This window comes from Pituophis catenifer, unplaced genomic scaffold, assembly GCF_029215685.1.
Source record: "Pituophis catenifer annectens isolate HBS135680 unplaced genomic scaffold, rPitCat1.0.hap2 SCAF_2, whole genome shotgun sequence".
Taxonomy (NCBI): Eukaryota; Metazoa; Chordata; class Lepidosauria; order Squamata; family Colubridae; genus Pituophis; species Pituophis catenifer.
The window spans coordinates 236,831,394-236,953,289 of NW_027256882.1; the positions used below are offsets into that span (position 1 = coordinate 236,831,394).

The following is a 121,896-nucleotide window of genomic DNA, read 5'->3' on the forward strand; positions in this document are numbered from 1 at the left end:
CCAAAAGCCAAAAATTTTAATCTTTTCACTAAATATACCATCTACTATCAGAATCTTCATAAATGCTCAAGGATTTAAAAGTCTCCCTTGATTGAAACCCAGTTCATATAGTTTAGTTGGCATTTTCTTGTTTTCTTCTCTTTCTCTTTTTTTCTGAAATGGAGAGTGTTTATAGGCGCATAAAGCAAATTTATTTATTTGCAAACTCTGAAATGAGCACTGATGCAAACCTGCATTTTAATGATAAAACAACAGTTTTAATAGTTTGTCTGACTGAAACCTCAGCTACAATCAGCAAATTGTTAATTGGTTTTCTACAGTACTTTCCATGTTTTAGTTCCCACTAATGGATTAACAGGCATATTTTTACCTATTAACCTATAATTAACAGCAACAAGTACAGATTGGAATTCCAATTCCTGCATTGGAATCACAAAATTATTTCCAAAGCTTCTTCTAATCCTTACATTCTATGACACAAGCAAATTGATGGGACAGTTCAAAATTATTCTTCTTTGTCTGAGTAATGTGAATCATAATTCTATTTACAAAAGATTGTTATTTTTATTTTATTAGGTATTATGGGATGAAAAATCCATCTGGTTCAGTTCCAAGCTGGGAGAAAGACACTGGAAACATGGAGGCTGATTGGAAAGATGCTTTATTGATGAAACTGAACCACATGTGGCTCTGGGCAGCTGACCACTTGGAGTTGAGAGTGGAGGTTTTTTTATACCTTCTTTGCACTTGAGTTTCTTGTTCCTGTGCAAGAATATCAGTGGTGGGTTCCTCCTGGTTCAGCCCTGTTCAGCTGAGCCGGTAGCGGTGACAATATAACGTCACCGAACCGTTTCTCTTTGTTCGGGAGCTGGGCCTTCCAGTGCCCCACCCACCCCCCCTGCTCCCCGCATTATTCTTACCTTTTATTTGGCCCCACCCCCAATCTATTGCTGCCTCCCGAGTCCCAGCTGATCGGCCAGAAGGAAAAAAACTGTTTAAACTCTACACCCTACAGCTGATCAGTGTTAAAAGGCAGTGTGGTGGTAGACCGGTGCCTCCAAAAACGAATGGGTAGACCGGTGCCTCGAAAAACGAATGAGTAGACCGGTGCCTCCAAAAACAAATGGGTAGACCGGTGCCTCCAAAAACAAATGAGTAGACCAGTGTCTTCTGTCCTCGTCCCCACACACAAACAAACAGCCAGCCGGGGGTTAAAGAATTACTTGGCACACACCAGGTTCATTATCAGGAACTTGGCAGCAATACGATAACCGTCTGCCAAGTGCTTTACTTCAAGAAAAGGGAGTTTTCCTCCACCAGATAAACACCGACAAATACACACAGTTTTCAAAAACAGTCCAGCTCAAACAGAAACCTTCAGCAGATTCAGGCGTTGTACAAAGTGACTAGCCAGAAGTTAGCTTTGTCCATCACAGAGTCTCAATGGCCACCACACTCTCTTATATAGTCTGTGGGGTGTGGTCCAGTGACTCAGCTTAATCCCTGGCATGCCTCCTCATCTGCTGCAAAACGTTTATCTCGCCTTCATTGGCGTGGATCCAGGAACGTATCACCATCGCTATCATCGGAGACACCTGGCTCCTGGTCAATCTCCTCTCCCTCGGCAGGCACCTGAGGCATAGCCAGAGAGGAGGGGCCTGGAGAGGGAGGCCTGGCCGGCTCCTCTCCTTCATGTTCGGAGCCTTCTTCCTCCGATAAGATGGGCTCAGGGATCGGAGCCACAACACTGTGCCTCCAAAAACAAATGGGTAGACTGGTGCCTCCAAAAATAAATGAGTAGACCGGTACAGCTCTGCAAGCAGTTAAAAGCCTTGTAGACCAGTACCTCTGCAAAATCCTAAAGAATGACCATCAAGCCATGCCCACAAAATAAGCCACACCCACAGAACCGGTAGTAAAAAAATTTTAGAACCCACCCAAGAACATGTATTCTATTGGCTGTTATAGGGGTTATGTAGGGGTCATAGCTGGCTCTATAGGTTGTTTGAGTTCCGAGGTTTGGTTGAAGTTTGCTGGGGGTGATGCAATGAAGGGCCTTGTGTTCTGAAAGGGTGTTCGGTAATTCCTATTGTGCAGGGGTGGGATTGAAAAATTTTAGCAACTGGTTCAGTGGTGGGTTGCCCTGGTTTGCACCGGCAGGAGGCTCTGCCCACCGACCCCAACATCACCAAAATGCTTCTGCGCATGTACAGAAGAGCTCGCGTGCATGCACAGCCTCGCTGCGAACCGGTAGTAAAGGTAAGTAGAACCCACCCCTGAACTGACTCTCTGCCCAGTTGCTAGGTGGGCGTGTCCATGGGGGCGTGGCCTAGTCGGCTGCCTGCACCATGGCAGGGGGGGCGTATTCACCCTCCCTAGGCTCCAGAGGCTTTTCTTGAGCCTCCAAGAAGCCAAAAATGGTCTCCCTCGGGCTCCAGAGGCCCCCCAGAGGCCAAAATGGGCCCATTTCCAGACTTCCAATACTTCCTGTAGGCCCATTTTTCACTCTCCCCAGGCTCTGGAGACTTTCCTCGAGCCTCCAGGAGGATGAAAATGGCCTTTCCCGGGCTCTGGAGGCCCTCCAGAGGCCTGAAATGGGGCCATTTCAGGCCTCCATTTCAGGCCTCCATTTCAGGCCTATTACTTCCAGTAGTTCCAGTAGACCTATTTTTTGCCGTCCCAGAGCCTCCATGCAGGCCCTGCACTTACCTGGCATCCAAAACGGGCCCCATGAAGACTCCTGGGAGTGGCGAGGCGGGGTGAGTGGGTCAGCCAGTCCTTGCAACTACCGGTTTGGTGAACCAGATTAAAATTAACATCCGGTTCACCAGAACCGGTCCGAACTGGCTGACTCCCACCCCTGCTATTGTGGCTTAATGGCTTTCATCCTGTTTTGGCTCTTGGGTGATGGTTGCTTCTAATCATAGCATTCTGCCTTTGTTTCAAAATATCCTTTCTTGAATGGATTACCAAATCTGCATTTCTAAAAGCTGGCCTCAGTATCCGCTGGGGGGGGGGCTATTAAGAGTGAGTCTGCTTCCTGCCTCTAAAAAAAAGATGTTTCTCCATTTCTCCCTTTGGGAAATATAATATTCTGCCTTTTTTAATATTCCTCAAAATATTTCATTCTTCTAGGAAGGGGGGTTTCCCTCAGTATGAATTCAAATAATTTCAATTTTAAACAGGAAATTCAGTGTGTATAAGATCCTGGATTTACAGATACCTTAGAAGAGTATATTAAATCTCTCTTCAAAAAGCTGGACATTCACTATTCAATAAAACATATAGTATGGTACTTTTTATTTGGGAAGTATAAGATGTGTGGACCTGAACTCACCGCATGCTGGCTGGAGAATTCTGGGAGTTGAAGTCCATACCTCCTAAAGTTCCCAAGTTTTAAAAACAATGTTTGTTAGAATGTGTTATTCATTGTTGTACACTGTAACATATCAAAATATCATAACATACATACTTCTCAATACTTTTTTAAATTGCTGCACAAGTGCTACATTGTGTTTACAGAAGAGACTAATCTCTTCTGTAACAGGCTGTACCAATAAACCAATTAGCCCAGAAAAACCAATGATCCAAGGGTGTTGGAATCTTTGTTCTTCAGTAAGGGGTTACTTTTAAAATAGTATTTTATTATTACTAAGAGGTTGGAAAATTGTAGTAAGACACATGCAGCTTGCAATCAGCACTTTCTTGTGCCCGCCAGAAGCCAGCAGAGCTGGCAGCAGATTCAAACAGTGGGGAAGTTGAGGAGGAACATCGACCAGTCCTGGAGTCTGGGGAAAGCTCAAACGAGGGCTCTGAGTCAGAGGCAGAGAGGAGGCCAAGGCCATCTGGTAGTTCTTTGCTGCCTCCGGAGTCTCCGGAGTCTAACATCAACGAGGCAGAAGAACAGCGCCAGCCTGTTCCCAGTGTGCACACACACAGAGCTGCCAGAACAATTAAGGAACAATTAAGAAAACAGGGTCAACTTGGGAGTAAGGCTTGGAAATGATAGGCCCTAAGTCATAAAAGGGAAGTGAATGGGACCTAAGCTTTTGCAGGAAGCAATTAGTTCATCTGGTCGGTAGAAGCTCTGGAAAAGTTCTGTTTGACTCTCTGCTACATTTGGCCTTTCCTTGCATGTGGCAATTAGTTCTCTGGCAGCATTCCAAGGGAGATAAGATGAGCATTTGTAAACACTCGCCTGAAAGACTGTTTGAGAAGCCTTTCGGACTGGGAATGACAATAATTCACAGCCGTATGAATTTAAAAGGTTTGCCGGGACTAAGATTGTGCTGTATACTTTCTAAGGAAGCCTAGGTCAGAACACACTTCTCTGTAGACAGTTTGGATAGAATCTTTGGAGACTACACTGTTGTCTCTCCTTATCTTTGTTTTTGCCTAAAAAACAGGTACTGGATAATATTTCAAAAATATATTAACAGTAAAATCCCCCAAACTATCTTGGTTGATACCTAGCAAGGTTAATGTCTTCTAAAGGATCTGCCAGTTATTTTCTACTATCTATCTTCAATTCCTTTCTAGCAACAACAACAGAAGTGAAGCAGCTTTAAGTGTTTTGATGCTTCCAATTTATAGCCCGCGTGGAAACTTTTATGGAATCAAATTTGCTTGAAATCAAATCTTGTTCTTCTCAAATCTCTGATTCATATTGAAAAACAATTCAATTTTGATCTGACCTTGGCTGATCACACAGTTATTATTCCTTGTACCTCAGTGTGGTAAATGGAAAAGTGCAATGAAAGAATGAAAGGTTTAAATATTTAGTAATTGTATGAAAAAGGCAGAATTCAAGCTGGTGGCCTCATGATTCATAATTTAGTCTCATATTATACAGTTCTATAGTTTGCTTTTGTTTAAAAACAGGATACCTAATTTTTTTATTATTCTTAAGCAAGCCAATAATTCATCTGTGAAATACTTTAAAAAAAAACATCTGCATAGAAATCTAATATCTTTTTTCCACTTTTTAAAATCAAAACACAGAGGAAGACACTACACAGACATCATAAGAGATCAGAGACTGCATCTACCATAAGAGCTGTGTTATACTGCCAGCTAGTGGGGAGTTGACTGCAAGACATGGTAATTCAAGCCAGGCAGTTTTAAAAGATATCGTAATACAGTATTACAGCGAAGTCATTCCAAATGATGACGCTTGCAGCAATTAGAAATAATTCCCTTTAGAATTCTTATCACAGACTGCCATGTAAAGTAACAGCCTCAGATGCAGATGTAGGTGCATGAGCTGCACTTGAGATTAGTCATTTATTTCAAACATACAACTGTATTTCAAAATGGAAAAAGCCATCTAAATGGTAAATGTAGAAAATGTAATACTTTTTAATTGTCCCTCATTCTGTTTAATTAGCCTCATTCCTCATTTATAAAATTCTACTCTATATATTTTGGGGGTGGTTGTTATTTTAAGCTATTGCATATGAATTGCTTTGGCAAATGCAATATAAACACCATATATGTGATACAATCCAACCATCTATAATCCAGGGTCCCTTCCCGTCTACCAAACAATGTTCATTGCATCCTGCATCCATTTAATTTTTACCCATCTCTATTCTAGCTTTTCTGGCCTAGCAAGATGACACATTTAGATAGTCCTGGCTGATTTTGAAATGCTAAGCTAGTAGAAGCTGGTTAATGACCTCCCAGAAGTCAGGAACAAACAAAGAAAAGTATTATTGTGAAGAAACCTACCCAGATCTGTCTATGTCAGGGATGTCAAATTCGCGTCATCACGGCATCGTCAAAGGATGTATTGGGATTTTTCCCCCCTTTGCTAAACCGGGTGTGGGCATGGCCAGTGCGTGACGTATCTGGCCCGCGGGCCGCAAGTTTGACAGCCTTGGTCTAGGTAGACACTTAAGCATGACCTGTCTTATCCTTTAAAGGTTCTTTTATGTTACTGTCTTCATCTCCCCACTGTGGTTCCCATGTGACTATGGGACTCCAAGATACTTATAAGTGGTCTGTATGTCTGCTATGTGGCCCTGTTGGTAGTTCCACATCATCAGTCTTAATTATCTTCCCTCTCTTGACTACCATTCAGCCCTACTTCTCCAATCCAAATGGCATCCCAATGTTCTCACTGTAGATCCATGTCAAGTAGATCAGCGAGTCAATAGTTCACTCTTCGCATACAACATTGTCGTCATCCATGTAGAGCAGCGGTCCCCAATCTTTCCAGCTCTGTGGACTGGCAGCTGTGGGGGGGGGGCATAGGGGATGATTTCACGCATGCATGTGCCAAATGTAGCTTCATTTGCTCATGCAGCCTGGTTCCCAATGGGCTGGGGACCAGGGGTTGAGGACCTCTGGTGTAGAGGAAGAGGGTGATGCTAGTTCTATTCTTGAACTAGTATCTATATCATATTCTTGTGATTATCTGGCTCAGGGGGTGCGAGTCTATGCAGAGCAGCAGAGGGGCCTAGTAACATCACCTTGGTGTATGCCACACTTGATGGCTACTTGCATGATCTGTCTTGAGTTGACTTCCAGTGTGGTCTTCCACAATCCCATTGAATTATTTAGGAAAGATTTTAGTCCTGTTGATTTTGTATAGTGCCAGGCATTCAGAGATTCATGAATGTGGCATTGCATATCATTACCCTTCTGATGCATTATACAAGAAGGTTGAAATTTGGGATTCATAAATCCAGTTCCTCATAAGTCTCAACGTGGTTTGACATTGGCAGTAGAGAATGAATGAATATATCGTGCACCCCATGTATTTGAAGCAATGACAATTCCACGGATGCTTTCCTTTAAGTTTAATATCTAAAATGGCACAAAATGTTGCCCTATCTCAGCCCTGCTTTTTATTGCTAAATAAAATTATCATTTCACCACATATATTAAAGCAGAGTTTTGTCCTAAAAGGAAGTGTCTTCCATGTTGTATCTGCATCATTATAATAATCCAGAGCTTATTTCAGGGTATGGGGGAATGTTAAAATCATTATTTCACTTTACTAAGTGAAATGTATTTCTAATCTAAACTAAGGGACTCAAAATTTAGCACTCTCAGTTCTTTTGGGCCAGGTGAATTATACTCAGTGGTGGGTTGCCCCCAGTTCAGACCGGTTCTCAGGGGGGCGGAGGAAAGGCCAAAGGGCATGGCCCTGTATTGATAATGGGCGTGCCCGTAACAAAATCTAAGAAACCTCCTGTAGGAGAGCCTAATGGGGACATGTAAATAGGCCTCCTGGAGATCAATAGATGACAAAAAGTCTCCCAATCTAATGCCACTCAGGATGGAATGTAGTGAGTGCATTTTAAAACGCCTATAACGAATATGAATGTTCAGGCGCTTCAAGTCTAATATGATCCTATGACACCCCCCGCCCCCGACTTCTTTGGAACTAGAAACAAAATAGAATAGAACCCAGAGCCCTGGTGTTCTGGGCAAACTGGTTCAATTGCCCGAATGGAGAGAAGATGAAGAATCTCAGCTTCCATCGAGACCCTTTTGGAAGGGTCCGAGGGGATAGAACATTGGATAAATCGACGTGGGGGGGGGGGGAAGAAACAAATTCCAAGGTGACTCCCATGGACACCGTCTGAATGGCCCATGCATCTGTGGTCGTGGTACGCCAAACTTCAGAGAAGTGAGTGAGCTGACCACCAATGGGCTGAAAGGGGGAGACAGTCCTATTTTCTGCAATAGGGCCAAAAGCCAGATCCCCTGAAGGGGCATCTGCCCTGGGATTGACGGCTGTGATCTCTGAAGGCTTGACGCTCTTGAGGTCTGTCGGAGGTATGACCGAATTGTCGTGTAGGCTGTGAGTTCTGAAACCCCTGTTCAGTGGGATGAAAGGACTGCCTGCGATAAGGAAAAGTAGACCTTCTATTGTAGCGTCTGGATGAAGAGGGAAGGACTTTCTTCTTGTCCCTACTTTCCACTAACACAGGATCCAATGCCTCTCCAAACAGAGACCCCCCTTTGAACGGGACTGCTGCTAAACACCATTTGGTCTTCATGTCCGCTTGCCAGTGACGGAGCCAGAGAAGGCGACGTGAGGCAATGTTAGAAGCCATGGCGCGGGAGGCAAACTTGGCAGAGTTGAGTGTCGCGTCCGCCATGTATTCGGTGGCAGCAATTATCTTGTTAATATCTTGGTGTAGACGGGCATCTTCTGGAGATGCTCTAGCCTGCATTTGCTTGAGCCAGATGAGGGATGTCCTGGCGAAAAAGGAAGCTGCCATGGCCAACTTGATGGCCCATGCAGAGGCCAGATGAGTCTTACATGTAGAAATTTCAGCCCGCTTGTCCTCTGTGCGAAGGCCTTCAGCCGCATCAGATGGAAGGATGTTGGGAGAGGTCAGACTGGCCATTGGAGGATCAATGACAGGAAGTTTCAAAAGATCCTCAAATTCTTGTTCAACAGAGTACAACTTCTTGTCCAGACCACTAGGATTGGAGATAGAGCCGGGCTGTGACCATTGACGCTGAAGTGTCCACAAAGAGTTTTGGAGAGGGAACGCTGTCTTGTTGAGCAACCCGTTCAGTGAAAAGGCAGGTGTTGGGATCGAAGAATCCGGAGCAGGCAATGGAGGAGGCTGAACTAGACCCATGTTGGCGGTGACCTTGGCCTTATGCAGCAAAGTCTTGAACATCTCGTGACGGAAAAGGCCTGTGGAAGGAGAACTGCTGGAAGAGGGATCCTCCTCATCACCAGAAAGACAGTAGTCGAAGGACTCTTCATCATCAATAAAGGATTGGTCACTGTGATGAGAATGCGAAGGAGAGCGAAGAGCTGCAGGGGCCTCGTGGGTCAAATGCGAAGAAGATCTGGAAGAATGCATCGCTGGAACTGGAACAGAAGGAGCCAAAATACCCCTTTGCGAAAGGGCTGAGTTAATGCCTCTGTCTACAGACTGAGCAATTAGATCACACATCTCTTGAGGAAATAGAGAAGACTGACCCTCCAACGGGCGGAGCCCCGCCACTGTAGGAGTGAACGTGGCCTAAGGTTGGTTGACAGCGGGTGGGGACATCTCGGTTTCCTGCGCAAAAACTTCTCTCACCATGGACTGATCTCCTTGATCCGTAGAGACAATGTTTAGAGACCAAGAGGAGGAGTCTTGGATGGGAGGAGGCTCTGAAGTTTGTTCTGGAATGAGATCAAGAGGGACTGGCATGACAGAGGGAGGAGAATGCACAATGGCTTCCGCTTGCTTCTTTGCTTTATCAAACTGATTATTTAGAGCCATGTGCCTTCTCTGGGCATCCTTCTCTGCAGCAGCAGAAGGTGAGGCAGAGGTAGAGTGAGGGTTGGAGCTGGACCCTCCTTTTCGCTGAGAGGGTGATTTAGTGCTTCTGGTGGAGCGGGTATGACCTTCCATTGTAAGGAGAAGCAGGTAGAATAAACAGATCAAAACAGCAGAACAAAAGAGAGGCTCTGTATTGCTGCTCAATATGAATCTGAGATAAACAGGGAAGAGCAGATAAATTAATAAACCCAGAGAGAAATAATGCAAAAGGGCAGTAATGATAACTGGGCAGGCAATCTAGTACTGCTGAATTAAAAAGGCCCCAATGTAAACAAAATGGCGCTCACTGACTCAGGAGGTCTGAGGGGGCGGGAAAACATGGCGGCCATAGTGAGGGAACCAGCAACACAGTTCTGCTCTTAATTTGGCTCCAAATTCTAGGTGGGAGAAATCCCAACGTAGACCCAAGACACAATAGGCAGTCTAATTTAATGCCTAATGGCTCAGGACCGACGGAACAGTCCCACACAAGCCAAAGAAACAAGTCAGTGGAGTCAATATGAGGCAATCTGGGAAAGAGCTGAGCCACGGCACCACGAGGCTTGTCTCCATTCCCACAGCGCAAGACTGAGCAACACAGCCTCCCACGCGCTCTGCTTTGCGGTTAAATTGCCAATTAATAGTAAAGATAACACCAGCCTCTGACTCCCTTGCCACAATAATTAGTAATAAGCTCAAAAACAGCACAGGGCCAGCAACACAGCCTCCCACGCGCTCTCCAGTAACTCTTGATTAAAACGCTGAGACGTTAGCAGCGATGCGAGCCACTGCCGAGGCAAGCACTCTACAGCTGATCAGCGTTTCGGCGAAAATCCACTTTTCAGCTAAAAAGCCTCTTGAAGAAGAAATTCCAGCACTGAAAACACTTTTATTTTAATTTTAGAGAGTCCAATGAGAGGAGCTCCAGGGAAACAAGTATTGAAGGCTCGGACTGAGTAAGGAACTGGGCTAAACCGGAAGAGGAGGTGTGTTTAGTCTAATTTCTTACTCAGTCAGAGGGCAATCGGATGAGGAACCTCCCATTCAATGGACTCTCTAAGCAGCGCAAGGGAGAATATAATATTTTGCTATGCAGATAAAAGGGATTTCTATATGGGTTTGCTTCTTCCAAAGATATAAAGAAGCCAGTTTCAGACGTTAATACTCAAGTTTCATATTTTAGCTTAATAAAACGTTAATGATCAGTGGTTTCGTAAAGGACTATTTTCCCAGGATGGCTTCTCTCTAGTAGCAGGGATATTGCAATCCTTTAGAGATGTTGATAACCTAGCATGGGCTCAGATTTTTTTAATGTGAACATTTCAAAAGGCGATCTAGATGCTCAAATATTTTAATCAGTAAAGCATGGGAACTGATCTGACATTTATAAGAGATGCAGTAATAAAATCCCAATCCCTTTGATGCCTGAATTTTATCAAAAACAGCTCCCTATGTTTAGCCACAACTTTAGGGCTCTCTACGGATAGCATAATCAAACTAGTCTTATCCTCATACTTGCTAAGCAGGGGCTGCTCTTAGGAGACCAGGAAAATGACATTAGAAATCACTTCTCAACTGTTGCCAAGAAAACAAACTGGATTTCTAGCAATTCAATTCAAATGATTTCTTTTCACCTTTTCAATGCTTGTAGCATACAAAATTATTTTCCCATTTAATTGAGAAATATTGCACGACTACACTTTTAGCGTGTAATGTTAGTTCATTTTGGCCAATTGTTGAATTATGGGATGCTTTATTAAAAGCATCTTTATCAATAGAAATAATTCAAAGTAAACTGAAGGGATTTCAAACCTGTCAGTGTGCTTCTCAAAGACTGAAAAAAAGACAGTATCAGGTTCTCATAATATAATTGACAAATTTTAACTTTCACAAACCATTGGATGTGATACAACCAAAGCAAAGGCAATAATAATAAAATGTAATTTACCAATTTGAGGAATCTGTTGATTTAGTACAGGTAGTCCTCAATTTAACGACTGCAATTGGGACTTGAATTTTGGTTGCTAAGCAATGTAGTTAAGCTAGTAGTCACATAACCGGACCCATTTACTGCAGTCATTAAGCCAATCACAGTCGTTAAGCGAATCACATGGTTATTAAGTGAATCATGTCCTTAAGTGAATCCGGCTTCTCGATTTTGTCAGAAGCTGGCTGAAAAGTTTGCAAATTGTGATTACCTGACCACAAGTTGCTTCAACCATTGTAAATGTGAGTTGACTGTGAAATGCCTGACCACAACCGCCATATCTTTGAGGATGGGTTGTGAGTTTTTCTGAGACCATCGTAACTTCAAATTTAGAAGAATTCATGTTAGTCAGGGATTACCAATACAATATTCTCTTAGTTTTACTGTAGGGACTACCTGTGCAAGCAAATCTGATTGATTAAAAAACCTAAATTATTATTTTGGGTGGGAGGGAAAGATTGTAATACCATTTCTCTCTTGGCTTTATTGTGAGATGAATATTCCTTGAATAATTAATTTTTTAAAAAATACTTTTTTATATTCCAAGCGAAAACGGAGATTGCTGATAGATTGGTAAATGAAAGTGAACTGGATTGGGGATCTTTTATCCAATTCAGTTCTTTTATCCAATCAAAATGGTCATGTTCAAATAGTCCATTATAGTTCATCTTCTTTGTAGGCAGAAGGTCCAACTTCAAATCCTTGGTCTCTCCAGTAGGAAATCTACAGAACTGAAATTATTTGGATTGAATTTATTTGGCATAAGGTTTTTCCCTTATTAATGTAATAAATTACATATTATTATTGCCTTTGCTTTGGTTGTATCACATCCAATGGTTTGTGAAAGTTAAAATTTGTCAATTATATTATGAGAACCTGATACTGTCTTTTTTTCAGTCTTTGAGAAGCACACTGACAGGTTTGAAATCCCTTCAGTTTACTTTGAATTATTTCTATTGATAAAGATGCTTTTAATAAAGCATCCCATGTAGGATAAATAAGAATTTGTTGGAGAAAGATGCTTGATATTGGGCTGGTATGTAGTGACTAGTTAGCAAAAACCCTACATTATATAAATAATTCATGTATACTTTTAACAGGAGACAAAAGATACCAAAAACATATTACAACCATGAATAATATAGTTCGCAAATTTATTATGCATTAGGAAGCTTATTAACTTAAAAACCAAACTGCATAGTACAAAAGGTTTGATATCTTTGCTTAAGGCGGACCAAGTTTCAAAATATATATATATATATATTTAAATTTTGTTCCGTCATTACACAATCCTTTATAAAAGCTGTATATCTGTCAGTGCCCTCATTACATTTATAAATACAAGATTTACACAGTACCCCATCAGGAAAAAAAGTAGAACTTCTTATAAATATCTACATATATTCATACATATAAAACATTCATAAGAGTACTTTGTTAGATTTTTGTGTAATGTTCCATTTTTACTGCCACAAAATACACAGAAACCTGTGCAATTTCAAAAATGCTTCTAAAAATTGTAACATGGTACTTTATAGAAACTAAATCATCTTTTAAAGTCTTTTTAGATAGACATTTCACAATTATAATTCTATGAGATTCTTCAGAGATTGATATGAAGGCTAAATATAGCTGATAACAATGTACACTAAATAGCAGTTAAGGCAGGAGTGAAATTAAGTGGGACAGAAATGTTTCATATGGCAGTTAAAAGATGACAGATGATGTGATAAATACACATGTCAATATAAATTGCCTCTGCACCCATTTCATTAGTTCATATGTCAGAACCGGCCACACTGGTGGTGCCAGAGGTGAGCATCACTAACGCTTTCTATTGAAGGCATTAATATCATTGCCTGGCTCAGGTTTTCAATAGGAGCCCTTTTAATTATCATCTCAGTTAGAGATTTTAAAAACAAGGGTTGAAAATGCACCAATAATTTATTTTTCAATTTACATTCCCTGCACACTTTAAATAGTTCAGCAATATTCAATCAATCAGGCAGCATGTTAAGAGAGAGATATAAGACTATATTGATGGACTGGGATTGTGACAGAAATCTTCGTCAGTAATGTTTATTGAAATGGAGTATTATTTCCAAATCCCCACGAACTACAAGAGTAGAGAAGCAATGAAGACATTTGCGGGGTGGGAGGGGGGGGGCTAGCAGGGTTATGGTTTACTCACAGTGAATTTGGGTACTCAAGTATTTAACTACATCTGAAGATCATCTTTCCCAAGATACTGCAATTCCACATTCTCAGTTCAGTGTTGGGTTCAACAATAATTGCATGGATACAAAAAGAAAAACTTGCTTTGGACTGTTCTACAGAAAATCCACAGTAAGTGGTTGCAATCAGCCTTAATTGAATACCAGTGGCCACTTATACATGATATCTTAGGTGAGTGAAATGTGCAAAGCTTCTGACAGATCAAAAGTTCACTCCAAAAGAGAACTGCTCTGGATTCAGAGCTCAGTGCATGGATTATGTCTGCCCAATGGCTGTCTCTGTTAATCCTAGAAGAAAACTCGTTTCATACGCTGCTATCTTGAAGCAGAGGCTCAATATCCTCATCACTGGCCAGATCTGGACTGTTGCTCTGGATACTGTTGATGCTGTTGCTGTGCTTTCTGGTATTGGCGGCTTTACTGTGCTCGGGGATAAATAAGGCAACCAGAAAGGCTAGGAGGACTGCACATGCTCCAAAAAGGAAAGGAGGGCCAGGTATGACTGCATTCTGTAAAAAGAAAATGAGAAAGACCGAGCAACCACAGATTAGTATAATGTGAACAATGAAACCACTCACATCCGCATCTTTAACTGTCCAGTAAATAGACAGTTATATGTGTCACTACTAAAACTGTGCTGCCAATATCAAACAGACTTGCATCCATTTTGACAGTCGTTGGCTGTTGTCAAAAGTTAGAAACTTGTCTTCTCCAGCAATCACACTCTTATTTCATCCCATACTGAATTGAGGCACAATACTAAACCAGTAGGAAGTCTTTTTGGTTCTGGGTGTTTTGAAAAGAATCAGACAAAAATTGCCCTGTATGCTTCTACATACATGTGCTGCACCAGGCCTAGGAAGGTGGGAACCTCTGCGAATTGAATTATAATTATTTATACTGAATAATTGTTTTGACAAAGAATTGGATTTTAGAAATGGAGATCCTAAATCTGTGAACTGACAAAATTACACAGCTGATATTAAGCATTCTTCAATCCAAGAGACTGACACAGAACAGGGCTGTTAGAAGGCCAAGGAGAAGAACGGCTGGCAACAGCTGAACAACATGAAAAAACAGGGCAAAAGTAGAAAAAGGTTATGGTTTTAGCTGGAAAATCCATCAAAAGAATCAATTGCTGATTCACTCCATGTTATGTTTTGCAGTCTGAAATGAAGAAATATCAGTCACAGGATGCCTCCTCAAGGACTATTAAGAGCCACTATTCCAAGAAAGATTTATAATCATTTTACCTCATCACTTGGATCCTGCCTAGCAGCCTTATCCTGAACTGGTGCCAACTCATTAAGTTCCACATGGAAGAGAAAGAATATGAAGCCATAGAGAGCAGGGCCAAGACCATTGCACAGACCTCTGATTCCAGTTATTATCCCTTGGACGACACCTGGGAAAAAGCAAGTTCACAGTGAAGGAGAAATAATTTCTGCCAGCCATTTCCACTTTAAAAATGCAACAAAAGAGCTCCATGGACAGCATTTCAAATGGATTCTGAGCTCTTACACAGCTATCAAGCTGACCTTATTCTAAGCTGGCTGAATATTAACTACCTTTAAAGAGAGATCAGCTAGATTCAAAAATAATGTTGCAGACTAGTAATTAATTTGAGACATTAATTCGCCCTATGAAAAACAATTTTCTTGTTAGATACTTTCAAAACAACTGAATTAGATCTGAATATATTCTTTTATACTGAAATGATTGGTCCAATTCAGTTGTTCTGAATTCTGTATTTCAGAGAAAATACAATATTTATATAATCTGACATTTATACATTCTCACATATTCAGTCACCACTAGATGGCATTAGCATGTACTTTCAAACTTCTAAAAACTCTTCAGAGGATACTTAATTACCAACCCCGCCCCCAGCATAAGAGCTTATTTTTACATTATACACTTATACAAGAAAGTTATTCTATAAAGTGCCAACAACAGTGTAATCCCATTCTTTTTCAGCAAAAATTGTGATCATTTTCTAACAAAATAAAAAATCGATAGTCCCCCCCCCACACACACACACACAAATCCTGGCCTAGTGAGAATGAAATTACTGCGGTGATTATGACTTTTCTCTCATTTCCCATTTTCCACCCATCTTCATTTCAAAAACAACTGAACCTAAATCACCATTCTTCCAGAAAGAATCATCATCATCTATGTCACAAGCAAACTTCACTAAAAATAAATATGCAAGCTAATCTCACAATAAACCAGGGGTTTCCAATCTTGGCAATTTTTAAGACTTGTGGACTTTAACTCCCACAACTCCAAAAGCTGGCTGAGGAATTGTGGGAGTTGAAGTCCACAAGTCTTAAAGTTGCCAAGATTGGAGACCCCTGCAATAAACTATTGAAGATGGGGAGTTCATCTTCCTCTAGGATTAGGAGAAGAAACAGGGCAGAGATTCTCCCCCACCAGGGAGGTAAAGAGATGACGGGCAAAATAATTACAAGTATCCCTGCCCATCACTAGTTCTTAGACACACAGACACACAGACACAGACACACACACACATATACAAAAAAGGGCAGAGTTTGCATGGTGGACATGATGTGCAGTTCAGCCTTTTGGCATATATATATATAGCTACAATGATGCCAAAAGGCTGAACTGCACATCATGTCCACCATGCAAACTCTGCCCTTTTTTGTTGGCAGCCCCATGTTGCATGCAATTAGTTAAAGAAAGAGACTGTCACCACCAGATTGTCCTTTGTCGGTTGCGATCCTGAGGATGCCTATGTTTGTACTGCTAAGCAGTTTGCTTTGGAGCTTCTTACCCCACGCAAGTTATATCCCCAAGGCAAAATAACCCTCAAAAAATTTTCCAAGTTAAAGAAATATCATTTCTGAAGAGTCACGCTATGTGTAACTTACCTCTTCTTACATGCACAAGACGCAAGAAAAGATATACAGACTGTTCTGCTTTCAAAAACTATTACAAAACTACTAATCGGAAGCCCTCAATTCAGTTAGTGACCGTTTGAAGTTACAACGGCACTGAAAAAAAAGAGAACTAAGAACATTTTTCACCCTTACGATCATTGCAGCATCCCCATGGGTCATGTGATCAACATTCAGATGCTTGGCAACTGACTTGTATGTATGACAGTTACAGTGTCCCGGGGGTCACATGATCACCTTTTGTGACCTGACAAGCAAAGTCAATGGGGAAGTCAAATTCACAACTGTATTACTGACTTAACAACTGCAGTGATGGGCTTAACAACTGTGGCAAGAAAGGTCATAAAATGGGGCAAAACAACTTAACAACAGATATTTTGGGCTCAATTGTGGTTGTTAGTAGAAAACTACCTATATTACTTTTCTAAAGCACAAAAATTATACATCCACAGTAATGCTAGGGGGAAAAACAACTACAAGATCAGTTTTGTAGAAAAATAACTTTGCTTTCACCTTGTTGATCTGAATCTGCGTTTCGTGACACAAGAGCACTGATTGCTGGGAATGTGATACTTGACATGGCTGCAACAGCTCCAGCTGCCCACATCATCCTAAGCACAACAAAACATAATGGTATATAATTTGAAAGGAAGGATCCATTTAGTAGGGTTTTTTTTTAACATTTTAAAAGAATTACCCAGGTAGTTTTATATATATATTTTTGGTGGTTGTTCTCTAATCTAGATACAAACATTTAAAATAGTATTGCCAGGTTCTGCTCAGCAGCTTCAAACATGTAAAAACAACTGTTCACCAGGACAATAATTAAGTTAGTTGGTTTTAGGTAACTAGCAATAAGGGTAAAAGAGATAAAATTATATATTTTAGGTCAAAATATGTATTACTCTTTTTTCACTTGCTTTAGCCTTATATTTTTCTGTATTTAAAAATATGCCATTCATATTGAGAAACTTGCTGTGCTTTTTAATTAAAATTATTTTGCCTATTTGGATATTATTAGTTGCAGAGCATAATAATGGCTGATTGAAGATGACTCTACAAACGTTATGTATTTTGTTACCCATGGAAAGTTTTGCATTCTACCAGCTATAGAGCAAAGAGAAATAATGCAAGCAATGAAAACAAGTTAGACACACATTTAGTTAGTTCCTCATATCAACATTACCTCTCAACTAGATTATACTAATTACATGAAATTACCCTTCAAAATCACCCCAAAATGTCAGTTGGTGGGAAACGTTGCTATCCTCACAATAATAAGTCAGATTTATTATTACCATGATACACTGCCATATGAGCTGCACTGGCTACCAGCTTGTTTCCAAGAAACTGGTTATTACCTATAAAGCCCAACATGACTTGAGATCTGGGTATCTTTTGAGAGCACCTCTTCCAGGAAGAAATGGCCCAACCACTGCATAGAATACTGGAGTATCTATCAGAAGAGGATTCAAAAAGGGACTTTATCTGTGCAAGTATCTGCCTTCTATAGAATAACTTCCCTTATTCAATCATTTATTAAGATCTGACTACTCCGAAAGGCCTTTGGAAGCTAAAACTTTGCTATCATGAGTGAGATGTATCATAAATACTATGTGATAAAATATTATTTTGGAAGGATACATTGATAGTTTTTCTTGTTTTTTTTCTCTCTCTCTCCTCTCTCTCTCCTACATATTTCCTTTAAAATCTGTTTTGTCACCAGCCACAGTTCAAATTCTATGTCTTGACATGTTGTCAAATGACTTAAAACTTGGTAAATGACTTAAGATCTTGGCCAATGGTTATTAGCCTTGATGTCAGCGTACCTATTTCTAAGGGCCGTCAGCTTGGAGACCACTGGGCTTTCTTGGTTGGCCAAGATGAAGACTGACTGCTAGACTAGATGGGCAAAGTATCTCATCCAGCAGAGCATCATGTTCTTAAAGCACCTCTTCCTATATTATCCTATCCAATAACCATTACATCTATGAGTTAGAACTGTACATAAAAATATGGCCCATGTAGGTCTACCATACCTTCCATGCCCACAAGCACACAACATGCAATGTATTCACTGAATTGTTAAAAAGAAAACTAGGCAGAGTTTGTTAAAAACACATCTGCACTGCACTTACCAAGGCTGAGAGCCAAAACCATACCAGGCCAGCTGGAACATCTGAAAACCAAGGCCAAGCAGTACTGTGTTTTTGTTCCCTATAGACCTCATTAGGATGCTGAGAAAGACAGTCTACAAAAGTCAGAAAACACATTATGCAGTTTATTTATAAATCAGTATCTAAATAAATGCAGTGGCAAAAAGAAAACATTTTAAAATTAATTTGTATGACTGTATAAAAATCATCTGGAACCAATATCAATTTTTCATTTATAATCTCCTTTTAATGACCTCATAATCCTTTGTGGGGTGAAGTCTGGGCAACTGAATGCAGCTGAGTGTTTACTGGCCAGATGCCCTTCCTGTCACCAATGTGGAGTTATATTCAGCAGATATATTCTTATCGTGCCCAGAGAAATATCTGCCTCTACCTGGGATCGAACTCACAGCCTCCTGATTGTGAGATGAGAGCTTCACCTGTAGACCACCGCATCACTCATCAATTTTTCATTTAGGTGTGCACAAATTCGGCATCAACTTTTTGGGGGCCCTTCAAATCTACAACCAAAGCCTCGTGATATATTTCCAAGGAAAGACCTTGATAAAAGCATTGACAAAAAAAAAAGTCTTCCCAAAGAATATATGACTCTTTGTAAGAAAGCTGCTAGGTGAAGTCAAACATTCAGCTACCTTGCAAACAAGCAAGGTCAACTGTCCACTAGTACAATGTAATGTTGCCCCTGAAAAATGTTGGAAACTGCAACTGCTACAAATGGCATGTGATGAGGAAGCTGATGGTCCTTGCATATCAGTAAGTTTGTTCAGTGACAGTCTGAAGTTACAATTTGTGAAAAAATTGCACCAGTCACAGTGCCCCTCCCCAAATTGACTGTAATTTGGGAAGTTTCAGTGTCCCACTGTCACGTGATACTATTTATAACTTTCATAGCCAGCTTCTGACAAGCAAAGTCAATGACAAAGCCAACAGGAAGTTGCAAGTCATGGTCACAGGACAACATACTTAACAATTACAGATAATTCACTTCCCGCAACCAGAACTAACATAAGGAGTGTGGTGTTTCACTTTACAACAATGTCACTTTAGTGACAGAGTTTCTGGTCCCAATTGCAGTTTGGTAAATTAGGACTACTTGTACATGTTCTGAGTACTACACATATTCTGTGTGATGTGTGATAGGTGATGGTTTCCATGTTCAGTTTCATATGCCTGTTTTTCACTTTTTAAGCACTGATCAGCTTTATGCTAGAGGACCACTTTCTTCCATAGGCTCTAGCAAAATGTATCATTCATAATCTAAAACATGTTTTTCAAACGTTCACTCTGTAAGCGATAATCAGGACAAAGGTTTTCTGTTGCAGAACCTTTACCAATTGGTCAGACTCCAATTCTCTGCCGGCATCTGGTAAAAGAAACCAGCTTTTAACATTCTGATTGTTCTTATTTAATATTTGGACAGATATATTAAATATTCATAATTCTGTTAAGCATTTTGAATTATCCTGTTAGACATTAATTTAATATAAAATATGCACTTTTTGTCATAGTTTTCTCTTTATTTTATAGTAGTTAGGCCCTACATAGACATTTTACTTTCACATACATAATTTGCAAAATACATTTCATCACTTAATTAATACGTTTTAATCATGTGTGCTTGTTGCAATTTTTTAAAATCTTATTAAAATTATGCTTACCTGAGCAACTATAGAAAGAATGCCAATCACAGCTATGAATGTTGCAATGCTTGCATACTCAAATTTTATCACCTGTAAATAAATCAAACAGAATCTGTACTTAAAACTTCACAGGCAGGCATGTGCTGCAGAGTGAGGGTGGGCAGGATCCCTGGAATCCTGTCTGTATCAGGCTTCTTCAGAGAAAAAGTGGTGGGAGACATTTACTGGGGTCTACTACTTTGACTTTACCTTTCAGCCTCCACCACATTGACTTTGCTTATTAGAAGCCAGCAGGGAAGGTTGCAAATGGTAATGACATAGCTCATTCTGACATCATAATCACCAAATACTTAAGTGTCTCCATCACAATCACATGACCTCAGGGAGACTGGGATGGTCAGAACTTTTGAGGACTGGTTGTTACACTAAGTTGTTTTTTCAGTGCCACTGGACCTTTGAATGGTTGCCAAGAAAATAGAAACATCAAAGACTGCTGTAGTTACTATAGAAATCTACTTGTTAGCCTCCAAAAAAAGCTTAAATTAAAAGCACAGAGTAGAGGTGGGTAGGTACTAATTAGGAATAGTTTGCTTTACAGTAGGCTCCCTCAATCTGGATATCTTTCAGATGATTTGGGCTACAATTCCATGATATACTAGGGTCAGAAATCACAGAAATTATAGCTCAAAATGTCTGGAAGGCATGAAATTGAGATGTTTTTAAATGACTGTTGCTCTTTCTTGGAAAGCAGGCCCACAAGGTGAAATTAACTAAAAGTTAATTTCCAACTAAAAGTTATAGATTGCTATCACATTTATATTGCCTTTGTGCTATTTTTTAATTTTTTATGAACTTTTACGGGAATTCTGAAGGAATGGCTAGAGAAAGATTTTAATGAAACGTTGTCTATTTTCCCTGCCTATCAATAAGATGTCAAATTTACATAGCGAATGATATAATAATCTCTTTTATTTCTTCATTGCAATAACAGGTTTTTGGTTGCTTGTTTGCTTTTTCTTAGAAAAATCAGAAATGTCAGAGATCAGAGATGATACGTGATTTGCAGTCAAATACTGAATACATATATATATATGTTGGAATCTACCTTTTCACTCTATAGACAGAAGACTGCCATGATTAGAGTAAGGAATATTATGTTACTTCAGGGAAAATTTTAAATTGAAAAAGTCTGTTGTTTGTAAAATAAGAATACAGGTAATTCTTGACTTATGGCCATTTGTTTAGTAATCATTTGAAGTTATGAAGGTTCTAAAAAGTGATTTATGGACCAGTCCTTGCACTTACAACCGTTGGTCACATTGTTTAGTGACCAAAGTTCTGGTCTCAATTGTGATTTAAATTGAGGACTATCTACAATGCATTATGTTACACATTAGAGCTCCTTCAGATATGTTATAACCACATACAAGGCCCAAAACATGGGAGTTATTTCTCATTCATCTCCCTTATGATTCCACTGAATTTCCAAAGTAGCTTTTTATATGCATATGGGAGAAAAGTAAAATATGTGGGTTGATATTAAGGAAATTGGATTATCGGCATCATTTTAAGGAGTTAAAAAGGATTCTCAACAGTTTGTAATCTGTTAACATTTCATGAATGGGAAACGTGCCCGTGCAAGACAGGCATTTTGTCAGGTGGCTCATGGGCATGCTTTCAATTTCATTTGTGTCCACTAGTCCAATGAAGCTGGAAACCCCACTTTTAAGTTTTGTTCAAGACAACTAGTCAAACATTGTAAAATGTTGGAAACTACTTACTTGTCTCAAATAAAGGAAAAAACTAGAATATTGGCCAGCTTCAGGGAGATAAGAAAGAAAAACAGTGATGCAGGTCAGCAAGATTGTAGAATCTTTTCCAACTTTTCTCAAAGACTGTCAAAAGATAGAGGAAAAATAAGGTAAGACAAAACAAGCCATCAGAAATAAATGAATTATTTCTATAATTTATTAATAATAGTATTCCTGCATTTGTTCAATTTGTGTTCAACACTGATGAAAAGACCCTTGGTAACCAACAATAAAAACTCCACAGAACAATAAATAAAGTTCAGGAGATTAACAAACTCAGAGACTTATTCCCTCAAGTATGTGTTATGAGGTAATAACAGAGCTGTCAGTACATTCCAATAAAAAAAAAAAGCAATTCCACCTTACTTGGGTTCAGTTTTGGTCTATTTTGTCTCATAAAGACCCTTACAATATCTTGATACTATGCCAAGATATTGACAGAATCTACTGTATGGAACAGGGTAAGAATGAATAATTACATAGCATCAGATGACACTATATCCCAAACTGACTGACTGGAATCCCTTAAAATTTAATGTAAAAGTTAAATAGGAATAAAAGAGTGAACATCTGGCATTGCACAAAAGTGCCCTGTCTAAAATTGTTCACTAAGAAACAAGAACCATTGTAACACAGCCTCAAGTCTCCAATCCTTCTAAGAAGTCCATAAGTCCACATTATCAAAGTTAACTGAGAAATCTAAGAGAACAGTAGAAATGCACCAGGTTTCAAAAGTCATTCACAAACGAAATGTTCTGATCCTTAGGTCTGAACTCAAATAACTCACTTTAGAATGTTTAGAATGTTCTGTAATTGGGCATTGGCCATTGTCTCTATTCCAAAAATGAGAATTTAGAGACAGAGCAATGCTTGCCAAGGACAGATAGATTCAGTGAGCCATCTCTTAAGGAGTAAGCTCCCTCAAAGCTGTTGGCATCAATCCCTCCTGCAATGAGATACTGATAGTGTCCCACGTCCAGTTTATCATGTTCTTTCCCCCAATCTTCCAAAGAAGCCAGGACTGGCAAAGATCCAGTCTAGCACAGAATAAGGAAGATGACCTTGACAGACATAGACCAAATCCATTACCAAAGCAACTAGGAAAAAAATAAAACTAACAGAAATCACTCATAAGTGGCTCAGAAAGACAACTTCTTAACTCATGTGGGTATAAGAATGGAAGAAACACAGCATTCTCAGAGATTTATTATTATAGTCATCTCTCAATTAAAGTAGTCTTAGCCTTTCTGGGCCGTTGTTTCCTGGTCTGGTCTACCTGATGTGGCTGGCCAATCCACAGGTGAGTGTAAGAGCCGAGAGAACATTTTATCACTTCATTTGTTCCAGTCATTATAACAAATTCTGCACACAAAGATTTTGGAGAATCTGAATGGCTTTGTTTGCCAAATGCCACGTAAACAAGTTGCAGCAGCCAGGAAGGAGCTCTAACCGAGTTCTTCCCAAAGGGAGTTTGCCACCCTAAACAAGGTTACTGGCCGAGAGCTCACCAAGACAATAGAAAAAATAGCTGTTTCACTTCTTTTTTGACCCCTGCATAGGTTTGAAAATAAGTCTGTATCCATGCTCAGGGTCACTTTTTGTCTTCAGTTGGCACCTAAGGTGTTGCATCTCCAACGTCACCTCCCAGAGGTCATCAGTAAATCAGAGAGCCATCTAGAATTGGCCAACAGAGAGACTTGTCTGCAAATAATCACATTGTCTGCCTTCATAGCCTTCCATTGCCAATGCTAATCAAGTCAAGTCACTCAACAAAACTGTTCTCACGACTATGAGAAATTATCCATGTTCCTGTCAGAATCTATCTGGAACCATGAGGTACCTAAGGGTAACCATGTTAATCAACGCATGGTGGGCGTGAGTAGCAATGAGTCTAACCTGGAAGGAAAATGGCAAAAAGCTGATAGAAAAATATTCCATATCCAGATTACTAATCATCTGCTCCAGAGCAAAAGTAAGATTCACCATGAGATAGCCTACATCTGCTGGGACTGAGTTTTATAGGGACAAACCAATATAGGTAATCCTCAACTTACAACAATTCATTTAGTGACCATGTGAAGATACAATGGCACTGAAAAAAGTGACGTATGACCATTTTTCATACCCTTGCGGCATATCTGTGCTCACATGATCAAAATTCAGATCCTTGGCAATTGATAGTTGCAGCGTCTAAGGTTCATGTGATCACCTTTTGTGAACCTTCTGACAAGCATAGTCAAAAGAGAAGCCATGTTCACTTAACAACCTTGTTACTAATGTAACAACTGCAGTGATCGACTTAATAACTATGGCAAGAAAGGTCACAAATTGGAACAAAACTCACTTAATAAATCTCTCACTTAGCAACATAAATTGTGGGTTCCATTTGGGTCGTGGGTCAAGGACTACATGTAACTGCCATGCAGGTTATGAATTCTAAAACTATACCTAACCCTGTCCCAAAAGGCTTGGAGATTCCAGTCATTCAATACCTACATGGACTCTATATGTACTGTAAAACTGAGATCAGGTTAAGCAAATTGGGAAGGGTTCCTGTAAGGGAAGGTAGCACACCAGTGGAGATTTCTAACTTGTCCTTAGGGCCTATTTAATACATAGGCATTCATATCACACTATTTCAAGAGTCAAGTCCTTAGTTACACACCAGGCAAGTCTAGTTTAAAATCCAACACCAACCCTTCACCTTGACCTGAAACCTTGGACAGTACATCTCTAACAAGGTCATCACTGCATGCTCCTGCAGAGAGAATCTGGGCTATAACAAATGGAGTAACAAATAAAAGTAGCACTGCTGTTGAGAAACTTTTTTATTGATTCTAACTTCTCATACTCTGCCAAGCATGACCTTTCCAGGTAATTCTCTTGACTTGCAGAAAGGTTTCAGAGAAAGATTCAAGAGGATCAGCTATTCATATTTGATAATAGAACAGAAAAGAGAGTTAGGGTTATATTATATTATAGCATATTATGTTAGACCTCTTGATTTTAAGGGGACTAAAGCAGAAGTTTATGGTACATTTGTATTTCTAAAAAAGGGATTCTCATGAATCCAGAGAAATGGTAAGAAGGATTCTAGGAAAGAGAAGTTCATGAGAAAAGACAGCTGGGACAGATGAAGGTTCTCCAAAAGGGAAAGACTAAAAGCATACTGCAATTCCAATGCTGAAAATCTAGTACAAAGCAGTTTATATCTGTTAATCCACAGGCCAATAATCAAGCTAGATAATGAGATGGATAGCAGATAAATTTAATAAAATAACATAAATCCATAGTTTGAGTACGATTAAGCTTTTTACTCATATTTAATTAATCCTATAGTCCCAGAAAGTTACAATAGCATCAAAAAGTGTCTTATGACCATTTTTCGCACTTATGACTGCTGGAGCAATCCCCATGGTCACGTGATCAAAATCCGAATGCTTGGCAACTGACTCAGATTTATGAGGTTTGCAGTGTCCAAGGTCATGTGATCACCTTTTGCAGCCTTCTGACAAGCAAAGTCAACGGAAACCAGATTCACTTAACCGTGTTACTAATTTAACAATGCAGTGATTCACTTAACAAATGTGGCAAGAAAAGTCATAAAAGGGACAAAACTCATTTAACAACTGTCTCACTTAGCTACCTAAATTTTGGACTCAATTGTGGTCATAAGTCAAGGACTACCTGTAGTAAGATTTTTCTCTTTATAAAGAGAAAAAGGAATGCCTGGCAGAGTGATGAGACACAGCTCCAAAAATCTGGATAGCCATTCACAGAACTGTCATGTAAATTCTGAGACACTTCGGATTAAAATAGGAAAAGCTAACAACTCCCACCATCATATTGGAAAGGACAGAACCTCTGGTAAACAGTTCTCTCCCACATCCTGTTCCTCCTTTCAGGTAGAATAATTTTGTAATGGTTTGCTTCAATGTATTATTAATGTGACAGTGTATTAAATATTCTTCTTACTGATGACTCCCTAAATTCATCTGGGCAGTTGCCCATGGTAACCAAAAGCTTGACTTTGGGTCAAATTAATCAAGATGGCACTTAATGGTATACTTTCTGAGCAAAAATAAAAACTGCTCATCCAATAATTTGATTCTACTTTCTAAACAGAATGAAGCTAACTTCCAATTAGTAACAATCTGCCTGTCCTCAGAGTTAGTGAAGCCAGACCACAGGAACTATGTAGGTTGCTTTTCTTTTCATTTCATAATACCAGATTTAAAAGACCCTGATCTGAACTGTTTTAGAAGTCAGGCTAAATGAAATAACAGAAAAGCATACAAGGGCTAAGTATTTCGTTTGTTACCTTTTCAATTCCACGGTAATTTATCTGATAAAGAATTCTCTAAGTTCCTGCTTGCCTATCATAACTTTAAATAGCTATGTTAAATATTGTAAAGGTTCTGTAGGATTTTACCATCATTAGTACTAATACCTTATTTCCCACAAGAAGTTATTTCGGGACATAATTAGAAAGTTACATGTAGAAATAACATATAGTTTAAAAAAATAGCTTCATGCCTGTTTGACAGAATTTCATTTTAATCAATCCATTCAAAATACATTTTCTTTCACAAATGAAAAAGTGACATCTTGTATCATAAAGCAGAAGAAATATAACTGGCAACTTACTGCAAAGGGATCTGCTTGTTCCCATGATATAAGAGCTCCCCATGAAGGTGGTCTCATTTTTTCAGGTAGAGATTCTGGTACAGCTAGTAGTATGAAACAGATATCTACAACAGCCACCACTGTAGCAACTAACACCACCAAGTTATCACCATACAAATTAGACAGATGTGCTCCAATAGCAGGACTAGTTACTAAACTTGCTGCAAACGTAGCAGATACCTAGATATAAGAAGAAAAAAAATATGATACTTTGATAGAAGAAAAACTAACACAATTCAAAGTTAATTTCAAACACTAACAAGATAGAGATGTTCTGACCTAGACATAGGTATGTATACATCATAGAAAACTGACTATTAAAGCCCAGCTCTAGAGAAAAATCTGATAAAGTCTTATCAATCAGTCACAGAATATTCAAGGAAATTATATTAAATCATTGTGGCCTAATCCTTCTTCTTAAAGTAATAACCCTTCTAATTCATCAAGCTTTCCATATGTGTTTTTTTTTTTTATTTTAAGGTTGATTTAGCTTGAACTTTATAATTATTTCATAAGTGAGTTCACTTGAGTATTTTCTGATATTAGCAAAATGAACCAGGGGCTGTAGGTACATTTCTGCAAAACAATTCAGCCTACCTACCTGCTTTGGGAGGAGGGATTTACAAGTACCAGATTTCTTCTACAGGCTATGCAAAGAATCCATTAGGTTGTAGAGAAATCTCATTACACCTAAATTTGTAAATTGCCCTCTTTTGCTTCCAACCAGCATGGTGATGATTAAGTTGAGCTGCAAAATCATCACTCTTGTCATTGTCAACTACTATTGCCCACTGATCTAATCACAGCTCACCATGCTTTCTTAGTTAACATCTCATTTTGTACTAACATGGGGAAAAAGTGGGGAGGGGGCAACATGATTTCTAAAATATCCTCAGCAGCATTAATAAACATTTACCAGAATAATTTATATTGCAGAGATATAAATAGCAATACTAAACACTCCTTTCCAGGAAATGGATTTGTGATGCAAGTTTAACAAAGCCATGATATGTCACTTTAAAGTAAGCATGCATATTTTTCTGTCTCCTTCTCTTACACTGTACAAGCAATTTATAAGACACAGAATTCTACCTCCAGAACTCTGAAGGCATTTAAAAAAATTTCTTTTACTATCAGTATTTTGAGGTGTGGCTTTCTTGTTGTTTTATGGTTGTAAAGTTAAAGCTTTATTTGCTATTGTGGTAAGGAGTGGTTTATATGCTTTAACATTTCCTTATCTAGTGTGAACTGAAATTTTCTTTAATGGAAAGGCAGCATGAATGTTAAAAAGCAGTACTCGGAAAATAAATCCCCCCCCCCCATCTCTTGACAGTATCATAATTTTTCAGTATTAAAAGTCACTAACAATTATTTGAATGTCATTATTATTATCACAGTTGTGATTATGATGATTTTTATTTTGAGGTTACATTTATCTCATTGCATTCAATATTAATGTAAGTATTGCAAACAGTATTGCAATATCAATAATTGGAATTACTATTTCAGAAATTCTCATACTAATATTACAAAGAGTCGTAATTTCTCAACTGCAATGTTTCTTCTATGGTCTTTCATTTACTTAAATCCTCTTTTTCATTAGTCTGTCATGTGATTCTTTTGGCTGGAACAATTCAATCAATTTTCCATTTCTTTAATATATTTTCCAATCCTATCCAATTGAAAAATTGCAATTATATTGCTGAACCTTATAATAACTTATACTTTTTAGATGGCTAAAAATATAAGTTAACTTCTATTTTTATCTTCAAATCAAATATTGTTGCCAAAATTAAAAAGCTGATTTTTAAACTTCCCCTTTTTTAATGGGGACATGAAAGGAGCCCCCAACTGTGCAAGGGTGATGTCACCGTTCAATCCTTTCAACCTGGAAGCACTTAGGTGCTCCCGATAGGAATGTAGCAGTAGCAGTATCCCTTTTTTTAATCTTAGACTTAACACCAAAAAAACTAAAGAACTTATAATTGATTTCAGGAGGAAGAGAGATGTACATTTATCATTGTACATAAATGGTGAGGAGGTGGAGAGGGTTGGTAGTTTTAAATTTCTGGGCATTTATATCTCAAAGAACCTCTCATGGACTATGAATGTTAACTTGCTTGTGAAAAAGGCACAGAAGAGGCTGTACTTCCTGAGAATGCTCAGGAAGATAAATCTATCTCAGCATCTACTCCTGTCCTACTATTGCAGCACCATTTTAGAGTGTCCTGACATACAGCATTCTTTCATGGTATGGTAGCAGCTCTGTAGCAGACAAAAAAGCTCTACAGAGAATCATTAAAACTACCCAGAATATCATCGGACTCCAGCTACCAGCCCTGGATGACACCTTCAAATCTCGCTGTTTGAGGAAGTTACATAACATTCTCAGAGACTCTTCCCATCCTGCTTACAATCTTTTTGGACTGTTGCCTTCTGGCAGAAGATACCGAACAGTTAAAACTCGGACCACACGTTTTCTGAATAGTTTTTATCCCAGAGCTAAAATTGCACTCAACAATGAACTAAAGGGCCACCATCAGTGAGCTGTTGGACAGCATTACTTGGTCTGTTGTGTGGATGTTTGGGTGGTTTAGGGGTGGGGAATTGTGGTGGGTGGGAGTGTGTTTGGGGATTGTTATGTGTGTTGGACCTGGTCTTTGGGTGTTAAGTGAATTTCATTGTATGGGTATACTGTATATACAGGTACAATGACAAAAAAGTTATTATTTTTGGATGTGGATTCAGGTGAAATCGATAGAATGCTCACCATTATGCCTGCTGCCACTTGTGAGCTAGATTCATGTCTTTTGCAGAGAACCAAGTGGAGGCATGAATGGCTGGATCACTTTGGGAGTAGGTTTTCCCTAAAATTTTGACAGCTACCTTTGAAGATCATGCAAAAACTGCAGCTGGAGAAAAATGCAGCAATCTACCTCCAACTTGGTGTTAGGCCAGGGTGGATTTGATTTAAATCAAGTTGATTTAAATCACAATTTAAACACAATTTAAATCACTAGTAAAAAGGCTTTATTTAAATCAACTTGATTTAAATCCTAATTTTTAAAGAGCAACTGTCATCTCTGTCCCGCAGCGGCTCCTCCTCTGACCCGCCGTTGACTCACTGACAGTCCCATTCACTTGAATGGGACAGCTGGTGGTGCCGCAGTGACACAACAAGGTGAGGGACGTGGCAGGCAGAAAGTGAGTGGATGCCCACTAACTGGCGCTGCCTTGATGGATCTGAAATGCCGGTGCTCTTTAAATGTAAGGACTCATAAGAAAAGAGAAAAGGTGGATTTAAAACCTATGGCTATCTCGATTTTTGGATGCAATACCCTCCCCAAATTCTATCAAGAATTCAGTTACTGTAATTCCATTAAAATTTGTTTCTGGGCAAATCATAGAAACATACAAATGCAGTGCCTTATATATTAGAAACTAACTGCTACACAGGTATAGAAGAGGAAATGGAAAACCATTGTTCTCATCTAGAGCTTCAGTTACACCCCCTGAAATCAACAATCATCTATAGCTCATCTTGAGCTGTATTCCCTTTTCACGGGTCTTTGAGTTCTAGGTATTTATTTGCTTAAATAAATAAGTAACTGTCTAAAATTTAGCAACCACCTTGCAGCATACCTAGCTATCAAAACTATTTTGAATATCTTCTTGGGTATCTTTTATATAACTCGTGTCATTCATTATACCTCTTAATTGTACCTCTTTATCTCCAAGAGAATACATCTCAAAAATTTGTAACCAATATCTTATTATACTTCGCTCCTATGCAAAAGAACAAGACATCACATCATTAGAGGCAACTTTCAATCTCTGATTGAAAAAAAATTAATTCTGCAGGATACTTTAGGATTCATTGTAAGATTACCTCCCATGCAGAAAGAAATAAAGATTGGCTTTATCATGATGTAGCTGAAATGTTATGAAAGCCCTCGCTTTCTCATCTTAAACAAAGTTCAACATTTCTTACCATAATCCATGTATTACAACACGCTAATTTAAAAATGCCTGTTTCATTCCACCATTTTGAAAATGATCATTATTAGGTAAGTAATCACGACAATCTTCACCATCTGCACTTCAATAGTTCCTGATCTCCTTGTTCGCTCTCTACTTACATGATTATACTTCTATCCCTCTTATCAGAAGACACAGCTTCATACGTGTGACATAAATTGTATTTCACAAAACTACAGTGTTTCGTTTAATACTGTCAGTTATTTAAGTACCAAACAGTGCTTTGTTGCTTCTACTGTATCCAACACAGCTACTCCCACACACCATAAATTGAATCCTGCTGTGTTCACTTACTTTAACCAGCATCTATATTAAAAAGTATTCCACTATGTCAAAGAAAAGCATTTTAATACATTTTATGCTAACATTTGCAAAGGATTAAAGCAATGGTTTCCACCATTATTGATAATGTTCCACAAACCAGAATATTCAGTCAGTATTTTATATAAAAATCTACTAAAGTCATTCTGAAATAATAATTATCTTAGCATTTCTTCACTCGTAAAGCATCCAAGATAGGAAAAACTGTCTTTAAAGAATGTGTAATCAGTTGACCAGGAGATATTATTAGGTCTTTATAAACTGTTAAGATGAAGAAAGGAATCAGAATTGAATTCTTGGATTGGTCTACCTTCTTTCTATTTAATAGACTTGCTTATTCTTGAGGAGGCTATATACAAGACATCTTTTTTATTTTGCTCTCCATTAGACATCATATATATCAATAGAACTACTATAATTTCTAAAAACACAGTTTCAAATTTTAGTTTTAAGCAATATCACATTTTTAAAAAACCAGAAATTATTAGTGAATGCTGACATGATACCAACAAACCAAAGTACAAGTAGTAGAATTATTATTAAGAATTATTAAGAAACATTCTTACCAGTCCGTAAGCAGTGCTTCTCTCGTGTTCTTGAGTTATATCAGCTACATATGCAAATATGACAGAGAATGTAACAGCAAAAATCCCAGATACAGAAATCATTGCAAAATACCACCTGCAAAATCAGAACATTTATGAATTGTAGCTACATAAAGAACTGTAAACATAAGAAAAGCAAACTTTTAGATTATTTCTCAGTTAGATTTATACCCCATCCATGTTCAGTGACTCCTTTGTCAAGTGTACTTAAAAGTATACTAGCTTAAGATTTACACTGACTCACTTTGACACAAAAGCAAGAAAGTTTAGATGATCTCTTTTCTTAATACAGTCCCTCCCAATCGCCCTCCCCCAAATAACCACAGTTATTTATTCCCCACTTACCATGGACTTATTTTCATTAATGGAATAGGGACACAAGTGAAGAAAACTGTAATAAGGAGGAAATATTTTCTTCCCCAGACATCAGATAAAGCACCTATCAGTGGAGCACTCATGAAGGATAAAAAACCCTAAGAACAAAATGGTAATGGTTTTAATGTTATTTCTAGTAATGTAGCGACTATAAAATGTGTTATATTTTGGGAAGCAGTTGTTGATAAAGCATCATTTTGAAATAACAATAGTTATACAAATAAACCATTTTAAAAAAAAGACACATATACACACACATAGAGCAGACCAGCAAAGCTGCATAAGTCCCAAATGCGAGTGTCTTACTTTTGAAATCCAATAAAACTCTTATGCTACAAGGGAAAATTGTTTCCATGGCAATGGCAAAAGTGAAAGTTGCTAAACAAATGGGTGAATTGTTCATTGTAATATATTTGAGAGTCCATCTTAATAAAATGAAGAATGAAGTTTCCATCAGATAGAGGTTATATTATAATATATGAAAGGTCACAATGCCTACAGATTGCTAGAAGCACAAAGTCATTTCAAAGGGTAGATCAAAGCAAAATAAGAAGCTAAGAATATGTTATGTAGTATAAAACCAAACATCTCACTAGTTTAGGATTATGTTTCTATAGTGACTGACATTGCCAACAGTTGGGACATAAGTGCAATGTCACCTTTATTCTACCAGAAAACTAGATATATTGTCATAAAGTACGGTTGATAGTTTGAGATTAGTAAATGTTATAGTTTTAAATGTTAACATGGATTTACTGTGATTATTTCATGGAATGCAGATATTTTTCTTTGACAAAAATATATATTTTTATTATATGAAAGCTTCAACCTCTTTAGGAATTTTTGAAAAGCATTCAAATTATTGAGCGGTACCAAATTTGCAGTGAGGACTTCATTTAAACCTTTTTTATTTACTGTATATATTTGCAACAAATGCAGCTTAAAGAATGTTTGGTTAAAGAACTGCAGCCGCAAATACTGTAGCTAATAAGAGCAAAGTCAAATCAGGTTTAAAAAGGAAGGCTTTATAAAGAAACCAGTAATTAAACTCTATTATTATGACTTCATGTCTCTCAAAACTCCGAAAACACTACCAATATCTTTTTGTTGAACAGTGTGAGTAGACATCACTAACAATGATTTACTTGTCTTTACTTGTTCCTCTACTTGCTTTTTCCAAAATGCTTTTAACAACATCGCCAGGTTAATTTCTTTGAATTTTTAAAGTAGGATGGACACTTATACCATACAGTGCAAGCTCTCCTGTTTCTATTGTGATATTAGTTTTACAAATTATTAGAAGGCAGCAGAGATACGTTATGAATAAATCTTATAAACCACTTTGATTACGGGGATGTTATAAATTACTTCAAGCAAAGCATTTGACAAACAGACTACTTTGAGTAGATATGTGCTGAAAGAATGCCACACAGGTCAAGGCTTATTCTCTCTCATTCTGTGCATGCCACAGAATCATGTGGCATGCACAGTTATAAGACAGATTACAACTGAATGTGAAGAGAAGATGGAGGAGGAGGAGGAGGAGGAGAGGGAAGTAAGAGCATTTGGACAATGGAACTCACTATTCAACATAGTGATAGGTTATTCTTCACAGTATGTATTCAGCAACAGACACTGAACATAGAACTTAATAGTTTAAATGCCCTGTTCCAATATTATGATTTTAAGATCAGATTTGCCTGGCTTCTCTGTAGTCAGCATCGCATATAATATTCAGTTCACCATTCGTATACAGACATATTGACAAATGACACAAAGCACAACAAACAAGATAGTAAATTTAGTCAAAAGCAACTTTCACGAACCTTTTACTAGAACTCAATAAAAAAGTTCATTTGAGAAGGGGAAATTTTTCTCTAAAATTTATTTTATAACATTATTGCTTAAAAAAAAAGAATTGGGGGACTTGAAGAAGAATAGTGAATTGAAGATAGTGCTGTGAAAAGCACAGTCAATAAATGTGTTTTTCTATTTTTCTTTTAGTTTATATTACTTTCCATTATTGTATTATAATTTTTAGTAGAGTTATTTTTTAAAAAAGGACAAACTGGATGGGCTTGGCCCCATGCATAAAAGATAGTTAATTCTGCTTACAGAATTCCTCAACTCAGGCACCGGTAAGTTGACGAAGGTCACAACACTTGGATAAAAGGTCCTTCAAGGAATAACTTAATTGATGAGCTGCTTCATGTGAGCACAGAAAATCTTCCTTAGGTGTAAAAGTACTTCAACAAAAAGCAGCCATAGCTATTCTCCACCCAAACAATTTAATGAAAGTTCCACAGAAACAGAATGGTCTGCTTGATCTTTCAAGGTAAGCTGTTTTTACATATTCTTTTAATCTGCAAATTAGCTGTAATATTGCAGCTCATGATGTTTTAAGTCATGAATGTTTGATAATCTACAAGCCACTTTGAAGTAAAAGAAGACTAAAATAGAAAAATTAGACTGGTAGATAAAACAGTCAAATTTTGGTCAGTATCTAGAGAATTAGAAAAACATATATTAAAGATTCTGAATTTATTTCACATATATTTCAGCAATTTCTGATATTGATCTGATTTTTAATACTGTAGCACAATATTGAAAATGTACTGTATTTGAAAAGAAAATTCCACTGGGCTAGCTCATTTCTTCTCTCTCTCTCTCTCTCCCCCTCGAGTATAGTATATACAGTATATATACTATATATATTCTTTGCTTTAATATTTATCACTTTTGAGCATTTCAAACAAATGCTAAGCCGTGCAAAGCAGTGGCCAATTTGGACCACTGCTACATCTATTTTTGAACACATGCTTATTTAACAAAATGTTTAACAAAATTGAGAGTCTACAAGTAGGCAATAAACTGAAAATCATTCCTAATGACAGTAGGGTTTAAATAGTGTACAAATAATTGCATTAATCTTTGGAAAGTCTCGCTTACAAAGTAGATTTTCCCCAAAATACAAATCGCATTAATCAGAGAATAGTCAAGAAAGAGACCTTTACACATGATTTCCTGAAAGGAGATGCAGTGGTATGAAAGATACATATATTTTTTCCTTTTTTGTACTTTTAATGTAAAAATTCATTTTCCTGTCAAACCATCACCGATTTTCAAAATACTGACATTTTCTGCAACTATTTAAAAATATTCCCAGATAAAACACAATATAAAAGTTAATACAAGTAGTCCTCAACTTACGACCACAATTGAGTCCAAAATTTCTGTGCTAAGTGAAACATTTGTTAAGTGAGTTTTGCTCCATTTTACAACTTTTCTTGCCACAGTTGTTAAGTGAACCACTGCAGTTGATAAATTAGTAACACAGTTGTTAATCTGATTTCCCCATTGACTTTGCTTTCCAGAAAGTCACAAAAGATCACATGACCACCACCCCCAGACACTGCAACTGTCATAAATATGAGTCAGTTGCTTAGCGGCCAAATTTTGATCACATGACCATGGGGATGCTGCAATGATTGTGTGAAAAACAGTCATTTTTTCAGTGACTTTGTAACTTTGAATGGACACTAAATGAACTGTTGTAAGTCGAGGACTATCTGTACACTTTTCCTTTTTCTGAGAAGAGATCTATAGATTTGAATTTAGAGTAGCTTTTCCATTCACATAACTGTGAATCCATTAGAAGAGGAGGGACACAGGCTGTTCTTGATTCACTTTTATTCAGCTGACTACAGAACTAACTCTCCAAATTATCTGGTATGCTTCCAATGGACCACACATATCCAAATTAGTCAGTGAAACAAATCCTAGCCCCCACTTTTCCCAAGGTCTTTAATTTTTTACAAACAACAGAACCCTTCTTTTAAGCTCTAAGTATCTTAAGTTAAGCAGTCTAAAACAAAAAAATATCTACAAAAAGAACTGTATGGATAAGTCCTCACTTACCAAATGCCTCATTTAGCAAATGTTCAAAGTTACAATGTAAAAAAATGGCATTTGTGATCAATTTTTGCATTTATGACGTTTGTGGCATGTTGCAATTGTGAGATTGTCATTTGGGCATTTTGTAACCAGCAAACCTCTTGCAACATCCAGCAAACACATAATCATCATCTGCATGCTCCCCAACCACCTTGCAACAAGAAGACTTAACAGAGAACGCAGAAGTAAAACTGAAAGTTGTGGTCATGTTTTACTTAACAACCATGGTGACTCACTTAATGACCAAATGGAAAGTCACATTGTAAGTCAACCGTGGTTACCTGATATTTCTCTTAGCAATCCCAGTGTTTAGCAACAGGATAACCAGTCCCAATTGTGGTCACTAAGTGAGGACTGCCTACATATTTGCTCTGAGGGTGAAAATGTTCTGGCTTTTCTCAGAACAAAACCAGATCATTTTGAGCAATGTTGCTTCAAACACTTGAAGCATGCATTTCCAACTGCATGATTGGTAAAATATTTTTTCAAAATACAATAATCAACTTCCAATCCAAATATTGCTGGCCTAGCCAATACTGCAGTATGATCTGGTTCCAACTCTGCTGCTACTAAGATTGGATCAAGGTAATGAGGAAAGGAATAAGAAAAAGTCAGCAGTTATCCAAGCATATGATCCCAACCACCAATTCTTCTAGATCAGACATAATGCTACCTTTGTATACAAACTAGGCAACCCGTGAACTATTGGATCATCCTTTCAAAAATATTTCCTTACCAGATTCTTCAATGCCTTCAACAATGACAGATTCTAATGTGGTGCCTTCATTGGAAAAGTTGGGATACATTCAGAGATGTGTCTGCCTTAAAAGTAGCCCATGTTGAACTGTATGGCATAATCAAACACCAGCATGGGGAATGTTTTATGACACTTTGTATTATGTCATAAACTATTTTATGATAATTTTATGACATAAAATATTTTATAAAATTTGCCAAATTTCAATGCCTGCCTAGGTCAGTCATGGATCGTGGATTTTGGACCCTGTAAGTTAGTCCATTTGAAGTATCTTGGCTCGAAAGCTGCTGCCCTATGATGCACCATTTCGCCCAGCTAAAGGTTACAGGAACAAGAGCTTTATCAGCATATAGATTATTGCCCTGTGGAATGTTAGCAGTCATGTTGCAAGTGTTAAAATATATCAGCAGTCTCCAACCTTTTTGGCACTAGCGTGTTTTCCTGAAAATAAGACCCTGTCTTATATTTTTTTGAACCCTGAAATAAGCGCTTGGCCTTATTGCCATGCGCTCAAAAGCCCAATTGGGCTTACTATCAGGGGATGTCTTATTTTGGGGGAAACAGGGTAGGGTCTGATTTAGTGGAAAACAATTTTTCCACAGACCAAGGAGGAGTGATTTTGTGCACTACTTAAATCCCACATTGCGCAGATAAAACCTCACTCACTTGCACAGACCGAGTCCTAACAGACTGCGGACCAGTATTGCGGCCTGTGGGTTGGAGACCCCTGTTCTAGATTATGCTTTTTGCAGGCAGGTATCTATGAAGGCAAATGCAAAAGGGGCATGTAGTTGTTGTTGTGCAAATATTGTACTGTTGATTACCATCTTTTTGAGCTGATTTTAGTGCATGCCTTTGTTCATTCTGTGTGTGCTCTTTTATCACTGACACTAAGTTTTCAAGCTACAATTTACAAATGCAAAAACTGGTTTAAGCACCGACCTTATTTCACACAAGCCATTTGCTGAGGCCAGATTATTTATCAAACAAATATGCTGCTTTATTGCTGATATGATGTTTTATTGCTTCATATTTTAATTTACTAAATATTAGTGCTGCTTTATCCATTGAAAATTAAGGCCTGCCAAGTTCAACTGGTCTTACATATACTTAAGAATATACCACAACTTTAATTACATAACTACCTTTTTAAAAAAAGTGTTAATTCTGGTTCTTGCCTTGATGCTGTTTTTATAACTATAAATCATGTAACATTTCAAGTTCAGAACTGCTATTCTGTTAATCAGTAAGAGTGATAATACTTAAAACATGCTTACCTTAACTCCTTGAATGAGGCCATTCATTAGAAATGTATGCTGAGGGAATGTTTTATGTAAGACCTGTAAGAGAAATACTTTATTTCAAAACTAACTTCTCAATTTAAGTAAATGCATATTTAATAACTTCAAAAGTTAAGGGCCTTGGTAGTACAGTGGTCTAAAGCACCCTGTTATTAACACAGCTGTCTGCAATTACTGCAGGTTCGAATCTTACCAGGCTCAAGGTTGACTCAGCCTTCCATCCTTTCTAAGGTAGGTTAAATGAGGACCCAGTTTGTGGGGGCAATAAGATGACTTTGTATAAATATACAAAAGTATGAAGGCTATTGCTTAACGCATTGTAAGCCACCCTGAGTCTCCGGAGAAGGGCGGCATATAAATCAAATTTTAAAAAAAAAAAAGTAAAGGCTCCTTCATGAGAACATTCATGAAGGGAACTGCAATCTAACAGAAACACAAAGATATAGGAGGGGAATACAGCATTTTTTCTTGAGCAGCATTTCTTTTTGCAGTCCTCATCATTACTAGTCTAGTCCCCCATAATATGTAGAAGCTGTTGGAAACAATAATATTAATTGAAGATTAAAGAAATTTGCCACCTAAATCCTTTCCTCCTGAGCTAAAGTTCACTGAACACAAATCTAGGACCAAACTACAATATAGATTAAGTCATTACTACCTCCATTAAAGAAATAATTATGGCCATATGCCCTATCATAATTAAATCTCCCAGACCAAAAGAAGCATATCTTCACTAGTTGCTAAAACCAATATTAACATTTAAACAACTGCAATATAAAGGTTATACATTATCTGCAGAATAAAAAAAGGATACTTAATTATATGCACACACATTTCTAGTTGCATGAAATGTGATTGTGGTAATATGAAAGACTAAAAGAACTGATTTGTTGGTGCTTCCGGTGGCTCCGCAGACGTCGAGGACGGTCTTCATAGACCGCCAGCCACCCGATCTGTAAAAACCGCCCTGACAGCGCTAAACAGCTGTCCGGCGGTTTGAAAAAACTCTCCTTCGGGCAAAGAAGGAGAGGAGAGCTGGAGGGGGTGGGTAGAGCTCCCCGATAGTCACTGGATTAACTCCAGGGACTCGGAGGGTGAGAGCTCCCCAGTTCACCCCTCCCATCGCTCCGGATCGCTGGTGCCTCTGTCTTCAGAGCAAGACGTCTGCGTCCAATTCTGCCAGCAAACAGTGAGTTTTAATGATTTTCAACAAGGCAGACAGAGCGGAAGCAAGAGTGCAAGCTTTTTAAGAGAAACAGAACTTAACTCTGTGATTACATTGTTGCAAACGGAGCTCTCTGGAGCTGGAGGCTGGGAGGAAGCCTTTGTTATGGGCGGAAGGGAAAGTGAAAGTTAAAAGGAAACTGCTTGTTAATAGCCCTCTGCCTGAAGAGAAAACTATTGGGCTTTGAGTATAGTTTGAAGAGAGGATTGTTTATTTTGGAAAAACTTTTGAATATACTTTCTAAGACTGTTTACAAGATTTTCTGGCTGTAAAAGGAAAACTTTTTTTTAAATAAAATGGCTGCTAAACAACTAAAGCCACCAACTTCTAAAGGGGGAGGAGGTTCCCCTGTAGTGACTCAAAAACAACAACTTCCGGCTGATACACAGTCACAAGACCTTAAAGAATTTATAATGGGTGCCCTGAATAATCAGACAGAAATGATGAAAGGATTTTCAGAGGAGTTAAAGAAACTTACAAGTGTGGTGGAGGAAAAACATGATGAAATAAGAGATGACATTGTCTTTGCAGTTTCAGGACTGGCTACTCATATGTTAAAGATTGAGGAGAGAGTGCGGGAAATTGATGATGCTAATTTGGAGATTGCAACTAAACTGGGAGAGGTTATGATACAGACAGAGAAAGTGGATGACGAGATGGTTATGTTACAGTACAGGTCAATGGAATTTGCCCTGAGGCTGAGAGGTTTGAAAGAAAAGAGTGGTGAAAATTTAAAAGATGTTTGTTCCAATGCTTTAGCAGAGCTGATTCCAGAAAGGCCAGCAGATGTGGCAATTCAAATGGACAAAATTTACAGGGTCAACTCCTGGCTGGCAAAACAAAAGCAGCTACCAAGAGATGTGGTGATCTATTTTACAACAAGGAGAGTTAGAAATGATATTTTGCAAGCGTCTTATAGAAATAAGATTAAAGTGGAAGGACAAGAGCTGGTGATCCTGAAAGAGCTTCCTCCTAAAATGTTAAGAGATAGAAAGCAGTTTGGTTTTTTGGTGAACGAACTAAGAAACCAGCAAATTCAGTACAGATGGGATGTCCCATTTGGGATAATAGTGCCATACGCTGGGCAAAGACATCGCTTAAACACAGTTGGAAAAGCAAAAGATTTTTATGCCAATGTTTTAAAGGCTGGAAGGCCACCCTCACCAGGGGGTGCTAGAAAGCAATTGGAAATTACTCAACAAGAGAAAGATGGAGGGCAACCACAAACCTATGCTCAAGTATTAGCTGGAGGAGCTATTCTGGAAGAAGATCCATTACTGACTGGGGGCTCACCACCAACTTTGGAGTCATTAACGATGATTCAGCTGCCAAAAGATCAACGACTGACAAGGGCTACCTATAAACAACATATGGCGCAACAGCCTCAAGATCCAACTCAACAAGTCCAAAAAACGCAAGCTGTGGGAGGAGCTAGGCCGAAGTCTAAAATGGCGGAGGAGGTTCAGCTGATGCTCTCGAAGCTTGGAACGCCTAGAGATGGCAAATAAATTTCTATCTTGGAATGTTAACGGTTTAAATTCGCCACAAAAAAGAAAGAAAATATTTCATTATTTGAAACAATTTCAGAACGATGTTATTTGTTTGCAAGAAACGCATATTAAATCTTCAGACCAAAAGTACTTGATAAATTCGAAATTAGGTACACATTTTGTGGCATCAGCACCAGAAAAGAAAAATGGCCTAGTAATATATGTTAAAAGAGGCTTAGTGGCCAATTTAATTGAGGCTGATACTCAAGGTAGATATATCGCAATTGAATTAATAACACAGAGTGGGAAGCTGCTTGTAATTGGAGTATATGCACCTAATCAACAACAAGATAAATTTTACAAACTTTTACATACTAAAATACTACAATGGGACTATAGATCCTTATTTTTAATGGGTGATTGGAATGGGGTATTAGATACCCAGAAAGATAAAAAAAGTCTTTCCAAGATCTCCATGCGTGCTAAGTTGCCTAAATCTTTTTTTGATATTTTGGAGGATATGGAGCTTAGAGACGTTTGGAGAGAAAGGAATGTATTGGAGAGTGATTTTACTTTTTTCTCAGACAGGCACCAATCTTTTTCGAGGATTGACTTTATATTAATTACAAACGATCTTTTTTCTAGGGTGAAGAGTACGAAGATATGTCCAAGAACTTTAACTGATCATAGCCCAGTTTGGGTGGAATTAGAGCAGGAGAGAGGAGAAAGGAGGTCTTGGAGGCTAAATGAGAATTTATTTAGATATGAAGACAATCTGTGTGAGCTTAAAAAACAAATGAAAGAATTTTTTATTAATAATATGAACAAAGGAACATCGATGGAGATGGTATGGGATGCGTGTAAGGCTTATATGAGAGGAACATTAATCTTTTTGAATAATAAACATAGATTAAAACAACAAAATAGACGGAAAGAGATAGAGGAGGAAATTAAAAAGAAAGAACAATTACTTATAATTAATCCAGGAGATAAAAAGGCAAAAGATATGATTAATATTTTAAGACAGCAATTTAATATGTTAATGGCGGGGCAAGTAGCAACTAGTATACAATATGCCAGACATAACACATTTTGCAATGCTAATAAACCTGGGAGATGGTTGGCTTACACGATGAGGAAAAAACAGAAATCACGTATTATAGATAAAATAGAATTTAGAGGTAAAGAGATTTATCAACAGAATTTAATAAAAAAGGCTTTTTTGGAGTTTTACACAAAACTATATGCTAAAGATGCAATTCAAAATGTTGATATTGATAGATATCTAAAGATGGAGATTCCTGAATTAACGTTGGAACAGAGAGATAGATTGAATCAGCCAATAACTTCTGAGGAAATTGTTGGAGCAATTAAACAATTAAAAATAGGTAAGGCTCCGGGAACAGATGGATTAACAGCTGTTTACTATAAACACTTACAATCCGAAATGCTAGAACCACTAAAAAACTTATTTAATAAGATACAATTAGGAGGAGGAGTACCACCCTCTTGGAAAACAGCCTTTGTTTCATTAATTCCAAAGGAGGATCGAAATTCCACTAAACCGGAGAATTTTAGGCCAATTTCACTTCTGAATACTGATTATAAGATTTTTGCTAAAATATTAGCCAATAGACTAATGCCAGTTATGCAACAAATAATTCACACTGATCAATCAGGGTTTATAAAAGGTAGACAAATGAGATACAATGTTAGACAAATTGTAAACTTATTGGAATATTTGGAAAAAAATAACCAAGTCCCTGCAGTGTTTATATTCTTGGATGCAGAGAAGGCATTTGATCGTTTGAACTGGCAATTTTTGTTTAAGATAATAGAGAAAATGCGCTTTGGGGAATATTTTACACAATCAATTAGAGCGATATACCAGCAGCAATCAGCACAAATCATAGTTAATGGAGGTTTAACAGAGGCTTTTAAAATTGAGAAAGGAACAAGACAGGGGTGTCCTCTGTCCCCATTATTATTTATTCTGACTTTGGAGGTATTACTGAATAAGATACGTGATTCACAAAAACTGAAGGGTATTGTAATTAGACAACAAGATCATAGATTAAGAGCCTTTGCAGATGATTTGGTTATTACCTTATCTCAACCTACAGAGTCGGCTCCATACATATTGGATATAATTAATCAATATGGGAAGGTATCAGGATTTAAAGTTAATTCACATAAGACAAAGATGATAGTTAAAAATATGACTACACTTGAAAGAGACAAATTAGCAAGATTAACAGATTTTGAAATAGTTAAAAAGGTTAAATATCTAGGGGTATACATAGCAGCTTCAAATACAAAATTATACAAAAATAATTATGAGGTACTTTGGCAGAAGGTACAGAAGGATATGGAAAATTGGAAAAAATTACAGTTGTCTTTATTGGGAAGAATTGCTGCAATTAAAATGAATGTTTTACCTAGATTTTTATTTCTGTTCCAAATGATACCTGTGCTTAAGAAAGATGAAAATCTGAGAGAATGGCAGAAAGGTGTTAATACTTTTATTTGGGCAGGGAAAAAACCCAGAATAAAAATGAAAATTATACAAGATACACGTGAAAGAGGGGGTCTTAAAATGCCTAATTTAAGATTATATTATGAAGCAGCGGTTTTATCACAAATCAGTGATTGGTTTAATTTAACTGAGAGGAGAATTTTGAATTTAGAAGGTTATGATTTGTTATATGGATGGCATGCTTATTTGTTATATGACAAAAAAGTGGATAAAGTATTTAAGGTTCATATATTAAGAAATGCTTTGTTAAGGGTTTGGAAAAAATATCAATATAAGTTAAATTATAAGATACCTTTATGGGCAAATCCTAGACATGCAATAGAAAATATAAGTATAGAACAAAAACAGGAGGTGATTACTTATAAAGAGCTTCTTATTATGGAAAGGGGGGCAATGTATTTGAAATCTTTAGATACACTGAGAGAAGAAGGTATAATTTATACATGGTTTCAGTATGGTCAACTTCAAGCTAGATGGAAGGAAGATCAAAAAACTGGCTTTGTGCAAAATGAGGAGAATTTGGTAAAACAAATTAGAGATCAAAAACAAATGCATATTAAAAGGTTGTATAATGCTTTATTGGAAATAGATTCTGAGACAGAATTGGTTAAAGACTGTATGATTAAATGGGCACAAAATTTTCAAGAGCCAGTAATGATGGAAACTTGGGAAAAGATTTGGATTAGAAATGTGAAGTTTACACAAGCACAAAATTTAAGAGAAAACTTTTATAAAATGTTTTATAGATGGCATTTAGATCCTAAAAAATTATCATGTATGTATTCTAATGTGCAAGCTAAATGTTGGAGATGTGACTGTGATGATGCAACTTATTATCATATATGGTGGACTTGTAGAAAAATCAAAGCATTTTGGATAAAGATTTGGTGGGTGATGCAGAATATTCTTAAAAAGAGACTGAAATTTACTCCACAGTTGTTCTTATTGGGTATAACTACGGACTGTACAGTTGCAGAGACTAAATTGATTTTGAACTTGATAACAGCAGCAAGATTGTTGGTAGCACAATACTGGAAGAAGGACTTTTTGCCTACTATTGGTGAATGGATACTGAAAGTAACTAATTTAGCTGAAATGTCTAAAATTTCAGCATATCTGAAGGATCACACACAAGAAAGGTACATACAGGATTGGAGAAGATGGATTGATTATATACAAAATAAGTATCAGACCAAAAAATATCAAATAGCTTATGAATGATTTTTTTTATTTGTATAAGCGTTATATAAGTGACATTAGAAGTATTATGTTTAAGAAATGGGATTTTATATATGGGGGGTTAAGAATTTTTTTTTTAGGGATGTTAGTTTAATGATTGGTTATGCAATTTAGATTATTGTTAGAGATCAATAGAAATACCTTGTGTTCTGCTCTGGGAAGTCGGGGAGGGGGTGGGGGGGTTGTGGGGGGTGATGGGGGGTTGTGGGGAAAATATGTTTGTTTTTTTAAAACTTTTTCAATAAAAAAAAAAAAAAAAAAAAAAAAAGAACTGATTTGTTGTCAGAATAAAATAAATTTATTAATATGCTAGCTCTCGCCTATAAAGCCCTACATGGCACAGGCCCGGGATACTTGCGGGACCACCTCCTACCGGCATCCCACCGCCCAGTGCGGTCACATAGGGCTCCTCCGGGCGCCATCAGCCAGACAATATCGGCTGGTGGCCCCCAGATTGAGGGCGTTCTTGGTGGCTGCGCTGACCCACTGGAATGAATTACCCCACCGAGCTCCGGACAGCTCCTGACCTCCGTTCCTTTCGTAAAGATCTTAAGACCTGGCTTTTTACTCAAATCACCTGATCTGGTTGGGTTTTTTAGTTAACTGTGGGATTTTAAATTGGACTTTTAATGCTATTTAGTGATATTGTTTTTATTGTCATTTTATACTTGTGAGTCGCCCCGAGTCCTTCAGGAGAAGGCCGGCATATAAATTTTAATAAAATAAATAAAAAATAAATGTTGTACAAATGTATCACAAACATCAGTATGAGATGTATCTACATCTCTCTCACAATCTTCTTATAATAGATATAGAGCTATTTTGATTGTGATAAAGAAAAAATGCAGAATTTGCATTGTGTATTATGTATACTGAAAACACTAGTTCCAAGCAACACAGGAAAAGAAATTAAAATGTTTTAATACACAGAATACCTTCTCAAGAAGGTCAAGCCATTCCCAAAACTCAGCTGACCTTCAAAGGAAGCCTATAGGGAATTGATACCCATGACTGGATGGATTTTGACAAGAACAATGTTACCTGACTTTCATAAATTGTAATTAAAGTCCTACCACTCCTATATTTTAAGTATAGCAATACTTCAGCAAATAACACAATTTGACGGTAACTAGAAATAGAGGTTTTATAGCAATGACAAAAAAAATGTACTGCCCAAAGGAAGTAAACAATTATGAGAGTGTTCTTTGTTCTAAGCAATAAGACACTAGCAGCATTCACACAGAGTTAAATAGCAGCTAGGAGTAGACAAGAAGTGCCTTGGAAATTCTCGTATCTATCATGTAGATAACATGTGTCATATCTAATGGTACAAAACTGGTATTTTAATTTTATCTAATTGCACAAAGCTCATATTTTAATTAAGAAAATTCTTGCTTTCCAAGATAAAATTTATCATATTTTATTTCTCCAAAATTCTGCCAGCTTATCACAGAATGTTTAGGATTTACTTGTTATACTGGTAACTACCATGGATTTTGTTTCAAGAAATTTATGTTCTCTCAATGCTGGGTGGCAAGGCAAGCACAACTGAAGTCCAGTTTAGAATAACCTAATTCCTGGATGTATTCTAGATTCCTGATAAGTTTCTGGGTTCTTCCAGAAACCTATGAAGATTTCCCGCTTCTCTTATAATCTACAATGTGGCTCACAGCCTTTGAAACCCTATTTGTTGAAAGTCCATTAGCCACAAAACAGTTTTGCGAAAAAGCTTTTCATCTGACCAGTAGAGAACAGAATGGTTCCTTCCACAAGAAAAATGCCAATGAGGCTGCAGCTAACAGGATCTGAAAACTTACTGTGAGCATGGGTGTTGTGAGAAGCCCCCAAGCAAAAAATTCAAGGAAGATCACAACAACAGCATGGTACACACTTGGTCGGCCAATACCTTGCTGTTAATAAAAAGAAGAAAAAAACAGTATTAATAGTATATAGACATTAGGGATTTATTTTTATAACAATAATTTATATATTAGAAGAGACAAAGTTTTGTTGATTTTTTTACAATAGGGTTGTGGGGAATTTTGCATGCCATGGTTTGGAACAATCTTGTAGATGCCTTGTTGCAACCCTTCCAAGATAGCCACTTAAGAATGAAGGGATGACAAAAGTGCCCCAATTTTACTTTATCAAGATAAAATCCTTTGCTTGCATCAGCCTATAAAATCCCTTTCCCCATTTAATGACAATTCAAAAACACAACATATTTGAATAGATTTTACATAAGAAGTATAATGTCTTCCTTCACACTTTAGAACCCCATGTATCACCAACATTTTATCAGGATGCTCTACTTACAGACATTTACATTCCACTTTAAACACATCAGCGAACTAACAACCAAACAATAAAACTTAAAAAATAAAAAATATTGATATAGAACAACAAATATAGAATCAAAATGTAACAAATATCTTAAGAGTTAAAAACTATCTACAATGCACTTGTGGGATTCTCTAGGTCTAGAACCGTTACTGAGGATGCATGAGAAGTGAAAATTGCTTATTTAACTATTCAAGATTTCATATTTAATGCATCTAAAGTTTATAAAAATTAACAATTTAATGTAAATTACTAGTAGAAGACCTATTCTGCCATTTTCAAAATACTGAAAATCCATCAGGTAACTAAAATTTTATTAACACAGAAACATATAAGATATCATCTTTTCCCAATTCACTATATACTGTATAATTTAAATAGCCGCGAGATCATGTTTTATGGTGAGGTAATTACTCATATCATTCTCTGAGTACAATTCTTATTTTTCAATTCATTTTCTTCATGTGTGCCAACCACAGCATTTTTATAAAGTAAAACTAGCAAGAGTTTATAGACCTCTTTTATGTGAACTTCCATTCATATAAGAGGAAAACTCAACACAAACATATAGTTGATTGTTGCAATCTGATCAGTGATGTAATAAATAGGGTTGTGCTTAGAGAAGTGGCAGAAACATATATACAGATTTCCCTTTGGAGAGTGTTGGATCTCACCATGGAACTATTTTATGATGAAAATTGCAAATTGTGTAACTATCTGAGGCCTGACCCAGCTCTCTGAAAAAGGCTCCAACGCTGGGAAAGGTGGGAAGGGAGATAACAGGATGACCAGCTGCAAGAGGGATGGACTGTTATAGCTGTGATGGATGCATCATTGGAGGACCTGAAAAGGCCAGGTTAGATTGGGATAAATTGTCATGGAAAAAATCTATGTGATCATTTGAAGAAAAACGAATTGATAGCACTCACTCAATCCATCCATCCATCCATCCCACCAGCATCCATCCATCCCTATCAGCACTCACTCATGTTACCTCTTTCTGCTATGTATTCAAAATGGACAGTGATGTATGTATGTATGTATGTACGTACGTATGTATGTATGTATGTTGCAGATATATATTTATGTACATATATAGCATGTGTATATATGTGTTATGCATGTGCTCAGGTAGATATACACTCTCTTGAGAGCAGGCAACGGAATTTCATTTTTAATGTGGGCTGGTGTGCTCGCAGTAAAGTTATCTTATAAACAATACAGTTATCTTAAAACAATAAAGTTATCTTCTCCATCCACCCATGGCATGCTAATCAACATCTCTTAACACACCTGCTGGCCCCCCAAAGGTAGGCACTTCTTTCTAGACCTCATTTAAACAAAAACTGCATGCCGGTCTCGTCTGCTTCAAGCTTCCTAAAATCGAAAGCGAACCTTTCGAAACCGAAAGCGATTTCAGCCTCAAGATCTCCTGAATTACACGGGATGGACCAAGTTCGGAGAAAACTCTTCCAGCAGCACCAGAGGTCTTCCAACCAACCCGGTCCCTCACGCAGCACCGCCACCCACGGCTTCCCAAGGGAGGGAGGGGGTGGGGGGAAAAAAAACCACTTTCTCGCCCTTGCAACCATTCCCAAAGGCAAGCAGGGCAGGCCCAAGAAAGCAGACGAAGCGGAAGAAAAGAGCCACAGCGGCTGCTGGATGCAGCTTCTCGGCGCTGAACCCCAGCCGACACCTGGCCCCCATCACAGCAGGACGAGCATCCCCTCCATGACGGCCAGAGCTCCCCGGGGACTCAGCGGGCGGGAGCCTCAGGAAAGAAGGGAAAGGTGGGGGGGGTCTCTTCGCAGACACTCACCGAGGCGCCTCCGCCCGGCTTGAACCCGATTCTCCTCACCAGCATGATTCGGCTGCCGCACTTTCTGCCGCCGCCGCCGCTCGCTCCGGACGCCGCTGCTTCGCTCTCCACCACCGCCGCCGCCGCCACTGTCAAGGCCACCACCTCCGCTTCCCGGCCGCCCGGGGTTGGAGGAGGAGGAGGAGGAGGAGGAAGAGACGGAGACGGCGGCGGCGGCTTCGGCTCGGGGCTCATTTCGCTCCCATCTTGCCTAGGCTGAGGAAGCGGCGGCGAAGCAGGGGCTCCGGGCGGCCTCCCGCCGGCTCCTTCATCCGCTGCCACCGTCTCAAGGGCCGGGCGATTCGGGGAAGGGGGGGGGGTGGCGGGGAAAAAAAAAGAAGAAACCACAGCGGGAGAAGATTAAGAGAAGCTCAAAGCGCCGCGGCAACTTTCGGCGGCAGCGCCCCCTCCCCGCTCTCTAAAGCGGCCTCCCGGGATCACTGGGGACACGGCCGCCGAAAGCCACACACATACATATACACACACACACCCCACCGGAAAAGACGTCACATACGGAGAAGGCGGGGCTTCCGCACCGCGAAGCCGCTGCTAATCATATACCGTAATAGGCAGCGTGGGCGGGGCTTTATCTCCCGGATGGGCGGGAATCTCGTGAGCTCGGCGGGTTTTTCGACGGGTTTAAAGTTTGGGCCGTCATTGGGTCTTCTTTTTTTTCACCGATTTTTTTTCTATATTATTATTATTATTATTATTATTATTATTATTATTATTATTATTATTATTATTATTATTATTATTATTGAGATTTATATGCCGCCCTATCTCCAGCCGGACTCAGGGCGGCTCACAACAGTAAAAAACATCTAATGAAAAAGTTAAAAAGAAATTAAATCCAAATCTCATAATTTAACAGTTAAAAGTGCAATTAAGACTAACAAGTTAAAAATTATGCTTGCACCTTTGCTTCCTAGCATCTAGATACGTGAGAAAGAGGCTGTGGTGCTGCACCCATTTCTATTTGTACCCGTTTATGTGTAGTCGGTGTATTTTTTTTTTAAATGTTGATGTATTTTCTTTTCTTTTTGTAATTTTTTATTGAAATTTATTATAATACAATATAATCAGTCAGACACTGTTATTTTTCTACACAGGTTAGATGGATTCTTCTTTTACGTTTCATCCTAATGTAACTTAATTTACATATGCATCTTAAAATTTATATTAACTTTTATCTATTCTTTATTCGATTGTCAATCCACCTGTTGATATAAATGTTGATGTATTTTCATGCTTTGCTCTTTATTGTATGGCATTACAAGTGCATAAAAGTATGTAAAGTTGTTAAAACGATGCTATTTTATTACATAAGACATGTCAAGGATAATTGTTGCATACAAAGTATTGGGAATAAGGCACAAGATGTTTCGATATTACATTACCTTTTAGCTATACTGAAATTTACTGCTTAATTAATTAGTTGGGTACAGGTAAGTCCTCGATTTACAACCATAGTTGTACCAGAATTTCGATTGCTAAGCAAGTTGGTTGTTAAAGGAGTTGTGCCTAATTTTATAACCTTTTGTGCCATGGTGGTTAAAGTGAAACACCACAGTTAAGTGAATCATGTGGTTATTAAGCAAATCCATCTTTTCCCATTGGCTGTAGCAATACCACATAGATTTATATATCGCTTCGCAGTGCTTTACAGCCTTCTCTAAGCGGTTTACAGAGTCAGCCTCTTGCCCCCAATAAACTATCCTTATTGGAAGCCAATTTAGGAAGGTTGCAAATGGTTATCGCATGACCCTGGGATGCTGCAACCATTATAAAAACATGGTGGTTGCCAAGCACCCAAATTTAGATTATGTGGTCATGGGACTGTTCCAATTGTGCAAGAAAGAGCCAGTTGTAACTCACTTTTTTCACTGATTCGTAACTGAATGTTTCCTAAATGAATGACTGTAAATCAAGAAGTTTCTGTTAAGTCTGTTCCTAAATACGTTCTCCAGGTCTTTTTCAACTCCTTGAAATTTATGGCACATCGATACATTTTTCTTAGCAACAATATTGAAGGAATTTGCTAACAGGTGTTTTTTTTTTTTTTTTTACTTCCTGGATTTTCTGGAATTGTGAGAGCCAAGCATTGCTTAGGTTTGTTCTTATTTAACTTTCTGCAATTAGTAGGGATTAGGTTTCAGTAAACATTCAAAATGCAAAATGAATGCAAAATCAGTAATTGTACAGTGAAATGTATCCTAAATTTTTATATGATACTCTTTAATCAGATCAATAAATTTAAAGTCATCAGGTTCAAAAGTCATTGATCACTTTCTTCAATAGGGATGGTTAAAAAAACAGATTATTTTATCCAAGGAATTATTAAAGCTTTAGTAATACAAACATTTTTTTTTTCCTGTTAATGAGGCCAAGACTGGGCATTTTATTATATTATTTTTTAAAAAATAAAATAAAAGTTTATTAAAGCAGGGGTCCTCAGTCCATGGACCAGCATAGGGCTGCCGCATGCCAGAAACTAGGATGCACAAACAAGCGAAGCCCCATCCACAGGACCAGGCATCACAGAAAACCATACCCTTTCCAGTCCGCGGAAAAACCTTTCTCTCTGGAATTGGTCCCTAGTGCCCAAAAAGTTGGGGGCCACTGTGTTAAAGAATACACAAAAACTACCAAAAACAAAATAAACCCAAAAAAATTAACGATATCACATATATATGAAATAATAAGTATGGTTTCATTTTAAAAAGGATAAAACTTAATTTTATAAATTATCTTAAAATCTAAGCCAAAGGGAGCTGTGGTGCATTTGAGGGGGGGGGGGTTTGGTAGAAATACTGCTTTTTCAAAAATGGATAAATTACATTCCCCTAATCCAATCTTCAATTTCCAGATTAGTAATTTTTTTCTCATTTCTCAAGATAATTCTCTTAACAATTCCCTTGCCTGAGTTCCTCAGAACCAGTCAAATAGCAGAGCAAACCCACAACAGAAGCTGTTTTTTAAAAAATTAATGATTGTGAAGGAACTGTTCTCAGGCATAAGCAACCAGACCTCCACACGTGCAGAGTTCAAACTAACTACTTTATTACACTCTTCCTATAATACGGGAATCTCCCTCGTCTGGCAGCCTATTCTTGGAACAATTAGATGAGACTCCAAGGAATTCAGGGAAACCAGTTCCACCCCTTTTGCAATTGCAACAGTGATTCTAGACTAGCTCATCCCTCCCCCCTGCCAGGCTAGATGGTTCCCAACATCTGTCTTCAAAGCATAAAATGGCAAGACCGATTCATTAACATTCAGGTTTTTAATTCTGTCTTGGTATTAACTGATCTGCTCTACTTGTGTAGTCAGAAATTGCCATTAATATCACGGTAAAGATGGAATTTGGATTCCAAAATTATTATCTGAATTTCATTGACTTGCTGGAGTTTAAAAGAGCATCTGACAGTCAAACAGACCATTAATATTCAGCACTGATAATACATTTGGTGCCTGGGCTTGCTAATAATAAAAACTGCTTCAATTGTAACTCAGTGTATTGATAGAACACATACAACTGCCTATTTCTGTTATTAAGAAACAGAATCATTGGAATAACTGGGTTAGGGTTAGGATTCATAGTTCCATCATACTGCTGTTTCTTTAGAGACAATAAAGTGATTCCTATAGCATTTGTGAAATTAAAAAGTAAAGTTATTTCCCTAACAATGGATTCAACACTTCGTTATGAATAGAAATACCTTGATTACATCAAGACTTATTTTACCGGTAGGTAGGCATAAATAAATCTATAGTTCCATACAAATGAATTCATTGTATTCAGTTGTGCAGATATATAAATTAATTAATCTCAACATTGCTGTTATTAATTAATCTGAACATTGCTGTTTTATTAAAATTAACTAAGGGATCTTTCAACCATAATGATGTCCACCATTTCTTGAACCTACAGAAAAAGAGCTGCGGTGGCACAGTGGTTAGAGTGCAGTACTGCAGGCTACTTCTGATCACCAGCTGCCAGCAGTTTGGCAGTTCAAATCTCACCAGGCTCAAGGTTGACTCAGCCTTCCATCCTTCCGAGGTCGGTAAAATGAGGACCCAGATTGTTGGAGGCAATACGTTGACTCTGAAAACTGCTTAGAGAGGACTGTAAAGTACTGTGAAGTGCTATTGATATTGCTACAGAAAAGTATGTGAGCATAACTGTTCACTCCACCACCTTTCCCTCCACAACCCACCACTTTCAGGCCTTTCCTATTCTGCCATTGTATTTTCCTATTCTGTACTTTATTACAGACAAGAAAGAAGCCCACGGAAGCCAGGAAAGGGATTCCCTTTCTTTATTTCTCATCTACCAGTGGAAAACAGCCACTAATCACTGTCCTTAACGTGAAGATCTGGTGAATTTAAACGGATTCCTGCATGGCAGATTTAGCATTTCTCTAATTACGTATCTCACCGATGGTAAATGCTAAGGCAGGTGGCAGGATGCAAGGTGAAGCAGAAAAGAGTCCTGTTCTTCCATATAGCTTGTCCTTTGTGTCTCGTACCTGTCATCCATGCTATTTCTATATAATGCTTTTTTGAAAATGGGCTTAATTCAGAAACAGCACAGCTGACAGATAAGATGTATCCAGCCCGAATGGGGTTAAGGAAGAAGCAATCAACCTCAAGTCTGGCAGCATCCAAAAGTAGCTAGATAATAGCCAAAGAGAACCTGAATGCTAGAGCAGACATCTTGAGTCACACAAATCGGAGTGGCTTACTTCTCGCAACAATAGCCATCACCATAGCACCTACTGCTAATAAAGCTGGTATGGAGTGGGGCGGCCCAGTGATGCCCGCTCTCCCTCCAAGAGGAACATAATATTGCTAATTCTCTGAAAAGTAATAAGAAAATAGCTGTGAAGCACTGCACAAAGTCATGGAAACTGCAGCTGTGTGAGCCTGGCCTTAGGTCATTGTCCAGAGCGATAGCATTATTGCATGGGCCTTCAGAAATAATCATTTAAAAAATGGAAAATGGAAAAAACTAATGTCAGCCCAAACTGTAGAAAACCTGTAATGCAGCAGAATCTGGCTTTCATTTCACTGTTAACTCAGCCTGTATAAGGTAGGACCAGCATTCTTAGAAGCATTAACTAGTGCTTAAAAACAGGTCCAATGCTCTTTTAGAAGATCTCTAACCCTATATTTATAAGGAGGCTGTGTAGGAGCTGACAAGCACTATTGAAAGCAGCGGTCAGAATTACTTGGACAGATGCATCTCCAGGAGCCAGGAGTCTGCCTTGCAATCCAACCCAAACTGCGGAAGGAAGAGCTCAACAACCACAGGGAATGGAGTGTTCTCACAGTAGATAGAAATGGCCAATAAGAGCTAAGTAGATCACAATCCCTGAAACTATTCACAGCAAACGTGTTGTGAAAAGACCGAAAGCACCACAATGTAACTCGAGCAGGTAAGGAGAAATTTAAGCTGAGGGGTCCTTGGTGCTCTCTAAGCTTTGTTGTTTTCTTGCAGATGTTTCATTACCCAAACAAGGTAACATCATTGGTGCTAGTACAGAGTAGGGTTTGCTCTCAGTTTATATTCTAGAACACAGATATCAAACTCGTGGCATCACGCCATCATGTGACATTTCATGATGTTTTTTGCAGAGCTGGGGTGGGCATGGCCTATGCGTGATGCATCCGGCCCTTGGGCTGCCAGTTTGACACCCCTGTTCTAGAAGTTTAAGCTGCCTCAGATATGGGCAGGGCATGAAATGAATGTAGTCGGGGTTGCTGGGGCACGGCCATGCTGTGGTTAAGGACAAATGAGGAAGACTCCTTATCATTTATTAGGACTTCTGCCTTCTTCTTTTAATGTCATTTCATATAAGAGATTGGCAACTATCCATAATATTTATTATTTTGGTATTATAGTCTGACATAAAGACGTTGCATTTTTTTTCCAAACTGTGTATATAGATGTATATAGATATTGGACTCAGTGCCTGGTAAGAAAACCTATTAGAGCAATCGGCTCTCACTCTCTATTTTAACATCTCTTAATGCAGTGTTCTTGTTAAACATGACCTTCTCACATTTCATGCCACCACTAAGGGTGGCATTTGTATTGTTAGGCCATGATGCATGTTTCATTGTTTGTATATCATTGTAGTTAACACCAGATGCCTTACTAATGCAGCTCTAATAGCAATATGCTTAAGTGTTTTTGTTTATTGTAAAACGCCAACTGCTGGAAACATAATCAATCCAGGGTCTTTATGTTAGCTTGAGTGCCAACCATGATTTCCATCCTTAACTCAATTTCTAAATAATTTCACACATAGGTATCTTACTTAATCTCCCACCCTCCCTTTTGGTCAAAAATTCAGAGCAGTCCAGGACCAGAAATTAAAAACATTGCTATCCCTTCACATAATAATAATAAGAAGAACAAGAACAAGCCCTAGCCACAAACTGCATGAAGGCAAAAATTCAACATGTTACCACCAACAGCAAATGCCGCCTCTGCAATGAGAAAGATGAGACAGTCGACCACCTGATCAGTGGATGCAGCAAAATTTCACAAACTGACTACCTACAACGCCATGACCGTGTTGCTAAGATCATTCACTGGAAATTGTGCCAGAAGTTTGGATTTGAGTACAGCAAAAACCACTGGGAACATCAGGTTGAGAAAGTTTTAGAGAATGAGAAACTCAAGATCTTGTGGGACTTTAGAATTCAGACTGACAGGCACTTGGTCCACAACACACCTGACATAACAATAGTTGAAAAGAAAAAAGTATGGTTCATTGACATTGCAATACCTGGTGATGCACAGATTGAAGATAAGCAGCAAGAAAAAAATCACAAAGTACCGGGATTTGCAAATTGAAGTTGAGCGACTGTGGAAAAAGAAATCGTGTGTTGTCCCAATTGTAATTGGAGCCCTTGGAGCAATACCCAAAGGGCTATTTAGAAATTCTAAATTTTCCGGACTTGAACATTTTGACTCTACAAAAAACCACCTTACTCGGAACAGCTTACATCCTCCGATGATACCTTAACAGTTCCTAGGTCCTTGGTTAGGACTCAAGCTGCTGAGCTATTAACCAGCCTCAAAGGCTGTGAATATCACTAAAGATTAAATAATAATAATAATAATAATAATAATAATAATAATAATAATAATAATAATAATACATCCACAAATTGTAGCTTCCTGCAATAACACCAGCGTAACTGCAAAAAAACTGTGCTACTTGGAACATCGTACATCTTAAGAAGGTACTTGGTTGATACCTAGGACACTGGCACCAACCTGTATCAACCATTAGCTCCAGTCAATGGTATTTTTGATGCATTTTTGAATGTTCAGTTGACTGAGTTTCATGTTTAATGAATAAAGTAAATAATAATAATAATAATAATAATAATAATAATAATAATAATAATAAAATGTCCCCTCTGCCTATACTGCTTGTTTGCCCTGAGTTTACTCTGTTTACCCTTATACACTGCTTGGATAGAGTTAACATTCACAGACCTTGGAACTTTACTATAGGAGCACACTATGTTCCCCTACCAGGAGCTGAGCTTTTCTGCAGGGTATAGTTTTATTTATTGTAATGTAATGTGACTAATGTTGAGATTGGGAGGCTCATCTGACAAATTTGCCTTGAGGCCAGAAAAAACATTGCTTATGCCTGCATAACTATGACCTCAGCCTTTTTCATTCATGGGATGGGTAAAGATAACGACAATTTCATGGAGGACAGGCGAGAAATTGCTGTCTTCAAGGATTAATTATATATGGTAAATCGAAGGATGAATGGATGGGTTGTGTTTGGATTAGGATGACAGCAAACATTGTTTTATCTTCCCTGTAAAAAGAAACCATAGAAGCTTTGGAATAATTTTATTTTCCCTAGATATGTTTCGCTAAAATTAGCCTGTTAGAAACAAAATATGGCTTTGTGGGATAAGGATTCGTGCATTTTACTCTAATTTCTTGACTGTTTGGAAAGTCAACAGAAAAAAAAATGCTTACAAATGTCATCTCTTTTCTGTCATGACTCACACATTGGGCTAATCTATAGTGTGATTAGTTTTCTTCTTCTCATTGAGCTATTTGAAGAAAGCACAAGATGGTCTACTGGCCATAGTTATACAGAAATATGTATTGTGGATGTATTTCTCTGTATTGTAAGGTGGTGCTAATTTGTCTAGTTGCAACAATTAGCTTGTCTTTGTTGTAACTATCTGTCCAATTGGTTTGGTTACTAAATCATGACCTATTTTATTGGATCATATTTCTGTAGTTTGATTTGTACCAAACCTTGATAAAGGCATATAAATCCTCCTCTTCTTCCTCCTCATCATCTTAGATATAATCATATATTTTCATATCCAAGGATATTGATAAGCCAGGGCAACGTAAACCTCTACTGCAAGTAGTTTTACCTAATATTGTCAATAAAGAGACATTATGGAAGTTAGTTATAGTGGGAGATGGGGGGGACTGGTCAATGGGGTCATGAAGAGTCGGACACAGCTTAGCAACTGAACAACAACAAATGGAAGTTAGTTACCAGGACCTTGTTATAAACTCAAGCTCAACCTAGAAGAAGTGTGTCACAACAAGGTGGTCAGATACAAAACCTTTACTATAATCACTATAAAGATTTATCTTAATTGCAGCAATAGTTCTACAATCTGATCCTCAGGTAATACTACCCATAGTTTTATTGTCCTTTATAGTATTTATACAGCGTAGGGTATCAGTTGCTTATAGAAAAATATGTAAAGGATCATAGTCTTTGCAAAGTCAAGATTAATCCTTTATTTAAAAATATGCCTACTGTTCCTTTAATGGCAATCTTCCACACATACATTCAATAGGTTTTTGCTAGAGAAGGACAGAATGATGGGATATTGAGTGTACATTATGGTCAGTGTCTGTTGGGTTGCCATGACTTCAAATAACCCGGAAATAAATCAGAATTATAAAGGCAACAAAGGTGTGCATTTCAATCTGTGTATGTTGGTGCCATAGCAACTGTTAATCAGGGCAGGTAAAGAGGTTGATTAAACTGGTAAAATTAAAATTGGGAGGCTTACTGAAGTTGCAGATATATTCCTGCATTTCTAGAGAAACAGAATCAGAGTGGTGAGTAGAACACAGAGAAAAAAATAAAACGGGGTGGGAATTCAATTTTCTTTCATGCTTTGTCATTATTGGAGAACTTCCACAAACAAATTACAAGAAAGATTGCAACAGAACCATTACTGTTATCAATTTCAGTGAATATGATAATACTCTATTAATACTTTTTCGGCTGATTAAGTTTAGACATGTTGAAGTCCATTCCTGCCATATTTTTCAGCCAGAATTTCTCTTTGGTCATGCTAAGTAGAAATTTTGTGAGTTTCATTTTAGACACATCCAGATGGACCATGTTGGTAAAAGTTGAATTGAAGATAGAGGATGAAATCCAAGATTTATGTGGTCCCTTCCATCTCCGGACTGCAGTTGTTCAACCTTGCCCTTCCTTTTCTTCCATATAAAAACCAGGAAAATCTCTGGAATGAATTTTCAATGGAGAAAGGAACTTGTCGGTCCTGGTCACTTTCACAAATGGAAGCAATTCCCAAATACACATTGGTCGATCTCATCCCAGACATAATTCATATTTATTAGTGATCACCAACAGAAATTTCATTAAATATTCTCAAAATAATCCATTATTTTCTTCCCCAAATACAGCTTTCTTAGATGGCATTTGCAAGTGGATATTGGACTAAAAAGGAAGTGAATGGAAATCCTCCAACTCCTAGGTATGGCACAGTAGTTAAAAAACCCCAGAAAACAGTCACTCTTAATTTATGTCTCTGTGTTATACTGAAATATAGCACTAAAAGTATTCAGTGAACTGTTACATTTCTCTTTCTTTTTCTTGGCTACCTTGCATTAGAATTTAATTTATAAATAAGTTTATTGTGGATAAAGATCTGGTAGTAGGACTGTGGTTAGTTTAAGGAAACTATTCTTGGCCTATGTGAAATCTGTTTTAAAATTCAAAAATGTCTCCTTAACACTGACTTGTAGATTTTCTTGATTAACAGTTTTTCCTACAAAATGTATATCTGTGCATCCATGCCAGTATAGTTTCAATAATATCTTTGGTCACTGGGCATAACATAAGAGTTACACATTTTGTTACTGTATATTAGATAGATTCTATAATATCTATTATTAATAATAATTTTGTATATAATATATGGTGCTGTTGTTTTGTGTGCATTTTGTGTGTGTTTATATAATGTAAGCATGATTTTATAAAACTGAGTATAAATTAAAGTGGTGTGAAACTTCTAAATATCCCATCATGTAGATATGTTAATTGTATTCATAACGGCAACTTATTTCTTACATATTTCTTCCTATTTCTTATATATATATTTTATAAGGCTTAAATGATCTCCCTCAGTTCCTCCCAATTTTATGAGGTTTAAATAATCTCCCTGGGTTCCCCCCCCCCCAATTCATGATTCTAAGAGGATAGTCATATCAAGGGATAGCCATGCATACTGTACCATGAAAACCAAATAACAGTCCATTTCTCTTGATAGTAAGATTTACCAATGGTCAGCAGAGACTTCAGGTCAATGCCTCATGTTTTACTCTCTCCCAAAGAGAATGATGTAGAGAAAGACTTTGTGTGTGAAAGACGATATTGTCAAACTGGAAAAAATGCAAACAAAGAAATGAACTTGGCTCTACAAATTTCTAGCTCCTCCTAAAGTTTATATTGCTGTAAGATTGATTCCAGTTCCTTGTGATTATACAACTGCAACAGCTGAGCCAATTTAGTTTTGTGGTCAGCTGTGATATTTTTGAAATGTATGAAATGATAATAAGTTTGGTTTTGGAGACCTTCAGTTCTATGAAGCCTATGGGCAATTTGTTCCCTCGTTTGTGGAAACTCCAAGTCAAGCCACCTTCTGACTCTTGGTCTGCAGCCATTCTGCTGTTGTCTTTCAAGGGAAAGATAGCTTGAAGGATTTTCAGCTCTCTCCCCCATAGGGGCCTAGAATTTTATTTTATTCCAGACAGAGAAATAAATGAAATGTGTAGTAAGTTTATATATAGAAAGGTATTGTATTTATATGGATCATACATAAGTGATTTAATCTACTCTTCTTCACTACTGGGTAAGGTTTTATTCTGTTTTTGTTATTCTTCTATAAGGTCTGTAGAAGTTCAGGGAACGCATGGAGGTTTTTGCTCCTTAATAGATCTGAGTGACTGCAGATCCTTCTCACACAGCTTTGGAGGGTTTGGCAAGAAGAGACAGTAACAATGTGAAAGGGAGCTTAGGTTGCTTTCCTAAAGCATTATCCTCATGTCCCATGAACTGCAGCAAAAAGCTGCCTCACTATTGTAGTGATTTTTAGAGGACCTATCCCTGTGATAGCACTTTTCAACTCATTCCCAGACTGCTGCAGAGGCAGCTTAACATTGCATTCATCAACAGGTTGGTTAACCATTTGAAGTTATAATGAACCCTTAAAAATCTACTTATGATCTGGTTTTGAAGTTCCAACATTGCCCCCCCCCCCAGTACCCCCACACATTTTGAGTGCTTTGCAACTGGCCCTCAGTGATGGCTGTTTGCAGTGCCTCACGGTAACATCTTTGTGATTTATAGCAGTTTTGCCAGAAACTGGATCTTATGTACAGTTTCTGGCTAAACCCGCCTCATAGCAAACAACGGAGTTGTGGTCCTAAGTAGAGGACTACCTGTACTTTTTAGAAGAGTGCTAAAAGAGCCTGTTCAAAATTAGCCCAAGTAACAGTTCAGCCATACAGACGTCTATACTCGCAATCTGTCATTCAGGCAACTTGAAAGTGACTAAAAGCTTTGTCTTAAGTGCTTTTCCTTAGTTGCCCAAACCATCCCATAACCTATTAAGCACAGCAATTGTGGTGGTGTTTCTGACTGACAGGTTCCACTGGCTGGGAAAAGAAATGTAGCTGGAGGCTCTATCAATTGGTGCCCGTAAATTGCTCCTTAAAACCTTGAAGTTATATCCAATCCCCAGCCTCGTTGCTGTGGCCAGATCTGATGCAAGTTCATTTAAATTTGGCTGCTTGCCTCAGTAATTAATGCAGTATTTCTGCTGTTCCTAACCTATGCATTTGCAAATCAGCACAAATGCTTTAAAGAAAACCTGCCAAATCCTTTAAAAGATCCATCCTTTACATCCAGGAAAGATGCAGAGAGGCTTGCACAAATTTGTTGCTTTCTCCTATGAAGCCAAATTGATGTCCACCCATCTAGTGATCTGGTCCTAACTTTCTTGGTCTGGCTCTTTCCTATGGCTTCTCCTGACTTTGGTTAATTTTCTGACTGGTTCTCACCCTTCTAGGTTGATAATTTAATATATCCATTGGATTTTTGGATTTTGCTTTTAATATTTATTTTTACACTTCCATAAGTCTCTGTTTGGAGAGATTTGTCTCTTGTTAAATAAAAAAAAATCAGTCAGTTTTTAAATTTTTAAAAAGTTAATGAATAATTATTACAGAACTCTATATTCCAGAAAACAGTACAAATTGAGTAAGAACTGCAATTTAAAAACTGATTGGATTATTGTTGTGATTGTTGATATGTGAACAGCATCTTTGATCCTATTTTTTTAATTTCTGTCCATGCTATGTAATCAAGTTCATCTTATTTAAATGACAGGGAGGTAGGATTATACCTATTTCATTTGGTGGAGGGGAGGTTTTCACATGATGGAGACAAATAAAGAGATGATGATGATGATGATGATGATGATGATGATGATGATGATGATGATGCAGCAAAGCAGTATAATGATGTCTTCTCTCAATTATGGAAATACCCTGAATTTGTATCAATAAAATAGCAAACAATAAGAAACACTTCCACATCAAAGCTGTTTTCTTCTCTTTTTTTAAAAAAAGGGTTTACTTTACCTCATGGTGTACTTATATCACTTAATTTAAAACATGCTTATGCAAAAGAAAGTCTCACCATATTTATAGGACTTTATTGCCAGGAAGTAGGGATGCAGTGACTCAGTGGCTAAGACGCTGAGCTTGTCGATCGAAGGGTGGCAGTTCAGCGGTTCGAATCCCTAATGCCGCATAATGGGGTGAGCTCCCATTACTTGTCCCAGCTTCTGCCAACGTAGCAGTTCGAAAGCACGTAAAAAATGCAAGTAGAAAAATAGGGACCACCACTGGTGGGAAGGTAACAGCGTTCCGTGCGCCTTTGGCGTTTAGTCATGCTGGCCACAGGACCACAGAGACATCTTCGGACAGCGCTGGCTCTTCGGCTTTGAAATGGAGATGAGCACCGCCCCCTAGAGTCGGGAATGACTAGCACATATGTGCAAGGGGAACCTTTACCTTTACCTATTGCCAGGAAAGGACCCACTGAATTGTGATTGCCTTTTCATCTATTTTGGGTTACAAAAATGTCCAGCAAAAACGTGCTTCTCTGTTGAAGAAAGCTTGCGTCCAGCATCCTCATCCATACATTGTTCTGCTGGTCCCCAATAGTACTTTGAGGAACATGAGAGATTAAGATACACAAGAAAGTAGAGGGGGAATAAATGTTTATAATTGCGCCTTTTGTGAGTAAGCAGCCTTACGAGTGTTTGTGGCTATGAGAAACTGAGTGCCTTGTTCAACTCTGTGGGAGGAACTGTATTAGGCAGGCATAGCAATACGGCTGGTCTCTCTTTTCAGTGAAAGTGAATAGAGCCAATGTTATGAAAGTGCCCCATAATATTTATCATTGTTTGATTTACTATTTAGACATGGACATGCATTGGTAATGGCTGGAAATATAGCATTTATATTTGGGGGCTGCTCCTTTTATAATACTTCTGTAAGTATCAGTTTTCTTTGTTATCTCTTGTTAATTTGATCACTATTTGGCATCAGTTCTCACACTGTGATAAATTGCATGCCTCATCCCTTTTTTACTGTTGGATAAAATCTTCTCTCTCCTGTCACTGAGCTTAAGAATCACAACATTCTGGTCATTGTCTATTAATATCTCATAGATATGTGCTTCTGTCTAGATTGTTTGTCTATTATTTCTAATGCAACTCCTCACTCGAGAGAGTTAAACTACATTTCAATTTTAAAATCTTTCCTTGTCTAGATGACAATATTGATGACCTTTGAATAAAACAAGTTCGGTCTCTTTCTTCCTTTCTTTTTCAGGATGATCAACCAACATATTTCAATGACTTCTACATGTTGACAAGTGAGATACTATTCATCTTTTCTAGCAGACAGCATATTCAGGAGTTTATTTGTCTCTTTGGAGTTACACATCTTTCACTGTAATAGAGCAGTTATTTGTAATGCAGAAAAAGGGTTATCATTATGAAATAGTGGAATTTTAATTGCAAACAATAGAAGAAGGAATAGTTTGCCAGTGTTTCTCCTGTACACATTCCTAATATAAAAATTGTACAAAAATACATCATTTTGTAGAATGTGTCATCTGCAGGTTTTGGGGAGTGGGACGGGACTTGATTTGGTACCATCAAGAACTTGGTTCTTGACTCATTTTAGTAGAAGAATTTTGTTCTTGACTCACATTATTTTAACCAAGATTTCTTGAATACATCATGCTCAACTATAAACCATGGTTTGTAAATATAATGTCTAGATTTATGCAACATGTTATGAGTCAAGCGATACACAAATTAAATGAATAAATGCCAAGCTTAGACTAACTAAAACATATTATGCCTTAGAGCAACTGGATTCATACATTTTGTGTCATTGTGTCATAGCAACACGATGCTGCTTTTATCATTTTAATGAAAGATGGAGCCTGCAGATGCCTCTGTATTCTGCTAAGTAAATCCAATATTTTTTTCTTGGAATATTTGATTGTTCAATGTTCTTTATTCAATATTTCATGAAACATGCCATGAATGTCACAGTACTTGATAGGATCACTACCTAACTGAGTGATCTGCATGTCAACAAAGACTGTACATAACAAATAAGATTAAACTGTGATTTTGTTATTATGGATTGTTTTCTAACCACAGTTATCTCATTATTACAACACTGTAAAGAAAAAACAAAGCAACCACATTCTCATTTTGCATGATGTGTGTAACTAATCACTCATTCCCCAGATCTATAGTGAAAATATTTCCTCTTCTCCTTCTCTAATCTTTTTCTGGAGCATCCATCAGTTTCTTCAGAAATAAGATATTTTTTCTTATAAATAAGAATAGTCAGCTTTTTTATATACCATAGTATAATAATCAAAACATGGATCTTACAAATGAAACATCTACTCTTGCTTTTCTTAGAGGGAAATAACTGTGTGAACTTACATCACAATCTTTTTTAAAAAATTTGGAAATCTTATTTAGATACCAGCGCTTTTTGTTGGTGTGTACACCTCCACCCATATAAATATATAATGATGTATTTAATGATGATGATAGTAATCTCAAATATCTCCTAATTTTCAGTTACTCTGACTGATTTGATGTGGGAAAGGATACCACAGGATGGACACATTCCATGCCCACGACAAGGGCATTCACTTAGGTAAGTAAACAATTCAGAAGAAGAAAATTTATCCATCATTTCTTGGTACAAAGCTATAAAATGAAACTAGATTATTTCACAAGCTCAAAACAAAGGAGAAGAGATTAGCAATGTGTACCCTTTTTCAGATGTAAACTGAATTTTATGCATTCTGAGTTTCATACAAGTTATTCTAATAGCTCAGAAAATCAGAAATCTTATTTTACATTGCTTGTCATTTAGTACTTTCTATTTAGATACTGACCATATATCCAGAAGGAGACTGTCTTAGCCACACCTGGTTTAAAACACCAAAGAGCTAGAAAAAGGAGGTGACCATTAAGTAGGCCACCTGTTGTTATAAGAAAATTTTCCAGCACATTGAGGGCACTGTGTTGCAGAAGGCTGTCCTGCAGCATTGATTTCATGCAATTGAGTTCATCGTAAAGAAAGGAAAGCACAAATACTTTCTCCAAAAATACTGCTGAAGCTAAGATTAATTCAATTATACCTAAACATAAATGAATTCCAAGATGTTTCATTGTATTGTCCATTCATTTGTACTGCACCAAATAGTTTACCTCAGCTGGTTAGTTCTTGGTAAGGAATCCATATTTATGATTGTGCATGGATATCCACCCTTCATTCTCATCCATAATAGTACCATTTTAATCAGGGGTGAAATCTAAAATTTGTTACTACCCGTTCTGTGGGCGTGGCTTGGTGGGGGGGGTAATGTGACTGGGTGGGCGTGACCAACTTTTTTTTTTTTTAACTTTTAAAAGCATTTTTTCTACAACCTCTTCAGCCGAAGAGGTTGCAGAAAAAAATGCTTTTAGAAGCCTCTGACGATCCCAACTGAGTCGTGCAATCATCAGAGGCTTTTTTTTTTTACTTTTAAAAGCATTTTTTCGGCCAAGAGGTTGTAGAAAAAATGCTTTTAAAAGTTAAAAAAACAGCCTCTGATGATCTCATGGCTCAGCTGGGCATGGGGGGGGCAGGGATTTTTGCTACCGGTTCTCCAAACCACCTGCTGCCATTGCTACAGTATCGGGTGATCCGGTCCGAACCGGGAGCATTTTACCCCTGATTTTAATACAATTTCCCATGTAGGATAGCTCTTGTGGATTTCAGCTATGGGCATTGTACTGTCTCTGTGCTCAAGCTGAGAATAACAAAATTGCATTCCAATACTCCCTGGAAGCCCAGAGAATACCAGTAGCCAAGAAAGCAGTTGCATCAGATAAGATTTGGTGTCAGATTGACTTCAAGTCCCATTACCTTCAGGCAGCATGAAGGCTACTAAAATCTAAAGGCCATTACTCTGATATTGTCTACGTCTTTTCTCTCCTACTGTAATCAAGGAGAGAAGCAACCTAGAACTAAGAAGAAATTTCCTGACAGTTAGAGCAATTAACCAGTGGAATGGCTTGCCTCCAGAAGTTGTGAATGCTCTAATGCTGGAAGTTTTTAAGAAGAGATTGGACAACTATTTGTCTGAAATGTATAGGGCCGTGATGGCGAACCTATGCATGCGTGCCAGAGGTGGCACTCAGAACCCTGTCTGCTGGCATGCGTGCTGTCGCCCCAAGTCAGATGTCTGTGGAGTTTCTTTCATGAGCTTCTGTTTCCCTGCAAATGACAAAACAGAAGCTCTTGAAAAAGATCTTACCTCTTGTTGCACTGCCGGTGTTGGGATGCTCCACCTTCCGCTGGCCAGCTGGTCTTTGGGTCTCTGCTGCACATGCCCGCATGTCTGTGCATGTGCGCGTTAGCACATGTCCGCACATGTGCACATTTGTGCATGTATATGCACGCGTGCATTTGCACGCGTGCAGACCTTTCAGTTTGGGCATACACATACACGCAGTTTGGGCACTCGGTGTCTAAAAAGTTCACTATCACTGGTGTAGGTTTCCCTCCCTGAGCAGGGGTTGGACTAGAAGACCTCTAAGGTCCCTTCCAACCTTGCTATTCCATTCCATTCCATTCCATTCCATTCTATTCATTTTTTTCAGCAGTTCAAATATGTAAAAACAAAAGCAAAAAATGCCAGTCACTGAATGGTCAGAAAACCCATAATCAATTTTGTTCTAAATTAACTTCAATTGAATCTTGGTGCAAGGCATCAAGGCCATGCATGGGTGAACACCCCCCAAAATTATAAAAACACTATTTATAGAAATATAAACTGCACCAAAATTTTAAAAAACAGAATGTAGATCACATTTGGGCTTCCTATGATCTACAAATGACTTGTAGCCCTCAGCTGGCTTCCATATGGCCCTTGTCCGCTCCCTGCTTCTCACCTGCTTCTATTGCCTAGCTGATGAATGCTAGAAGCAGCCTGGAAACACACCCACCTTGTTATAATCCTCAATTCTTCCTAACATTCATTAACTGGGCAGCTGTTGGAGGCACATCCTGGAATCCTGCCAGCACTCCTGGTTGTTGAGGACCAAAAAGCTTCTCCACTCCCAAATTAGATTATTGATACAACTGTGTGGTAAAGAATATTACAGGTCAGCAGTATTCTTTGAGGAACCAAGGGGTATATTTTTCTACAGAAATTTCTAACCATGGGGCGGAGAGATACAGAAGTTTTATGGATGACTTTAACATTTCAACTTTGCTTTATAGTGTAGTAAAAGGCAAGATATATTTATTTGGAGGTTGTTCAAGCCAGAATGCTGAGTATTGCCTTCCAGGAGTCTATGTCTTTGATCTTGGTGAGTAAAAACATAAATTTCCCAGGATTTATAGTTCATTTAGCTAATGGCTAGTCAGAGGCATTCTTGCTCATGTTTTGTAAAAAAAAAAAAAAAAAAGAACATTTCTTATCCTAAATACCTTATTACTTAGGATCAGCAATGATAATTCATCAGGGTAGCTTCTGATAATCTCATTCATTTTATGCAACTAGTATTTGCTGCGTGTCTATAGCATGGTAGGGATTCTACTAGCTTTGTTGAATGACCTGAACCTTTTAAAATTAAAACAGAAGTTTTAATCAAAAATCTGATTTAGTATTGGGACCTGTTTCAAAACTTACAGTATCTCTCTAGTAACATTATTTATTTATTCTTTCTATTCATGGAAAATTGGAGCTCATTCAGCACAGATATATTACAGAGTGATTGATCAAATGAACGACGAATGCCCTTTGATTAGATCTATGACACAAAGCTTTCTCATGGCACCTAGAGAGCTGAAAGGAATGTATCTCATTTAAAACCAACTCCCTTTTAGATATATCTTTGCTCACTGAAGGTGATTTGGCTCCAAGTTTAGATTCCCTACTGAGAACTTTTCTAATGAAAGGTTCACTCAGTTCTAAATGTAAGTTCGTAATCCACTGTACCTTAGATCCAACTTTAGCCTGATTTGTTCCAGAAGAGAAAATGCTTTACTCTTCTATGGGCCTCATGCAGGGCAACATGCCAGTCCTAATTTTGGCAATAGTTGTAAGACTTTGCAATGCAAATAAACATGGACTACCTTTTGAGAAGCAAATGTAGATTCTCTTAGAGCTATTGCGCAACGTTATATGTGTGGAAGTTTTGACAGCTTTTACAGGAGGTTCCACCATCCTAATAATATTAAGATATTTTGGAATTCAACAAATGTATACATTTCAGCCAAAATGGACTATGCTTTCAACATCCCTGATTAACACCAGTTTTTCATCAATTAGAAGAAACAGAACAAACATAACCTGATAATTTGATAAGGGAAGTTTATTAAATTTGCAGATGATACTAAACTGGTAGGAATACTCTAGATGATAGGCTTAAAATCCAGATGAATCTCGACAGACTTGAACACAGGGCCCTATCTAACAAAATGAAATTCAATGTAGAGAAAAGTAAAGTCTTACACTTAGGCAAGAAAAACCAAAAGTACAAACACAGATTAGGTGAAACCTGGCTTAATAGCAGTAACTGTGAGACGGATCTTGGAGTCCTAGTGGACAATCAATTAAATATGACCCAGCAGTGTGTGGCAGCAGCCAAAAAGGCCAATGCAATCCTAAATTACATTAACAGAGGGATTGAATCAAGATGACGTCAGGTACTAGTACCTATAAAGCCTTTATAAGGCCATACCTAGAATACTGCAGCTAGTTTTAGTCACCACTCTATAAAAAAAGATGTTGAGCCTCTGGAAAGAGCGCAGAGAAGAGTAACAAACCTGATTAGGGCCTGAAGGCTAAAACTTATGAAGAAAGGTTGCAAGAACTGGGTTCTTCAAGTTGTGGGTGCTTCATCATTGGAGACTTCCAAGAAGAGACTGGACAGCCACTTATCAAAAATGGTATAGGGTTCAGTCTCCTGCTTGAGTAGGGGGTTGGATTAGATGACCTACAAGGTCCCTTCCAATTCTGTTATTCTGCATTCTGTATCTATATTTTTTCATCTGCATTCCCATCCATTTGCATCCTAGCCCATGAGTACACAGGTTCATGTCATTCTTAGCTATACCACAGTTACAGTAGGGCTTTGTCACTGCGTTTTTGTATTTACCAGATGAGCTCTTATTTTTGAACTTTCAGACTTATCGTAGCTTGCCAAGTTCTTTTTTTTTTTAATTGAAAAATTTTTTCAAATACAAATTTTCCCCCTTTCCCCCCCCCCAACCCCCCCTCACCCTCCTCTCCCCCCATGGCTTCTGCAAGATGAAATCCAAATTAATATCACATTATATAATACTTTATCACCCTTTTACACCACCCCCTATGTGCTAAACATTTCTTTCTAACATTATTATTATGTCCCCCGTATACTATACATTTCAAAACAGCATTCGGCTATAAAACTATATAATAGATCCTAATTTGGCATTTATTCTACTCATAATCTACCCATTTCCTCCACCCCCATACATATATCTCTTAATTCAAATTTTTTAAGTATATTAATATCTAAACATAACATCCCTTTTCCTAAACTAAGCAATCAGTAACGTTACCTATCACCTTGTACCATATCAATTTTGTTTCACTCACTTTCCTACAGGTCTACCATACATAATATATTTAATATCTTTATTCTTATTCTTTTCGTATCACTAAAGGATATTTCCATATATAAATAAAACCCTCAAATGACTTTAAATTTGTATTCCATATAGTATCTTCTGTAATGTCTTTCAACTAGATTGTTAATTCCATCGACCATGTTAGGGTAACATCAAGTCCTGCTTCCAACAGTATATTCAGTATCTTCAATTACCATCTGCCCCCATCATTAATAAGTATTTCTGTGTATAAAAAAAAAACCCCGAGTGACTTTATATTTATATTCCATATGGTATCTTCTGTAATGTCTTTTGTCTAGATTATTAATTCCAACAACCACGTTAGGGTAACAGCCAGATCATCTGCATGCCCTAATTCCATAATTCTCTTGCCTTATAGCTCAACATATACGTAATCCATTTTTCAGAGAGTCCAAAATAGAAAGTTCCAATCCGCTCTTCCACATCCCAAAAACACCAGCACTGCAGAGATCTGTTATTCTTCTCAAAATAATATAAGTCTGTAATTTGCCTCAGCTATATTTTCATGTATCAGCCTTCTATAAATCCCGCTTATTATATTTAATCGTCTCTTAAATAACTGGCATTAATCTGTTGGCTAAAAAAGAATTGTAGTTTAATTTTTTTTAGTTTTGTAGAACCTGCTTCTTCTTTTCTTAACTTGTTGTGGTTTAGATCTCCACCCTGGTTGTCTTTCTAGGACTTGTATATCAGCTGATTGAATTACATGCTGGTTTTTAACTTGATAAGACATCAAATCGAGATCCAAAGCCGCCTCTCTTGTATTTATAGGTGATCCAGCTATAGCCTCTGAAGGAGAATCCAAAAGCGGCTCATCCAAAAAGCCCTCTATAACTTGTCGTTTTTCCATTACCTCCATCTCCATCTGCTTGGCCTGAGTTTCAATCTCTTGTTCATTTTGCTTTTCTTTATCCCCCTCCTGTATTCCTGACACTGATGACATACGTGGGGATGTTGGGCCCATTTTAAAAACCTTGTAATAAAATTCTCCCGCTTTTTCAACAGTGTTTAATTGATATCTTTCTCCTTGATATCTCAATATTATACCAACTGGAGCATCCCACCTAAATGGGATGTTTTGTTTCTTTAGCTCAGTCACCAAAAATCCAAAGTCCTTTCTATCTTTTAGCATCTTGGACGGCAGCTCTTTATATATCCAGATCTTCATTCCATTCATTTCTAGAGTGGAGTTAAAAGACTTTTGCACAATATCATTTCTTATTCCTTTATCAGTAAAATAAATCACCACATCTCTAGGCAATTGTCTTTGCTTTGCCACCCAAGAATTTACTCTGTAGACCTTATCAATCTTACAAAATACTTCTTCAGAGCTGACCTTTAAAATCACAGCCAGAACTTCAGCAGACATCTTTCTCAAGTCTTCTCTGTTATTTTCCTGTATTCCCCTCATTCTGTTCGCAAATTCCATGGATCTGAATTGCATCATTGTAACTTCATTTTCAATCCTTTGCTTTATATTATCTACATTGTAAGTCTTATGATCAGCTTCCTTCATTTTAGACTCTACTTCTGAGCTATTTTCTTGAATCATTGTCAAATCATTTTCAATTCTTTGTATTTTATTATCCAGATTATAAATCTTATAATCAGCTTCCTTCATTTTAGACTCTATTTCTAAATTGATATCTTTATCCATCTTTAGAATTACTTCTGAAAAACTTTTCAAAGCTGTTACAATATAGCACTTCAGGTTATCATACTTTTGTTGAACCAACTCTTTAACTTCCTGTCTAAATTTTTCAAGATTCTGGTTTATAATCTCATCATGTCTTGCCAACTCCTCCACAACAAATTCCTTTAAATCTTTAAAACCATTCTTCTGCATCTGCAAGCTCAAAAATTGCTCTTGTGATTTATAAGTGGGGGAGCCCCCCCCCCACAGCTTGATTGTCTGGCTTTGTCAGTTTTAATGCCATCCTGCCACACAAACAGACTCTTTTTAAAGAAAAAGTCTTCTCTCCACACAATATCAATATCAAGTCTTTAAGAAGGAAGAAGCATGAAACAGAAATTTTTCTCTTCTCTTGTAGCCAGCGCTATTGCTTCAAATACTTTGTAACATATTAAGCCATTCAAACGGAAAGACTTTCACTTTCAGCTTTCTTCTCAAGCCTCAGCCAGCCGCCATTTTAAACTTTTTTTCCCTTTTCACTCTTTCTTCATTCTTAAAATCAATCATAGGGTTGTTACAAATACTTGCGATTTAGAGTCCCAAATCCGGATTTCATCCTGCTTGTTCAAGTAATCTGTTAGTTTTCGCTGATTAGGTTGGTCACATCGTCTAGCTCTGCAAAGCGCAGAGTTCTCCCGAAGCCCGGAGCAGCGGCAAGCTGGATAGGGAGCCTCATCCTGCTTCCTCCCCAAGAGTAAAAAAAACTCTGGGGACTTCGCAGAGGGCTCTACCTGCTCTCGCCGGCTCTCCTCACATTTCCTTAAAGAAACGGAGTTTTTCGAGCCGCCTCTCAGCTGTAAAGGCAGCTCTTTACGGGCGGCGGGGGTGGTGGTCCCAAAAGACCGTCTAGCGACGATGGAAGCCAAACCGGAAGCCTCATAGCTTGCCAAGTTCTTATCAGTAAGCTAACTGCGCATGTCCACATTCTTTCACTTTCTTCTAACTTTTCTTTGTTTTCCGGCCAAGAGAGGTGGCCAGGAAAGCTTTGCCAAGATGTAACTAATTAGATTAGTAAGATGTTTTATTTTCTTTATAACAAATAAATGAGTTTTTTCTTAGAAAATATATCTTCGGGTTTATTTTCTTAAAGTATACTTCAAGGGAAGGTCACGATCCATTCTCTAATCAAGGTGCAATTACCCAAAAGCAGAATGGGATTAATTGCCACCCTGACAGGCTTCTCACTTAAACTGGCAACAAGTGGCAGTTAAAAGATGTATACAATCTGTTATTCTTCATCATTCATTATATTAGAGGTGAATCAGATGATCAATAGCAGATGGGTACAAAGTGACATTTGTCCACTCGTGCTGAGGTGAGTGGACCTGCTGGATAACAGGTCCAGCCCAAGAACAACATAGAACAATCCAGCCAAAGTTCCATTCTTTATTTGTTTACATCCAATAGACAGACTCTTGCAAGACAAACCTTACTACTCTCACCCCAACAGACACGTTCTGAGAGATTCTAGGGAGTGGCTGTTCTAAATGTCTTTAGGGTGGGGTTGTCTGGGTGGGGTTGCCTCTTGTCTCAGCTCCCTCTTTGAAATGTGTTTTCTTCCTGGGAAACTTCACTGTAGTCCATCATACCACCTCCCCGTCCGTACACACCGTTCCTCACATCTGACCAGTTTCATTTGTCATCATTCTGCTGACGTCTCTAAAGTGCAAGTCCCAGTAACGGAGCTTTAAATATTCTAACATTGAAATTATGTAATGGTATATTGCGACAACAGGCTGAAATAGCATAACACTGAAAAGACAGGGCTAATTCTTCTCCACTGTTTCCTCCCAAACAAAACATGGGAGAATCTGGAGGTCATGATTTATTGTCTATATTATAAAGGCTAAAACTGGTTAGGTAAAGACTAGACAAGACAGAACCACTTGTAAACATAGAGAACAAATGTATAATACATTAGACTGAACTTTTGCACATATGCTACTCTTTTCATATCTATAATAAAAGCTACTCAGTGGCATCCCTGGAACAGCTGCAATTAACTACTGAGTTCAGGGCTGGATTTCTGGAGAGAAGAGATTTATTGACATGTCTGATGTAAATATTAATGCATATAAAGAAAGAAGAGAAATTGTGCTGCTAGTGACTCAACGTACTTCAAGATTTTCATACACGTGCACACACACACGCACGCACGCACATTGCTTTGGTAATTATGCACTGTGCAAATATAATCAGAATAGTACCTTTAAGCAAGGAGTCAAAGGCAATACTGGCAGGATAGGCTTCCACAAGGGGTCACAAATTGCCTGCTGGAGGAGTAGTTTTCTTTGACCCAAGGAAGGGTGGATAATACTTTCACTCTTCAATAGGGAGAGCCCCTCTAAAGGGAACAACGAGATCAGGGCTTCTACTTTGAGGAGTTGTAGAACAAGATGGTATAATATGTAGAGAGAGGGGGCAGACATGTAGATAATAGTCCCTGCAATGAATATCTATGAACCATCAGAGTAATTATAAAACATAATGTTGCTGAGTGTAGAACCCCAGGTTTCTCCATTGCTTTGTGATCTTTATCATATTTTGTTTGGTAGCACTGCTTAACAGTATATCAGATTGCTCCTAATGCATGGTCTACTCTATACCAGTTTACATTATTGCACAGCGACTGGAATAATTCAGCAAGAAAAATATTCAACCAGTCATGACGAGGGAAAGAAGAAGGAAAAAAAAGAAGTTCTTGTGATATAGTGTTGGAAGTTAAAAGGCCTCTAATCTGCCCCAGACAGACTTTTTTTAGCACCTCACTGGCTCCATTGGGAAGGCAAGAATCCCCTCAGGATAAAGGAAGATACTCATAATAAATCCACACCTAGGGAAGGAGCTGGAAGGCAATCTTTCATTCTGGATTTTGTAGGCACCTCAGGATCAAAGCCCAGAACAGGAAGGGCTCAATCTGCACAGGAAGGACAATTATCTTTGGACAAAGACTTTAGAACGAGCACATACACAAACCATGCCCACCCCAAGTCCAAACCAAGGACCAGTCCCTCTTATGAAACCAAGTCTCTGGACCTTATTTTTTTTTTGTAGCCAACCCCCCCAAAACCAACCTCTTTGCTTTTGGGAATAAATGAATCTCCTTCTTTCACTATATGTTTGTATTTCATTTTTGATTTGTTCTTGAGAGCAGGGATTTCTTTTTGCTCAACCCCTGCTTGCAGAACCCCCCTCCCCCCCCCCATTATTCTTCTAACAATAGAATTCACATTTCTTTAAAGCACTGGTGTCTTTGGGCTGTAAGTCCAGGGTTTCTGAATTATGTACAGTGACTTATAAATGATTAACACTGGCTTTCCAACTAAAGAATTCATTGATCCATTACAAACGCTACACAAATGATTTAGCATTACATCCCTGAACTGTGGCTATGCACACTTTCTTTGCCCCTTTCTCTGGCGTAGCTTTGAGGAAGAAATTGGAAGTTAACGCTTCTGCTTTTAATTAACTGGGTTTTTTTTTTTTTCATCTTGTCCAAACTCACATGGGTTGTTAATTTTAAAATAAAATTAGAGCAGCCTTCCCCAATCTTGTGGCCTGGTCTATACCACCTTACATTCCAAATCAGCCTGATCATTATCCAATTTGGCTGAGGTTCAAAAATAATAATAAGCTCCTGTTAAAAGGGGAAGACAATGTTTCCAAACTCTTTCCTACCCAAAGTTTATCTACATAACAATAGCATAATGTTACATATGAATGAGGCTATTTTTGTATGAGGACAATAACTGAACATAGGGATTAGAGACTCCTTTCTCTATACAGTTAGGATCACAATATACAATATAAGCAATACAATATATACAATATAAGCATGAGTATATACTTTTTTAAAAACAATTAAAAGCTCATACATAATTTGGGGGGGGATATTATTTTAAAACAGAATAGCAGTATAAAATATGAGGTGAAGATGCTTTTATGAAATGATCAGTGATTCCTCCACCTCCAATTTCTGTTTCCACAGTGCATGATGATGGATAAATTTAATGCATTGCTTTTATTTAACTTGCATCTCATGTTGCAGTTCAAGAAACTATTTATGCTCCCAGCATCTATATATGTTTATATATTTCATTCTAGCATTTTTTTTCCCTGGGACATATTGTGATTTTCTCCCATGGAAAGTCGGCAATTTAGAGATTATGCCCACTGAAGAGTAAAGTCTAGGCTTTAAGTAAAGGAAATTGATATTGCCTACAATCTCAGAAACAGATCCATTGGATGTGATAAACTTAATCTATGACTGGAATTATAGGATGAGACGGAACTGCTTATCATGAAAGTTCTACCAAGCAGGAATAACACAACTCTTACACTATTGATGATCTATTGGCTAAGACACTGAGCTTGTCGATCAGAAGGTTGGCAGTTCAGCGGTTCAAATCCCTAGCACCGTGTAATGGGGTGAGCTCCCGTTACTTGTCCCAGCTTCTGCCAACCTAGCAGTTTGAAAGCACTTAAAAAATGCAAGTAGAAAAATAGGGACCACCTTTAGTGGGAAGGTAACAGCGCCTTTGGCGTTTAGTCATGCCGGCCACATGACCATGGAGACGTCTTCAGACAGCGCTGGCTTAGAAACGGAGATGAGCACTGTCCCTAGAGCCGGAAATGACTAGCACACATGTGCGGAGGAACTTTTACCTTTACCTTATATAGCGACAGAATTCACCCTCTTATTTTTTTAAGAAGCTGCAGGAAGGTTGGGTTCACACAACCCAGTTGGCTAAACTGTGGTTTCTTTGCTGTGATCACACAAGACCCTTATCCATGGATAAGATGCTCATTGCTTTTTCAATTAACCCGGTTTTCTGAGTTTGTGCAACTCAATGAACATAGGTTAAGTAAGCACAACATTCCAGAATAAAATGTAGCTGGTGAGGTATCAGTTCAGTTTGTGGTGGAATATATTATGCAAATCCAACCAGTATAATTAATCTAAGGTTCACTGTGTCATGCAATCCTAGGCAATTGAATTAATTTAGTAAACTATGGTTCAATTAATCATGCATCCAAATGCCTTATTTCACAACTGAAATTTCAAGTAATATTTACAAGTAATTCCTGCACTGTTTACACATTGCAGCTCCAAAACACAAAGTGCTTGAAGCAGTAGTGAAATTCAATTTTTTTTACTACCAGTTCTGTGGGCGTGGCTTGGTGGGCATAGTGTGGCTTGGTGGGCATTGCAGGGGAAGGGTACTGCAAAATCTCCATTTCCACCCCATTCCAGAGGAAGGATATTGCAAAATCCCCATTCCCTCCCAACTCCTGGGGGAAGGATATTGCAAAATCTCCATTCCCACCCCACTCTGGGGCCAGCCAGAGGTGGTATTTGCCAGTTCTCTGAACTACTCAAAATTTCTGCTACCACTTCTCCAAAACCTGTCAGAACCTGCTGAATTTCACCTTGAAGATAAAAATGAACTTGAAGATAAAAATGAACTTCAATATCTTTCCTCTCTGTAAGGAAATAGATGGCCACTAAACCCCTAGATGTAACATGTTAGGTAGATGCTGCTTGTGAGGAGATTTATGGTCCACCAACTGCATGTGTCTTTCAGGTTCTTTTGCAGCTCCAGAGCCATTTTAGTGCCAAATTTCATTAGCATGGTTTTCTGCTGATAATTGGTGGAAAATTAGTATTTAAAATGTAAAAAAAGGGGCTTATTTAAATATTATTTAATGCTTTTTTAAAAAAAAATTAGAACTATTTGCATGGAGGGGTGATGATGATGATGACAATGATAATGATGGCAGCTGAATGGAGGGCTCCACCCCCCAATGTTTTTATTCACTAGGCACAGTTTGAGGGCATATTATATTATGAGTTTCATCATGGTACCATGGATGGTAGAGAGCACAAAGTGACATATGTAGTATTCATAAAACAAAACAGTCTAACTGGGTATAGAATCCCAAAATTGCTTTAAAGGAGTCCATAGTCCCAGAAATTCAGAAGTTCCTTCTCCTGGTCCTCCTATTTTCTTTGTACTTCCACATTCAGCGATCCTTTCTGTGGCACTGAAGAAAGAAATAATATATAATATGCCTGTCCATAACTTAGACATTCCCCAGATCTCCTCATTGACACTGTTCATATAATAAATCAGCCAAACCTAATTTGCCTAGAGATGCAGAGGAAATGTTATCCATTCTTGTCCTTGACCCTTTGATACCTTCAAAATCTCAAAGAACGTCAGCGGAGGTCATTTAGAAGGGGTGGGGGGAGAGTGGATAGACACATTCCTTTACAAAGCAGCTTCAAAGGGGTAACTCAGTCAAAGCACAGTTGAAGTGAAGCAGCCTTTACAGATGCCTGACACAGTCTTAATTGAGAGCGCTGAATTAAAGAGCAGCTGTTTACCTAAAAAAAATACATTGTCAATGAAAGGATCCAGCTTTTAAAACAGTCATTTGCAAAAGACATATGGGGAGGTAAAGAACAGTCTGCTCTGTAGTATTTCTTCCAGTGGTTGTATTCTGTGGAAAAAAGCAGAATGAGAAAGTGGCTTCTGCCCAAGCCAACTTCAAAATAAGAGAGTAATTTCTTTTCTTTTTTTTCCCCTCCTTATTTTAAGATTCTCTAACATGGCAGAAAATCACGACCAGTGGTCTTGCTCCTCAAACTCTTGAACACAGTTCAGCTGTGGTAGGCGAAAACATCTTTGTGTATGGTGGCACGGAAGATGGTAAAGCAGTGAATGATCTCTATACGTTCAATACAGGTAGGTGCAACCAAATCCTCACAGGACAAAGTAGCTTGCTTTATGTCAGTCACTCTAGAATGCAGCATGTGTTCATAAAACAAATGCAGATAGAAATGCCAGTTTGGTCTAGCGTTAAGGCACCAAGCTAGAAAGGAGGAGAGCATGAGTTCAAGCCTCACCTTAGCCATGAAAGCCAGATGGATGACCTTGGCCAGTCACTCTCTCTCTCAGTCCAACTCGCCTCACAAGGCGGCTGTTGTGGGGAAAATAGGAGGAGAAAGGGTTTGGATATGTTTGCCAAATTTGTAAAAATAACAAAGGCAGGTATAAATAACGTAAGAAAGGTAAAGGTTCCCCTCGCACATATGTGCTAGTCGTTCCCAACTCTAGGGGGCGGTGCTCATCTCCGTTTCAAAGCCAAAGAGCCAGCACTGTCCAAAGACGTCTCCGTAGTCATGTGGCCAGCATGACTAAACGCCAACGGCACATGGAACGCTATTACCTTCCCACCAAAGATGGTCCCTTTTTTTCTACTTGCATTTTTACATGCTTTTGAACTGCTAGGTTGGCAGAAGAAATAACATAAACATACATACAAATAAATTAATTAATTAAATTAAATTAACCACTTGATTTCTTATTTCTGTCAACCTGCAGTACAGGTTAGTATAGACCCTACTATTACGTGCTACCGTCTATAAACTGGTAAGAGTTTATCTTACTTATAGCAAATGTGTTGATCGATTTAATTAAATTCTACTTTATGCAGCCTGAAAATGAGTCTAGCTATATATTCCTGTATCTGCTATCAGCCAATCATGTTAAATGTGTTCTACAACTATTTATGGGGAAACTACCAGGGAAATTTCTATGAGAAGTAGTTTTGTATGATTTTTGTTTCCTATGTCATGTTTTCAAACATTTATAAATGTTTTACTATATCCCAGCACTCCTGTTCATTATTGCTCATAGCATCTTAGACTATTCTTGTCATTCTAATATTTCATGTTGGCATTTAGTGTCTCACTGTTGGACTCCAGTGAAAACCTTTGGTGCAGACCCTCGTGCCAGGTAAGTTACTTATTTTATTCTTCTTTCAGCCTTTTGTATGTGTGTGTTAAACAAGGTATCTTATTCTTGTGTTCTTTTATTTTAGTTGTCAATGAAAATTTAAATCTCTAAAGCAAAGGAAGACAATATTGTGTGGTGTGGATCACACCTAATGTTTGGAGGTTGCCTGATTCAAAAAGAGGAAGCAGCACAAGCTATATCCATGGGCAACATAATTTTTTCTTCTTCTTTTCCCTGGGTTTGCAGTGTAGAGTTGCGATTTTTACTTGTCCTTAAGACAAGTAAATCTGTTTGTGAAAGCTTTAAACTTTTATGTAAACCTTACAGTTTTGGCAATCACACAATTTTTAAAGAGGAGTAGGAGCCACAAATTGCCCACATTTGTTTTAAAGCCTCATTCATGGATCAAATCACATACCAGGCAACAATATTTATTTATTGTTACTAAAGTAACAATAAAAGGAATAAATTTTGGGTATCTTAGAGCAGGGGTCTCTACCCTTGGCAACTTTACGACTTGTGGACTTCAACTCCTAGAATTCTAGCTTCTAGCTTTGGGTGAGTAATGAGTTTTCATTGCTGGAAAATCTTTTTATGGATAGGCTTTGTGGAAGAATTCTGGGAGTTGAAATCCACAAATCGTAAAGTTGCCAAGGTTGGAGACCCCCGTCTTAGAGCATATGCACCCTGCACAGTTATTCCAGGACCAGAATGGATCAGCAAGACATTTCTGAAGGGCAAGAACTGGTGACCTCACTTTGTACTCACTCCCTTCATGCTACATTTGCATCCTCCAGGTATTATCACTTGGTGTCTTTTTAAAGTATTATTTTTCCTCTTAGATCAAGTTGAACATTCATGCCCATCTGGGCTTTACTTTATTATAGATTAACTTCAGCAATGTATTGATTATTACACAGCAAGATGAGTGTCCCCTCAACTGAATCAATGGTTACAATTGTCTTGAATGAACCCTTATAGTCATGTGTTTTCCAATAATACTACAGCAGCACAATGGTTATAACACTCTTCTCGTAAATAGAAAGTTGCTGGCTTGAAACCTAACAGAAACATGTTTGTTATTTTAACTTATGTTTCTCTAAGCTATCAAGTTTCCTTCAGCCTTTAAAAAGACAAAAAGTCCAATGGTGCACCATTTCATTATTTCTCAGGTCACTTGAGTCTCAAATCACTTGAGATACAAGGATTTTATCTCCCACATGTTTTACCCCTCTGTAAACTAGTAATTTAATCCTCTTTCATTCCAGCCCACATCTGAATCTAACAGCCAAAACTCAGCAGGATTTTCCCCACAATAAAAGCTTATCTTGTTAGAGGTGACAAATTTCACAGTTGGCAATCAGTTGCTTGATTGAATTCTTGAAGTTAGTCCTCAGATGTGTCACTTTAGCATATATAGTTCTCCAAGTCTGAGCTGTTCTCAATTTAAACAAAGGGGGAAGTGCCCATTTTCTAGCTCCCTATATCATTAAGTTAATTAATAATAGTTTGCATGTTGTGTTGGCGAGGATATTGTCTGGTTTCAATGAAGTAGTTTAAATTGAGCAAGAAGGCAGTTCGATCATTTGGATTCCATTGTATTTATCAAGCAAAGAGGATGTAGTAGCAGTAACCAATTTGGTAAATATGATGAATTAAAGTGAATTAAAATGATTGCATTGCCTCCTGTCATGTTTATTTGCAGTTCCTTAGTCAAAACTAGTAGAGGAGTCATTGGTGGAGACATATTCTGTCCTACCTGCTATCCATCGTTTGGACAAATTGGTCCATCTGGGTCACAGTTTGGTTCTGATTCTGGAGCAAATCATTCACAACTTTATGATTGATTAGCAGAGTTGGAAAAGTTGGAAAAGTTTTATATCGGCTCTTTAATCCTTAGTCTCTCGGCATTATTCTCTCCAATAGTGATGGTTGCAGGCAAAACTAGCTATTAATCTTCACACCAGTATGGCAAAAACTTAATTCTTAGCTCTCCAGACACAACCACTTATTTTAGGTGTGGCTTATTCATAAAAAGCTCACAAACATGATTCAGCAAGATTTGTCACTTTACCACAGATAACAGTGAAGATATATATATATATATATATATATATATGCATATTCTTTCTAGCCAGGTTTTACCTATGTAAACTTAGTTGTTCTTCAGCCCTAGGTTCTGTGAAATCTCATTCACAAGTTCTTGGGCCCTTTTTCTGCTGACAAACTGCAACTCTGTGTTGCTTCCTGGGAGATATATATACACACACACACACACACACACACACACACACACACACACACACACCAAAGAACACCAAAGGTTTGCACATTCAGCGAACCTGTTGTTACACCTGTTGAATCCTACCACTGCATACAGTATATTCCAGAAGAATGCAATGGTAAACCATGTTATTTGCAAAACCAATTCCTAAATGGAAGTATCCAAGAAGTTACAAGAATCAACCTTGACTTTTCTAATAGTATCTAACATAGGGGTGGGCAACTATGGCTGGCCCCTTTATGACCTGTGGACTTATGACCATGAAGGCACAGGAAATCTGGGAGTTGAAGTACATATACAGTGGCCATGGTTGCCCCACCCCCCCAATCTAGCAGATATGGCTGTATTTTCTGTTAAGAATATAAGCAGCACTTTTAAAATTCAACTTTATCTTATAGAAAGTTTCTCTGCTATTCTGCAAGCCAGAAATGTTATTATCCATGTTCCATAATTTGGATGTTATTAACTGGTCCCCTGCTCCAGAAATTTTATTTCATTAGGTACTATGCATAAATCAAGATACTATCCAAGAAACATAAATAAATTTAATTTTTACTATTAAGCTCTGTGTCCCACTGCCATAATCTTGCCCAGTTCAGTGCTTAAGTGTTCATTCAGAAACAATTATCATGCACCTCAGGTTAGATTAATAGCATCATGTAAAAAGGTTCCTATATGTAATTTAAATAATTTTTCACCTGATCTATAGCTTTCAGCAACAGAGTCAAGGTTACCATATAACCATTTTCAGAAGTACGTTCCAAGTGTGAAGAAGACCACTTGGTTTATTAATATTTTGGTATATGCACAAAAGCAACAACACAAGTTGCAGCAAATCTAAAATCATTAGAGCAGAGGTCTTCAAACTTGGCAGCTTTAAGACTTGTGGACTTTCTATGCTGCCAGCTATGCTGGCTGGAGAATTCTGGGAGTTGAAGTCCACAAGTCTTAAAGCTGCCAAGTTTGAAGACCTCTGCATTAGAGAGTTCACTGCACAGCACAAAACTGCAAGGATGACAAATTCAGAGCAATTTTCTTCATCTTCAAAGAAAGTGGAACCACAAGCCGGACAAGTAAAGGAGACTTTTACCAGAGCAACATATCAAGGACATGCCATTCCTTGTAAGCCCTAGAAAGGTGAGAATGGGCATTTGGTCAATGACCTCTGTGTATGTTGTTTCGGGAGCAAATATTTTAAAATAATGCATCTGAAATCCATGCGGTACAGTAAAAGGCATATTTTGATTCACTTTTCATCACACAAAATATGTGTCTGCAGCGTATTATAATCCTTGTTTGAGGGTCATGGCATGAAGCTGACAAGATGCTTCTTGTTATGTCTGACATTTCTCTTACTGGACCAAATGCAATTCCATTTAAATTTAGGGCTACAAATAGAGATATGACCCATGCTAGTTTTCAATATAATGAAAGTGTTCAACCGCTTCATAAATCTGGACCAGATCTGAGCCACAAACTTGCAATTACAAAATTAGTGTATCAACAGCCGAAAGGAAATGTGGGTTATATGAATCATTCTAGCATTGATATGTTTGTTACTGGAATGCTTCACAGCAGAAATCTTTGGGCTATGTTTATAAATTGCAGTTAAGCAGCTTGGAATGAATTTTTGCATTGGCATAAGTATGCATATAAAATCATTATTATGCTGTGCATTTGCCAAGATTGATATTGAACTTTTTAGGACTATAAAGTAGTGTAATAAAAATAGCAAATTTTAAGAACTGACAAATGTCATTCTCGAGGGCTTTTTAAGCTGTATATTTGAATGTATTACAAGGAAGATAATAATATAATCATTTAAAAATTACTTACATTCTAATGTATCTTTTATTCATACAAAATATCCCATTCAGGTTTTATGTTATTTCAGAAAGATCTCCTAATTTCCAAAAAGGAGCTTTTGGCGTACAGGGGATCATGTGGTAGAAGAAAAATATACCAAATAATCCTGTTTTTCTCATTTGTATTTGATCCAAGCCACTATCATTCATCCTTTAATCCCACTTCATTTTATTGCAAGAAGAAAGGAACTAGTAAATACATATTCTGTTATTATTTAAAAAGACAAACAGTAACACTTATAATAAAATTTCTGCAAAAATAAACTATCCTGGGAAAACGTTTGGCAATGGAAGCATGAAATGTAGATACAACCGGAGCCTCAAGCAGTTGTTTAATTGGTGAATCCATAATGAGTTTCCTGTATTTAATATAGTTAGATAATATAATGTCATATAATGAGCTGTTTCATTTGTTCTGTGGAGTATTCTCAAGGGATAAGGATTCAAATAACTAGATGTAGCCATCCCATAGAAGATAATTTTAGATCCTGCTGAAGAATCCTGAATTTTTTACCATTTCATAAGTTTTATAGTTTCATAAGTTTATTTGTCAAGCATATATAAGATAGCAGGTAAAAGTATAAACATAATTTGAATATATGAAAAAAAGTAAGTAAAAAAGGAATATTAGGACAGTGACGGTAGGCACGCTGGTGCACTTATGCACACCCCTTACAGACCTCTTAGGAATGGGTTGAGGTCAACAGTAGACAGTTTAAGGTTAAGATTTTGAAGGTTTGGGGAAGAAACTACAGAGTCAGGTAGTGCATTCCAGACATTGACTACTCCGTTGCTGAAGTCGTATTTTCTGCAATCGAGTTCGGAACGGTTTACCTTGAGTTTTATCTATTATTTGCTCGTGTATTGTTGTGGTTGAAGCTGAAGTAGTCATTGACAGGAAGGACATTGTGGCAGATAATTTTATGTACTATGCTTATATCAGACTGAAGTTGGCGTAGTTCTAAGCTATCTAAGTCCAAAATTTGGAGTCTGGTGGCATAAGGTATTTTATTGCGGTTAGAGGAATGGAGGACTCTTCTCGTAAAATATCTCTGGACTCTCTTGATTGTATTTATGTCTGATATGCAGTGCGAGTTCCAAACAGATGAGCTGTATTCAAGATACTGTATGTATTCAATATGATATTGTATGTAAGCTATATGTATTCATATAACATGATGAAAGACAATTTTTAAAATGGTTTCAACAGTGAAACAATTCTTGCATTAAACTGCAAGACATGCATGCATGTACATATATGAATACCCTGTTCTTCATCATACACTCATATTTCTAGTAACCTGCCATCCCATTGGCATCCCACTCTCCAATTAAACCCCAAGAAAAACCTTGCATGGGGGCTTTTCAGTAGCTATGCTACTGTCACACTGGAAAACCAATTAAACATTGCAATGCAGGAAATACAGTTAATAGGCTGAGAATAAGTGCTCTGATTCGAGGTTACAGCCAAGCACATGCAGCCAAGCAGTAGCCACTGCAGTTAAGCTGATACCAGCAGACAGGAATGTAGTTTAAAATGCTTCACAGAGAATGCTTGCCTGAAAAACGTTGCTTACAGTCCAAGAAGCAATAGCATAGTCCAAATATGATCCAAAAGTTACAGAGAACAAAATCAGGTAGTCATATGGTCAAAGGGTCACAAGCTAGAAAACTAAATGATTATCTCCAAAGATTGCAAGCAAAGCAGCTATCTAAATCTATCTCCAGATAGCTGGCTGCAATTACTCATGCCTCACTCTTTGCCTAGCATGGAGGAGCATTGCTCTCACCTCTGTAGATATCTAGACTTAGGGCTTGTGCCTTGTTATCTGATTGCTCCAGCTAAACAGTAGATGCATGTGGCTGATCAATTGAATCCTGCCTCACTAGGTCTTGAGGCTGAGAATCCTGAAGCACAAGCTCAGGTAGAACTTCATCATCAGATTCAAGGTCAGAGTCAGATTCTAAATTGTGACTCATAAGAGCGAGGAAGCCATGAATGAGAGTACAGCTCATGGCTTTTATGTACAGAATTTCCATTGAGAGATGGGGGCATTAGACGAGCAGAAGTTTTTGGAGGAAAGGTCTTAACATATACAACAAGGAAGGGGCAATTAAAGGGAACTGGGGTACAATGGCTCCTAGTTAAATATCTATGGAGATTCTCAGTCATCCAGGTCATGGTTATCCCAAAATTGTCTCCTGAGAAAAGCACCAATGGTTCCTAGTGTTCTGGGATCACAAACTTTTTAAAATAAACTTAGGAGATATTTAATACTGCTGTTGTACATTTAAAAATGTCAAGAGGTATTCCAAAGGTTTTTGTAGCAGAGCCAAAAGCAATAGGGCATGCTGAAGAAAAAGGTATTGACCTCTATAGAGCTGTTGCCACAATAGAAGTGAGGTTTTCTAATTCTACTTTTGTAAAAAAAAAAAATAGACTTGCTGTGCTGTAGGTGTCACATTGTTGACTTCTCTGAGTGTGAGGGCAGAATTTGTGGCCAAGGGATTGAACTATAAATCCATATATATTTGGTTTGACTCTTGACTTTAGTCTGGATTCATTAAGTGGCTTTAAACAATCCACTTTGTCAGCTTCAGTCTGTAATCTGGGTATAACATTATTCATTTGTCTGATTGTTAAGTGCAACTGAATGCTTAAATACACCAGATACATTGTATTAAGGATTCTTATTTCTACTAGCTCTAGGTGAGAAATGAGTTTTCATTGCTGGAAAAGGATAGGCTTTTTATGGATAGGCTTTGTGGAAGAATTCTGGGAGTTGAAGTCCACAAGTCTTAAAGTTGCCAAGGTTGGAGACCCCTGCTTTAGCCAGTATCTTCAATCTTCAATCCCCAGTATCCTCAATCCAACTGGGGATAATTAGTATTACAGCTTAACTAATTGAACTGTAACATCAGGTTGGGAAAGGGTGTTACCCTATCCATCTGCTTGGAGTGTTTTGAACCATTCTGCCAAATAGTTGTTCTTTCAGCCTCGTTCTCAAAGTAGGATAATCAGTGGGGAAGTGAAACAAATTGATTCATTTGCTCAAATAACTTGCTCAGATGACCTCAAGAAAACTTGTGAAAATCCTAACAATGCAAGTGGCGATTTTGCAACCATGCAGTCCCAAACATGAAGTTTTTACTGTAATGATAAGTCTCTGATTAACACAATAAATTTGTAATTTTTATAAAATATGTTTATTTTGGAAAAGAGAACATTGTGAAAAGAGAAGAAAATGTGAAAATAATAATTGTGCACCCAAACATACTATTCCAGATAAAATTAGTTAAGTTGATCTGATGGAACAAAGTTGTTTTCTTCTTGAACAATCTTGGTTTTCCAGCAATCATGCAAGGAACCGTCTGTAAAGATTCTTAGTCATCCAGATGATGATTGGCTCAAAGGTGTTTTTTCAGGAGGCAACTGAACTTTCTTGGTTTTTTTCTTTTGAAGACGTTTTGCTTCTCATCCAAGAAGCTTCTTCAGCTCAGACAGGATAGTGGGAATGGAAGGATTTATATTCCTTGCAGACAGCTGGTCATTTGCATCCTTTAGAGCAGGGCTGTCAAACTCGCAGCCCAAATGTTTTGGGATTTTTTTGGGATAAGCAATTTGGGATGAACACCCTTTGAATGGAATGGGAGTAGGAATGGATTTCCAGAGGAAAAATTGCAGACTACAGGAACCAGGAGCACTACTCAGGTGACCCTGAGGACACAGATAAACCTCCAAGTGCTTCAATGACCCTCTAAAAGGATGCAGATTACCAGCTGTCGGCAAGGAATATAAATCCTTCCATTCCCCACTGTCCGGTCAGAGCTGAAGAAGCTTCTTGGATGAGAAGCAAAATGTCTTCAAAAGAAAAAACAAGAAAGTCCAGTTGCCTCCTGAAAAAGCACCTTTGGGATTTGCAGAAAACAGTTCATACAAAAAAGCATAAACATACTTGGCATCTTAATTAGACATCATAAGGGCAACTGAGATTAAAAGCATAGCTACATTTTTATGGAAATCCGATTTCAAGGAAAAGCAGTCTCTAAGCAGAGCATATCATGTTTTGCCCATTCATGTGATTATCTCCTAATTTGCAGCTAGATCCAATTTTTAATAAATTTATATTAACTAAGCCAATTAGTTCCAGCTAAAAATTAACATAAATAAAATCTTAACATGTGTGAAACTGTTAGAAAATAGAAACGTTAACTTGATCTATTCAACTTTCTAAACCTGGTGACAATTTGTGAGGGAGTCAGAAGAACCACAGAATGTAAGAATTTTGGCTAGAGAGACAAGGAAATCTTATAAGAATGCTTTGCACCAACAGAGTACGAGTAGACCATAGATACAAAAGCAATGAATGCATAAGTAAAGCAATGCCTGAACAGAAGTCCTAAACAAAGCAAAAGAATAATTTTAACTGCAAGGTATAATATTGACAGGAAATGTCTCTTGGGAAGGCAACCAAACAAATATTAACAATTTAATAGAGGAAAGTAAATATAGAATAAAAGATCATGTTTCTTCACCTGTTAGAAGCCCATTCTTTTCAGATATAACAATAAACATTCCCCAGCTGGGGTATCTGTAGTTTCCTGCTACTTCTATCAAAGTGAAAGCGAGTGACACAAGATGTACTCTTTTTGGACATGTGTGCAATCTCACAATGCACTGCAAAAGGCCAGGGCTTGTATTGTGATGGCATGTTGCTCTTTTGTCACGTTGACCCACTTGACTCTTCCACAGAAATCCATATTACACCTGCTAGCACTCAGCACCTTTCCTGAGATTTAGATCTATACTGAAGCTCAAGAGAGAAGACTGTTGAGTTTGGCTTTATCAGAAGAGGGAGAAAAAAGCCATCTAACTATGAGAAACAGCTTGGGGTGAGGGGAGAAGGAGGGAATTCTAATCATTTTTTGAATAGAATGGAATGGAATGGAATGGAATGGAATGGAATGGAATGGAAAATAGAACAGAACAGAACAAACAGAACAAATTTATTGTCACTTTGAATGTACACTAATTGGCATACCTTAAAATGAAATTTCATTGCATGCAGCCCTCAAAGGGTCACCACCTCCAATATACACTACATAGCCATGAATGAATGAATACAAAATTATGCATATACCTATATGTACTATATGACACAAAATATTGTGCTTTACTAAACCATACTATGTACAAAAATATAAGAGATGTCATTTTTACAGAAAAACACAGAAGAGAAAGATGCACATCATCTATTCCTCTTCATTTCAATAATCTTTCACAATAGCACTAGAGAGAGAATTCACAAATAGAAGATCAAGAAAAGACTAGCTACATACTTCACTCAAAGTAAGTCCCCTTAGACTTTTGCAAAAGCATAAGTAGCAGTCGCGGGTTGCTCCCAGTTCTTTAGAACCAGTAGTAAAAACAGTGGGAGGCTCCACCCACCCGCTCAGACATTATAATTGACGATCTTGAATGCTCAAAAGCGCACGCCAGCGAAGCAAGCGCATGTGCGCGCTCCCATTGCGAATCGGCAGTAAAGGTAAGTAGAACCCACCCCTGATATGTAGGATTAATACAGATACAGATACAGATTAATACAGATCAATAGACTGTTTATAAGCCATGCTGGACCAGCATTTATCTCTGCTAACTACAAATGACAGCTTGTAGCTCTCATGATAGGAGAACGCTCCAAGCCCCTCGAAAGTGATCTCAGTGCAACAGCCCTACAATTATTTGTTTCTAGGTCTCATCTCATGGTACAATATTCAATCAAGTTTTTGGAAAAAAGTTGTTCAGCCGGGTATTCTTCCTTGTGCTTCTCTCCCCTAGTGATCGAAGAAGAAGACATTCTGGTTCTGATTTGATTAACCTTTCCAGTGGCTTCATAGTGTTTCTTGCAAAATATTCACCCATTTAAAGCACATTCTCTTTGACATTCTTTTACTTTAAGAAACATTTCTTTCTCAATTGGAAATGCAGCATTTAATTCAAATAAATTTGAACTTTTTAGGTCAGGCCATGCTTTTGCTGCCATTGGAGAAATCATCTATATGTTTGGCGGTCGTTCCAATGAAGATGAATATTATACTGATGTGTATGCACTGGACACAGGTGCTTTTCATTATATATGATCATTTTGTTCAAATTATGAACTGCTGTTGTAAGTTAGCAAAGTAATGAAGAGATGAAGAGATGAAAATAAATGTGACAATCCCTGACCATTTAGGGATATCTTTCAAGCAGTTTTAGGGCCCCCAAAATTCTGCTACAAAAGAGTTCAGATAGTTACCTACTATATTTGCCAAAAAGGAAGATAAAAGCTTCCCATTCCAAATAACTATCTGTAAATGGGGCAAAGTAATCTTTCATTTACTGAGAATATGATATTATTAAAGAATGCATACATTTCCTTCTAAGAAGAAAGATCTTCCCTTTGTTATAAAAGGAAGGGAAAAACAGCTCAGTGTCCAGTGATTTATTCTCCTGTTTCTACAAAACATACATGGAGTAAATTGAGCTAAATAGATCTATCCCCTAGCATAGAATTACCCCACACATGTTAACGTGGGAGAGAAAGCCACTGAACTCATCGAAATTTACTACAGATGGGATGCCTTTTACACTCATTTTAATGTGGGATGCCTTATAAATAAATAATTTGGCAACCAGACAATTCATTTAGCTGACAAAGACTTGATTTCTTAGCAACCAATCTTCCCTAGGGGGTGAGGGTGGATCATCCTCCTTTTCAGATAAATATGGTACTCGGGAAAATATATTACTCTGAATTCTTTGGCAAATGGAGTACGGCAATATCAAAGGAGGATACACAAGGGAATGTAAAAAAAAAAAATCCATGTAATGTAAATTTCACTGGTTTTGGTGGAATTTAAATTCAACTAACTATGCAATCATGGCATAGTGCAAAGTAGGCAATTTTGGGTGGCTGGGACATATCTAGGATTTTGAGAGCATGTGCCAGGTTTGTTTACAAAATGACCATCAGGTTAGGCATGGGCAGTCAAATGAAGTTCTCTACAATTTGATAGGATCATTGTAGGATCCAAAAGTATTCCTGCAGCCAGCATAATGCTAGGGGCAGATAATTTTCTTTACAGCATTCTAACTTCCATTCTAATGTTGTTATTAAAGGAATATTTTGTTAAAGTCACATAGTTTAGGAGACAGTAGACACCAGAAGCAGAGTCTGGGGACACCTTGATGCCTGCTTAACCCTAGCTTAGTTTGCTGCCCAAGGATTGCTCGCTCTTTGTTTTCCATTTTATGTGGATGCTTCGTGTTGTAAAACAAAGGGGGAAAGCTTGCCACACATTTGGTGTCTTTGACCCCATTTGGATCAGAGTTGATTTTTTTTAGTGTTTCACAAAATAAGAGCCCTATTTAACATAAAGCTTACTATAAGATCCAGTCTGGGTCAGTCACCGGGGCCAGAGGTTTAGTCTTCTGACTTTCGGACTCTCTACCATAATGTAGAGAGAAGTTCACTGAAGATGGGCTCCAGGATGAGTCTGAAGGACCATGTGATGACACTGACACTGAAAGCTTGGACAAATAAAAACTTGGGTCCTGATGACTGACCTAGATCGGTCAACATTATCCTGGGACCCCTATATTTGCTTTCATTCAACAAAGCCTAATAACTGTGGAGCCTGCAAGGATGACAAAAAAGAGAAGATGGCAGACAAAGTCCTACATCTTATGCATGTGCAATGTTATCACATCTACAAAAAGGATGGGAATTTAATTGCACTGACACAACTGCCATCTTGACTTTTTTATCTCACCCGACTAACCCCCACAATGCCATTGGTTGCTGAGATTCTGACAAAGAACTGGCAAACTATGGCTGATGGCATGTTACTATTTTGTGTAGGATATATTCTCTGGTTAAAGGCCTTAATGTTAAACCCTCCTTACCCTAAACTGCTTCGCTGGCCAAATCCAAGATTTAGGAATATGCTTCCATAGAACTTAACTCTTAAAGGGAGGTGAAATCTTCACCAGCATTTTGAAACTCTGATTTGGCAATGTTTGAGTTTTTAAATATTGCACTACATTTATGAGAGAGATTATGACTATTGTCTAAATATGCAAATAGGCTCCATAAATAATGTCTGTACTGATGGGGTTGCTGGTTATTTCTCTTGCAATTTTCCACTAATCCTCACCCTTACTCTACTACTGCAGGTGATGTAGGTGTAAAGTTAAAGATAGTGCAGCATAAGTATTGTGAGGAGAGAAAAAAAACTGGAATCACATCAAAGAATCCAATCTTTGGGCAGCCTGGTGAATTAATACGCTTTTATAAGTTTTTTTAAAAAAATGATGTAAATGTCATCCAATGGATTGGAATAGTGCTATTTCCAGATACTACAGAACAAAAGCAAATGAAAGATATTTATGTGTTATTTTCTATCCTCTCCCCAAGTATCTTTAATGTGGCAAAAGTGTGAAGTAAAGGGAGAAAAGCCTTTTGGAAGATCACATCATACATTTACAGCACACAGTGATAAGGTAAACAACTGAACATTTTACTCTCCTATTACAAATCAATGTGCTTTTACTTCCATTGTATTTGAGAACAGAAAACCTTGACTGCAAAGATTTAGGGCAGATATGCACTTACTGCTTGGCCCATTGCCAGTAAAGCCCACTTACCACTTCCGGACTGTAGGAATGGATGGCATCCACTTCCTTTTGCTCCCTGTCATTGCAGATGCACCCACAGCCACATCTTCCAGCTATCATTCAGAACTGCTGTTGTCCAACCTGAGCCGTCTTCAACGCTTCAGAATGGATGGTCTCCAGTACTTTGGTCTATTCTAATAGCAGCCACTGATTGGCTATGTTCCCTCCATCACCACCCCAGCTGCTGGTCACTATCATGTGCAATCCTTCTGTCCTGGGTTAGGTGAAATGTGTTTCCCTTTTTTTCCTACTACTCCTTGCCCAGAGAACTGTAAAGGCCTCCCTCCTTCCCTTTCTTGTTCCGTCATCTTTAGGTTGCAAGAAAATAACACTGCAACTTGTTTTTGTTAATCTGAATTATTAGATCTTCCTTGCACAACTTTTCCATAGACCTGCAGAGGTCTATGGAACATAGGGGCAAAAGAACAACCAGTTTCCTATTGCTGTAATTACTGTAGGAGTAGAACCAGGATGGTGTAAATCACAAACCATCATATGTGCACATGCAGAATTCAAGTTAACCACTTTATTGTTTTCACCCTATAATACAAGAATCTCCCCATTCTTGACAATATTTAAATAAGACTCCAGGGAACTTGTGTGGGGGGAAGAGAGAGAGAGAGTCCTACCTCTTCTGCAGTTGCACAGTGACTTCAGGCTAATCCTTCTCCCTGCCAGGCTGGGTGCTTCCCAACAGATGAAATGATAAAAGGATCTGGGTTAGAGTCAAAGGAAATAATGTAGTAAGGAAAGGTGAAGGCATCCATGGCTGCAAATATCTAGGAAAGCAGAGGAAAACCATGGGGACTAGATGAGGGGGAAACAATTCTGAAAAGGAAAAGGCAGGCAGTAGACAATCCATCCAGGAGTCATCCAGTGAAGCTTGCCTTCCTTGCAAGGATGGGAAAGGCAAGAATCTGGAGAACAACCATTCATGTCCAAATTGAGCACAAATACCAGCCTAAATGCCAACCCAGCACAACACGGAGTGGACTTTCTGAAGCTGGCTTAAGAAGCAGTCAAGATGTGCATGGGAAAGAAGCAATTTAAGAGCAGTACAGAATTGCTCTTAAAAGGATTGCTGGATCTACTTCTGTGAAACCCAGAGATCTGCCTTCCAAAATCTTGACAAAAATTGTGAATCTTGAACTTTTTTAAAAAAAAAACTCAATAGAATTCACACATTTATGCAGAAAAGCATATCCATACAGTATGTAAACATGAGATTTTTAAAACATACTTGAACAAACCATATGTGAAGTGAGATTGCCAAAATGTTATGTTTTACTTAAGCTTAACCCAAAGAGAAAATAAACATTGCAGCTTAATTTAAAAAAAAAAAATTAGTAAGGAATTGATCCTTTTTGATGATGTTATTGCTAAATAATTGGAGATCAATTGCTATTGTAAGCCATGTGAGAGTGGCATGTGAACAGGGGCAGCAAGCAAAATAAAAAACAAAATCTGCATTCAATTACATAACTAACTTTTTTGAATAACTTCTGCAAATATTCCATCCAATATTGTTATAGGATAGGAAGACATTTGTAGAAATTATGTTAGAGAGCAAAGAGGCTTAGCTGTCATAGTTCACATTATGATTTTTTTTAAGCAGGTATCTATTTTGCCTTTGCAGCTGTATAAAATACTATGTACATCATGCCATTCAAGAATTTAATCTGCTTCCTACATTTTCCAATGCTTCCACTATCAAGAGAATTTTCAGGAAGTTTGTGATGGAATGTCTATCAAACCCTGAGAACATGTAGGAGGAGAAAATTGCTGCAGAATGACAATTACTATTATAGAGTATTAATACAATACACTGCTAGCAACATCATCTTTTCCAGATATCCAAATTGTTCTTATTTGCCAGATTTGCCTGCTTTGAAGGGGTTGACAGAAATACTGGGAGAAAAGGACGAAATCTTTTTGCATTTTTATTCATCATCACCCACCACTGACATCCACTGTGTCAGTGATGTTTTCCATCAACATATCACTGACAGATCCATTTCAGAAATTCTCCACTGAGTGTTTTTTTGTAGCACTCTCAAAAAAGCAAAAGAAACATTGCAAGATCTTGCTTGCTCCACAAGGTGGAGAACACTGAGCTTCTATATGACAGGCAGAAATAGAAAGTGTATAATCACCTGTATGTGGCTGAATATTCCCATCTGAATATTAGGGTCAGGAAGCTGTCAGGAATCTAGATTCTGCCCTTATGGCTTGGCCATCCTCCTAGAAAGTCCCTTAGCTTGAAATGACAGGGAATGATGGGAAGACTTCAATAACAGAATGCAGTTGCTTCTTATCCATCCCTTCCACCTCCCTTTCTATCCTATGTGCAAAGAGTTTACTTAGAGTTGTACAATGTGTTATTCAATCCTGTTATTGAGAGTTAAATGAAGCCTCTGTGGTTTAGCAGATCACACCTATCATTTGGAGTCCTTTGAAATGTGAGGTGGAGAGATAGGCAGGGGAATTGGCTGCATTCCAATCCAGCTTGTTTTAAACAGATTGCTAATTAGCAGACATTGGCTATTTCCAAGGCAACCAGCAATAATAGTCCATGTGTATCCCCAGAGCTTCAGTAAGGTGTGCAGGGCAAGACAAAGGCTTACAGCAGACTCCCAGACATCAACAACTGGAAGCAATCTTGGTATCCCTTGAGCAATATGTATGTAATTTAGGAAAATCACTCGTTTCTATTAGCATAGGAACACATATTAGGAGATAACTCCTTTGCAAACCAAAATGGACAAATAATTACCCCATAATACCGGCATTTCTTCTGAACATTTTCAAGATTGAACAGAGTTTTATTTTAGAGATGTTTGCCACATTACCATGTGCTATTGATGATCAATTAATGGACAAATCTTTTAAAAAATCATTATCGTGATGGACTCAAGAAGAATATCAATGAAGAACAAAATGTTGAGTGCAAAATAAATTAGTATGGTAATATCTGCCATTGTTCTTCCATTTTAGGACATTTATCTGTTTGGAGGAACTTTTGAGTTCAAAGATGGCAAAATCATTTCAAAGAATGATATTATGAAATTAAGTTTAGGTGAGTAGGGGAGAGGAAGGAATGAATATTCTGTTTGAAATTTATTTTGGGAAGTTTTGAAATATATTTTTGAATAAAAATCTTCTACGGTCCTAGCAAATATTAATTTCTGCTCATCAATTCTGAATGTTATCCTTTATACTAAAATTTTCTCTCTAAATGTTCTATATTTTATTCACACTTTTTTAATGTAAACACAAGTCAAAGCTGCCTCCTCTTCAAAAACAATCTACAAAATAAATCTGATATTGTCTCCTTAAATTCAGGGGAATATTATTTTGTTTTTAATGTTTCATGTTAAAAAAAGTTAGCAACTGCTCATTCTTCATTATTCAGCAAAATAAAGTACATATATATATATATATATATAATTGGCTATTTTTGCTTTTAAATCAATCACCTATAGTCAAGACATAATAAAGGCAGCAAGAAATATTTACAGACTGTATTGCCTTTGTCCAATTTGTAGCTTAGAATATTGCCTATCACTTTGAAAATGTACTGGAAAATAACTTTCCAGCTTTAAATAAACTGTTTGTAAATTATGAAAATTACTGCATAATTTAAAATAGGTAATAAACTTTCAGGAGTTATAGAAGTGTGATGGGAAGCATTTTCACCCAGCTGGTCAGCTAATTTATAATTATAGAATAATGGAATAACAGAGTTGGAAGGAACCTTGGAGGTCTTCTAGTCCAATCCCGTGTTCATTCAGGAAACTCTATACCAATTAAGACAAATGATTGTCCAATCTCTTCTTAAAAATCTCCAGTGTTGGAGCATCCACAATTTCTGGAGGCAAGCCGTTCCACTGATTTATGAGGAAACAATTGTAAGTAGGCACTTCTGAGGAAGACAGTATATTGGAGATAATTCTACAGAAAAGTGGAGCTGATGTTTCAGCATTAACAAGGGACTGGATGAGTAGATCAGCTCCTACTATCCTCTCTGGATATACGAGAGCGACGCAAGATTACCCAAACTGTTTCTCCTTACGGCTATTCCTTTTCCTCATGAAGTAACAGCAAGGCAATGATCTTGGGATCAGAGTATTTGCCTTAATTCCTCAGGTCACAAACTGAGCCTTTTAAAGTTCATGAACTTCCCTTGCTGTTTTTGGAAATAGCCTATTCACTGACGCAAAGAAGTTACAAAATGACAAGGCTGGAAATATTATAGGCATGCCTCCAATCCTCAGTATAACAATATGAACATTTATATGTATAATCCATATTATATTTTAGTTTAAGTTAAGAATTTTAGTTAAACAGCAGAAAGCAAGACAAGTTATTGGCTACAAAAAGTGTTAGAAGCTCAGAAAACTTCAAAAGGAGTTTAAATATTAAGACTCTGAATCTATTTTTATAGAAATAAAGGTATGTTGTGAGAAAGATACATTGTTTTTTATATTGTAGACATAACAAGAAAAGGAATTTAAAATGGCATTCAGGGATATCTTTGAGGAACTGTATCAGGGCCTGTGTCACAAATTTGATTCAATTAATGTCAGCTGTGTGGTGTCTTTTTGAGAAGATTGTTCCCCAGAGGATGTAAAAAAGCAAGATATGCAGCAAAAAATGTGAATTTGTCACCAGATATAACTGGGTGTGGTTTTACAAATTAAAAATGAAATAAAAATAAAAATCACAGAGAAGAAATGGTATTTCTTGTTGATGTATTCATAAAAGAACACTTTGCTTAAAGTGCTAAAGAAATTTGTAACAAGGATCAATCATTTCAAGGGATTACAGAGAAAGATTGTTCTGTATCGGAGAAGAAAGGACTGCAAAATCTGTTTGTTTGATCAGGGATAAAATGTGATATGCTGTAATTTTGGGCGTCTGTTTGGATTTATTGGGGCCTTAATTGGAAAAAAATGTCATGTGTGTACATTTGTTTACGTTTAACATGGTGTAAAAGTCTACTCACCTATAGTTACTTTATGCAATCTTAACTTTATAGTATTTAAACTGGCTTTACATTTAATTGCTTATTATTCTTCGGAGTAAGGAAGTTTGGGGAACTTGTCTTTTTAAAGGAGAAAGTATTTCTCTTTCTTATAATAAATGTCAGTCTCTTGTTTATATTAGGAGACTGGGATTACTTTAAATTTGTAAAATGTTGATGTGTTTATAGATTAAAGTGGAGGTATGGAATGGATATTTTAATAGAATGAGTTGCTATTTGGAGTGCAGTGGGATGTTTTAAATATATATATATATATATATATATATATATATATATATATATATATATATATATATTGGAATGGGGAAAATATTATGTATTGGAGATTGCCTTTGTAAAGGAGAAATGGTCTTTTGGTCAAGTTAAAATTTGGTTGGGACCATTTTATGCCTTTTAAATGGGAATTTTTTCAGAGGTAGGAGTTGAAATGTGCATTGTTGAGTTACATATATGTTAACTAATGTTAAAATTCTAGAGCTCTATTTGCTGATAACTAGACTAAGGAGGACATTACTTATTTGATTTATATTCCTAAGTGATGGGTTGTGGGATGAAGAATTATATATCTGTTAGTGAAGAGGAGGTGAAGAGATGATGGAATTGTTTATACTTATCATGAAAGGGGTTGGAAGTCATTCTATTGTGGAGGAAAAAGAGGGTTATATATTTTTTCTTTTTGCTTTCTTGCATTTCTGCTTTTTTTTTCCTTTTTAGTTTGTGCTATCTTTTACTGTTCTTCTCAAAAATTTTAATAACATTTTCTTTAAAAAGGAAACAATGAAAGCAACACAATAAGAACTTAAAATGAAAGCAAAATGTCAATAGAGAAGGTCTGGCTCCAATTTAGTGTGAATTTTGGATATTCTTGATATAGAGGAGGTTCACAAAATAATATTTATTTATTTATTTATTTATTCGGAATCATGATTCGGAATCATGAATCCATGGAATAACCCTACACCAGGGATGTCCAAATATGGCTGACTAGGGAATTCTGGGAATTGAAGTCCACAAGTCTTAAAAGTTGCCAAGGTTAGACATCCCTGCCCTACACTATGATACCTACACAGCTGGCAACTCATCTTCAAGCTCAATTAGGTTTGGATTAAATACATCAGGAAGACAATTTTAAGTAGACCACACAGTCATAATTAGAGGCTGCTTAGTGATTCCTGTTCATAAGCTTATATTTAGCATTTTGAAAGAAATGACAACTGAAAGATAGTATGCATTGATTTCCGATTCATTGTAATGATCTACTGTGAGAGAACTGGGGTCATTTGCAAGCCTTTTTCTTTTGCTCCTTGTTTCACCTTAATCTCTCGGACTCCAATATTGTCACAGTAGATCTTTGATTTGAGACAGTGGATTGCTTTTAGTAATTTTGAATTAACAAGCTTCTATAAAACATAGAAAACAATCTCTTTAAAAGGGTGTGTTTTTTTATTTGCCTTTGTTCTTGCTAGTCACTGGAATAATTAGATTAGTGCTTTTTTATATAGCTGTTTCAGAGCTTTTGAAATTAGAGTTCTTTCTGTAATATATCTTGCTATTATATAAAAAGCCTTGCATATTCAGTCATTTTTCACATTTAGAATATTGACCATAACTATGTAATCTGCTGCAAAATCTTTTTTTCAGTCTTGCCAATGAAATTGCATTACTACTATTAGTATTTAAAATATTTATGATATGTTATATAGCTCGGATGAAGTGGAAGAAGCCACTTTACATAGGAATCCCTCCAGCTTGCAGATGGAATCACGTTGCATTTATTCTCCAAAATCAAGTAAGTGAAAATAATTTTATAGTGAGAAGCTGCCATCCTTGGTCTCCAGAATCTCCCATAGTCTACTTTGATTTGTGCTTCCCATACATTGTTGAATTTAAGACTTTTAGCATTCTTAAACAACATGGCTTTTAGGAAAAAATGGGCTGGGAAAGCTATTGTGTGTCCTTATTTTTAAAGAGTAGGAAGCATAATAGCAATACCTCTTTAACTTATATACTGCTCCATCGTGTATTACAGCACTCTCTGGGTGATTTAAAATGTCAGCATATTGCCCCCACCAATCTGGGTCCTCATTTTACCAACTTCGGAAGGATGGAAAGTTAAATCAACCTCAAGACCCATTAGGATCGAACTCCAGGCTGTAGGAAGAGTTAGCCTGCAATCCTGCATTCTAACCACTGCACCACCAGGGCTCCTAAGCCAATAAGTCACAACAAATATACTAAGCTTATAAAAATGGTAGGGGTGATTAGAGCATTTTCAACATGAACCCAAAGAGCATCTCCCATGTCCTTCCATAATTGCTCAAGAGTGACCTTTGCCACTCCAGAAGATCCTCCCCCAGTGAGATCCCCTAATAAAGATGTACTTTTCTAAATATCTTATGATTTGGCAGTTTTCATCTGTGTAATAAACACTTTTAATTGATTTTTATTCTTGCTGTTTAATGTTTACTAATTAGAAAAATTGTGACTGTTTGTACAACTGTATTTTTAGATCTATGTTTTGAGATTGGATTTTGAACGTTTGTAAGCCAAACTGAAGGACAGTCTGGAAATTTTAAAATATATAAACCAGTACAGACCTGGTCTGCTCAGATTTTCTAGCATGAAGTCAGTTTAGCAATTAAAATTAAAATACTTTTCACAGAGGCTCTCTGGGGGAACTTCTCAATTTTCTTGTGTCTTAGCATAAGAAAGGAAGTTTTAAATAAAGCCACATCATGTTCACTAAAATTTGTTGAAATGAAAATACTGTATATAGGACAAATTTTGCTTTGGAGCAAAAAAAAATGGAACATTATCTGCTCTTAGAATTCTGCAGAGTGAGGCTGTGATCCAGTGGTGGGATTCAAGTAATTTAACAACCGGTTCTCTACCCTAATAATTCCTTCCAACAACCAGTTTGCCAAACTGCTCAGAAAGTTAACAACTGGTTCTCCCGAAGTGGTGCGAACTGGCTGAATCCCACCAGTGCTGTGATCTCCACCAATGTCTGAATGTCTATTAGTGGGCCATCTTGAATGGAACACCCAAAGGAAAATATTTGACCAATGACTGCAAAATTGGCCTGCCCACTTTCATTTTAGGCTGTGGATCCTCCCTCCCTCCTTTCTATTTCTGAGTTTAAAAAGTGGAAACTGCACAGTTTGTTCTATAGATATATAACCAAAGGTGGGTTTCAGCAGGTTCTGACCAGTTCTGGAGAACTGGTAGCGGAAATTTTGAGTAGTTCGGAGAACCAGTAGTAAAAATTCTGACTGACCCCACCTCCATCTATTCTCTGCCTCCCAAATCTCAGCTGGTCGGGAGGAAATGGGGATTTTGGAGTATCCTTCCCCTGGATTGGGGAGGGAATGGATTACAGTATCCTTCCCCTGCTACGCCCACCAAGCCATGCCCACCAAGCCATGCCACGCCCACAGAACCGGTAGTAAAAAAATTTGAAACACACCACTGTATATAACCTCTAAGAAATGTATATTAGGAAAGGAGTATCCAAAATCTTTTTAAAAAGGAAAAGCTATGATATAAATATTTCCCTACATGTGGTTTCTGTTTGTTGCTTTTTAATGCATTTTAAATGAACTATTTAATTAGAATTCTTACATATTTCCATTGGTAGCTCTATATTTTCGGTGGAATTAATGGGAAAGAATTCAATGACCTCATGGGAATGAAACTGATAAATCCTTCAGAGAGACAACTTTGTAAGTTTATTTAAACGATACTAATTAATTGCATTTACTATTGTTTAGAACAGGGGTCTCCAAACTTGGCAACTTTAAGACTTCAACTCCCAGAATTCCTCAGCCAGCAGATGCCAAGTATGGAGACCCCTGATTTAGAGCTCAAATTATACTTCTGTAATACTTCCGATTTCTGTAAATTATCTGCATTTATCTTTGTATTTTACTTCAGTTATTATTAAACACAAATTATTGATTTAGCCTTTAAAATTGTCATCTAAGATACTCAAAACAATAGATGTTTCCAAGGTTGCCATTGTCACATTCTTTTTAAAATCTATCAGATATTTTATCTGTACAATTATTTATAAACTGATCTAAGAAATTAACCCCATTTTCTGCTCATATTTTTAAATGTGTATATTACTGCCATCCTTAAATAAGAATTGTAGAAGTAAATTTTCCATGACACAAGAATTTTAATTTATGTTTTAGTATCATCCAAATATGTCTATCTTTAATGATACTCCCAAAGGTGCTTTTTCAAGAGATAACTGGACTTTCTGGTTTTTGTTTGAAGACGTTTCGCTTCTCATCCAAGAAGCTTCTTCAGCTTTAGCTTCATAGACATTTATTACATGGTAATTTGTTCATGTACTAACTAAAAGCATTGTCTCTAATATCTTTAGTATCAGAGTGATAGAGGGACACAAATTATTATTCATTGGGCAACTCTTTGCTTCTCTGTAAATGAATAATAATAAATTATTACAGAAAAGGGTCCTAAAAGATTTTTCCTAAAGTGTAATGAATACAGTAATTTTAGAAACACACTTTGACCAGGAAAAGCACTATAGAAATGATTAATAATAAATAGAGATGAGTTTTAAAATCTATTATATAGTCTTTGATCATTTTAGTCAATGGGATTTTATAAAATAGAAGCTCAAAAAGTTACCCATTTTATTGTACTAAGAATATTGGAAGATATTTCATGCTAAATTAGGAAAAATTGTGCACTGTGATGTTATCGTTATATATAAATATGCAAACAAGTTACACTCATTTGAGCTCTTCCTTGATGCATAAATGCAAATCTTACTCAAAATGTACTTTTTAAAAGAAGACACTTCACTCCTATAGGGTAGTGAATAAAATAATGCATAAGATACAGAATACTTTTAGTTCAACCTCTTCAGATCTAAGAATCTGTCCTAATTATAGGTAAGTTGTTTAATGTTAAAATATACGCTTTTTGTCCATATTCTGAGGTTTTCTTTAGAGGTTAGGAAGGAATTCTCACCATTCTCTATTATATCTGGTTTGTGAGTCCCATTTGTAGAACTGCATTAAACAACTTGCCTGATGAGCATCTTTTCCTAGCAGCACCTGCTTGTGATTGGTTATATACAATCATAATCTGGTTTAAAATTTTAAATGAGCTTCTTTTCTCTAACTATATCTGAACCTTCTTTTCCCCTTTCCTAAGAAAGTGAAGTGTTGTCAAGTATTTTAATTTTGATTATTTTTTTTAAAGTCCCATGTTTGTAGTTCTGTGGTCATGAAACAATTTTGCCCTGTTATCTGGCTCACTTGTGTTCTATATAACACAGTTACCAGCCTGTAGTCTTTCTATTACTTCTGCTTTGGTATTCCAGTATTTTCAATACTTGATTAATGATGACATCTGTGATTATTATGGCCAAAGTGGAAATTCTCAGAGTCACTTTGGATAGTGAGATGGGCGGCACCTAAATTTAAGATATAAATAAAATAAATAAAAATAGATTCACTCCCTAGATAGATTTCACAGCATTTTTCTCTCCTTCACATTTTTCTTCCAAGAAGAATGATCCAGCCGTTAATCAGAACATTTATCATATACTCATGTTCATAATATATTGTTAAGAACAATTGCTATAGTGATTGACACAACAAGTAAAACAAAGAGTTAAGTAACTTCCCCCTTCTTGCAGTCCTCCTCTGAAGGAAATAAAGTCTGAATCTCTTTGTAAGCTTTAATTACCTATTTCTTCCTCCTCTTTTTCACTCATGTCTACTCTGAAATAGCTAAAAAACAGAGTGAAGGCTGAAAATATATCTATTCTCTCTAAGTCCCACTGCCTGCAAAATTACTTACAACCAGAGAGCAAAAAAAAGGGAAGACATGTAATATAGCAGCTTATAATTCTGATGGTTTTTTTGTTCTTTCTTTCCATTTATAACCCAACAAAATCATGGTACTTTCCTTTAATAAAAATATGGTAAAAATGGAAATAAAGCAAAAATCAAGACTGTATAAAATAAGTAGTAACAATAGCGTCTTGGATGAGAAGAGAAATGTCTTCAAACAGAAACAAAGAAAATCCAGTTGCCTTTTGAAAAAGTACCTTTGGGACAGTATATGACAGACTTTATAAAAAGAGAACAGGAGAAAGTATCTTATAAAAAGGCAGAGATGAATAGCTTGTCTTCTTCTCATGCTTTCGAAAAGAACAAAATGGCTAATGTTTCTCAAATCCTTTATTACAGGTCACGACCCAGACTAAATAAAACATACTAAATAAACTAGCAGAGTAAAGCTACAGAATATAATATATAAAAGCATAGAAGACAAAAAATATACAATCATGCTTGCATTCTTTTGCTATCAGCAATGTACAAATTTTACAAGCTACAAAAACAAACTTTGCAATGAGGTCCTCATTGAGCTCCTTATCTGCTACTAAAAATTGCAGATAAAATTCAGTTCAGAGTGGAACTGAAATAGAGTTAGAAGAGGTATTAAGCGCATATGTCTTAATTGAAATTACAATATAACAGAAGACCTCCGACACTGCCGATGGTATATGTTCTATCATAGCAATATAAATGATCATCAACATTTAATCTAAGGGGGTGCAGTGGCTCTGCAGTTAAACACACTGAGCTCGTCAGCTGGAAAGTTGACAACCTGGTTCAAAACCCAAGCGCCATGTGATAGGGTGAATTTCCATTCTTGCCCCAGGTCCTGCCTACCTAGCAGTTTGAAAGCATGCAAATGCACGTAGACAAATAAGTACCACTTTGGTGGGAAGATAACAGCCCTCCATGTGCCTCGGCATATAATCATGCTGGCCACATGACCACAGAAGTATCTTTGGACAACGCTGGCTCCCTCGGCTAAGAAACAGATGAGCACCACCCAACTGGAAAAGGGAAACCTTTAATATTTTTTTTTAATATTTTATTGAGTTTATACACGTACATAAAATAACATTTTTATTAACATCGGATGTGCAGTGTTTATACATATATACAAGATATATACCTGGTGTCACTTAAGCTACTTTTTCCTTTTATTTAACACACCTTTTTCTCTTTCTTTCATTTTATCATTCATCCATTCATACTACCTTCCCCACACGGTATAATAATCTGAATTCTCATCATCATTTATTCCATGGGTAATTTACTCATCTCTGCGCACTCCAGTATTTTCCTAATTATAAGTTCTTCTGGTGGCAGAGCTTTCTCTTTCCAATATTGTGTGTAGGCCAGTCTAGCAGCTGTGATTATATGTATTATTAGGTGATTCTTTTTCTTTCCATAGGACCTTTTTATTATTCCCAGGAGAAATATTTCCGGTGTCAATTCAATATCTTCTCCAATTATTTCTTGTAACCATCCCCGAATCTTACTCCAATATCTTTTCGCTTCAGGGCATGTCCACCACATGTGCCTCGGCATATAATCATGCTGGCCACATGACCACAGAAGTGTCTTTGGACAACGCTGGCTCCCTCAGCTAAGAAACAGATGAGCACCACCCAACTGGAAAAGGGAAACCTTTAACTTTAAATTAGTCTGAGTGCAATGCCACATGAAAGGGTGCATTGCTATTGTCCAATTGTAGCCTAAATGAGAGTTTACTATATTCTGGCTGAAATTTTATTTCCAGGATCCTTTGTTTAAGTACCACCATTACCTGATCTTGTCTATTGTTTCTTTGCAACTCAGAGATTTAAACAGAGAGAAGAAAAGAAGGAAAAGAATAAAGCCGCTAGCTTTATTTTTTTTAAAAAAAAATGGCCTAGAGAAAGTTTTCATATTCAAGAGCAGAAAAGCATCCATAGCAGCTGAAATTTCAGTCACAATGACAAAACCTGCATTTGTGAAGTGAATACATCAACTCTGTTCCTTATCAACATGTGTGAGCCATGACTTATTAAATGGGACAGAAGGTTGCATCATGATATTGTGATGCGCATTTTGGTTATTTTTCCCCTTGTCTACCCCAGATGCTCCCACTGGCTATCAATCTTCATATACATGTACATTTATCTAAAACAAGAGATTTATTATTATTATTTTCTTCTCCTAAACAAATCCACAGAAATGTTTGACTGGTTCCCATTCTGCTTAATTCTGCAGTACCATATGGCATGGAATTACCGAAAAAATGAGATGCTGTGTAAATATTATTTTATTTCTTTAGATTGGTATGCCACCCTTCGAAAGCAAATATTCCCAAAGCATCTCAGTGAATTGACTTTATTCATTTCTGGGTGGCCACAAAGAAACATTTGAAACAAATGCAAAGAGAGCTGTGCTTCTAAAGCAGCCTCTTCTTCAAAAGAATAACAATAATGGGCACAATGGAAATGTTCAACATTATCTTTCCATTTCATGATAGTTATAACCTATTGAAAGGACAAATGTATTGTTTCAAACACAGATTCACCTTCCAAGTGAATATAATCATATTTGAGCTATTCAATATAGTTTATGTATATATATATATGGTAGCTACCTTCCATCACCTTTATCTTATAGTCTAAAATATCCAACAGACCTGCTTAATTTCTTATGTTTTTTTTTTTTTATTTGATTTATATGCCGCCCTTCTCCGAAGACTCAGGTCGGCTTACAATGCGATAAGCAATAGCTTTCATACTTTTTGTATATATTTATACAAAGTCAGCTTATTGCCCCCACAATCTGGGTCCTCATTTTACCTACCTTTGAAAGGATGGAAGGCTGAGTCAACCTTGAGCCTGGTGAGATTTGAACTTGCAGTAATTGCAGGCAGCTGATGTTAATATCAGTGCTTTAATCTGCTGCGCCACCAGGGCTCTAGATCATGTTTCTGATATTTGTTTTTTTTTATTCTAGTTATGAAAGAGATTTTTTCAGAACTGGGAATCCAAGGAATAAGCAGCAGGTATGTCTTTCTCCCTGACATCCTGTTTTTGCCTCCTACAATTTCTGAGGGGGGCGGGGAGGAAAGGCTATTTTACTTTATTTTTTAGCATCAACTAACCAGTATCCAGAAAATCTCTGCAGTCTGCTAGCAATAAATATTTTGAGTTTATTCTTAGCAGGCTTCTTCCATCTCACTGCTTTAGGATGTAATTCTCTGCACATTCATCTATTAGTAAGTGCCACGGAACTAGCGTTAGTTACTTCTAAGTGGATACAGCATATGTGAGCTGGTGCTGCATTTTTTTCCCTACCATGCTTCAAACAAGGTTATCTAAGACATTTCAGGCCGAAATGCTTTCCAATTCGAAAGATCCTCTTTTGATCTCAAAACAGACCATTTCCAGTTCAAACACAGTTGATTTTAGTCCAGAACAGCTGTCTCATACTTGTACTGGGCTGTTTTGTAATAAGGTGTTTCAATTCAAAATGAATCCAAATGATTTACTCATCATGACTTTAAACATATTCCTATAACTATTTGGTGATATTTAGTAGTTATTCAGCCCACTTGTCAATTTTTTTTTTATTATTTTTTTTAATTTGATTTATATGCCGCCCTTCTCCGGAGACTCAGGGCGGCTTACAATGCGTTAAGCAATAGCCTTCATTCTTTTGTATATTTTATACAAAGTCAGCTTATTGCCCCCACAACTGGGTCCTCATTTCACCTACCTTAGAAAGGATGGAAGGCTGAGTCAACCTTGAGCCTTGGAGAGATTCGAACCAGCAGAAATTGCAGGCAGCTGTGTTAATAACAGGGTGCACTAAACCCCTGTACTATCAAGGCTCTTAATTAATTAAAATTAATGATAATAATAGCAGCATACCTAAAATCAGAGGAAATTCCTGAAAATAGTAATGAAATGGTCAGAAAAAGCAAATTTGCGGGCATGAACATTCCTGATAGCCAAATCTAACCTGAACATGGATCAGTGATGCAGATTTAATAGGAAAGAAAGTTTATTTAAGGCAATACATGGAGAAGGATGGACATAGCCGACCTAGCTGCATCTTAAAGTATTAGGTAGAGTCAGCAAGCAAAAGATTCTCTGTGTGTTGGAATAGCAACAGAAGAAATAAAAACAGGGCATGCAGAGTAAAAGACAAGGGAAACCCATGTGATCAGTAAGCCGTTGAAGAGCTGAAGAATCAGTGTCACTGAATTTAATAATAATAATAATAATAATAATAATAATAATAATAATAATAGTAGTCATCATCATCATCATCATCACAGTTATCGAAAGCCAAAGCATACAGTTTATTGATATTGATATGTACCAGGAGACGCCAGAGTCTAAGAAAAAGAACTGGAAAAAAATCATGAAATATCGTGACCTGGCCATCGAAAGTACACGGCTATGGATGAAACATGTAACAGTGATATCCATTGTCATTAGGGCACTTGGTACTATGTCCAAGAATTTTACAAAACACATCAAGAAATTGCAGTTTCCTGCAATAACACCAGCGGAACTGCAAAAAACTGTGCTACACTGAACATTGTATATTTTAAGAAGATATTTGGTTGATACCAGTGGTGGGTTGCCCCCGGTTCGCACCGGTTCTATAGAACCGGTAGTAAAATCAGCGGGAGGCTCCGTCCACTGACCCTGATGTCATCAAAATGCTTCTGCGCACTTGCGCGTGCAGCCCCATTGCGAACTGGTAGTAAAGGTAAGTAGAACCCACCCCTGGTTGATACTTAGAACTCTGGCAACAACCCATATCAACCATTAGCACTAGTCAATGGTATTTATGATACATTTTTAAATGTTCAGTTGAGTATCATGTTTAATGAATAGAAGAGTTAATAATAGTAATAAGTCGATACCTAGGATGCTGGCAGCAACTCGTATTAATCATCAGTGCCAGTCAATTATATTTGTGATACATTTTTAAGTGTTCAGTTGACTGAGTTTCATGTTGAATGAATAAAAGATAATATAACAACAACAACAACAACAATAATAATAATCTGATTTTGCAAAAAACTACCTTACTCGGAACTGCGTATATACTCAGATGTTACCTTAACAGGTCTTAGGTTCTGGGCTAGGATTTGAACTGTTAAGTTTTTACCAATCCCAGACTGTGAATCGAATTGAAGATTAAATCAATAATAATAATAATAATAATAATAATAATAATAATAATAATGATGATGATGATGATGATGATGATGATGATGATAATGATGATGTTCAGTTGACTAAGTTTCATGTTTAATGAATAAAAGAGATAATAATACAGATAATAAAGTAAAGTATCACACAAACTCTATACAATCATTATAAAAATAAATTGGAAACATCCAATAATGTCAAGACAGAAATCACAAGCTAACTATAATTTATAAATAAACCATTGCTATAATAGAACTGTAATTTTGGTAGAATCATAGATTATTTGTTTAGTGATTCACCTAATAAGGATTATTGTTACAAAATATAGTTCCAAAGAACTGTGTTCCTGTAGCAGATAAGTCAGGCTCATGTGGCATTAGCAAATTTGGCACCTCACATGATGCAAGTTATAACAAATTAAATATATGAAACAAAGTTAATGGCCAAGTTTACCCAAACTTAGTTCAGAAGTGGAGTAGCCCACAAGAAGCCACTGTACAAGATTCATAAAATAAAGTTCTCATTTATGTGAAACCATGAAATAACAGATTCATGCCTCTTGAAAATTGGAGCAAACTCCGTTTATGATTATGCTATAAAAGTATCTGGAAATTACAACCAGTGCAATATGCAACAACTGTTCCTGATGGGTGTAAATCTTGATTTTACATAATGTGTATCCTAACAAATCTGCACTGGTCGAAAATTGGACAGTTTAGCAATTAATGTATAAGGTTATAGTTAAATGGGTCTACCTTTACCACCTAGCAATTTTACAAAAAATGCATATTTCATTTCCAGACTACAGAAATTCCCAATACCATGTTTCCCAAAAAATAAGACCCTGTCTTATATTTTTTTGAACCCCGAAAAAAGTGCTTGGCCTTATTTTCAGGAAGGTCTTATTATTTTGGGGCACGTGGAGGAAACCACAGGAAATGGCGGGGACCAGCTGTGCAGGCGTATAAATATTTTCCGGGAGGGCTTATTTTCAGGGGGGGCTTATTTTAGTGCATGCACTCAAAAACAGGGTACATATTTCTATGAGAAAGAGATATTCTTCATCATCTACCTTAAGTTATATACCTCTAACTTCTCCCTCTGCTGAGACAGATAAAGTTTGGTCCTTTTCAGACTAGGGGCATAATTCAAGAAGAGAAGCTGAGGGCTAGGGTTAGGAAAAAATTAAAAGTTTTATTATTCCTCAATGAAAGTTCCAGTGTGGTGGGACAGTTAAAGTATTGGAATAGGTAGACCATGTTCTAGTCTACCTTTGGCACAGAAGTCAGCTTAGTTACTTTGGACCTAGTCCCTCTCACTTAACCCAGGACTGTAAAGTTGAAAGTCTAATATGTTTACATGTAATGTATATTGTGAAATTTCTTTTCCGTTCTTCAGCTAAATAACAACCTCCAGCCAATCCTGGCTTATTCTGAAAAGCTAAGCAAGTTGTATCTATTTAGTACTTAGAAAGGAAACTACCAGGAAATTTGCAGACTACATTGGAGAATCCCCCAAAAAAAATTCCAGAAAAAGACAATGCTTAAGCACTTTCAATTTGTTGTCAAGAAAATTACTTACACACATCAATCACTAGACATTGAGTGCAATTCAAAAGAGACTTTATCTATATACAGACAGCACATGTTCTATTGAATTATTCCTTCAAGCAGTTACATTTGTGTTGAGGGTAACTACTTCCCTCAGCTTAGTATGCAACGGACCGGACAGCAAAGAGATATGTTGCTGGTTAAACACACAGACACTCACAGACTCTGAACGGAAAAAAAACAAAAAACATTCTTTACTCTTAGTGAAAAAGAAAACAAACTTGGTTTCTCAAAACGATGATAACACGTCTTCGAATAATCACTCTCCAACACAAAAATAGATATATGTTACTGATATATATATATATATGGTTATTAAAATGGGTAACAAATCATTCTCTCCTGAATAACTACTGTGACTCATGTAAATTTAACTTAAACTGGCTTTTAATATGTTGTGTTTGACATACAGTTTCACAGCCACCAAAATTCCTAAGGTGAAATATGAATTGACAGAATATTCTTTGCTGCCTGCATCAGTTTCGCCACCAGCTTCAGCTGCAGTAAGTGACTTACTTCAGTTTTGCTAGCACATACGTTTTATTAAAACAAGATAGTTACTGACAGATGATTTTTCTTAAAAAAAATAACCAAAACAAGGTGGTTCATCTGTTAGTCGAATTCTTACAAAATGGCAGGTTACATTTTATGCTCCAAGCATATGCCTTTGATGTATCTGAATATTATAAACCCAGCAAAATATACACATCTATCCAGAATTTCTCTTTTATTGGTTTTCAAGGTTTTTTGCTACAAGAAATTCCTTCTTGCTAAGGACTTTCCCCCCCCCCACCCCTTTGCACAGGTACATACACAGGAACATAGGTTCTTGCCTAATGTTAGTTTTGGACTATTGATTCACCTCCTAGATCGATATTGCTAACACTGCTTGGTGGGAATTTTTGTAGAATTGGGTAGCAAGGCCAAGATTAAAGCTAAGATTTCATGCCTGGAAACATTTGCTTTACAGTGAGCTACAATTGTGACATACAAAACATCACATCCGCTTCAGCAATTCTCCATGGTTACTCAATTCTGGAGTATAGAAAGATAATCTAACTCAAGTGACAATTAATGACACCATGGACATTTATGGTACTTTTGCCATTCCGACGGTTTGATTTTTGCTTTTGGGACAAAAATGGGAAAGGTTATATTTCTTGTTTGTTAGTTTTCCAGTTTCCTGGACACATCTACACAGGAGGATACCTTAAAATATCTGCAAGGACAAATACTGTCAAAGTGCCCTTTTGATTAATCTGTGCATCACCCTAATATTTTATGAAGCATTGAGAGAATGGAAAATGTGTCATAATAAAAGGGAAAGGGGGCAGTCTGCATGAATATTTTATCCTTTCACTGCAGTCTCTGCCTCACTCATGAGTCATATGATCCATACCCAAACTTGTCTTTTCCCACTTTATTTTTTTTTTCCTGACTGCTTTTACAACTTGGGAAAGATGGGCACTTGTCGTGGTTACAAGTGCTAGTAGTTGAGGTTAGTAACAATTGAGGTTAGTAACAATTCTAATAGGAATCACTAGGGGAAAGGCAAATTATTATTCCAACATATTCCTGATAAGATAAAAAGGAAGAGAAGAGAGAAGAAGCAGCATAGACATATGTCAGGAGTCGCCAATGCTGGCTGAGGAATTTGGGAGTTGAAGTCCACAAGTCTTAAATTGCCACATTTGGAGACCTCTGACATATGGCAATCATAAATCTGCCCTCAAGGTGGAGGAAAGGAATTAATTTTCTGCCTGAAAGCATTTTTTGCGTCTTTCTTTAGGAAAAGAGTCACTTCCAGCTGTAACCCTTATATTTTCCATAACTCTCAATCAAGGCAAGCAGCAAAAAATTTGCTCATTTTGTTGAGGGCGAGGGGTTTTTGAAACCTTCCTAGGCTGAAAAATACAGGTTATCTCTCTAAGATCTCCTTGGACATCTAGATTCGTACATTACGTTTAAACACAGTGAATAGTGTATTACATTCACTACCTTTGCTGACAGAGCAATATTTAAATTTACAAGAAACCCATCATTAGAAATGGTAGCTCCTGCACCACTCTTTTTTTCTTTCTATAACTTTCCTCTGCTCTGCCCTGCCCATATCATTACAGCTGATATGGCCTCTAAAGATTGATTTAATTCAAAAACATTACTTTACTCTAAATAATTAGTCATTGGTTTGAATGAAAGATGAATTGAAGATGAAAAGGAATATGCAGATTTTTTTAAACAGCTAAAAAAATCCAAGGATTGTATAAAGGAACTTTCATTAGACTGTGCTGATTTTTCCTGTGTACATCCTATAAAAGAGGTCCAAACACTGGTTGGGTGGGATGAATGTTGCCTAGGTACCAGGGGTGAAATGTAAAATTTGTTGCTACCGGTTCTGTGGGCGTGGCTTGGTGGTGGTGGGGTGGCAATGTGACGGGGTGGGTATGGTCAACTTTTTTTTTTTTTAACTTTTCAAAGCATTTTTTCTACAACCTCTTCGGCTGAAGAGGTTGCAAAAAAATGCTTTGAAAAGCCTCTGCCGATCAGGCAACTCAGCTGGGATCGTCAGAGGCTTTTCAAAGCATTTTTTTTACCACCTTTTTGGCCGAAGAGATTGCAGAAAAAAATGCTTTGAAAAGCCTCTGACGATCCCAGCTGAGCCACGCCATTATCAGAGGCTTTTTTTTTTTTTTACTTTTAAAAGCATTTTTTCAGCCAAAGAGGTTGTAGAAAAAATGCTTTTAAAAGTAAAAAAAAAAAAAAAAAGCCTCTCATGATCGTGTGGCAAAGCTGGGCATGGTGGGGATCGCAGGGATTTTTGCTACCAGTTCTCCGAACCACCCACCGCCATCGCTACCGGATCGGGCAACCCAGTCAGAACCGGGAGCATTTCACCCCTGCTAGGTGAACCAGAGATAATGGTCATTGTGAAGGTTAATAAACAAATACAATGTTAAATAATTGTTAAATATTGTGAATTCTTTTGAATGCAGCTGCACTTGAACTGCTTGTGCAAGGTCTGTTTTATGTATTTCTTTCTGCTTATCTAGCATTTGACCTACATATATGGTCTCCCACGGAAGCTGCCTGAAAATATTGCAAGTCATTTCAGAATAAAATGTTTGCAGGAGGGAACCATTTAAATGTTCTTTAAATCATTTGCTTATAAAGATTTCCCAGATTACCTCAGTATCATCTTTACTTAACAGATTAATTACTCTGTAGTTAGCTATTAAACTAGCAATTAAATATTTGTCGTCATGATATACTTCTTGGCAAATGAATTAATTAGCACTGAATGTTGAGAAATGGTTGCTAAATAGCAGGCATTATGTTGTAATAGAATAGAGTAATTACATTTCATTACGACTATTATTAATTTTATTAACTGAATAAATGTCAAGTATTTCCTCAACTCCTACTCCAAGCTGTATCATACTGTTTGAGAATCAGATACAAAAGTAAGATGCACTCACTGTCTCAGTACAATTGCTAAATTATCATGTCTGGAATTAATCACAGCACAAGATGATGAAACATTCATCTTCAGAACTTTAGTTCCAGATTGAATTGTAACAATTATCATCATCATCATCATCATCATCATATCTTCACTGCCGTCCAGGCCAAATAGTAAAAAATGCTAGGAAAAAAGTTTGACAAATTTTTAAAAGATACTATCAGGCATGGATATATTAATTACGGTAATTATTACCAACATTTTGTCTTTGATGGAAGTTGAAACACTGTTAATTAATACTTCCCATCTAGATAGAAGAGCTCCAGGATTTCCATTCTATATGTAACCAAGCAATAAAAATGATTACAAAGGCTTTCGGATTATTGGATTCTGAATTTCAAAAACTTAACGTGTAAGTATTTTTTTATTCTACAGTTTACTCACAGTAAAATCATTTCCTCAAAAATCAGAAAGTTAGGTTTACCCTGCAAAAAAATCATAAGCATAGATGTTATTGTTTCAGAATATACTACAAACTGCCTGCGAATATAATTGTTTCATCTTCATCTTAACTATGATTTTTAGTCAGAGTCAGAATAAAATACGAAGCATAACATAGTGATTTATTTATTTTATTTATTTATTAGTTCAATTTATATGCCGCCTTTCTCCGGAGACTCAGGGCGGCTTACAATGCAGTTAAAAAAAAAAACATTATAAAAAATTTAAACATTAAAACATTAAAACCCATTCACACCATTCATGGCTGGATCACACAAGATCACAACAGCAAGATCAACAGCCCCAGGCCTGCCGGAAAAGCCAGGTCTTCACCGTGATGATTGTTATCGCCATAATTTTTTTATGGAGGATTAAACTCATACAGAAAAAAAAAGAGAGCGAGAGAGAAACCATCAGTTGCCCAAGTTGAACAGAGGAAAATTCTCCATGAGAGGAAGAGGCTTCCTTGGACTCAAGCCCCATATATACAATATCATTATTTATTTACAATAAAAAAATAAAGGTGAACTGAACTCATGGGGGTGGAGGCAGTGTCAAAATTCAAAAGAAGTATCTCAGCTTTCAGATTGGATAGCCATTTGTCTGAAATGGTATAGGGCAGGGGTGAAATCCAGCAGGTTCTAACAGGTTCTGGAGAACCAGTAGTGGAAATTTTGAGTAGTTCAGAGAACCAACAAATACCACCTCTGGCTGGCCCCAGAGTGAGGTGAGAATGGAGATTTTGCAATATCCATCCCCTGCCACACCCACCAAGCCATGCTCACAGAACCGTAGGGAAAAAATGTAAATTTCACCCCTGGTATAGGGTCTCCTGCCTGAGCAAAGGACTGGACTAGAAGACCTCCAAGGTCCCTTCCAACTATGTTATTTTGTTCTTCTGTTAGCTGCACAGTCAAATGTCCTTCCCTTTTTATGTGTGTGGCAAAAATAGAGTAACAAGGAACAGGCCTTCAATTGTATGGGCTTGGTAACCTTCTTGATTTCCCTCCCCCCTCCCCCCCCCCAAATCCAATTGGAAATAGGCAACATTGGCCAAGGTAAAATTGCCTTTAAATCATTCTCAACTTCTGGTATCCTATAATGACAGATCCATAGTTTTTTTTTCCTGACAACAGTATAGAAGCAGTTCATCATCATCTTCTCCAGGATATATTTCCCAGTTGAGATCATATTTTGAAGTTATTTTCTATTTTAATTATACCAGTGAAAAAAATAAGTTAAAACAACATCCCTGATCAATTCCCTTCTTAGTTATCTACAGGCTATATTCTGGTGTTTTTGCTGGGAAAGAATTTTTTCCCCCAAACAACATAACATTAAAATATGAGACATGTATGCGAGTTTAATCAACATAAAACTATAGCAATATAATACAGGTTCATGGTACTTCTTTCAATTATGATATGTGTATGAATGGATGTGTTAGATAGGGCGATGGAAGAGGCAGGACACAGCTCTTAACAATAACAATAGCTCTTTATTAGTAGATCAGTTCAACCCAGCAGCCAGCTTGTTTGACTGCTTGCCCTTTTATAGGAAGCTATCAGACGGGTCAGCCAATGAGATTTGAGTATTTTCCCGCCGGTTTGACGGACCTGAGTGAAGCCTATGCTCACTCCTATTTAGTATGCAACAGGATGTATATGGCTATTTCTATATATCTATTCTGTACATTTATTTGTCTGCGTTTGCTTACTTGCTTTTTAAAATAATTCTCAATTCTTATTTTCATGAATGTATCATTTCAGGATAAAAGCTGAACTAGCTCAGGCAACCAAGGCTTTTCAGCATGAAAAAGATCAGTATGACAAAAACCTGAAAAACCAGCAGAAGGTAGTATTTATTATTAGCTAGTATTCCCTAGTTAGTATTAGTTTAGTATTATTTCTGTTAATATTAGTGTTGCAAAGTAGGGCTACCTTCATTACCAATTCTGTCAAGATCTTCAACAAGCTAATACATTCTGGGAGACACAAAATAAAATTATACTTAATAACTAATGCAATAGATTAAATATTTTTGAAGTCAATAGCATTCAAGGGAAATAAATAAACACTTGACATTTAATAGTTAAAATTAGCAGTCATACAGAACTCCAAGGCAATTAGTAATCCGTGGGGAATTTGGTACATTCACTTCAGTGAGAGTTAAGAACTCACGGCAGTGAACTCACAGAAAAGTATGGTTCATTTTTGTGGCGTCTGCCGAGTAGTCAGCTATTATTGTCAGGTAAATAAAAAGAAAAAGATGCAAAAACATCTTGCCAGAGCAAAGGATGGGGAAAAAAGTTTAAGGCTTCTTGTTACAGCAGAGAACAAGAACTTTATAACATGCAGCATTCATAAAAAACCTACACACTGTATGAGTTACACTTTTGCACAGATACCACCTCTCTTGGGAAGGGAGAATAAAATAGAAGGTTATATTCCTGTGGGGAAAAAGGGAAGAATGAGGATTACTCAACCAAAGTTGTCCTAGGTATACTGAAAGCTGGTATAGTAAGAAAAGAGGTATTGATTGTCCTGATCTCTCCTGGAGGGAAAGGGAAATTTGAATCTATGGATACATCTTCCCATTGCCTTTATCAGTCACTGAATTCCTAATTCTTGAAATTCAACCACAAGGAAGAACAAGAAGACTTTAAAGGCTGAAAGAGAGCAAACCCCAAAGAACTGAAATGGAAAATACTATAAAGATAGAGAAAAGTTATATTTAAAAATATTTCAATATAGCATTAAAATTTTAAAAAATACATATTAATAAAGGAAAATGCAAACTTATAGAGGTCATATCTTAGCACATGCAAGGAATAGAATTTGGTGTCTGGGCTGGTGAATGGTTACTGCCAGGTAATATTGATCTTTAAGTGTCAAAGAATTCGCTAGACATGTCAAACACACTTTTTTTGTACGTGCCATTGTTTTGCTACACTTCAATAATCAGCAGTACGAATGGAAGTGGGAGGATAAGATGATGTTTTTAACAGTCTTAGATCACAATTGCTTGGATAGATGATTCTTGGGTCCTTTTTAAAATCTTGGGCTTCCTATCTTTGACCAGAGTAAAAAACTGAGACAAACTAGTGATGCCAGTTAGGGAGGGGAAAGTAACCCAATAGCATTTGCTTAGTTAGCACTACTTACAGTTGCATTCCTTTAGATAGCCTTCACTTGTTATAATTGCTAATAAAGCTTGGGAACCGATGTGAATTAGAGGATGTGTTTATGTAGTTGGTAGACTGTGGTAAATATTCTTAAACTTTCTAATAAAGATTTTTTTTTCTTTAACTCAGGAACTACAAGTGATGCTAGAAAAACACAAAGTCCAAAACGAAGCATGGCTCAAAGCCAGAGCTGAAGAGAATGACAAGGAAAAGGAGGAACTCTTCAAACTGAGAGTAAATATTTACAAAACTCAAGAGAAGGGTAGAGACTGGCAAGTTTCCCAACATTTCCTTATCCTCTTTCCCGAGTTGCTTTTGATGTTCGACATAAAACAACTCCCTAGAACAAAATTTCAGCCCTGTAAGATAAATATAGTACCCATGTTTCAAAACTAAAACCAGTTTGATAAAGCTGTTGCATTTGCTGGAGCTTGGGAAAGTTAAGATAAATTGTGTTTTCAGAAATAATATTTTTTTTTCCTGTTCAGTGACTTCGAACAAGATTCTTAGTGCCTTCTAGATTAAATAATGTTGGCCTAATTGCAATGATATCCCTGAAGGATCTATTAACACTCAGAAAGTCTCTGTTCCTATTGAAGTTGTAGTGTGCACTTCTACATTAAAAAGAGCTTTGTTTTGGTTTAAACCACAAATTTTGGTGATAGTGGGATGCGCGTGCAAGAGAGATTAATAGTATTTTCTGAGAAATGTATTCAAAAATGATGTTGTTTATATCATTTTTATGATTTCACTATTGTTAAGCAGCATTGCAATCTGGCCAGACAAATCCAGTTATTGGACAGCTAAAATCTGTAAATACATGAATATTCCCTAGGGGAATATTAAATTGCATATTTGTTCCATTCGTGTATTGAGTTGGGCTGAGGAATCTACTTTGGATGCAAACTGGAAGAGTGGACAAAATATTCCAGCCTTTTTTTAATTATACAGCTTTAAAATAGTTTTCCTCAGTTTGGTTCCAGGGGTGGGCATAAAGTGAGCAGGGAGAAAAGATCTTAAAACTATATCATGGTCTATGGAAAGCTGTCAGGTAAGTCTATGAAGGTACATCTCAGCCCTCGTTTATAAGGGAAAAGATTTTAAAAGTTAATATACATCCAATAGTCCCAAATATCAAGTATCACTAAAGTCTGTTTTCCGTTTTTGCTAAATACATTATCAGTTTTTCATCATAACAATAATAGTGTATCACAAACAGTTATTACATTTTAAAGTAAAGATGATCTACCCACAGCCTTAAGCCTTAATAAAACTCTCAAACCTCATTTTCCTCTCATCAAAACCACCTCTAGCTGCATCACAATATTTCAATTGCATGTAAATCAGCAGCAAAGTTTTCTGCCATTTTGAAGTGTAAGCTCTGAAAAAGCCTTAATGCTTTCCTGCTTTAAAACAACACCACTCCCCAAAAAATGGGATCCTTGGGTCACCCATATATGTGTGATACGGCCTTGCATACTGTTGCCCTGCTTCCCTTCTTCCCCAAAGCACATGACCTTTTTAGTACCCTCTACCTTCCCCAGAGTTATACCTTGGTTTGGTGTAGATTACATCAGGGGTGAAATGCTCCTGGTTCGGACCGGATTGCCCAATCTGGTAGCGATGGTGGCGGGTGGTTCGGAGAACCAGTAGCAAAAATTCCTGGGCCCCCCCCATGCCCATCAGAGGCTCTTTTTGTTACTTTTAAAAGAATTTTTTCAGCCAAAGAAAAAATGCTTTTAAAAGTTTTTTAAAAAGCCTCTGATGATTGCGCGGCTCAGCTGGGATCATCAGAGTCTTTTAAAAGCATTTTTTCTACAACCTCTTCGGCCGAAAAGGTTGTAAAAAAAATGCTTTTAAAAGTAAAAAAAAAAAAAAAAAGTTGGCCACGCCCACCCAGTCACATTACCCACCACCACCAAGCCACACCCACAGAACCAGTAGTAACAAATTTTACATTTTACCACTGGATTACATGTTCATTTATTAAAAACAGCAGATATTGTGTTATACTTTTTTTTATTATGTAGCTACTCAGCAGCAGTTGTATCTCAGAAAAATACAGCTCCCATGGAGCTAACATACAAAAGGACTCAAAATCATCAGAATAGATTTTGTGAGTGTCACCCCTTCTGCTTTTCCTCTTCCCATTCCAGTAGTTTTATTGTCCACATAATTTCATCACCCAGGAAGATCATTAATGTCTACATTAATCTTTTCCCTAGTATTGGGGTGCATTCTTGTGTTAGTAAAGTTAGCTAATTAATCTGAACACTGCAACTGAGATTAGTAACAATAATTTTTCATAAAGACTTTAATCTCATTGAGTTAAAACACACTCGCTTGTCACGTAACTGATGATTTATATTTTTCAACTAACTATTGAAGAGGTGGTATTCAGTTACCTTTGCTACCGGTTCACAAATGTGAGCACACGCGCCACCTCTGCGCAGACCTTCTGCACATGCGCAGACTGTCAAAAACGGGACATGATGACATCAGGCAGGGGGGTGGAGCCTCCCGCAGCCACTGCTACTGGTTCTCCCGAACCGGATAGAACCGGCTGGTCACCACCACTGAACTACTGTCAAGATCATCAAACATAAATCAGCTTTGAAAAGAGACAGAGAATGGAGTTCAATTTTTAGTGCAAGGTCCTTATTTTTTGTCCCTATGTGAGGAAGTGATGCAAAATAAAAAAAATACAGTGATGATTCTCATATCACTAGAACTAATTAAACAGCATTAAATCGTTTTCAGAGCATAATTTTCTATAGCTTCCGGTTTTTAATATGTGTATATATGTGTGTTATGTGCACATACAATTTTTTTCTGTGAAATGTTTCAAGTCAACAACTGATTTTCATTGGAGCAATAAACAGGCATTTATTTCTCTGCAAGTCCATTTTAATTAGCGATTTTTAGTTCTAAAAATTCCCATGGTGAGCATTCACTTCTGGAAAAATCACATACAAAGCAAATAAAACCTCTTGCGCCATCCACTGCTTCAACTAGTTAAATGAAACAGTAGATGGAACAAGGCATTTTGCTAGGCTAATGCTATATATGTGCATACTACACTGGTCAACTTAAATCTTTGGTGAATATCAAACCAATTCCATACTTTAACATTACAGAAAAATCTGTTATAGTTTTTTCTTTGTTATTACAAATCCTTTGGTCTAGTGGTTGAAGCACCAGGCTAGAAACCACAGGACTGTATTTCTAGTCCCACCTTAGGCATGAAAATGACTGAGTGACTTTGGATCAGTCACTCTCTCTCAGTCCAACCCAAGAAATGTGGTGGTTTAGTGGAGATGGTTTCTGCTCATGCGGTTCGAGTCCTAGCACTGCATACTGGGGTGAGCTCTTGTCACTTGCCTCAGTTTCTGTCCACCTAACACTTTGAAAGCATGTTCTATGCGGGTAGATATAATAGGTACCGTTTCTGTGTGGGGGAACGACCTGACCTATTTCATATTATGTGTTTTGGTTGCATGCTTTTTTTTTCCTTTCACACATTATACAAATTAAGCCATTGTGGTTAGTAAAGTAGAGTGTATGGCTGAATGGAGGAAAGAGGCAATCGTTTTATTATTTATTTATTAGTCGCATTTCTATGCCACCCAACTCCCTAGGGACTCTGGGTGGCTTACAGCAAAAAAAACAATGCGAACAATATCCCATAAAAAATTTTTAAAAGAACATTAAAAACCCATACACTCCATTCCATGGCCGAGTCTCGCAAGATCGCCATAGCGAGATCAACGGCTCCAGGCCTGCCGGAAAGGCCAGGTCTTCACCACTTTCCGGAAGGCCAACAGGGTGGGGGCGGTCTGGACTTCAGGAAGTAATTGGTTCCAGAGAGCTGGGGCAGCCACAGAGAAGGCCCTCCCCCGCGGGCCCGCCAACCGACATTGTTTAGCTGACGGGACCTGGAGGAGATCAACTCTGTGGGATCTTACCGGTTGATGGGAGCTATGCGGTAGAAGGCGGTCTTGAAGATAGCCTGGCCCTGAGCCATGTAGGGCTTTAAAGGTAATAACCAACACCTTGAATTGCATCCGGAGACCTTGGTATCCAGAGCCTACATTAGAGCTGGTAGTGGAGGATAAAGGTCACAGTGGATGGAACATTGGTGCAAATGAAGAAAGCTTTGGCAAATGTGGGCAGATCTGTGAATTTTTTTCCCATAACTTTGGGGAGGGGAGGAACTTGAAGGTACTTACATTGTTATACCTATTTCAGAGCAGCCGAACTATAGTTTTCATGCATTTTATTCTTTAACCAAGACAAAATAAAGACAATAGTCCCAAAATGGGTCACATAAAAAGAGTTTGGAAGCTTCCCATCACCAAGTGTCATCTTAACCAAATGAATGATAGTTTATGTAACAAATCATGATTAAATGAGTCATTGCTTAACACAACGCAGAAGAAAAGCTTCACGTGATTTTATTTCCCTCTGGACAGGGTGATTAAGAGATTTTAAAACATGTATTTTACTTACCCAAAACAATAATTTGCTCATGAAGATTGTATAACACCTGCTCAGATTCTGGAACCAAAAAACTTTATGGAAAGGGTCTGGAAGCGAGGTATGGTTATTTTTATGCTTTGCACTTATTCCTGTGGTTCAGAATTGTAATCTAAGTGTGACTTCTGACTTTTCTACCACAGGAAGCAATTCTTCAAGATCAGGAAAGGCTGAGAGACGAGCAGCAAAGTATTCAGCAGTGCAATCAGCAGCTCATTTCTGTAATGCAACAACTCAAAGGAATGTGAACCATTTGCTGAATGAAGCCTGATCACACAACACAGCGTTGCTTCAACGGATGAGCTGTTATGTATACTGGGACAAAGATCCTGCTACACTACCAATTAAAGCGCAATCTTGCTGAGCTTCATTCAACCCTAGGATTCTGGTTCCATTAAATTCCCACTTGCTTTTAAATACATTATAAATTTTTGATGCTGTGTGTTTTTTTTTTTAAACAGATATGTAGACGAGAGTGCCTGAGGTGTTAAATAATGAGGAGGATAAATATACTGAAATACCGCTTATGCATTTTGTAAAAGTTTGGATCGTGTGTTTCTGTTCACAAGGCCAACGGCACACGTGGCACACTTAAAAGGGGAACGAACTGCAGTAGTTCAGTCATGACTTCCAGTTTGTCTCTCCTGCTGATGGTCCTAATTTTTCTTTTTAAGATGTGTCTAAAGAATATGCTATCATTCTTTAATAGC

General features: G+C 37.4%; 2 protein-coding genes across 3 annotated transcripts; one reads left to right on the forward strand and one right to left on the reverse strand.

The window, feature by feature from the left end:
- Window positions 1-12,500: 12,500 nt before the first annotated feature.
- Window positions 12,501-49,238, reverse strand: MFSD14B (major facilitator superfamily domain containing 14B). Of its 2 annotated transcripts, XM_070935658.1 has the most exons (12): window positions 48,744-49,238; window positions 46,402-46,494; window positions 38,071-38,133; window positions 32,053-32,180; window positions 31,669-31,783; window positions 26,705-26,923; window positions 22,028-22,141; window positions 20,265-20,336; window positions 18,568-18,680; window positions 16,943-17,040; window positions 14,759-14,910; window positions 12,501-14,014 (listed from the first exon to the last, which is right to left on the reverse strand). In XM_070935658.1, exons 1-12 carry the CDS (start codon window positions 48,975-48,977, stop codon window positions 13,811-13,813), a joined length of 1,605 nt encoding a protein of 534 aa, XP_070791759.1. In that variant the 5' UTR covers window positions 48,978-49,238; the 3' UTR covers window positions 12,501-13,810. The 2 variants fall into 2 exon arrangements, with proteins under 2 accessions (XP_070791759.1, XP_070791760.1); XM_070935659.1 differs by lacking the exon at window positions 26,705-26,923.
- Window positions 49,239-58,530: 9,292 nt separating this feature from the next.
- LOC139311261 (rab9 effector protein with kelch motifs-like) lies at window positions 58,531-121,434 on the forward strand. Its single transcript, XM_070935660.1, has 18 exons — window positions 58,531-58,592; window positions 62,608-62,680; window positions 63,022-63,064; window positions 64,302-64,380; window positions 67,000-67,088; window positions 77,713-77,859; window positions 78,861-78,912; window positions 89,082-89,182; window positions 91,521-91,606; window positions 94,775-94,856; window positions 98,528-98,613; window positions 100,462-100,546; window positions 105,680-105,728; window positions 109,918-110,008; window positions 113,277-113,377; window positions 115,236-115,320; window positions 116,780-116,884; window positions 121,330-121,434. The coding sequence occupies exons 1-18, from the start codon at window positions 58,531-58,533 to the stop codon at window positions 121,432-121,434; spliced, it is 1,521 nt and encodes a 506-aa protein (XP_070791761.1).
- Window positions 121,435-121,896: the final 462 nt, after the last annotated feature.

Coding starts and splice junctions, on each gene's coding strand:
- MFSD14B (XM_070935658.1), bottom strand. CDS start 48,977: ATGAGCCCCGAGCCGAAGCCGCCGCCGCCGTCTCCGTCTCTTCCTCCT. Junction 46,495..48,743: donor AGCCGGGCGGAGGCGCCTCG/GTGAGTGTCTGC, acceptor TTTTATTAACAG/CAAGGTATTGGCCGACCAAG. Junction 17,041..18,567: donor GGTTTTGGCTCTCAGCCTTG/GTAAGTGCAGTG, acceptor TGTTGTGCTTAG/GATGATGTGGGCAGCTGGAG.
- LOC139311261 (XM_070935660.1), top strand. CDS start 58,531: ATGGCATTTGCAAGTGGATATTGGACTAAAAAGGAAGTGAATGGAAAT. Junction 91,607..94,774: donor TTACAGCACACAGTGATAAG/GTAAACAACTGA, acceptor CTTCCATTTTAG/GACATTTATCTGTTTGGAGG. Junction 105,729..109,917: donor ATCCAAGGAATAAGCAGCAG/GTATGTCTTTCT, acceptor TTTGACATACAG/TTTCACAGCCACCAAAATTC.